Source organism: Daphnia pulicaria, chromosome 1 (genome assembly GCF_021234035.1).
Source record: "Daphnia pulicaria isolate SC F1-1A chromosome 1, SC_F0-13Bv2, whole genome shotgun sequence".
NCBI lineage: Eukaryota > Metazoa > Arthropoda > Branchiopoda > Diplostraca > Daphniidae > Daphnia > Daphnia pulicaria.
Window position 1 is genome coordinate 4,584,043 of NC_060913.1, and position 134,056 is coordinate 4,718,098.

At 42.1% G+C, this 134,056-nt stretch overlaps 18 protein-coding genes, 12 long non-coding RNA genes and 1 pseudogene across 39 annotated transcripts; 5 read left to right on the forward strand and 26 right to left on the reverse strand.

Annotated features, from left to right (window-relative positions):
- Nucleotides 1–2,314: 2,314 nt before the first annotated feature.
- On the reverse strand, nucleotides 2,315–3,462 carry LOC124344003. 3 transcript variants are annotated; one of them, XR_006919500.1, is made up of 4 exons: nucleotides 3,262–3,462; nucleotides 2,989–3,117; nucleotides 2,508–2,702; nucleotides 2,315–2,440 (listed from the first exon to the last, which is right to left on the reverse strand). It is a non-coding gene; the product is annotated as an uncharacterized LOC124344003 (long non-coding RNA). The 3 variants fall into 3 exon arrangements; XR_006919499.1 differs by having other exon boundaries at nucleotides 3,044–3,117; nucleotides 3,262–3,460; XR_006919498.1 differs by lacking the exon at nucleotides 2,989–3,117 and having other exon boundaries at nucleotides 3,262–3,457.
- A 1,062-nt stretch (nucleotides 3,463–4,524) lies between these two features.
- On the reverse strand, nucleotides 4,525–6,222 carry LOC124343640 (cadherin-87A-like). Of its 4 annotated transcripts, none has more exons than XM_046797058.1 (6): nucleotides 6,103–6,222; nucleotides 5,914–6,033; nucleotides 5,702–5,843; nucleotides 5,499–5,632; nucleotides 5,293–5,435; nucleotides 4,526–5,206 (listed from the first exon to the last, which is right to left on the reverse strand). In XM_046797058.1, exons 1-5 carry the CDS (start codon nucleotides 6,220–6,222, stop codon nucleotides 5,298–5,300), a joined length of 654 nt encoding a protein of 217 aa, XP_046653014.1. In that variant the 3' UTR covers nucleotides 4,526–5,206; nucleotides 5,293–5,297. The 4 variants fall into 4 exon arrangements, with proteins under 4 accessions (XP_046653005.1, XP_046653014.1, XP_046653022.1 ...); XM_046797066.1 differs by having other exon boundaries at nucleotides 4,527–5,107; XM_046797073.1 differs by having other exon boundaries at nucleotides 4,533–4,771.
- Nucleotides 6,223–6,253: 31 nt separating this feature from the next.
- On the reverse strand, nucleotides 6,254–10,691 carry LOC124343115 (protocadherin-16-like). Of its 5 annotated transcripts, none has more exons than XM_046796244.1 (12): nucleotides 10,270–10,691; nucleotides 8,925–9,470; nucleotides 8,740–8,865; nucleotides 8,341–8,675; nucleotides 8,046–8,277; nucleotides 7,854–7,987; nucleotides 7,218–7,790; nucleotides 7,065–7,151; nucleotides 6,868–6,992; nucleotides 6,679–6,809; nucleotides 6,435–6,598; nucleotides 6,254–6,375 (listed from the first exon to the last, which is right to left on the reverse strand). In XM_046796244.1, exons 4-11 carry the CDS (start codon nucleotides 8,644–8,646, stop codon nucleotides 6,447–6,449), a joined length of 1,740 nt encoding a protein of 579 aa, XP_046652200.1. In that variant the 5' UTR covers nucleotides 8,647–8,675; nucleotides 8,740–8,865; nucleotides 8,925–9,470; nucleotides 10,270–10,691; the 3' UTR covers nucleotides 6,254–6,375; nucleotides 6,435–6,446. The 5 variants fall into 5 exon arrangements, with proteins under 5 accessions (XP_046652200.1, XP_046652189.1, XP_046652169.1 ...); XM_046796233.1 differs by having other exon boundaries at nucleotides 6,285–6,375; nucleotides 6,460–6,598; nucleotides 6,877–6,992; XM_046796213.1 differs by having other exon boundaries at nucleotides 6,285–6,375; nucleotides 6,460–6,598.
- Nucleotides 10,692–10,713: 22 nt separating this feature from the next.
- LOC124343922 lies at nucleotides 10,714–11,232 on the reverse strand. Its single transcript, XR_006919452.1, has 3 exons — nucleotides 11,056–11,232; nucleotides 10,898–10,995; nucleotides 10,714–10,833 (listed from the first exon to the last, which is right to left on the reverse strand). It is a non-coding gene; the product is annotated as an uncharacterized LOC124343922 (long non-coding RNA).
- A 1-nt stretch (nucleotide 11,233) lies between these two features.
- On the reverse strand, nucleotides 11,234–11,878 carry LOC124326143 (protein GPR107-like). The gene is made up of 3 exons (XM_046784848.1): nucleotides 11,722–11,878; nucleotides 11,376–11,638; nucleotides 11,234–11,306 (listed from the first exon to the last, which is right to left on the reverse strand). Exons 1-3 carry the CDS (start codon nucleotides 11,812–11,814, stop codon nucleotides 11,234–11,236), a joined length of 429 nt encoding a protein of 142 aa, XP_046640804.1. The 5' UTR covers nucleotides 11,815–11,878.
- A 4,561-nt stretch (nucleotides 11,879–16,439) lies between these two features.
- LOC124344032 lies at nucleotides 16,440–16,821 on the reverse strand. The gene is made up of 2 exons (XR_006919512.1): nucleotides 16,633–16,821; nucleotides 16,440–16,565 (listed from the first exon to the last, which is right to left on the reverse strand). It is a non-coding gene; the product is annotated as an uncharacterized LOC124344032 (long non-coding RNA).
- Nucleotides 16,822–19,007: 2,186 nt separating this feature from the next.
- LOC124343683 (cadherin-87A-like) lies at nucleotides 19,008–20,476 on the reverse strand. Its single transcript, XM_046797116.1, has 5 exons — nucleotides 20,213–20,476; nucleotides 20,024–20,143; nucleotides 19,822–19,963; nucleotides 19,619–19,752; nucleotides 19,008–19,554 (listed from the first exon to the last, which is right to left on the reverse strand). Exons 1-5 carry the CDS (start codon nucleotides 20,330–20,332, stop codon nucleotides 19,417–19,419), a joined length of 654 nt encoding a protein of 217 aa, XP_046653072.1. The 5' UTR covers nucleotides 20,333–20,476; the 3' UTR covers nucleotides 19,008–19,416.
- Nucleotides 20,472–20,828, reverse strand: LOC124343996. Its single transcript, XR_006919497.1, has 3 exons — nucleotides 20,789–20,828; nucleotides 20,570–20,708; nucleotides 20,472–20,485 (listed from the first exon to the last, which is right to left on the reverse strand). It is a non-coding gene; the product is annotated as an uncharacterized LOC124343996 (long non-coding RNA).
- A 147-nt stretch (nucleotides 20,829–20,975) lies between these two features.
- Nucleotides 20,976–22,758, reverse strand: LOC124326219 (protocadherin-16-like). Its single transcript, XM_046784972.1, has 6 exons — nucleotides 22,453–22,758; nucleotides 22,158–22,389; nucleotides 21,966–22,099; nucleotides 21,330–21,902; nucleotides 21,177–21,263; nucleotides 20,976–21,104 (listed from the first exon to the last, which is right to left on the reverse strand). Exons 1-6 carry the CDS (start codon nucleotides 22,756–22,758, stop codon nucleotides 20,976–20,978), a joined length of 1,461 nt encoding a protein of 486 aa, XP_046640928.1.
- Nucleotides 22,759–23,042: 284 nt separating this feature from the next.
- LOC124344106 lies at nucleotides 23,043–24,015 on the reverse strand. The gene is made up of 3 exons (XR_006919546.1): nucleotides 23,977–24,015; nucleotides 23,738–23,802; nucleotides 23,043–23,582 (listed from the first exon to the last, which is right to left on the reverse strand). It is a non-coding gene; the product is annotated as an uncharacterized LOC124344106 (long non-coding RNA).
- Nucleotides 24,016–24,588: 573 nt separating this feature from the next.
- LOC124343911 lies at nucleotides 24,589–25,351 on the reverse strand. Its single transcript, XR_006919441.1, has 3 exons — nucleotides 25,168–25,351; nucleotides 25,010–25,107; nucleotides 24,589–24,945 (listed from the first exon to the last, which is right to left on the reverse strand). It is a non-coding gene; the product is annotated as an uncharacterized LOC124343911 (long non-coding RNA).
- Nucleotides 25,352–30,548: 5,197 nt separating this feature from the next.
- On the reverse strand, nucleotides 30,549–30,930 carry LOC124344021. The gene is made up of 2 exons (XR_006919507.1): nucleotides 30,742–30,930; nucleotides 30,549–30,674 (listed from the first exon to the last, which is right to left on the reverse strand). It is a non-coding gene; the product is annotated as an uncharacterized LOC124344021 (long non-coding RNA).
- A 1,043-nt stretch (nucleotides 30,931–31,973) lies between these two features.
- LOC124326303 (cylicin-2-like) lies at nucleotides 31,974–33,900 on the forward strand. The gene is made up of 4 exons (XM_046785088.1): nucleotides 31,974–32,010; nucleotides 32,088–33,202; nucleotides 33,308–33,800; nucleotides 33,866–33,900. Exons 1-4 carry the CDS (start codon nucleotides 31,974–31,976, stop codon nucleotides 33,898–33,900), a joined length of 1,680 nt encoding a protein of 559 aa, XP_046641044.1.
- Nucleotides 33,901–33,960: 60 nt separating this feature from the next.
- On the forward strand, nucleotides 33,961–34,290 carry LOC124343969. Its single transcript, XR_006919479.1, has 2 exons — nucleotides 33,961–34,054; nucleotides 34,129–34,290. It is a non-coding gene; the product is annotated as an uncharacterized LOC124343969 (long non-coding RNA).
- A 4,221-nt stretch (nucleotides 34,291–38,511) lies between these two features.
- Nucleotides 38,512–41,106, forward strand: LOC124343070. Its single transcript, XM_046796195.1, has 5 exons — nucleotides 38,512–38,604; nucleotides 38,752–38,944; nucleotides 39,040–39,316; nucleotides 39,378–40,790; nucleotides 40,854–41,106. Exons 2-5 carry the CDS (start codon nucleotides 38,777–38,779, stop codon nucleotides 41,018–41,020), a joined length of 2,025 nt encoding a protein of 674 aa, XP_046652151.1. The 5' UTR covers nucleotides 38,512–38,604; nucleotides 38,752–38,776; the 3' UTR covers nucleotides 41,021–41,106.
- A 1,541-nt stretch (nucleotides 41,107–42,647) lies between these two features.
- On the forward strand, nucleotides 42,648–50,617 carry LOC124326381 (annotated as a pseudogene).
- Nucleotides 50,618–53,447: 2,830 nt separating this feature from the next.
- On the reverse strand, nucleotides 53,448–90,365 carry LOC124326452. Its single transcript, XM_046785334.1, has 7 exons — nucleotides 90,267–90,365; nucleotides 86,461–86,582; nucleotides 57,137–57,375; nucleotides 56,780–56,990; nucleotides 56,405–56,608; nucleotides 56,154–56,318; nucleotides 53,448–53,857 (listed from the first exon to the last, which is right to left on the reverse strand). The coding sequence occupies exons 2-7, from the start codon at nucleotides 86,516–86,518 to the stop codon at nucleotides 53,448–53,450; spliced, it is 1,287 nt and encodes a 428-aa protein (XP_046641290.1). The 5' UTR covers nucleotides 86,519–86,582; nucleotides 90,267–90,365.
- On the forward strand, nucleotides 61,094–61,843 carry LOC124344132. Its single transcript, XR_006919551.1, has 2 exons — nucleotides 61,094–61,510; nucleotides 61,574–61,843. It is a non-coding gene; the product is annotated as an uncharacterized LOC124344132 (long non-coding RNA).
- Nucleotides 90,366–96,875: 6,510 nt separating the features above from the next.
- Nucleotides 96,876–97,949, reverse strand: LOC124326521 (protein diaphanous homolog 3-like). Its single transcript, XM_046785455.1, has 4 exons — nucleotides 97,910–97,949; nucleotides 97,451–97,645; nucleotides 97,274–97,389; nucleotides 96,876–97,187 (listed from the first exon to the last, which is right to left on the reverse strand). Exons 1-4 carry the CDS (start codon nucleotides 97,947–97,949, stop codon nucleotides 96,891–96,893), a joined length of 648 nt encoding a protein of 215 aa, XP_046641411.1. The 3' UTR covers nucleotides 96,876–96,890.
- Nucleotides 97,950–99,280: 1,331 nt separating this feature from the next.
- LOC124343591 (zinc finger protein 64-like) lies at nucleotides 99,281–101,383 on the reverse strand. The gene is made up of 2 exons (XM_046796974.1): nucleotides 101,000–101,383; nucleotides 99,281–100,936 (listed from the first exon to the last, which is right to left on the reverse strand). The coding sequence occupies exons 1-2, from the start codon at nucleotides 101,033–101,035 to the stop codon at nucleotides 100,220–100,222; spliced, it is 753 nt and encodes a 250-aa protein (XP_046652930.1). The 5' UTR covers nucleotides 101,036–101,383; the 3' UTR covers nucleotides 99,281–100,219.
- An 18-nt stretch (nucleotides 101,384–101,401) lies between these two features.
- LOC124344096 lies at nucleotides 101,402–103,303 on the reverse strand. Its single transcript, XR_006919544.1, has 4 exons — nucleotides 103,023–103,303; nucleotides 102,880–102,959; nucleotides 102,288–102,810; nucleotides 101,402–102,222 (listed from the first exon to the last, which is right to left on the reverse strand). It is a non-coding gene; the product is annotated as an uncharacterized LOC124344096 (long non-coding RNA).
- Nucleotides 103,304–104,786: 1,483 nt separating this feature from the next.
- On the reverse strand, nucleotides 104,787–107,129 carry LOC124343277. Its single transcript, XM_046796552.1, has 4 exons — nucleotides 106,733–107,129; nucleotides 105,807–106,464; nucleotides 105,483–105,743; nucleotides 104,787–105,405 (listed from the first exon to the last, which is right to left on the reverse strand). Exons 1-4 carry the CDS (start codon nucleotides 106,911–106,913, stop codon nucleotides 105,147–105,149), a joined length of 1,359 nt encoding a protein of 452 aa, XP_046652508.1. The 5' UTR covers nucleotides 106,914–107,129; the 3' UTR covers nucleotides 104,787–105,146.
- A 1,033-nt stretch (nucleotides 107,130–108,162) lies between these two features.
- LOC124343760 (adiponectin receptor protein-like) lies at nucleotides 108,163–109,302 on the reverse strand. Its single transcript, XM_046797236.1, has 3 exons — nucleotides 108,947–109,302; nucleotides 108,690–108,877; nucleotides 108,163–108,611 (listed from the first exon to the last, which is right to left on the reverse strand). Exons 1-3 carry the CDS (start codon nucleotides 108,990–108,992, stop codon nucleotides 108,399–108,401), a joined length of 447 nt encoding a protein of 148 aa, XP_046653192.1. The 5' UTR covers nucleotides 108,993–109,302; the 3' UTR covers nucleotides 108,163–108,398.
- A 2,300-nt stretch (nucleotides 109,303–111,602) lies between these two features.
- Nucleotides 111,603–112,676, reverse strand: LOC124326615 (protein diaphanous homolog 3-like). The gene is made up of 4 exons (XM_046785567.1): nucleotides 112,637–112,676; nucleotides 112,178–112,372; nucleotides 112,001–112,116; nucleotides 111,603–111,914 (listed from the first exon to the last, which is right to left on the reverse strand). The coding sequence occupies exons 1-4, from the start codon at nucleotides 112,674–112,676 to the stop codon at nucleotides 111,618–111,620; spliced, it is 648 nt and encodes a 215-aa protein (XP_046641523.1). The 3' UTR covers nucleotides 111,603–111,617.
- A 1,331-nt stretch (nucleotides 112,677–114,007) lies between these two features.
- LOC124343605 (zinc finger protein 64-like) lies at nucleotides 114,008–116,110 on the reverse strand. Its single transcript, XM_046797000.1, has 2 exons — nucleotides 115,727–116,110; nucleotides 114,008–115,663 (listed from the first exon to the last, which is right to left on the reverse strand). Exons 1-2 carry the CDS (start codon nucleotides 115,760–115,762, stop codon nucleotides 114,947–114,949), a joined length of 753 nt encoding a protein of 250 aa, XP_046652956.1. The 5' UTR covers nucleotides 115,763–116,110; the 3' UTR covers nucleotides 114,008–114,946.
- An 18-nt stretch (nucleotides 116,111–116,128) lies between these two features.
- LOC124344088 lies at nucleotides 116,129–118,236 on the reverse strand. The gene is made up of 5 exons (XR_006919542.1): nucleotides 118,163–118,236; nucleotides 117,750–118,105; nucleotides 117,607–117,686; nucleotides 117,015–117,537; nucleotides 116,129–116,949 (listed from the first exon to the last, which is right to left on the reverse strand). It is a non-coding gene; the product is annotated as an uncharacterized LOC124344088 (long non-coding RNA).
- A 1,277-nt stretch (nucleotides 118,237–119,513) lies between these two features.
- On the reverse strand, nucleotides 119,514–121,090 carry LOC124343395. The gene is made up of 3 exons (XM_046796715.1): nucleotides 120,534–121,090; nucleotides 120,210–120,470; nucleotides 119,514–120,132 (listed from the first exon to the last, which is right to left on the reverse strand). The coding sequence occupies exons 1-3, from the start codon at nucleotides 121,076–121,078 to the stop codon at nucleotides 119,874–119,876; spliced, it is 1,065 nt and encodes a 354-aa protein (XP_046652671.1). The 5' UTR covers nucleotides 121,079–121,090; the 3' UTR covers nucleotides 119,514–119,873.
- A 1,806-nt stretch (nucleotides 121,091–122,896) lies between these two features.
- Nucleotides 122,897–124,028, reverse strand: LOC124343769 (adiponectin receptor protein-like). The gene is made up of 3 exons (XM_046797249.1): nucleotides 123,681–124,028; nucleotides 123,424–123,611; nucleotides 122,897–123,345 (listed from the first exon to the last, which is right to left on the reverse strand). Exons 1-3 carry the CDS (start codon nucleotides 123,724–123,726, stop codon nucleotides 123,133–123,135), a joined length of 447 nt encoding a protein of 148 aa, XP_046653205.1. The 5' UTR covers nucleotides 123,727–124,028; the 3' UTR covers nucleotides 122,897–123,132.
- Nucleotides 124,029–126,343: 2,315 nt separating this feature from the next.
- Nucleotides 126,344–127,417, reverse strand: LOC124326690 (protein diaphanous homolog 3-like). The gene is made up of 4 exons (XM_046785595.1): nucleotides 127,378–127,417; nucleotides 126,919–127,113; nucleotides 126,742–126,857; nucleotides 126,344–126,655 (listed from the first exon to the last, which is right to left on the reverse strand). The coding sequence occupies exons 1-4, from the start codon at nucleotides 127,415–127,417 to the stop codon at nucleotides 126,359–126,361; spliced, it is 648 nt and encodes a 215-aa protein (XP_046641551.1). The 3' UTR covers nucleotides 126,344–126,358.
- A 1,331-nt stretch (nucleotides 127,418–128,748) lies between these two features.
- On the reverse strand, nucleotides 128,749–130,851 carry LOC124343599 (zinc finger protein 64-like). Its single transcript, XM_046796988.1, has 2 exons — nucleotides 130,468–130,851; nucleotides 128,749–130,404 (listed from the first exon to the last, which is right to left on the reverse strand). The coding sequence occupies exons 1-2, from the start codon at nucleotides 130,501–130,503 to the stop codon at nucleotides 129,688–129,690; spliced, it is 753 nt and encodes a 250-aa protein (XP_046652944.1). The 5' UTR covers nucleotides 130,504–130,851; the 3' UTR covers nucleotides 128,749–129,687.
- An 18-nt stretch (nucleotides 130,852–130,869) lies between these two features.
- Nucleotides 130,870–132,977, reverse strand: LOC124344091. Its single transcript, XR_006919543.1, has 5 exons — nucleotides 132,904–132,977; nucleotides 132,491–132,846; nucleotides 132,348–132,427; nucleotides 131,756–132,278; nucleotides 130,870–131,690 (listed from the first exon to the last, which is right to left on the reverse strand). It is a non-coding gene; the product is annotated as an uncharacterized LOC124344091 (long non-coding RNA).
- Between the last annotated feature and the right edge of the window lie 1,079 nt (nucleotides 132,978–134,056).

Below are 134,056 nucleotides of genomic sequence, written 5' to 3' on the forward strand. Positions count from 1 at the left end.
TGAAAACGTCCAAATCCAAATCCAAATTGGCTCGTTTTGATCTCAACTTTAATAATTCAACGTACCGATGGATCGCAGCCAATTATTGCCGACGTGTTCCACGTTCCAGTCCGAGACGGGCGGAGTGTGCGATGACGAGTTGGACGAGATCGACATCACGATCAACACGATCGACGACGTCAGCGAGTCGCCCGTCATCCCGCTGGCGCTGTTACTCCGCACCACTCCGCCGTCCGGAGTGACGGCCGCACTGGACGGATTCGAGCGCATGGAGCCCCTCATCTGGGAATCGAGGGCGGCGGGCCGACCGCATAAAAAACGTTGGGCGGTTGATGGGGTGGTGGTCTGCAGCCGGCAGCCTCTGCTGTTCCGGCGGCACCGATCGGCCCATACTGCGGCTAAATAAATGTGCGGATTTCCATTGGTTTTAATTGCAATGCCGGAATAGCGCGTTCGTCCCAAATCTGCTGTCCGTCCTCATTTCTGTTGGAAGTAGACGCAACATTCCAAACCAACCTGTTCAAGTCTTTCTTGAACTGATTACCGCCCAACATAGTTTCCTCCGCCGAAGTAACGGTGAATCCAGGAAATAAACCCTAATAAAATAGAAATTAATTAATTACTTTTAGCTTTGATATCGCACCTAATCAAACTGGCCAATTTACTTCGATCGACACTGTAGCCGGCTGTGATAAAATACTGTCTTCACCGACATCGTATAGATGTGCTCCAACCTCATCCAATATTTCCCTTGATTTAAAGTTTCCAAAGTGAGCAAGTTGACGTTGACTGACAGCGTTCGGCTTAATAAAGGTTGTTGCTCAAAATCGAAACGAAGATTCCACGTAAATTAATGATTTCTTATAAATAAAGGAATTAAAAAATAAATGAAAGGTAATCACACCATCTACCGCGCAACCTGTGCACACGGTCTCTTCTTCTTCTCCTTCTTCGCCCGTTTGGCAATGGCTGTTATGTGTCCTCCACATCCATCTATACACACGCCATTCTTATCCGATACTCGAAAAAAAAATTCAAATTCCGTGCGCTTTTTTTAATCTGCTCACCTGTGCGTCTGGTACCCCGTCAACTCTCTCTGCGCATGCAATTGTTTTTCAGACATCAAAATCATTTTTAATTGGGATCCTAAGCCTCGAAGGGAAAACTGATTCAGCAAATGGACGTTTAAGTTCTATATAATACCCTAGCTTTTCAAAGGGTATGTACATCCCAAGCAGGTGCAGCACCGACGTGTGTATGGAAGTGTGGGTGGAAGGATGGGAGGATAGGTGGATGGAAGTAGTGGTGAGAGGGGGGGAGGGAACCTGTGTTTGTACACACGACTGTGCTGTATTTTCCCGTGTTTACACAGAAATATTAGGGCCAGCAACACAACCAGCACCCTCGACGGGAGGTTGGATAGAAAAGAAGAATAAGAAACTCATTACCAAGTGGCGCGGGATCAAAACCAGTCGCCCCCAACACCGATGAAATTTGTTTGTTTTTTTCTTTGAACAAACAAACGACGTGATTCGAAATCTATAAACGAAGCGAAATTCAATATTCTACATGACTGTGAGCTTCTGGATATACTATATCGACAGGTTGAAATAAAAGAAGAAGAAACTTTTTGATTTTAATTTTTTCGATTTTGGCGCCCTGTTATACCAACAGGTCAAACAGATGTGGCGCGGGCTTGTCAAATGGGACGGGTTTTTTTCGGTGGGGTAACTTCCCGACCGGTGCCTCACTCTCTCTTTTCCCCCCATCTTTTTTATATTTTTTCAGGCAAAATTCACTTCGAGCAAGAGAGCGGTATTCTCTTTGATCTCCCATCACGGCCCTTCCAAACAAGAAGAAGAAAAAGAACTTTTCGAGTTCTTCACCATTTTATGTATGTGTGTACTTTCTGACCCCCATCTAAAAAAAACCCTCTTTTTATTTTACAAAAGGTAAAAAAATCGGCACCTCACCACTTTTCTCTCTGTGTGTGTGTGGATGAATTTGTTTCAGAAGAAAAGAAAATGACAAGCCGCTCTCCTTTTTTTCTTTTCGACCGAGACAATTAACAACTAGTGATGGCCCCCATTTCAATTTCTTATTGATTTTTTTGACAGCGGCGTTTGAAATGCCCGCCAAAGACTCTCTAATTTCAACTAGACCAACAGAGTCCTTTTGCTTTCTGCGAAAAAATAACACACAAAATGTGCAAGACGACGAAACGGACTTGTATAGACGTCGACTAATGAATGTGTAGCAGCCTTACTGTTAAAAGTTTATCAGCTTAATTACTTTAAATTGTTCTGAAGTGTTGCTGCATGTGACGAAAGCTACAACTGGTACAGGTAGCAAGCCTGCAAGAGGAACACCTTTCGCCAGCTGGCTGCAACAAATCCATGTGCACATTGCACTGCAATTAAAAAGTTCAGACTTCACCATGCTGTTAATATTAAAAAATAAAAACCGATAAAAACTCAATTACTGTCAGAAACAAGGTCATCAAATACCTAAATGTGTAATCTTAGGGTTCAAAAGTTGACCAACATAATCACTTTTACTGTTCTGAAGTATATCTGCAGGTGACGAAACGCGTACAGACGGTACGTGCAGCAAGAGACGAAATTTTTGGAAAATGTACAGCAGTTTCAGGCCACATGATCAGATGGAATTTATTGCCACATATAAATTGTAGGCTATGTTATCTGTAAAATTCACCACACAAAAAATTTAAATTTAATAACCCTAAAGAATACAAGCAGAAATTAACATTTTTAAGAAGAATAATGTCGGGAAAAAAGTACCCCATAATTAGGAACGTATACGTACGTTCTCGAACAGACGAACAGTGAAATTATCTTTATAGTATAGATTGAAAACTAGCCAGTTAAAAATAGAATACCGAAACCTTTTCAGGGCCACCATTTACTAAAGAAAAGATTACCAACCAACCATTGTTTTCATTACAATATTCTTGCAAATCTTTCTTACCATCACAGATTGATGTGAATGGCCTGCAATAAAGAATACTCTACTCATCACTAACCGTGGTTTCTTTCTAAATGCCAGAATTTCACAAGCATAACCTTTTCGATGGTTTCAATGTGCAATGGAAAACTGCTAAATTTTTTTGGTAAAAAAGAGCAGATATTAAATCATGCACTATTTTGGAACTTCATACAAATAAATAAAGCCCAAACCATGTAAACAGTAGGCTATAGACTACAAATTAGTATCATGGGAAACTGAAAACTTTGAACCAACCTGGTTTGCAAACAAAATCTGGCAGTCGGTTTATCCTTGCGGTTTTCGCGACTCATTCTTTCAATCCCAACACTTTTATTCAAATTCACAAACACATTTCAAATCCCTAACTATTTGGTTCCATATTCCTAGAAACAGATAAGAATAAAAAAATTTTAAAACAGAAACCATCACAGACGACAGGACCAAGTAAACAAAACCAGCCACCTGGTGGCCAACAATTCAAGCTCATCCAACATTTTTTACGGCGCGACCCTTCAAAAACCTATTTGTAGAAGCAGATTGCTCTCTCCGCTTTTACGAAGGGAAGCAAACGAAAACAAATAGGTGTTAAGAGAGATTTGAAGGATTGAGAGACTTATTCAGTTAATATAGATAGATGATAGATATAGTTGATTACGATTTATCCAAATCAATATCTAACAATAATTCAGTTATCAAGATGTCAAACCAGGAAACTCATTTGCGTTCCATCTGCGTAAATTATTACGCTATTAAAATTTTTAACTGGCATTCAAGCTGGTTGCACAGTTAAAGATAAAATTGTTTTAAACGTTATTCTTATTATTATTCCAAATGAGTGGCATGATGATGTTTAAATTAAATAGCTGAAGACAAGGTTTACTAAAGAAATTCTCAGTAAATTAAGTTTCAGGTAATAATAATGTATTACCACAAAAACTAAAATAATAACACTTACTGTACTAAAACAATAAACAATTAAGTCAAAGGGAAGAAAAAGCTCCGTCGGCTCGTTATTTCGTTAACTGTTTTTTTGTTAATATTTTAGGAGGGAACTTGCTCACCTTGGTGGGTTTTCCCGGATGGCTTAGTCGTAGATTTTCCAAAGAAAAGACACGTTGCTGGTTTGTCTATTAAGTCAAGTCGTCTCATGTAAAAATTAACTGAAATTTTAGAACATGTATCTTTAACTATGCAGAAATTCGTAGGTCCATATTCATACGAATTAATATTTCGGTAAATAGTCTACATCTAAAAGTAGTAAACGTAGAAGACACTCATGGTGTAGTGGTCGGGTGGCATGGTGAGCGCGTCCGGATTGATCACGAACGGAATCATCCCCTCAACGTACCTAAGACAACCTTCCTCACGTGCGTCTCATTTCTTTGTCCTACGGTTTCCTACGACCTTGATATTTCGAGGGGCCCTCTGATTGGTTGTTTCGAACCGGATGTGAAATTTCTTGATTGCCACACCGTCGAGAATATGACATTATAAAAATTACTAAAAAATTTAGATGGGTTATTTCAACACTTTTTATTGCATTTAATTTGTTTACTCTAGTTTTTTTACTTTTACACTTAGCAGTTGTAAATAGGTTGCACATGTCAAGAATTTTCTCCCTGATTTTTCTCTGTTGATGGTTGAAAAAAAGACGTAACCGTATAATACAGCAGGAAAAGTGTAAAACCAAACCAGCCCAGGTCAAACTGTAACTTCGTCTTTGTATCGCTGTAGATAGGCCTATGCTGTTGATCCACTGCAATGGCTACGTGATAAGAATTAAGAAATTAAGACAGCTACAAATAGTTATAAACAACTACCAACAGTTATACAGTAAACAACTACATAATGAAGCACAACATTTTGAGACATATAGATCATTGTTCATCGTACATTATTTCGTCATTTTAATTGTTTTATTTTTAGTGTTTGTTATTTATAGTATTAAGTGTTTCCATTGTAAGAAAAGATAACGAGGTGTACTCGAACGAGTAACAGAATTGAAAAAAGTTCAAATAAGAACCATGGGATGTTATCGTCATCGTTCAGAGTTCCAATCATTGTGTTATTTCTTCTTAGTGACTACGATTATGCAAATATTCTAAAAAAAAGAAAAAAATATGTAGTGAGTTGCCCATTCCGCCCACCAGTCTTCGGATCCAACCCGCTTCCGGGCAAACAGAAATAATAACAGTATGTACTAGAATTTAGAATTCAATTTAAAAACTTATCCGAATGAAAGAATGCATTAAACTGACTAGGAATTTTAATTCAATTTCATTTTACCTCAACTATAAATGATCAGGATCTAGGGCTTCTACTTGGGAGACGCTCCAGTCGAGCGGGGCGTTCTCCGGAACAACGGCAGTATAGGAAGGTTGGGTAAAAGCAGGAGCATTGTCGTTCACATCAATCAGTTCTACCATTACCTGCAATAGGAAAAATAACGTATTAGAGTTTAGAACGAGCCATAGAATAATATGAAAGGTTACCAAAGCAGAGGAGCGCTTTTGCTCTTCACTGCCTTGCGGTTGATCCGCAGCAATGACAGTAAAGGTGTAACTAGGTTGTTTCTCTCGATCAAGCGAAACGTTCGGAGCCACACGGACTATTCCATTAGTTGGATCTGATTATCAAAATGCAAATAAAATTTTACTAAATCTTTCAAAAACATAAAACAGACGATAGATATTACCATCGATGACGAATAGATCAGCTCCATCGCCCGAAACATAATACAAGATCTGTCCGAATTTCCCAGAATCTTTGTCTGTTGCTGACACTGTGACCAAAACATCCGGATGGTGAATGGACTCTGATATTTTTACTTTATACTCCTTTAAAACGATTACAAAGACTTTTAGAATTTTGAAGGCGACATATCACCACCCTGATTATATTTCAAACCTCTTCAATGAACGTTGGACTGTTGTCGTTGGCATCCAATATATCGAGTTTCACTGTCGCTAAACTCATTCGTTTATCCTCCGCTTCCCCAGCGATTGCCTGAACTTGAAACTGCAGAGTCTGTTTGGAAAGAAATTAAAGCATTATTGAATTTCGTGTTAACCTGGGCATTTTGCTATAATCATTTACCTTGTTGGCTAATTCTTCATAATCTATGCGCCTTTTAAAAGTTAGTTCCCCGGTTAATTTGTTGAGCTCGATCAACGACGAAATACCCGGATCCAGCATTGAATTCGTTGTATCATTCATGGATTCAGTTTCGTTGAAGCGAATTTGATCAAATAAAGATTCGAGTGGTGTTCCTGAATCGGGAAGACTCCTCGTTAAGCTTTCGCTGATTTGTTTTGGTTCAGCCACAAGCTCAAAATGAGATATAAGAAGACCAGTGACAGGATCATGTGCCTACAGTTAAAAGTATGTCAAATTACAAATAAAAGTAATGTTAAAAACCAATTATGTACAGCATGCAGTATCTAATAACGGAACTTCTTCTTGAAGAGTGAGAAAGATAATGCCCGGATCTTGTTCTTCAACCACTTCCGCTCTGATAATCGGGTGAGCTGGAGACCACGGCGGTGAGAATATCCGTTATCAGTATGCGCTTGAACATAAATTGCAACCTCAGCTACGGAAAACCAAAAAGATATTTAAGATAGCGTGAGTTATTGGGTCGAGAAAAGTAATTTGTTATTTATAACTACACACCGAAATCCGTTTGATTGGGATATTCTGCATTAGCATTCATGCCTGTAACTTCCGCTCGGAACATAACAACAGCAGCATTCTCGTGGTCGAGCGGCTTCGTAAGGGTTAAGATACCGGTTGATTCGGAAATTCTGCACAAGGAAAATGCTAATGAAATAACGGAATTGGTTTGTAAATAAAGTGACTTACGAGAAGTACTCGCTTTCAACTTCGTCGCGCAAATAGCCTTCTTTATTTCTTATCTGAAATGGCTCAGTTAATCGAAATCTTAATTGTGAGCTAGTGTCGGGATCACTGGCACCTAAAGCCAGAACCTGTCGATTAAGTATTTGAATTATTAAAATCCAACATCACAAATTAATTTCCCGCGAATGGGCATAAATTACCCGAGTTCCAACAGGTGTAACCTCGGCTACGTGATGGATAAAAAGTTGTTTATCAAAATTTGGTGATTTATGGTTGATGTCTTCCACCTACATAAAAATAAATGATTTATTGACTTACATTCTTTTAAATTAAACTACTTAATTAGCGCTTACCTGTATGGTGATTGTTGCGGTAGCTGATTGAGCAAGTGGCTGGCCCTGGTCAACTGCAGCTACTGCCAGAGTAAGAAGAGGAGCTTCTTGATCCCATTGGAGAGCGCCACCTCTTGCAACCCGAACGATTCCTGACACTTCATCAATGGTGAACCAATCGACGGCTGTGCCTCCGACGACGCGATAGCGCAAATTATCTGAAGGTCCATCCGGATCAGTAGCATTTAGCTGAATAACAAATGAATCTGGCGTTGCCCGCTCGACAACGTTGACGTGATACTGGTTCTGTTGGAAAATGGGGGGATCGTTTCCATCGACAGCCCCCACCGTAATTGTCACCACGGTATCAGCATGCTGGGGTGGTGTGCCGGAATCGGTCGCTCGCACTATGAGCACAAATCTAACCTCGCCCAATTCAGTGGCATTGATAGGACGAGTAACATCAAGAATGCCACTGTCGCGCCCAATATTGAATAAGTTGTCTGCAGTGTTGCCTGCCACAATGGAGTAGGAAATCCTGCCATCTTGAATTGGCGGTGAATGACCTTTCCGAATACTATCCTTATCTGTAGCCTATAAAAACAAAAGGTTACCGAAATACTGGAAACATTAAAGAAAACGTAAAATAGCTAGTACCTTAACCACTAATTGTGGATCGAAGTCAAGAGCTCTATTTTGGATGAGTCGCCTGCATTGATTTTGCTCGAAAACGGACGGATTGTCGTTAACGTCATCAATTTTAATGGTAAGCGGCACTGATGTTGCTTTCCCTGTTATAGAAATCATTAGAATACTTGATTTAGTTAGTCAAGAATGACGGAAACTTACCCCCTCCGTCAATGACAGTATAGGTCAAAGTAAAAATGTCCTGATCCTCATAATCTAAACAAGTCGAAAGTCCGCATACTCCAACTTTTAGGTCACCGGTAGACGAGTTAACAGAAAAGCGCTCAGCTCCAAAGCCACGTAACTCGTAGCGTAATTGTCCGAACACACCGCTGTCGGCATCCGTAGCACTCAGCCTTGAAATTAACGAGCCAGGTGCGGAATTCTCAACCACCTGTTAACACGAATGATAGTTAAATACAGTGTAACCGCATTTTTATAGTGAAAATCTTCTCACATTGAAACTATAGGAAGACTCATCGAAGATCGGGATGTTGTCGTTAACATCGACTAACAGGATGGTCAGTGTGGCAGTAGATGAGAGACGTCTGCCTCCACCTCTAGCTATGACTTGTACAACCATTTCCCGCCGGTCAGGGTTCTCATAGTCGAGCTTATCAGCTCCGGTAACTTTGATAAGAACAGGTGTCCGGCCTGTGGCAGACATCGGGTGAACCTCAAAGATATTGTCGGCATTTCGCAATGGGATCAACTCTAACCCAAATTGACTATGTACGCCAGTGTCCGAATCCGAAACGGTCATATCAAGACCAGGCAATGCTTCCCCAATATCTGGAGTAATTAAATTTTAGCATTTTTTAATGATTTCAAATTAAGTGACAGCGGAATGAAATACCGAGATTTTCCGGAATTCCGATTGAATATTGTGCCTGATTAAATACAGGAGGTTGGTCGTTCACATCACGGTGACATTTTCTACGGTAAAATCGCCTATAGGCTTATTGTCAATCAACTCAATTGCCTGTGAAAAGAATACATTAAAAATCTGAATAAATTATTGCGCTATTACAACGTGTTCACCTTCAGCCCAAATGAATAGGTGCCTCCATTCCGCAGTATAACTTGATCCTCGCGATCAATTGGGTTGTCAGATGCCACAATGCTGGCAGTTCCAATGTTGTCATTCATCTTGAATGAACTTACACGAAAATATCCTAGAGGGTCGTCGACGATGTCAAGCTGTAAATCTCGAGGTTGACCAGTGTCTCCGTCTCGCACGAGTACTTTCATTAGTGAATGGCCGGCTGGACTGTTCTCATGAATGACAGGTCGATAGGGTGCGTTTAAAAACACTGGAGGCTGGTCTTGAACATCAAGAACTTCGACCATTACAGTAGCTGTACTGGTTAAGGCAGCTCCAGGCTCTTTTGCAAGATCTTCAGCCTGTAAAACGAGCGTGAAACGGCTGTTTTCTTCGTAGTTCAGGCCACTTCGTGCAGTCAGGATGCCATCATTCGCGTGGTACGTCCTGCGGAAAGTGACACGTCGTTTGGAGATGGGCTGATGGGTAATTTAGTCCGGCTAGATCTTCTTAGAGCTGCTGATGGAGTTCCTTGCAGTTTAATGCTAGATGAAAAATTTACAAAGAGTTTTTAGAAATTTTTGCCATGTGGAACCCTTGAGAAGGATAGAAACAATAATCAGGTTTTTTAGCTCAAAGATTTAAAGGTGCAATTTTTTAAACTTAAATTTAAGCTTACAATATTGAGAACTATACACACTTGCTAGTTTGTCGAAAATTTTACGGAAGTATACCGGAAGTAGCAATAGCTCCTCAACTGTTGACCTGTCGTCAAAATAAACCAGATATTCGTGATCCCCATGAAAATTGGGGTCGATCTGATATGTTTTAAACGAAATCGAGAATTTGGCCAAAATCGAGAATTTTCCTGAACAGTAGGTCAGGGAAATTCTCAAAACCGGAAGTACGAAATCGTACAAAAATTTACATGAAATTTACCACAAATTTTACGAGGATTACGAATATGTGGTTCTTTTGTACGTACAATGAATATTTACTAAACTACTGACTGAAATGAGAAAACCGGAAGTAGGAAAAAAATGCAATTTTCGAAAATCTAACAAGTGAGCTTTGTTAGGGGAATAGTTAACGTCAGTTTTCACTAAAAGATTTCCACACAATAGCTACCGATAACTGTTGAAGAGATTTACAAAGTAACTAAAACTGACTCGTTTTGACAGCTGAAAATATAGAAAAGCCATCTAGCGTTAGAAAAAGAAACTTCAAAGTTGCACTTCGTTTACCAGAAGGTCCTAATTTTTGAACTATTACACAGAAATGGAGTTTAACGCAAATAGATTGCTAGTAGATAATCTAAAAAAAAATAAGTAAACTGTCGGGTACCTGGGCAATGCATAATCCCGTGGTGAATGACTACAGTCACAGCGGACGGAAGCGACTACTGAAGTGATCCAACTCGTCAGTGAAGCAAGAAAAGTAGTGTAGCAGCATAAGAAGAAATGAAGCTAGATGAGTGGACGTCGCGAGGATAAGGATGGAACAGAACGTTGGTGGAAGTCTTCTGTCATGGCCAGCGACCGCGTGATTGATGTCGTAGGCCGTGATGCGGCTGGTCTGGCTGTCAACTTGGGAGCGGCCGGCCGTCTGTTCTTGAATCAGCTGGAAGCGGAAGGTATCCTCCCATTGCACGTTGAAAATGTAGTTGATCATGCCATTGATGAGCGTCGTCTTGCCGGAACCGGTTGCTCCCATCACCAAAATCCGTTCGATGCTGAATCTTTCCTTTCTGCTGGCCGGCTCCACCTTTCCTCCCATTGGTTTTTCCGAAAGCGAAACGATCGGCCGTCGAACGCGATCCAGTTACTTTTGTAAGAGGAACAGCAAAAAGTTCCATGCCGTTTCAGCTGATAGGTAGTTTATATCACCGTTGGTTTCGGTAACCTCAATCTAAACATTAATCAATTAACAATTTAATTTGAAGTCATTATGGTGTTTTAAAAACTTTTCTTACGGTTAGGTTAATGGGAATTATTTCGTCATTGAAACAGCGATGGAAATAAAGGTTAAGTACATGCCTTCTTCTTCTGAATGTCTTATGTTTACTGTGAACTAAAATATGGGAAAGTTTTCATTAAAAAGTATTAAGAAAGATGAACTATTTATCCATACATTTGTTGAAAAGGAATTTCCATCTGAAGAAGAAAGTGGAATTTTCAGTGTGTTGCAAGTAACACTAACATTTGAAGCCTCAGCAACATCTAGAGATTCATTAAGTATGTTTCTTTTGGTTCTAGCATTTCGACTGAACAAACTAGAATCACTAAGTTTCTCAGCCACTGAATTTCTTTCAATTTCTTGGGTCATCCACAGTAATAATGTTGCCAATGAAATTAAACCTGCTGGAGCACCGAACTTTAAATCTGTAATATTTTTTCATACATTTATTTATTGAACCAAGGCACAAACAAAAATGTTAACTTTTTACTTACATTTTGTCTTTGAAATCAAATTCAAATCGAGCAACAGCTGTGTGATCTGGTTCTTCATTTATTTCCAATCTTGAACTACAGATATCCCGTTTGCTATCTAAGTATGGGTTTGCAGCATCACTAAGTGTCCTATCCAAGCTAAACCCCAGTCCTGATGTTTCTTGTGCTTGTTTCGAGATTGCCAAGTTAGATACTGTAACATTCAAGATGCCACCTCGAAGAAATCCGAACATACTAACAGGTATGCTTTTTCGAGTCTCATCCTAGGAAAAGTCAAAAAGGAAAAAAAAACAATTGCATGACAATTGACAAAAACGAATGTTTTCATTTCAATAATTATATTTACCTTTAGATCAAGATGATGTTTTCTACCAACTGAATTATTAATGGAAATTGATATGATGAGCAGAAACAGTAAAAAGTTTTTCCTTAAATACATAATTGGTGTGTTGGTTTTCCCATGGATCCTCTGACGATAGTGACAGGGGGAGGAGCCTAGGCCGCCTTGCGCTCTTTAATCGATATAATTCGCCTGTTAAATCGATTCACATTTCAATCGACACAATTTTGGAGCCAAATTTCAATTTCAAAGGTTAAGATGTGTTCATAGGTTAAGATTGCCTCACCAATTTCGAATAATATCTTTGAAATCTTCAAACAAACAAAATAAAAAACAATTCAAATAATTGTCTGTAATATTTCCTGATTTTGAAAAGTGACAAATTATCAAATTAATTAATTTTTTCCTGCATACGAAAAAAGATCCATGTCGATTCGGCAAAACAAATTCGGCCAAATGGTATTTGTCGATTTGGCAAAAGTTGCCGAACCGACCTGATAATTCGGCAACAGCCGATTCTGATTTGTCTGGTTAGAAGCCTTAAGATAAAAAGTGTATAACAAATAATTCGTAACTTATTGACTTATGGTTTTCAAGAGTGTAATTTTTCAATTCACAAAATAAATAAAATATTTTGTAATTCCTTAAAATATCCAAGCAGTAACAGCCGGTAGAAATAAAATCTTCAAACGGTTAAAACGGATTTAAAAAAACTTTTATGTGCGCTCAGATTTGAACCAATCCTATAGAAGAAATTTTTGTTATTTTTGGCTTAGTAGCCTATTCTCAATCAGTAATCAGTTATAGAAAATCAAATTTTATAATATATTTTCCAATACATTTTACTATCAGATACGCTTAGAGTTACAGAACATTAGTGTATAACAAAAAAAAACAAAAGAAAAACACTTACAAGTTGTAAGTCAGAGGCAAATAATAAGACGGCTATAGAGGCTGTCTCGGCGGTGCTAGTGCAATTCTAATATTCCTTATTATTGCTTATTAGAAACACGGCATACCCATGGATATCATGATTGTGGGCACCCGGACGGAGAACACTAGTATATTATACCTGGTCAAGCGTTACACACAGCGTTTTTAAAACCACCAGCCCAAATTTGATTCTATACACTCAGAAATGGTGCCTTAACCCACTGAGCCACACAGCACCTTATTATATATATGGTAGTGGTACTATTTATATTTGTTGCATATGATGAAAATTGAGTTTTTGTATAAGTAGGAAAAGAGAATAAAGGCAAAAAAGTAGATTTATTTAATTAGTTGTCTATTTATTTGTATCTCCTATTGTTTAATTAAATGGGGGAATCCTTTATCGAGTCAAGCTATCGCATGTGGATGTGGTTCAAATCCTTGCAAATGCATTGGAACTTTTTTCAATACAAATTTGTATTTAAAGGTTACGTTTCATATTTGTGTTGTCTTTCACAATTTGTTTTAATTTCATGGCCTAATTATTCTATTCTTATATTTTTATTTGAACAGGGATCGATTCGGGACGAGTTTTGTAACCGAGAGGACAGGAGCAACAGAAATTCCCGTCGTCTGCAACTATACGCCATCTGTTACCGTTAGCAACAGCCACATCAAAATTATTTAATCGAGTGACATTTGGCTTCGAATGAAAAATTGATGACGGATAAAATATAAAATTTATTATAAATGCCACTGAATGCCAATTGTGCAATTTTTCTTTCATTTCGAGAGTTGAAGGGACAAACAGTTTGGGCTTTGAGGGTGGGATAGAGAGAGCAGGAATTTATATATACATCAACGACAAAATAACAAAAGAGCGCCGGCTACATCGTAAACCAAAACCACACACAAAATAGAGTAGAGAGAGCGAAAATACGAAAAAAAAAAGAAATTAAAAAATTTTGATAAAATTAATAAATTTCAAAGTTGAGTTGAAAACACAATTAATTTATCCGAGTTTTTTATTTTGCGGGAATCATGAACGAGTCGAGTCAAGGATAATTGCAGGAAAGAGAATCTCTTCCGGTTCAATTCCACTATTCCAGTCTGTTACACTAAAACTTGTAAGAGATGAAATATGGAATGAAAACGAAGAAAATAATAGCGAAACAAAGATAAAAAAACAAAATCAATTTTAAATACAGACGAAAGAAAAAAGTTGACATTCAAAGAAAAAAAAATCTTAAAAATAAGAAAATAATGGGGAGACGAATAATTAAAGAAGAAATTACGAAATTTTCAATAAAATAGCGACAGCTGCCACCACATCAAATTTTGTTTAAATGTAATTGAAAAAAAATTGGGTGTTGGGCTGGAATGCAATAATAATATTTCGCTATCTTTCTGTTCTTTTTAATTCACCAGAATTGTCTTCTTTTTTTGATCAGTTGCCGATCAAAGTCAAGAAAAACTTGAAAACGTCCAAATCCAAATCCAAATTGGCTCGTTTTGATCTCAACTTTAATAATTCAACGTACCGATGGATCGCAGCCAATTATTGCCGACGTGTTCCACGTTCCAGTCCGAGACGGGCGGAGTGTGCGATGACGAGTTGGACGAGATCGACATCACGATCAACACGATCGACGACGTCAGCGAGTCGCCCGTCATCCCGCTGGCGCTGTTACTCCGCACCACTCCGCCGTCCGGAGTGACGGCCGCACTGGACGGATTCGAGCGCATGGAGCCCCTCATCTGGGAATCGAGGGCGGCGGGCCGACCGCATAAAAAACGTTGGGCGGTTGATGGGGTGGTGGTCTGCAGCCGGCAGCCTCTGCTGTTCCGGCGGCACCGATCGGCCCATACTGCGGCTAAATAAATGTGCGGATTTCCATTGGTTTTAATTGCACTGCCGGAATAGCGCGTTCGTCCATAATCTGCTGTCCGTCCTCATTTCTGTTGGAAGTAGACGCAACATTCCAAACCAACCTGTTCAAGTCTTTCTTGAACTGATTACCGCCCAACATAGTTTCCTCCGCCGAAGTAACGGTGAATCCAGGAAATAAACCCTAATAAAATAGAAATTAATTAATTACTTTTAGCTTTGATATCGCACCTAATCAAACTGGCCAATTTACTTCGATCGACACTGTAGCCGGCTGTGATAAAATACTGTCTTCACCGACATCGTATAGATGTGCTCCAACCTCATCCAATATTTCCCTTGATTTAAAGTTTCCAAAGTGAGCAAGTTGACGTTGACTGACAGCGTTCGGCTTAATAAAGGTTGTTGCTCAAAATCCAAACGAAGATTCCACGTAAATTAATGATTTCTTATAAATAAAGGAATTAAAAAATAAATGAAAGGTAATCACACCATCTACCGCGCAACCTGTGCACACGGTCTCTTCTTCTTCTCCTTCTTCGCCCGTTTGGCAATGGCTGTTATGTGTCCTCCACATCCATCTATACACACGCCATTCTTATCCGATACTCGAAAAAAAAAATTCAAATTCCGTGCGCTTTTTTTAATCTGCTCACCTGTGCGTCTGGTACCCCGTCAACTCTCTCTGCGCATGCAATTGTTTTTCAGACATCAAAATCATTTTTAATTGGGATCCTAAGCCTCGGAGGGAAAACTGATTCAGCAAATGGACGTTTAAGTTCTATATAATACCCTAGCTTTTCAAAGGGTATGTACATCCCAAGCAGGTGCAGCACCGACGTGTGTATGGAAGTGTGGGTGGAAGGATGGGAGAATAGGTGGATGGAAGTAGTGGTGAGAGGGGGGGAGGGAACCTGTGTTTGTACACACGACTGTGCTGTATTTTCCCGTGTTTACACAGAAATATTAGGGCCAGCAACACAACCAGCACCCTCGACGGGAGGTTGGATATAAAAGAAGAATAAGAAACTCATTACCAAGTGGCGCGGGATCAAAACCAGTCGCCCCCAACACCGATGAAATTTGTTTGTTTTTTTCTTTGAACAAACAAACGACGTGATTCGAAATCTATAAACGAAGCGAAATTCAATATTCTACATGACTGTGAGCTTCTGGATATACTATATCGACAGGTTGAAATAAAAGAAGAAGAAACTTTTTGATTTTAATTTTTTCGATTTTGGCGCCCTGTTATACCAACAGGTCAAACAGATGTGGCGCGGGCTTGTCAAATGGGACGGGTTTTTTTCGGTGGGGTAACTTCCCGACCGGTGCCTCACTCTCTCTTTTCCCCCCATCTTTTTTATATTTTTTCAGGCAAAATTCACTTCGAGCAAGAGAGCGGTATTCTCTTTGATCTCCCATCACGGCCCTTCCAAACAAGAAGAAGAAAAAGAACTTTTCGAGTTCTTCACCATTTTATGTATGTGTGTACTTTCTGACCCCCATCTAAAAAAAACCCTCTTTTTATTTTACAAAAGGTAAAAAAATCGGCACCTCACCACTTTTCTCTGTGTGTGTGTGTGGATGAATTTGTTTCAGAAGAAAAGAAAATGACAAGCCGCTCTCCTTTTTTTCTTTTCGACCGAGACAATTAACAACTAGTGATGGCCCCCATTTCAATTTCTTATTGATTTTTTTGACAGCGGCGTTTGAAATGCCCGCCAAAGACTCTCTAATTTCAACTAGACCAACAGAGTCCTTTTGCTTTCTGCGAAAAAATAACACACAAAATGTGCAAGACGACGAAACGGACTTGTATAGACGTCGACTAATGAATGTGTAGCAGCCTTACTGTTAAAAGTTTATCAGCTTAATTACTTTAAATTGTTCTGAAGTGTTGCTGCATGTGACGAAAGCTACAACTGGTACAGGTAGCAAGCCTGCAAGAGGAACACCTTTCGCCAGCTGGCTGCAACAAATCCATGTGCACATTGCACTGCAATTAAAAAGTTCAGACTTCACCATGCTGTTAATATTAAAAAATAAAAACCGATAAAAACTCAATTACTGTCAAAAACAAGGTCATCAAATACCTAAATGTGTAATCTTAGGGTTCAAAAGTTGACCAACATAATCACTTTTACTGTTCTGAAGTATATCTGCAGGTGACGAAACGCGTACAGACGGTACGTGCAGCAAGAGACGAAATTTTTGGAAAATGTACAGCAGTTTCAGGCCACATGATCAGATGGAATTTATTGCCACACATAAATTGTAGGCTATGTTATCTGTAAAATTCACCACACAAAAAATTTAAATTTAATAACCCTAAAGAATACAAGCAGAAATTAACATTTTTAAGAAGAATAATGTCGGGAAAAAAGTACCCCATAATTAGGAACGTATACGTACGTTCTCGAACAGACGAACAGTGAAATTATCATTATAGTATAGATTGAAAACTAGCCAGTTAAAAATAGAATACCGAAACCTTTTCAGGGCCACCATTTACTAAAGAAAAGATTACCAACCAACCATTGTTTTCATTACAATATTCTTGCAAATCTTTCTTACCATCACAGATTGATGTGAATGGCCTGCAATAAAGAATACTCTACTCATCACTAACCGTGGTTTCTTTCTAAATGCCAGAATTTCACAAGCATAACCTTTTCGATGGTTTCAATGTGCAATGGAAAACTGCTAAATTTTTTTGGTAAAAAAGAGCAGATATTGAATCATGCACTATTTTGAAACTTCATACAAATAAATAAAGCCCAAACCATGTAAACAGTAGGCTATAGACTACAAACTAGTATCATGGGAAACTGAAAACTTTGAACCAACCTGGTTTGCAAACAAAATCTGGCAGTCGGTTTATCCTTGCGGTTTTCGCGACTCATTCTTTCAATCCCAACACTTTTATTCAAATTCACAAACACATTTCAAATCCCTCACTATTTGGTTCCATATTCCTAGAAACAGATAAGAATAAAAAAATTTTAAAACAGAAACCATCACAGACGACAGGACCAAGTAAACAAAACCAGCCACCTGGTGGCCAACAATTCAAGCTCATCCAACATTTTTTACGGCGCGACCCTTCAAAAACCTATTTGTAGAAGCAGATTGCTCTCTCCGCTTTTACGAAGGGAAGCAAACGAAAACAAATAGGTGTTAAGAGAGATTTGAAGGATTGAGAGACTTATTCAGTTAATATAGATAGATGATAGATATAGTTGATTACGATTTATCCAAATCAATATCTAACAATAATTCAGTTATCAAGATGTCAAACCAGGAAACTCATTTGCGTTCCATCTGCGTAAATTATTACGCTATTAAAATTTTTAACTGGCATTCAAGCTGGTTGCACAGTTAAAGATAAAATTGTTTTAAACGTTATTCTTATTATTATTCCAAATGAGTGGCATGATGATGTTTAAATTAAATAGCTGAAGACAAGGTTTACTAAAGAAATTCTCAGTAAATTAAGTTTCAGGTAATAATAATGTATTACCACAAAAACTAAAATAATAACACTTACTGTACTAAAACAATAAACAATTAAGTCAAAGGGAAGAAAAAGCTCCGTCGGCTCGTTATTTCGTTAACTGTTTTTTTGTTAATATTTTAGGAGGGAACTTGCTCACCTTGGTGGGTTTTCCCGGATGGCTTAGTCGTAGATTTTCCAAAGAAAAGACACGTTGCTGGTTTGTCTATTAAGTCAAGTCGTCTCATGTAAAAATTAACTGAAATTTTAGAACATGTATCTTTAACTATGCAGAAATTCGTAGGTCCATATTCATACGAATTAATATTTCGGTAAATAGTCTACATCTAAAAGTAGCAAACGTAGAAGACACTCATGGTGTAGTGGTCGGGTGGCATGGTGAGCGCGTCCGGATTGATCACGAACGGAATCATCCCCTCAACGTACCTAAGACAACCTTCCTCACGTGCGTCTCATTTCTTTGTCCTACGGTTTCCTACGACCTTGATATTTCGAGGGGCCCTCTGATTGGTTGTTTCGAACCGGATGTGAAATTTCTTGATTGCCACACCGTCGAGAATATGACATTATAAAAATTACTAAAAAATTTAGATGGGTTATTTCAACACTTTTTATTGCATTTAATTTGTTTACTCTAGTTTTTTTACTTTTACACTTAGCAGTTGTAAATAGGTTGCACATGTCAAGAATTTTCTCCCTGATTTTTCTCTGTTGATGGTTGAAAAAAAGACGTAACCGTATAATACAGCAGGAAAAGTGTAAAACCAAACCAGCCCAGGTCAAACTGTAACTTCGTCTTTGTATCGCTGTAGATAGGCCTATGCTGTTGATCCACTGCAATGGCTACGTGATAAGAATTAAGAAATTAAGACAGCTACAAATAGTTATAAACAACTACCAACAGTTATACAGTAAACAACTACATAATGAAGCACAACATTTTGAGACATCATTGTTCATCGTACATTATTTCGTCATTTTAATTGTTTTATTTTTAGTGTTTGTTATTTATAGTATTAAGTGTTTCCATTGTAAGAAAAGATAACGAGGTGTACTCGAACGAGTAACAGAATTGAAAAAAGTTCAAATAAGAACCATGGGATGTTATCGTCATCGTTCAGAGTTCCAATCATTGTGTTATTTCTTCTTAGTGACTACGATTATGCAAATATTCTAAAAAAAAGAAAAAAATATGTAGTGAGTTGCCCATTCCGCCCACCAGTCTTCGGATCCAACCCGCTTCCGGGCAAACAGAAATAATAACAGTATGTACTAGAATTTAGAATTCAATTTAAAAACTTATCCGAATGAAAGAATGCATTAAACTGACTAGGAATTTTAATTCAATTTCATTTTACCTCAACTATAAATGATCAGGATCTAGGGCTTCTACTTGGGAGACGCTCCAGTCGAGCGGGGCGTTCTCCGGAACAACGGCAGTATAGGAAGGTTGGGTAAAAGCAGGAGCATTGTCGTTCACATCAATCAGTTCTACCATTACCTGCAATAGGAAAAATAACGTAATTAGAGTTTAGAACGAGCCATAGAATAATATGAAAGGTTACCAAAGCAGAGGAGCGCTTTTGCTCTTCACTGCCTTGCGGTTGATCCGCAGCAATGACAGTAAAGGTGTAACTAGGTTGTTTCTCTCGATCAAGCGAAACGTTCGGAGCCACACGGACTATTCCATTAGTTGGATCTGATTATCAAAATGCAAATAAAATTTTACTAAATCTTTCAAAAACATAAAACAGACGATAGATATTACCATCGATGACGAATAGATCAGCTCCATCGCCCGAAACATAATACAAGATCTGTCCGAATTTCCCAGAATCTTTGTCTGTTGCTGACACTGTGACCAAAACATCCGGATGGTGAATGGACTCTGATATTTTTACTTTATACTCCTTTCAAAGACTTTTAGAATTTTGAAGGCGACATATCACCACCCTGATTATATTTCAAACCTCTTCAATGAACGTTGGACTGTTGTCGTTGGCATCCAATATATCGAGTTTCACTGTCGCTAAACTCATTCGTTTATCCTCCGCTTCCCCAGCGATTGCCTGAACTTGAAACTGCAGAGTCTGTTTGGAAAGAAATTAAAGCATTATTGAATTTCGTGTTAACCTGGGCATTTTGCTATAATCATTTACCTTGTTGGCTAATTCTTCATAATCTATGCGCCTTTTAAAAGTTAGTTCCCCGGTTAATTTGTTGAGCTCGATCAACGACGAAATACCCGGATCCAGCATTGAATTCGTTGTATCATTCATGGATTCAGTTTCGTTGAAGCGAATCTGATCAAATAAAGATTCGAGTGGTGTTCCTGAATCGGGAAGACTCCTCGTTAAGCTTTCGCTGATTTGTTTTGGTTCAGCCACAAGCTCAAAATGAGATATAAGAAGACCAGTAACAGGATCATGTGCCTACAGTTAAAAGTATGTCAAATTACAAATAAAAGTAATGTTAAAAACCAATTATGTACAGCATGCAGTATCTAATTACGGAACTTCTTCTTGAAGAGTGAGAAAGATAATGCCCGGATCTTGTTCTTCAACCACTTCCGCTCTGATAATCGGGTGAGCTGGAGACCACGGCGGTGAGAATATCCGTTATCAGTATGCGCTTGAACATAAATTGCAACCTCAGCTACGGAAAACCAAAAAGATATTTAAGATAGCGTGAGTTATTGGGTCGAGAAAAGTAATTTGTTATTTATAACTACACACCGAAATCCGTTTGATTGGGATATTCTGCATTAGCATTCATCCCTGGGTAACTTCCGCTCGGAACATAACAACAGCAGCATTCTCGTGGTCGAGCGGCTTCGTAAGGGTTAAGATACCGGTTGATTCGGAAATTCTGCACAAGGAAAATGCTAATGAAATAACGGAATTGGTTTGTAAATAAAGTGACTTACGAGAAGTACTCGCTTTCAACTTCGTCGCGCAAATAGCCTTCTTTATTTCTTATCTGAAATGGCTCAGTTAATCGAAATCTTAATTGTGAGCTAGTGTCGGGATCACTGGCACCTAAAGCCAGAACCTGTCGATTAAGTATTTGAATTATTAAAATCCAACATCACAAATTAATTTCCCGCGAATGGGCATAAATTACCCGAGTTCCAACAGGTGTAACCTCGGCTACGTGATGGATAAAAAGTTGTTTATCAAAATTTGGTGATTTATGGTTGATGTCTTCCACCTACATAAAAATAAATGATTTATTGACTTACATTCTTTTAAATTAAACTACTTAATTAGCGCTTACCTGTATGGTGATTGTTGCGGTAGCTGATTGAGCAAGTGGCTGGCCCTGGTCAACTGCAGCTACTGCCAGAGTAAGAAGAGGAGCTTCTTGATCCCATTGGAGAGCGCCACCTCTTGCAACCCGAACGATTCCTGACACTTCATCAATGGTGAACCAATCGACGGCTGTGCCTCCGACGACGCGATAGCGCAAATTATCTGAAGGTCCATCCGGATCAGTAGCATTTAGCTGAATAACAAATGAATCTGGCGTTGCCCGCTCGACAACGTTGACGTGATACTGGTTCTGTTGGAAAATGGGGGGATCGTTTCCATCGACAGCCCCCACCGTAATTGTCACCACGGTATCAGCATGCTGGGGTGGTGTGCCGGAATCGGTCGCTCGCACTATGAGCACAAATCTAACCTCGCCCAATTCAGTGGCATTGATAGGACGAGTAACATCAAGAATGCCACTGTCGCGCCCAATATTGAATAAGTTGTCTGCAGTGTTGCCTGCCACAATGGAGTAGGAAATCCTGCCATCTTGAATTGGCGGTGAATGACCTTTCCGAATACTATCCTTATCTGTAGCCTATAAAAACAAAAGGTTACCGAAATACTGGAAACATTAAAGAAAACGTAAAATAGCTAGTACCTTAACCACTAATTGTGGATCGAAGTCAAGAGCTCTATTTTGGATGAGTCGCCTGCATTGATTTTGCTCGAAAACGGACGGATTGTCGTTAACGTCATCAATTTTAATGGTAAGCGGCACTGATGTTGCTTTCCCTGTTATAGAAATCATTAGAAAACTTGATTTAGTTAGTCAAGAATGACGGAAACTTACCCCCTCCGTCAATGACAGTATAGGTCAAAGTAAAAATGTCCTGATCCTCATAATCTAAACAAGTCGAAAGTCCGCATACTCCAACTTTTAGGTCACCGGTAGACGAGTTAACAGAAAAGCGCTCAGCTCCAAAGCCACGTAACTCGTAGCGTAATTGTCCGAACACACCGCTGTCGGCATCCGTAGCACTCAGCCTTGAAATTAACGAGCCAGGTGCGGAATTCTCAACCACCTGTTAACACGAATGATAGTTAAATACAGTGTAACCGCATTTTTATAGTGAAAATCTTCTCACATTGAAACTATAGGAAGACTCATCGAAGATCGGGATGTTGTCGTTAACATCGACTAACAGGATGGTCAGTGTGGCAGTAGATGAGAGACGTCTGCCTCCACCTCTAGCTATGACTTGTACAACCATTTCCCGCCGGTCAGGGTTCTCATAGTCGAGCTTATCAGCTCCGGTAACTTTGATAAGAACAGGTGTCCGGCCTGTGGCAGACATCGGGTGAACCTCAAAGATATTGTCGGCATTTCGCAATGGGATCAACTCTAACCCAAATTGACTATGTACGCCAGTGTCCGAATCCGAAACGGTCATATCAAGACCAGGCAATGCTTCCCCAATATCTGGAGTAATTAAATTTTAGCATTTTTTAATGATTTCAAATTAAGTGACAGCGGAATGAAATACCGAGATTTTCCGGAATTCCGATTGAATATTGTGCCTGATTAAATACAGGAGGTTGGTCGTTCACATCACGGTGACATTTTCTACGGTAAAATCGCCTATAGGCTTATTGTCAATCAACTCAATTGCCTGTGAAAAGAATACATTAAAAATCTGAATAAATTATTGCGCTATTACAACGTGTTCACCTTCAACCCAAATGAATAGGTGCCTCCATTCCGCAGTATAACTTGATCCTCGCGATCAATTGGGTTGTCAGATGCCACAATGCTGGCAGTTCCAATGTTGTCATTCATCTTGAATGAACTTACACGAAAATATCCTAGAGGGTCGTCGACGATGTCAAGCTGTAAATCTCGAGGTTGACCAGTGTCTCCGTCTCGCACGAGTACTTTCATTAGTGAATGGCCGGCTGGACTGTTCTCATGAATGACAGGTCGATAGGGTGCGTTTAAAAACACTGGAGGCTGGTCTTGAACATCAAGAACTTCGACCATTACAGTAGCTGTACTGGTTAAGGCAGCTCCAGGCTCTTTTGCAAGATCTTCAGCCTGTAAAACGAGCGTGAAACGGCTGTTTTCTTCGTAGTTCAGGCCACTTCGTGCAGTCAGGATGCCATCATTCGCGTGGTACGTCCTGCGGAAAGTGACACGTCGTTTGGAGATGGGCTGATGGGTAATTTAGTCCGGCTAGATCTTCTTAGAGCTGCTGATGGAGTTCCTTGCAGTTTAATGCTAGATGAAAAATTTACAAAGAGTTTTTAGAAATTTTTGCCATGTGGAACCCTTGAGAAGGATAGAAACAATAATCAGGTTTTTTAGCTCAAAGATTTAAAGGTGCAATTTTTTAAACTTAAATTTCAGCTTACAATATTGAGAACTATACACACTTGCTAGTTTGTCGAAAATTTTCCGGAAGTATACCGGAAGTAGCAATAGCTCCTCAACTGTTGACCTGTCGTCAAAATAAACCAGATATTCGTGATCCCCATGAAAATTGGGGTCGATCTGATATGTTTTAAACGAAATCGAGAATTTGGCCAAAATCGAGAATTTTCCTGAACAGTAGGTCAGGGAAATTCTCAAAACCGGAAGTACGAAATCGTACAAAAATTTACATGAAATTTACCACAAATTTTACGAGGATCACGAATATGTGGTTCTTTTGTACGTACAATGAATATTTACTAAACTACTGACTGAAATGAGAAAACCGGAAGTAGAAAAAAAATGCAATTTTCGAAAATCTAACAAGTGAGCTTTGTTAGGGGAATAGTTAACGTCAGTTTTCACTAAAAGATTTCCACACAATAGCTACCGATAACTGTTGAAGAGATTTACAAAGTAACTAAAACTGACTCGTTTTGACAGCTGAAAATATAGAAAAGCCATCTAGCGTTAGAAAAAGAAACTTCAAAGTTGCACTTCGTTTACCAGAAGGTCCTAATTTTTGAACTATTACACAGAAATGGAGTTTAACGCAAATAGATTGCTAGTAGATAATCTAAAAAAAAATAAGTAAACTGTCGGGTACCTGGGCAATGCATAATCCCGTGGTGAATGACTACAGTCACAGCGGACGGAAGCGACTACTGAAGTGATCCAACTCGTCAGTGAAGCAAGAAAAGTAGTGTAGCAGCATAAGAAGAAATGAAGCTAGATAAGTGGACGTCGCGAGGATAAGGATGGAACAGAACGTTGGTGGAAGTCTTCTGTCATGGCCAGCGACCGCGTGATTGATGTCGTAAGCCGTGATGCGGCTGGTCTGGCTGTCAACTTGGGAGCGGCCGGCCGTCTGTTCTTGAATCAGCTGGAAGCGGAAGGTATCCTCCCATTGCACGTTGAAAATGTAGTTGATCATGCCATTGATGAGCGTCGTCTTGCCGGAACCGGTTGCTCCCATCACCAAAATCCGTTCGATGCTGAATCTTTCCTTTCTGCTGGCCGGCTCCACCTTTCCTCCCATCGGTTTTTCCGAAAGCGAAACGATCGGCCGTCGAACGCGATCCAGTTACTTTTGTAAGAGGAACAGCAAAAAGTTCCATGCCGTTTCAGCTGATAGGTAGTTTATATCACCGTTGGTTTCGGTAACCTCAATCTAAACATTAATCAATTAACAATTTAATTTGAAGTCATTATGGTGTTTTAAAAACTTTTCTTACGGTTAGGTTAATGGGAATTATTTCGTCATTGAAACAGCGATGGAAATAAAGGTTAAGTACATGCCTTCTTCTTCTGAATGTCTTATGTTTACTGTGAACTAAAATATGGGAAAGTTTTCATTAAAAAGTATTAAGAAAGATGAACTATTTATCCATACATTTGTTGAAAAGGAATTTCCATCTGAAGAAGAAAGTGGAATTTTCAGTGTGTTGCAAGTAACACTAACATTTGAAGCCTCAGCAACATCTAGAGATTCATTAAGTATGTTTCTTTTGGTTCTAGCATTTCGACTGAACAAACTAGAATCACTAAGTTTCTCAGCCACTGAATTTCTTTTAATTTCTTGGGTCATTCACAGTAATAATGTTGCCAATGAAATTAAACCTGCTGGAGCACCGAACTTTAAATCTGTAATATTTTTTCATACATTTATTTATTGAACCAAGGCACAAACAAAAATGTTAACTTTTTACTTACATTTTGTCTTTGAAATCAAATTCAAATCGAGCAACAGCTGTGTGATCTGGTTCTTCATTTATTTCCAATCTTGAACTACAGATATCCCGTTTGCTATCTAAGTATGGGTTTGCAGCATCACTAAGTGTCCTATCCAAGCTAAACCCCAGTCCTGATGTTTCTTGTGCTTGTTTCGAGATTGCCAAGTTAGATACTGTAACATTCAAGATGCCACCTCGAAGAAATCCGAACATACTAACAGGTATACTTTTTCGAGTCTCATCCTAGGAAAAGTCAAAAAGGAAAAAAAAAAACAATTGCATGACAATTGACAAAAACGAATGTTTTCATTTCAATAATTATATTTACCTTTAGATCAAGATGATGTTTTCTACCAACTGAATTATTAATGGAAATTGATATGATGAGCAGAAACAGTAAAAAGTTTTTCCTTAAATACATAATTGGTGTGTTGGTTTTCCCATGGATCCTCTGACGATAGTGACAGGGGGAGGAGCCTAGGCCGCCTTGCGCTCTTTAATCGATATAATTCGCCTGTTAAATCGATTCACATTTCAATCGACACAATTTTGGAGCCAAATTTCAATTTCAAAGGTTAAGATGTGTTCATAGGTTAAGATTGCCTCACCAATTTCGAATAATATCTTTGAAATCTTCAAACAAACAAAATAAAAAACAATTCAAATAATTGTCTGTAATATTTCCTGATTTTGAAAAGTGACAAATTATCAAATTAATTAATTTTTTCCTGCATACGAAAAAAGATCCATGTCGATTCGGCAAAACAAATTCGGCCAATCGGTATTTGTCGATTCGGCAAAAGTTGCCGAACCGACCTGATAATTCGGCAACAGCCGATTCTGATTTGTCTGGTTAGAAGCCTTAAGATAAAAAGTGTATAACAAATAATTCGTAACTTATTGACTTATGGTTTGAGTGTAATTTTTCAATTCACAAAATAAATAAAATATTTTGTAATTCCTTAAAATATCCAAACAGTAACAGCCGGTAGAAATAAAATCTTCAAACGGTTCAAACGGATTAAAAAAAACTTTTATGTGCGCTCAGATTTGAACCAATCCTATAGAAGAAATTTTTGTTATTTTTGGCTTAGTAGCCTATTCTCAATCAGTAATCAGTTATAGAAAATCAAATTTTATAATATATTTGTCAATACATTTTACTATCAGATACGCTTAGAGTTACAGAACATTAGTGTATAACAAAAAAAAACAAAAGAAAAACACTTACAAGTTGTAAGTCAGAGGCAAATAATAAGACGGCTATAGAGGCTGTCTCGGCGGTGCTAGTGCAATTCTAATATTCCTTATTATTGCTTATTAGAAACACGGCATACCCATGGATATCATGATTGTGGGCACCCGGACGGTGAACACTAGTATATTATACCTGGTCAAGCGTTACACACAGCGTTTTTAAAACCACCAGCCCAAATTTGATTCTATACACTCAGAAATGGTGCCTTAACCCACTGAGCCACACAGCACCTTATTATATATATGGTAGTGGTACTATTTATATTTGTTGCATATGATGAAAATTGAGTTTTTGTATAAGTAGGAAAAGAGAATAAAGGCAAAAAAGTAGATTTATTTAATTAGTTGTCTATTTATTTGTATCTCCTATTGTTTAATTAAATGGGAGAATCCTTTATCGAGTCAAGCTATCGCATGTGGATGTGGTTCAAATCCTTGCAAATGCATTGGAACTTTTTTCAATACAAATTTGTATTTAAAGGTTACGTTTCATATTTGTGTTGTCTTTCACAATTTGTTTTAATTTCATGGCCTAATTATTCTATTCTTATATTTTTATTTGAACAGGGATCGATTCGGGACGAGTTTTGTAACCGAGAGGACAGGAGCAACAGAAATTCCCGTCGTCTGCAACTATACGCCATCTGTTACCGTTAGCAACAGCCACATCAAAATTATTTAATCGAGTGACATTTGGCTTCGAATGAAAAATTGATGACGGATAAAATATAAAATTTATTATAAATGCCACTGAATGCCAATTGTGCAATTTTTCTTTCATTTCGAGAGTTGAAGGGACAAACAGTTTGGGCTTTGAGGGTGGGATAGAGAGAGCAGGAATATATATATACATCAACGACAAAATAACAAAAGAGCGCCGGCTACATCGTAAACCAAAACCACACACAAAATAGAGTAGAGAGAGCGAAAATACGAAAAAAAAAGAAATTAAAAAATTTTGATAAAATTAATAAATTTCAAAGTTGAGTTGAAAACACAATTAATTTATCCGAGTTTTTTATTTTGCGGGAATCATGAACGAGTCGAGTCAAGGATAATTGCAGGAAAGAGAATCTCTTCCGGTTCAATTCCACTATTCCAGTCTGTTACACCAAAACTTGTAAGAGATGAAATATGGAATGAAAACGAAGAAAATAATAGCGAAACAAAGATAAAAAAACAAAATCAATTTTAAATACAGACGAAAGGAAAAAGTTGACATTCAAAGAAAAAAAAATCTTAAAAATAAGAAAATAATGGGGAGACGAATAATTAAAGAAGAAATTACGAAATTTTCAATAAAATAGCGACAGCTGCCACCACATCAAATTTTGTTTAAATGTAATTGAAAAAAAATTGGGTGTTGGGCTGGAATGCAATAATAATATTTCGCTATCTTTCTGTTCTTTTTAATTCACCAGAATTGTCTTCTTTTTTTGATCAGTTGCCGATCAAAGTCAAGAAAAACTTGAAAACGTCCAAATCCAAATCCAAATTGGCTCGTTTTGATCTCAACTTTAATAATTCAACGTACCGATGGATCGCAGCCAATTATTGCCGACGTGTTCCACGTTCCAGTCCGAGACGGGCGGAGTGTGCGATGACGAGTTGGACGAGATCGACATCACGATCAACACGATCGACGACGTCAGCGAGTCGCCCGTCATCCCGCTGGCGCTGTTACTCCGCACCACTCCGCCGTCCGGAGTGACGGCCGCACTGGACGGATTCGAGCGCATGGAGCCCCTCATCTGGGAATCGAGGGCGGCGGGCCGACCGCATAAAAAACGTTGGGCGGTTGATGGGGTGGTGGTCTGCAGCCGGCAGCCTCTGCTGTTCCGGCGGCACCGATCGGCCCATACTGCGGCTAAATAAATGTGCGGATTTCCATTGGTTTTAATTGCACTGCCGGAATAGCGCGTTCGTCCCAAATCTGCTGTCCGTCCTCATTTCTGTTGGAAGTAGACGCAACATTCCAAACCAACCTGTTCAAGTCTTTCTTGAACTGATTACCGCCCAACATAGTTTCCTCCGCCGAAGTAACGGTGAATCCAGGAAATAAACCCTAATAAAATAGAAATTAATTAATTACTTTTAGCTTTGATATCGCACCTAATCAAACTGGCCAATTTACTTCGATCGACACTGTAGCCGGCTGTGATAAAATACTGTCTTCACCGACATCGTATAGATGTGCTCCAACCTCATCCAATATTTCCCTTGATTTAAAGTTTCCAAAGTGAGCAAGTTGACGTTGACTGACAGCGTTCGGCTTAATAAAGGTTGTTGCTCAAAATCCAAACGAAGATTCCACGTAAATTAATGATTTCTTATAAATAAAGGAATTAAAAAATAAATGAAAGGTAATCACACCATCTACCGCGCAACCTGTGCACACGGTCTCTTCTTCTTCTCCTTCTTCGCCCGTTTGGCAATGGCTGTTATGTGTCCTCCACATCCATCTATACACACGCCATTCTTATCCGATACTCGAAAAAAAAAATTCAAATTCCGTGCGCTTTTTTTAATCTGCTCACCTGTGCGTCTGGTACCCCGTCAACTCTCTCTGCGCATGCAATTGTTTTTCAGACATCAAAATCATTTTTAATTGGGATCCTAAGCCTCGAAGGGAAAACTGATTCAGCAAATGGACGTTTAAGTTCTATATAATACCCTAGCTTTTCAAAGGGTATGTACATCCCAAGCAGGTGCAGCACCGACGTGTGTATGGAAGTGTGGGTGGAAGGATGGGAGGATAGGTGGATGGAAGTAATGGTGAGAGGGGGGGAGGGAACCTGTGTTTGTACACACGACTGTGCTGTATTTTCCCGTGTTTACACAGAAATATTAGGGCCAGCAACACAACCAGCACCCTCGACGGGAGGTTGGATAGAAAAGAAGAATAAGAAACTCATTACCAAGTGGCGCGGGATCAAAACCAGTCGCCCCCAACACCGATGAAATTTGTTTGTTTTTTTCTTTGAACAAACAAACGACGTGATTCGAAATCTATAAACGAAGCGAAATTCAATATTCTACATGACTGTGAGCTTCTGGATATACTATATCGACAGGTTGAAATAAAAGAAGAAGAAACTTTTTGATTTTAATTTTTTCGATTTTGGCGCCCTGTTATACCAACAGGTCAAACAGATGTGGCGCGGGCTTGTCAAATGGGACGGGTTTTTTTCGGTGGGGTAACTTCCCGACCGGTGCCTCACTCTCTCTTTTCCCCCCATCTTTTTTATATTTTTTCAGGCAAAATTCACTTCGAGCAAGAGAGCGGTATTCTCTTTGATCTCCCATCACGGCCCTTCCAAACAAGAAGAAGAAAAAGAACTTTTCGAGTTCTTCACCATTTTATGTATGTGTGTACTTTCTGACCCCCATCTAAAAAAAACCCTCTTTTTATTTTACAAAAGGTAAAAAAATCGGCACCTCACCACTTTTCTCTGTGTGTGTGTGTGGATGAATTTGTTTCAGAAGAAAAGAAAATGACAAGCCGCTCTCCTTTTTTTCTTTTCGACCGAGACAATTAACAACTAGTGATGGCCCCCATTTCAATTTCTTATTGATTTTTTTGACAGCGGCGTTTGAAATGCCCGCCAAAGACTCTCTAATTTCAACTAGACCAACAGAGTCCTTTTGCTTTCTGCGAAAAAATAACACACAAAATGTGCAAGACGACGAAACGGACTTGTATAGACGTCGACTAATGAATGTGTAGCAGCCTTACTGTTAAAAGTTTATCAGCTTAATTACTTTAAATTGTTCTGAAGTGTTGCTGCATGTGACGAAAGCTACAACTGGTACAGGTAGCAAGCCTGCAAGAGGAACACCTTTCGCCAGCTGGCTGCAACAAATCCATGTGCACATTGCACTGCAATTAAAAAGTTCAGACTTCACCATGCTGTTAATATTAAAAAATAAAAACCGATAAAAACTCAATTACTGTCAAAAACAAGGTCATCAAATACCTAAATGTGTAATCTTAGGGTTCAAAAGTTGACCAACATAATCACTTTTACTGTTCTGAAGTATATCTGCAGGTGACGAAACGCGTACAGACGGTACGTGCAGCAAGAGACGAAATTTTTGGAAAATGTACAGCAGTTTCAGGCCACATGATCAGATGGAATTTATTGCCACACATAAATTGTAGGCTATGTTATCTGTAAAATTCACCACACAAAAAATTTAAATTTAATAACCCTAAAGAATACAAGCAGAAATTAACATTTTTAAGAAGAATAATGTCGGGAAAAAAGTACCCCATAATTAGGAACGTATACGTACGTTCTCGAACAGACGAACAGTGAAATTATCATTATAGTATAGATTGAAAACTAGCCAGTTAAAAATAGAATACCGAAACCTTTTCAGGGCCACCATTTACTAAAGAAAAGATTACCAACCAACCATTGTTTTCATTACAATATTCTTGCAAATCTTTCTTACCATCACAGATTGATGTGAATGGCCTGCAATAAAGAATACTCTACTCATCACTAACCGTGGTTTCTTTCTAAATGCCAGAATTTCACAAGCATAACCTTTTCGATGGTTTCAATGTGCAATGGAAAACTGCTAAATTTTTTTGGTAAAAAAGAGCAGATATTAAATCATGCACTATTTTGGAACTTCATACAAATAAATAAAGCCCAAACCATGTAAACAGTAGGCTATAGACTACAAATTAGTATCATGGGAAACTGAAAACTTTGATACAGAGCGACCCTAGCGACGTCTAGTAATGACTAATTACGTTTGCTAATCAGGCCAGGAGAAAATTCTTGACATGTGCAACCTATTTACAACTGCTAAGTGTAAAAGTTAAAAAACTAGAATTAAAAAATTAAATTTAATAAAAAAGTCTTGAAATAATCCATCAATGTTTTTATGTAATTTTTATAATGTCCTATTGTCGACGGTTTGGCAATCAAGAAATTTCACATCCGGTTCGAAACAGCCAATCAGAGGGCCCCTCGAAATATCAAGGTCGTAGGAAGGAAACCGTAGGACGAAGAAATTTGATTATTTGAATTTGATTCGGCCTCGAGACGCACGTGAGGAAGGTTGTCTTAGGTCGTCGTTGATAGTTGTATTGTTTTTGTTATCAATTTAACTTGCGGTTTCGGTTTTGACCGTTTATTCTGCTATATCGTTAGCCATTGCTTCTCCTAAACTAGTCCGTACTATTCCACAAGTCATGGATTCTGATTCAGGGCGTAAGGGACGACGTGCTGGTAGATGGAGTGAGGAAGGTTGAAAAAATTTAATTTTATTGATTCTTCACTTCTTCCTAACATATTTTTTTCATTAGAGACATCCCGCTTCTTCCTTGCATTGCGAATGCATGGAACCGTTTTTGATTTCATGGTCCAGCACCTACCTGGCCGTTCGCGTAACGATGTCTACCGCAAATTCAAATTAGAAGAAAAGAAGAATCCGGAATATGTGGACCAAATGTTGAGGGCAAGAATTCCATTTGACCCAACCCTGTTTGAGCCTAATGGTGATGTCATTGACACTGTCGTTGCAAAGGGGAAAAAGGGAAGAGGAAAGAAGCCTGGCAAAAAGGAAGTTGTCGAAGAAAATCATCTGAACAGAGTAGAAGCTGCAGCTCCAGCTCCAGTTGCTGAAACCAAGGAGAAAAGAGGACGTGGAAAGAAAGCTCAACCACGAGTAGCAAAATCTGAAGAAATGAGTTCATCACCCGAAGTTAATCCTGAACCAGTTGAGGAAACTGCACAAGAAAAGGACGTTCAGGTGTGGGTGTTCAAGGTGGTTGCAGAGCCTAAATCAAAGCCTGGACCAAAATCTAAAACAGGGCCTAAATCCAAAATGGAAACTAAACCAACTGAAGCGGAATCTGAAACTACTCAGGTTGTTGAACCAGAAGTTGTGGAGAAGAAAGGGCGAGGGAAAAGGGGTAACCAAGTGCTCGATACAGCGCCTCCAACCGTCACAGAGGTGGTTACTGATCAACCCGAAGTCCAAGCTCCGCCAGTCGTTGCTGCAGCAACTGAAGTTTCTCCAGCTCCTGAAGTCAAGAAAGGACGTGGAAAAGTAAAGGCCACAGTCGAAGAAGTCCCAGAACCAAAGGAATCAGAAAATCTAGTCACAAACGAACCAGACACTAAAGAGAAACGGGGCCGAGGCAGACAAGCTTCATCGAAAGACGGAACCGAAAAAGCTGCCAAGGCCAGTGAGGAGCCGCTACCTAATGACGAGACTGAATCTCCTCTTCCCGCATCTCCTGTAGCTGAAACTAAAGAAAAGCGAGGCAGAGGACCACAGGCCAAGGCGCAAGCTGAAGCTCCTGTCGAAGAAACGACCGAAGCTGTAGAAGTTGTTCCAGCCAAAAGAGGTCGTGGGAAGAAGGCAGCCGCTCCAGCTGCGTCCAAAGCTGACGCCGAGGAGGAAGCAGTTGAAGAGGTAAAGGAGACTAAACCCAAAGGAAAGAAAGGAGCTGCTGCTGCCAAGAAACATGTTGAAGAAGAAGAGAAACCTGCAGTCCCAGAAGAACCAGTTGCGTCCAAGGTTGACGCCGAGGAGGAAGCAGTTGAAGAGGTGAAAGAGGCTAAAGCGAAGGGAAAGAAAGGAGCTGCTGCTGCCAAGAAACATGTTGAAGAAGAAGTAGAGAAACCTGCAGTTCCAGAAGAACCAGCTGCTCCTGTTAAAACTGTGGTGGAATCGCCGGAAACTTCGAAAGCTGTTCCAGCCAAGAGAGGTCGCAGAAAGAAGGCAACCCCACTGGCCAAGGTGGCTGGGGATGAAGAAGCCGAGGCAGTTGCAAAGGTTAAAGAGACTAAAGCCAAAGGAAAGAAAGGACCTGCGGCGAAGAAACAGGCTGAGAAAAAAGTTGCTGAGAAGAAAGGAGTCGTCAAGAAAGATGACAAAGCAACGGAACTTCCTCTGCGAGTCGTCAATGGACTGGAAGAAGATAGTGAAACAAATCCGTCGAAGCGGAGTAAAACTTCCGAGGATGCCGAAGCTGCTGCGGAAGAGCCGGAGAAAAAGGCTGGCCGAGGACGTAAAAAGAAGGAAGAACCGCATCCTGTCGAGACTGAAAACAAGTCCCCAGACGACGGAAAGAAGAAAGGCAAGCGCGGCGGAAAAGAGGAAGTTACTGAGGTTGAAAAGAAGAAACCCGTTGGTCGGAAGAAGGCGGCTGCTGCTGCTGCTGTTGCTGTTGCTGTTGCTGTTGCTGTTGTCCAGGAGGAAGAACCAGAGGCTGTGGCATCACCGGTCCAGACGAAACAACGTGGCAAACGTGGTGCAGCCCAGGTAAACTTGAATTACGATTTTATTTTGTTGTTTTTCATTATGAAGCTAAAGAAATTTTGTTAATGTCGTCACAGGCTGCTGATTTTGTCACCGTAATCTCTGGCCAGAATCCGACGGATCCTTCGCCTAAGGGTTCTCCCGTAGTGAAAGCGAATAATTTGAAATTGGTGGAAGAGAAGCAAGCTCAAGCTGAATCCGACGAAGAAGAAGTTACTGTACCTGTTGCTGCTACCAAGCGCACTTATACCCGCCGCAACAAATGAACAAGTTTTCGAAATATGCTTTAAATTTACGTGTTCAATAACCTAGCTGGGTGATTGATTATCACCTTCTCTCTATTGTCATTCCACTAAACGTTTTTCGCCTTTCCAGTAAATTTTTGTGCTTTTCAGTTGCCTTTCAGTTCGTTGCTCCAGCTGTTCATTACCGTAATAAACATTCGGATCCGTTATGAATCAAATCGGATGTTTATTGATGAATGTGTGAAGAATGGACGGCATCTAAATAAACTAATAGTTTCTAAATATGGCGACCGAGACTGAACAATCAGAGATAGGGAGTACTACGGTCATTAAGATAAATTAATATGTTCATATTTTAATTTAGTTACTTTAGTGGTAATCCTGTGTATTCATTGGATAGATTGGTTTCCCTGATACCGAGTTGACTTGGTATGTTTTACAGCTCTATTCGTACAGTTGAGGAGAGTAAGTAATTTCAAACTAACCAACCTTAATTTTAATTTGATTTTCAACAGATAAGAAACAGTCTAAAAAAGGAATCCATAGTTAATCTAAAATTGTTTCAAGGGTATTGGATCAGACTGTATAGTCGTAGAGCTAGCCATTTGGAACACATTGACGTATTGAAGAACACTTGAGCTTCACTTGACGGTTAACGGTTATTGCTTTCATGTAACATACTGTATGTTACATACAAGACAGCTGATCTTAAAGGGAAAAGGCATTTTTAAATTTTTGAAATCTCGCCAATAGCGGCAACTCGCCGTCACTGAAAAGTGAATCCACTTTTGTTATCCTTACTAGTTGCAATATGGTCAGTTTTGGTCACGTGACGTGACTGTAAGTATAATGACGGAGAAAGACCTATGGTACCACCACAAGGCACAAACTGGCACTCATATCTAACCGAACTTCCGAGAGGCGTTATTCCAGTTTCCATTTTATACCAACTCAAATTTCTTTAAGTGTGTTGAAACGTTAACTAATTTTCCTAGGGTGAAATAGTGACTGAAGGCTACGTGACTATTGTGTAAAAGTGTAAATGGAATGTTGAAACGAGCGTTTGGATACTCTGTTGTTGTGTTTTCCATCAGTGCGTTTACGATCTATTGTGCTTCTTATCTCACAGTATCTCGACAGAGTTTTCATCGAAAGTTTTTGAGCAAAGTAAGAATAACATTTTAATCGAGTTTTAGAAATTTTACATCAATTAAAATCGTCTTTTTATTTTTAGGCCTCTCGACTAGATGATGCCAATCTCCTTGCCATTAATAAAATTAGTGACATCGCACAAATGCAACATGATACTTGTAAAGAGATTCGACCTTTGAGTCACAGACGCAAGACATTACTTTTATGGACGCCCGTCTCCTTCACATGGAGTATCCGGTGGTCTTTGAAAAACTGCCCCGCGGTCAAAGGTTGCCGATTAATTAGCGATCGGCGCCTTTTGAACGAGAGTAACGCAGTCATATTCCACTTCCGAAATGGGTCATTTGATCGCCTGCCGACATGTCGCCGGCCTGATCAACGTTACGTTTATTTGAATTTCGAATTTGCCATTCGTAGTAGAAGTAGTTATCCTTGGAGAAAGTTACCTCGACACATTTTCAATTTGACGGCCACTTATAGACTCGACTCTGATTTTGTTGGATTAGCCTTTGGTGGGTTTCAATTTGAACCCAAGGAAAAATTGACGATCCAAAGAAAGGCCGTCGACTGGAAATTATTATGGGATCAATATAACATCCAAGACGAAAACAGCCGCCTGGTTCGCGAGCAACTGTAAAACGTCAATCAACCGAGAAGGATACGTCCGTGAACTTCAGAAATACATTCCAGTCGATGTCTTTGGCAGATGTTTGAAAAATCCCAAGACCTGTCCCAGAAAAAAGCAAAAAGAGTGTGACGACATGTTGAAACGAGAGTACCTTTTCTACCTGAGCTTTGAAAATTCCTTTTGTCCAGATTACGTCACTGAAAAATTTTACAGGGCCTTTGAAACAGGAACCGTTCCAGTTGTTTTTGGCGGAGCCAACTATTCCTTGTTTGCACCGGCACACTCCTACATCAACGCCAGGGATTTCAAGACACCCAAACTGTTGGCCGAATATTTAATCCAACTCAGTAAGAACTTGGATCTTTATTCCCGCTACTTTGACTGGAAAGGGAAATTCAACTTGCGAAAAAGTTCCGGTTGGGCTTGTAAATTATGCAAAATGCTCCACACAGATCTCAGAGTGACGGCTGCTAAAAGTTACGAGGATATTGGGGAATGGTTTTTCGATAAAAATACCTGTGAAAATTATCAATGGTCAAATGGGAGCAGTTAAATGTTTGAGATCCCTTTTTCTGTGCGTTTCTATTTGCGTTCATGAGAAAAGTTTCGAAAAGAAAATTCCCTTTCGGCATCTGCAGAAATCCCATTAAGAGAAATCCGCTGGTGCCGTGAAATTTATTCCATTTTTGAGATTAAATTCATTTTAAATGGATGTAGTGAAAACAATTAGCCCACTACAAATAAAAAAGATTCCTTTTTGTGTAATCGATGTGTTGTATCAATCTGCTACTACAGAGCAAACCGAAGAAAAGGATTTAAAAACCCATGTCATTTTAAAAATTTTTATTCAAGTCGTAAATGATCAAATTTTTCGGGGTTATCAAGTATTTGATCCCTCACTCGATTGCAATCTTCCCGTGTCGGAAATATCAAGGAGAACCTAAGTGGTTTGCCATGCGGAATCCACTAATTGGTCAGTGAGAAATCAGAAGATTGCACCTTGCTGGTCAGCCTGACACTGTCGTAACCTGGGAGGACTTTCACTTGATTGAGCTCGATTTCTTGACTGAGGTGCTGGCTGAGGTGTTCCAGCACTTTATTTATGACTTCTTGATTCGAAATAAAAAAATTGACGTAGAGATGAGGGACCGTTTTTTTGTGAATAATAGCGACATTCTTGTGCTGTAGGACAGTGATCGGCGAGTAGTAAAAGATTTTCTTTTTGATTTTAGTTATTTGACTGTCGTAAATGTTGATACAGAAGGACTCGTGCTGCACGGAAGAAATTTTAGTCGGCACCGGCTTATCCGTTGAGGCGGTGCGAGTATCAATTGAGGGTGGGACAGTTGCCATGACAACAAAATCCCCATCTGTATTTACCATTTGAAATTTTCCAATTCCAGGATGATTTGTCCAATAATAGTTTTGAATACATTTACAATTATGTGTTTTATACCAACATTTACTTCCTTTGAAATAGAACGCCGATTTTTTACCGGTGCGATTCGGGCATTCGGCGAAGAGCAGCTGAAGATATGACGGTATGGATTCAAGGTGAAATCTGTTGCCATGAAAATTTCGTGATGCGATGGGTGCAACCGCCAGAATTCTTGTATCGTGCAGAATCAATTCACGGTCACTCCCCAGCGCCTGAGGAAATGACATCTCCCCGCATCCCCTAACCGCGCCTACGGCCTACCTACCCACTGATCAATCCACCACGCATCTCCAGAAGATGGCCTGTACCGGAAGATTAACGTACAAGCTGACAAAAAAATTAACCATAAGTCCACAACAAAATTCTCATGGCTTTAAAATATTAGTACGAAACAAATGTTGCCCTTCTTTTTTATTCTACGTTAATATACTGTATTTATTCTTTTATTTTAGTAATTTTTTTTTGTTTTGGATACTCAAGATTTGTCAAAATTCGTTACTAAACGTGGAATCAAGTTTCCCATCTTTGGTGTGTGTAAGAATAAGAACCCGAATTGGACAACGCTCAGGAAAGAATGTTGCAATAGCCGAACCGGGATCTCTTTCTCAGATATCGGCTCAGTTTCACTTCCACAACACTAGTGGCATGATACGAGAATACGAGAACGAAACATGAAAATGAAACGTATACGTCATGTAACGCAACAGATTTTTGATATGAATTGCAAAGAAAGTAAATTAGATTTGTGTTAATTAAACACTTTAAAATGTTATTATTCCCAAGAAAGGGTAATAGATATTGCATATTTGATATTTCTTGAGCATATTTCTTTCTTTTTGGGGGCTGCGGCTTTTTTGAGTTTTTTGTGACTGCCTGAAAGCTGAAGATTTTGAAAATTTGTCACCTGGTGGTTGGTTATGTAGAACCAGTTCGTTCCGCTAGGTGTGCTGTGGTCGATCGATACCGAATTACCGATAGTCCTATCCGAAGCCCGAAGGCCAAAGGTGTTCTTGTTGGGTTTGGAACGGTTTGGAATTGAGAACGAATTTTCGTCGTCGTGGTTCTGTTCCTTATTATTTAATGCTATTGGGTAAATAGATATTTACTATATCAATATTAGCTAATTTTAAATATCTCTGAATGTTTTGCCTCTTTATCTTTTCTTTCATTATAAGTTTGGAATTGTGATTTGATTTGTGTTGCAAATTCAAAAATTTCTTACATTCATTATTTACAGAATTCCATAAAAAAACAGAAGAGTCATGAATTCTTCATTGAAAATCGATAGAAAGTGCATAGCTGAAGCTGTTTTACCATCACAGGAGCCATTATTGGATTTTTCAGCTGGATATGTGTTACCTGATGAAATTTCTCTACCTTCTATTAACCTCGAAGAAATTGGAAATATCGACATAACTTTATCTATTCTGGTATGATCATTTTTAAAATGAGATTTTATGTCCAATATATTGAGTCTTTGGTATTTCTCTTATCTCTCCTTTTTTTTGTTATTTGGATATTTTAGGATGCTGAAAGATTGAATAAGGCTTTTTTAGAAAGACAGCAAGATGCAGGTGCCTCACCAACTCTGTTCCCTTCCTCAGGGAAACACACTTTTGAAAAGTGTTCTGATAAAATGATTTTATCAACACTAGAGAACTTCGACATAAGTTCTCTAGTCATCAAGATGTTAGGATTACCTGTATCTAAATCTATGGATTTTAAAGCAAAGTTTGATAAGCTGATGCTGTTTGAGGTAGATGGGCAGTACACTCATACCTTTGATTCAGGAAAAGAATCTGGTAAGATTGATTTTATTTATTTTGTTTTTGATTGATTATACTCATACGTTTACTATGATAGGAACATTCGGTACGGCGATTCTTCAGTTGCCCGTAAATGGAGGACACGATGGTGGAAATTTTAATTTAGAATATAAAGGAAGGAAAGCCACCTATGAAGATCAGGTTGATAGCCATAAGCTTTCCTCTCTGTCTTCGTTTTACGACAGCTGCCACTATGTAATGAAGCCGATTACGCGAGGCTGGAAGTTGACACTCGTCTTCAACCTGGTGTGGACCAATTCCACAATTGTGATGCCAACCGACTTCTTAGTCTTTCTGAAATCACTGAAGAAATTAGAAGAAGCACTCATTTCTTGGGTTCCCCAGCGAAAAGAAGATGTATTTTCTACCGAAGTTCAACAATTGCTCAAAGAAAACGTCAAAATCCCACTTATTACTTGGATTGACGATAAAATCGTTTCATGCAATGAGAAAGCAGAAGACACGAATATTGAAGATTCTGAAGACTCTGAAAACTCTGAAAATGACGATAATTCTGAAAACGAATCCGATTCCGACCCTTCCGATTTTTGGTATGACGACGAAACAGATTGCCATTGCGATAAAAAAATCTCAACCAGGAAATGTGAAGAAGAAAATGTATTGTTCTTTGTTCTTGGAGAAAAGTATTTTGAGAATAGTCTCATGTTTCATCACCTTCAAGGGAACGACCGAATCTTGGCTGATCTTCTCCGATGCTGCCCTTTTATCGACGTGCACCTAGCGAAAGCTACGTATATCAAACCGATTGCTAGAAAAACAACAGGTGGGATGGCACCAGAAGAAAAAACGAATACAAAAATATCGCGTTGGATGGATTCGAACAGTGCTGTCAAAGATCTGAAAATCGACGAGCTGAACTGGAGCGAGAAATGTGTTGGCCCCATTCGAAACCTGCTGGAACCATGTAGCATTCAACCAGACAAGAAAATCAAATTCAGGAGACTAAATTCAGAAGAATGCAATTGTCAGAATGGATGCCGTTGCAGGGGAAAATCAATTAGAATTCGTCAGAAGATTTACTTCCATACAATACTGGTTATATGGCCTAAACATCTATCCATTAGAATGTACTGTCGTTATGGACTTGCCATGCTGTTGAACGACCTTGAAAGTTCGTTGACTTCCGCGCTTGGATGGCAGACGCTCACTCAACAGCAGCTTGCACAAGATTTAAATAAGACCGTCGAATATTGCTGCACCTATCCCCAAAGAATCTGGACCCAGTCAACTTTCAGAAACGGCGAGTTAACGCTGAGATTACTCCGTCTCTGCATCGCCTTGCGAGCACGTAAAGAAGGTCTCGAGATATTAAAGATTCTTGGGTCCGAATTCGAGATTAAAAAGAAGAAGAAAACATTGAAGACTTTTGAAGGCATCCAGAATGAGCAAGTAGCTCAAGCAGTCGTCGAATTCGTCTGCCAAAGCAATGGTGAGTTTTCTTTGTTTTGTTAAGGTTAATAGTTAGCCCATATAATTTACTTTTTTTCTTTAGGTTGGGGCGATTGCATTGATCTGATCAGAGGACTGATTACTACTCATCGAATTTTCAAACAATTTGTACCGATTACTAAAATGATCCAGTACTTTCTTGACGTCAAATGCGTGAAAGGAGCTATGCTGATTGGAGATTGTTGTAGCGTCGTCGATGACCAACATTGACCAGAAAGGAGCTGCCGTTCTCAAACAGTCAGATGTAGCTTTATACGTGGATGCAATTGTATCTTTGGAGGCGTACCCGGAAGCCTCCAGTCAAGATAGACTAGCATCGTTGGTCTCTGTCTTCTCCAAGCTTTCTTCGACCTTGCAATGCCGTTTGATGGTGGAATTGGATGCCCAGGTCAACTCGCGCTTCATGGATAATGTATCCTGCCAGTTTATTTTCATGGAAATTTGCGAGACTTTTCTTAGTTGCGAATTAAGCGTTCTCCTCGCTCCGGACGCTCTTGGACTGCTGAAATGTTTTATTCTAATTGAAAATCCAAAATGGCTCGAGTCTTTGCTCTCCAAAATTATCAATGTTCCAGATCAAGAAGGAACGATTGGCTTGTTGATGCAATTCCTTTCGGATCAATCTTTATGGAATCTTGCCGAATCATCGGAATCAGGAAAAACGTCACTGATATCCATTTTAAATCGATACTCAACGCTGTTATTCGATAAATTGTCAGCCATTAACGAGATTGTCAAGTCACCTTCAAACTTTCAATGGAATTACGACTGCGATTTGCTACTATCTAGCGTGACTAAGTACATTCAGTTTGTGATGCAAGTGAAACGGAACCCCAAACTAGCAGATCTCCAACCAATACCCTCCATCTCGTTGCTGTTGTCTCAAATGAACTTTGACCAAATTTGGCACATCCTTGAAGGCTTTCACAAATCCAGTAGCGAGCACTGGAAAACCTCTTTCTGCTATTCTGACGTGATGCATGAAATCTGCGCGTTTGTAGTTTCTGCAATGAAGAAATCCGAAGTAACGCAACGAAGAGATGTAGTCTCAAATGTGGTCAGAAGCCTTCTTCATTTTCTCGAAAATTCATTGTTGCAATCGCTGTTCATGGAAGTGTGTGTATTTCAAGCTGCCGGATGCTGGTCCCACGACATCAAATGCGAATTTTTCAGTGATATCATCTCTTCAAATGAAGTTTGGTGTAAACTAGATTCTGATACCAAATTGGATATTCTGAACACGTGTGCTACGCACATCGAGTCATGGATAACTGAAGAATGCAACAAATTGGATGAAAACTCCTGGATTCTGAATACCCAAGAAGAATTGTTCAATTGCATTCACCTTTTCTTCTTGATTGAAGAGCATCGGTTCGATCCCAAACAAAAGAATATTATTCGATCCTTTCAACCGTATTTGAAAAAATTGCCACGCCATCATCTACGGAAGTTTATGCTCGACCTCCACATGTCGATAGTCACGACGAAGCCCTGCATCAAGAAATTCTCAGTTTGCCTCGAATTGTTTACCGCGATGTGCCGAAATTTTTTCAGTCGCCCTTTTTTGTTGGACTACGTTTCAAAAGAAGACGGTGACAAAATTGTGAATTGCTTGTTGTTGATTGATGACGCTCGTTCCTGGGAAAAATTTGCAAACAAGGTTTGTTCCTTGGAAGTTATTACAGACGATAATCAACCCTTTCAGCGGACATTGTTGAATACCAACTTCCAAGAAGCCATCGCGAAGTCGCCTCTTGCCTCTGCTGCTATTATACGCATCGCGGACAATTGGGTATCGAGATGGAAATCTGTGCCGGGACCGTCCTTCACCTGGAGTATGCCGAAAGCTGTAATACCCAATCACTCCGAAGTGGAAAAGTTTCTTCGTTCCTCGGAAACCCATTTCACCTACCCTATATGCATAGATCATTTCCGCGAATTTAAAAAGGATCTTGGCCAAACTGGTCCCTTGATAAAGTTCAGTGTTTCAGTGTCAGATTGGGACCCTCTTTCCAGTAATTGTAAACTTGAAAAAACCATAGAATACCATCAGAGTGTTGCGGAATCGTTTCGAAGATTGACATTGGAAATGGGAGATGTGCAGAAGTTCCGTCAGAGTCTCAGCCAGAACCTTGCGGCACCCAAACCTTCAGGGAAAAGGCATTTGGAATCCGTTTCCTCGTCGACGACGTCGGATGAGGTCTTCATTCTCTCTCCTAAACGCAGTAAGCTCAACATTTCTTCATTAGATCTTACCATTTGATCGGTCTGGTTTGATTTCGTGTTTAGTTTAGTTATTTTTACTTTTATTGTTTTTACAACCGTGAATTTTGATGTGCTATCTCCCAAGTCTTCGTAAGTCTTGATCTGAAAGGCAACGTCAATTGTCAACCAAGTTTCCTGTTTCCGTGTACAACATATTATTTGGATAATATGCTTTATAAACGTAAATTCTTTGTCTTTTGGTTACTATGTTTATGCACTGGAGTATTCGGAATAACTGCGGATGTTGCTGTTTGGTGTGTTATTTTCACGGATTGACACCCGTAGTTTAAGTCAGGCAAGGACTCACTTAATTCCAAATAAGCTAAATGTTTTTTTGTTTTAACACAGTCTGATTTTGAAGAACATGTATATTGTCGTCCAGTTAACTCTTTCAGTACATGCTGTACAGAAGAAATAGGTAATTTTGTTGAAACTCTTGACCGAGCTCTTGACATCTGAAAGGGTCGAACTCTTGACATCTGGTTTATTTGGTTATCGACAATTATTCTTAAGGCGTACTTTAACATGCATCTATAAGGAAGCGATGGTTATCGCGATGAAAAGAATGCAACGTGTCGATCAAGTTTAAGCAACATCTCAAGGACTCGCGAGACATTTTTGTTATTATTTTACTTATTTTTTGGCAAAATATTGATGCTAATAGATCGAAAAAATAAAAATTCCTTGGCATCTTACAGGAAAAGGAGAAAGGTTGTCAGCCAGCTTCTGTTATTCGGATTGCTTCTGGCTCTCCAACTATGGGGAACTGCTGGAGCCCGTCAGCAGCGAATTAAGCGCCAAGGTAATGAAATTTCTTTGAGCTAATTTCTTTTTCTTTTTTTTTTTTTTACTGCTATCAAATTCCAAATCTCTTGACTATCACGGTTCCTTTTGACTACTTTTATCTATCCACATTTCATTTCGTTGCGCTCGGCTTATTGTTGTAAAATGAAAAGAACGGCTCTCTCGTATTACTCCTGTCTAGTTTCCATTAAGAAGTTGAGATACTTTTTTTGGTCCACGATCTTACATCTGCACTTTAGCCAACCGAGCGTATGTTTGCTTGACAATCTCATCGGCTAGAGATTTATGAGCATACACAGCACTTTGACTTGCTGCTGGCGCTACATCCGCGCTGTGTGTGTGTGTGTTTGTGCGCGTGTATTTCTTATTTGGGTTAGGCAGGCAGACCAATCAGTCTTGGCGATCTCATTAATTCAAATATTCAAGAGACGAGAGAGCCATTTTTTTTTAAAGATATTTTTCTTCCACTCGTATTAATTTTTTGTTTTTTGACCTGCGAACTTTGAAAAGGGTGAATGCCGGTCCCATAAACAAAATTAATCCAATTTTCTAGATTTATCCAAAAAAGGAAACGGTGTTATAAAATAAAAATCTAATTTTGCTTATTCCGACTTTTATAACTTATCCTACAACACGAAAAAATGAACTAACAATGGTGCTGGTGGTTCTAATCTAGAGAGTGGTGAAAGTGAATTTGAAGAGGATGAAGACTTGACTGACGTCGATGGACTTGGCAATGCTGAATACGACGAACTCGACTCTGACGGTTTGTTGTTCTTATCATTTCTCTTCTATCTATTTGCTGATTTTCTTTTGGCGATGATGAGTTTTCATCCCGTGGGATAATTTTGTTAAATAATCCCAAATGAAACAACGGAGGAAAAATGACAAAAAATAGAATCTGGATCACTTCTTTCCTTCCGTCGCTGTATGATGGAATGTATACTCGGAGACGGAGGAGGAACATGTGGCTGGCGACCTTTGTTATCTCGGTTTTTCTCCGTATCCCTCTGTCCGGCCAGAGACTGCTCCCATAAAACAAAAACTAAAAAGAATAATAATAATATGGGAGATACAAAAATAAAACAAAACTCAAAATGTATACCCAGATATCGTCTGAATCGAACGGTTGGTGTATGTCCGGGCTCACTCATCGCCATGACCCACTTTGATGATCATAATGTCGTTTTTTTCATCTCTTCGTATAAACATTTGAATGTTTTCTCGCTGTTTTGGTTTTTTCGATGGAAATCGCCCGACTTGTTTTTTTGGTTTTATAACAGTGACCCGTTTTTTCTCGCTATACTTTGACAGACTTATCATCGCCCAATCGAGGTGACGTGGCCGTTTTCACCCGTCCAGGTAGCAGCTGATTTAAATATTTCATTTGATCCGTGTGTGTGTGTGTGTGGACTGTGTCAATAAATGTGTCGACCCTTTTCTAATCTTTATTAGCTCCGGGAGCCGGAGAAGTGGATTTTAACGGACCTTGCTCCGACTACCGACCAGGAGAGGATGATTTACAAGCTTTCGATTTCATCCGTCAGTTCCGGTTAGATGTCCTCGAGACCAAATACCCTGGTGTAACCAAAGTACGCGGTTCCAGCCGCTTGCAAACAGCCTATCGTCTGGAGACGGAAGCCGATTTGGTGGTTCCCACTAGGTCGTATTACAAATGCACTCGCCTTTCATTTTTATTCAACAATAATCAACTTTTTCTATTTGCTGTCATTCCACAGGAACATTTTCCCTCAAGGCCTTCCGCAACAGTTTTCCTTCATTTGCACTTTCCGGACAAGGAAGCCACCCAAGACGGCCTGGAACATAATTCGAATTAGCGATTTGCGGCAACGCCCTCAGTTCCAGGTGACCCTGAACCCGCGCAAGAACACCATCGAGTTCGGCATCAACGATTTCAGTGGAAAGCTGCAGACGCTCGTTTTCCGCAAAGCTCAAGTATCTACAGAATTCTGATCTCTTGGAACTTGTTGGGTGTCATTTAACATTCCGTCGTTGGTGAATCAGGTCTTTGATAAAGAATGGCACAAAGTTCACTTTGGAGTCCATCGCGAACGTGTTGTACTCTATGTCGATTGCGAGTTCAGCGAAGAGTTGCCGCTCGATGTCCGAGGACCGATCGATGTCAACGGCGAGATCGCCATTTCCAAAGTGGCTGGAACTAAGCGCACCGTTCCGGTATCAACTTAACTTGTCAAATTTCAATGGCGGACGACAAAAAAAAAAAGGATTAATTTTATTTTTTTACTGTTCCGTCTTAGATTGAACTTCAATGGATGGTGATGAGTTGCGATCCCGCTCGCCCAGAGCGTGAAACTTGCGAGGAATTGCCGGTAATGAGATTTATGCTGGAATTAATTTGGTGCGTGACGTGTGCAATTAACCACGGTTCAATAATTATGCTTGTTTAATAGCCACCACCTCCACCCAGGGAGCAAGTTCAACCGGTTTGCGAGCAAACCTGTCCACCAGGTGTGCCAGGACGGAATGGAACTGATGTACTTGCAAGTCAATGCATTATACAATCTGTATGGATTTGAATGCCTTTTAACTTGATTTAGGGCCCACCGGGACCACGCGGCTTATCAGGAGAGCGAGGAATACAAGGGCTACCGGGACCCCAGGGTATTCGTGGAGAACCTGGAACCAAAGGAGACATGGTAATAATCCATATTAAGTCAACTACTTCAATCAAAATTAAATCTAATACAGACACTTGTTTTATTGGACATGAAAGGGAATGCGAGGTGTTCCAGGAGAAATCGGAAAGGAAGGTACGCCTGGTAATCCTGGTATCGCTGGACCGAGAGGAGAGTCTGGAATTCCCGGCTCTCGAGGAGACACCGTGAGTTATTCAAATTCTACATTTGATCTCCGTTTTTAAGAATAGCTAAACAACAATGTTACAATAGAGACCGCCCGGTCAAGTTGGACCTAAAGGCGATAGAGGAGATTCAGGTCCGACTGGACAAATGGGATCAACTGGTCCTCGTGGACCTCCCGGGCCTCCTGGAGATATTACTAAAGTAACTGGACCTCAAGGAATGCAAGGAGCGCCGGGAGAAAGAGGTTTTGTTGGACCTCCAGGACCGGAAGGTGCTCAAGGGCAGCGTGGATTCACTGGCGAAATAGGTCCGCCAGGAACAGCAGGCAAGGACGGTACATCGGGTGAACGAGGACCTAAAGGCGATCGTGGTGACAGAGGAACTGCTGGTGTAAGAGGACCTCCAGGAGCTCCTGGTACTCCTGGACCCCCTGGCCCAGCTTCTTCTGGAACGGGTGGACAAACTGTACCCGGGCCCCCGGGACCTGCTGGTAACCCTGGAGAACCTGGTATGCCGGGACCGCCGGGCGAGAGGGGTAATCGAGGTGAACGTGGAGACTTGGGAGAACGCGGAATCGCTGGAGAAAAGGGCGACCGTGGACCGGCAGGATTACCCGGTAATGACGGTACTCGTGGAGAGACTGGACCTGCAGGAAAACCAGGTTTGCCCGGCAGCAAGGGTGATCCAGGTGTGCCTGGTGCTCTCGGATTACAAGGACCTCCAGGTTCAGCAGGAGCTCCGGTAAGTCAAACTTAATCACAATTTTAGTTTGAATAACTCAGTATATTGGGTTACTTTGTTAGTGTCACTGATAATTAACTTGCTATTAATTATGTAAGGGACCTATGGGATTGACTGGACCGACCGGAGAAATCGGCAGACGTGGCGAACCAGGCAATGCTGGTCCTGCTGGACCTGCAGGACCTCCTGGTACTCCGGGTGAAGTTGGACCTCAAGGATTGCCAGGAGGTCCTGGCAGCCGTGGTGAGACTGGCCCGCGAGGAGAAAGAGGCGAAATTGGTCCATCTGGACCGACCGGAAGCCCTGGCTTAACTGGAATGAAGGGTCACGAAGGAAAGCAGGGAACCGACGGAGAGCCAGTTCGTATCCACTCAACATTTTGCTACACTATAACTCGCAAACATCAACACATTTTTGTTTTTTCTTTCTTTTTTTTCCAGGGCCAAAGAGGAGAGAAAGGCGAAAGTGGACCACGAGGACCTGATGGGCCTCGCGTAAGAATAACTTTACTATTTATAGATGATCGTAAAATAATCTTTTGGACGATTGATGGACCAGGGTTTTGATGGCAAACCTGGTGTTCAAGGTTTAATCGGTCGTCCTGGACCTAAAGGAGATCGAGGAGAAAACGGTCTTCCCGGAGTGGAAGGAATTCACGGACCTCCAGGCCCGAACGGAATTCCTGGCCCGATCGGACCTCTGGAGTCGCTGGCTTACCTGGTTTCGTTGGCAAACCTGGCCCACCAGGTTTGTTGTTTCAAATTGATTAAATTAACATTCGTTTCAAATTTAATTTTTAATTTTTAAATGTTAATTTTCTCCCAATCCAGGTCCACCGGGTCCTCTGGTCCCCCTGGTGATGCCGGTGTCATTCCTGCCAATTTGATGAGAAACGACGGTGCTGGTGCTACCGGAGCTACTGGTCAACCTGGTCTTCCAGGAACACCTGGATTGGTAAGATTATGGAAATGTATCAGAATGTAAGGTGAATAATGTGTAACCTTTTGTTCATAATTATCAGCCCGGAGAAAGAGGAGCGGACGGTGATCGTGGACCGGAAGGCGCCACTGGATTGCCCGGAACACCTGGAGCTGAAGGGCCCACTGGCAGACAAGGACCCGTAGGACCACGCGGATTCGCTGGATTGCCTGGTCTCACCGGACCAGCAGTAATTATTTTGCATCAGCGTCAAAACTAATGATTATACCCATTGCGAATTCATTTAATGTTTTTTTTAATATCCGACAGGGAAAAACGTACTCCGAGTCTGATTTGAGAGACATTTGCGCTTCTGTTCTACGTGGTAAGTTTTCTAGTTTTACTCAAATAATTACAGGTTACCTTCACAAAATTCATTTAATGAAAACGGTCGGCGGTATTACTGCTCCAATTCGAGTCGTTCACGATTCAAAGTGGCAAATTAATTTGATTAATTTTGACGACTAAAAAAAAATCTTCTAATGATCGAACGCCTATTCTCAGATCAACTGACTGAGTTGACAGCCAGATTAGTTGGTCCTCCTGGCTTACCCGGTCGCGGCAGACCGGGACGCCCTGGACAACCTGGTTTACAAGGAGCTACAGGTTTGAAGAAGAAATTTCAATCTCCTGCACGCGAATATGCGCTGGTGCAGCATGTTTTGTTTTGATCCCCGTTTTCCACCCTCTTTGAACAGAGCGCTGACCAAACGATATGCCACATGAGAATATTGCTCAACCGAAACGCTGTTTTTGTTGTGTTTATTTGGCTTGTGCATGATATTTTGCATTGTTTTGCTTGTTTGTGCCCGCGATCACAGATCACATGGAAGAATTAGTAAGTGGACTTCAAGGTCCACCCGGTATTCCCGGTCGTGGAAGACCTGGACGGCCTGGCCCGCCTGGAACAATCGGCCATACAGGTACTCGCGTTAGAATTGGCTTATTGGAATGCCTGGCTTGCATGTCGAGTTTGTATTATCCTTTGCTTACCCGCTTTGAAATGTCTGGGCTTCCTTGGAAATTTCAAGTTTTGATGATCAACTTCTTTTAAAATACGAAATGTTTCTGTTACACCAGGCGAGACAGGAAAGGTCGGTCAACCTGGAGATCGTGGCTTGACTGGCTTGCCAGGCATTCCAGGACCACCAGGACCTGAGGGACCTAAGGGAGACGTTGGATCTAAGAGCGAACGTGGACCAGGTGGTATCGGTATGGAAGGACCGATGGGACCAGCTGGTATTCAAGGACCACATGGACCTCCAGGAGTTGGTGTTGCTGGTCGAGCTGGCGAGCGTGGTGACTCTGGAAAACCAGGTAATTTAACTTTAATTTTCTTTGAATCAAATAAGTACATTTAGTAAAAATTTGAATTGAATAGGACCAAGAGGAATGGTTGGTGTTGCTGGTCCACCTGGAGCGTCTGGATTCTGTGCCGGATGTGCTCCTCAACAATACCGACCTGCCGGTAACGACAAGGGTCCCGGGAAATAAGTCGTTGCCTCCCCTAGCCGTTAGGCAATTTCGACGCTAATGGATGCAGACATACATACAGACAAAATAATAATAAAAAAAAAGACATTTCCTCCCCCCCCCCCCTTCCCCTCTCCCCTCTCAAAAAAATAAATAAATTGAAAATCGGGGAATTAATGACACTTTATTCGGTAAAATACAATGTCAAGACAACGACTGTTGGTGGGTATACGAGCAGACATAAAGAAGTCGATGTACCACTGGTAGATTTATTAAGCTCCTTATCACTGCCTGAAATTTTTATTTCCTCTCCTCCTTTTTGACGTGTAGGCCTGGTAGACACTTTGTGTTCTTTTTTTTTTTTTCACAAGAAAAATATAACCAATTTTGCTATAACATTTATAGGCATTTTTTCCTACTGAATAGAGATTTATTTGCTTGTTGGCCATCCTCCATAACTTCCCTAGTTCCCCTTCATCTTCAAATAAAATTGTCCTTCCTTTTTCTAACTACATCTGTGTGAACAATGATTGTTTTGTTTTCATTCATACCACCAAACGCTGCTGGACTGGAAACTTTTTCTATTGGGGTTCAAAAATGGCTGAGCTTTGTATCAACTGTTTCCTTCATTCAACATTTTAAGTGTAAATATCAGTTGAAATGATTTCATTTGGCTGCAATACAACAATTCATGCTGCCGTAAGGCCCCAAGTAGCTTCGAAAAAAAGAATCCCGCATTTCAATACGGGAAGGAAATGAGGTAATTTTTCAAACGGATTTATCTATCCTTGACCATATTTCGTCTTATTTTGATTAAAAAAAATCAATTTTAACTGTATTTTTCGCTTGTTTATTAACCTGTTTCAAACATCATTAAGAGGTGGAGACAGTTGAACTAGGATTTTACAAGACACACATCTGGAAGTTTAAATTAAAAGAATAGCGTGTAAGACTTCAACTCTGTAAGTGTAACCAATTTTAATCGTTGAATTAAAAAAAAAAAACGGGTTTTAACTTCAAGGATGTGTTAATTAAAAAAAAAAAAAGATGCCGCCACCATCTCCGCTAGTCGTTACGCAGAGTTGTAGAATAATATTCTTATTAATTTTATTATTATCCAATCAACTTAATTTCAAATGTGTTAATAACGTTAACGTAGTACCGTATATATTTTTTTGAATTTTGAACATTTAAATTCATCTCTGAAATAGACCGTTAGGTGACGTTCCACGTTTGATTTGATTTGAGACCTTAGGTGTCTCTGGCCATGGCGCGTATGCGCCACTGGTTGCAGATTACGGGATTCCGGAGGAAACCCTTACACACCGTTTTTCTTGTGGTTGTTTGGGGGGCATGAATTTAATTATTTAAAGGAGGAGAGAGGGGGGGATTATTGGTTTACAGTCGATTAATCAGTTTAGTTTTTGTGAGGTATGTGATAAGATATATATGTTTTGAAGATCAGCTCGTAGGATGGTGGTTTCACCATTTTTCACAAGATTGGTTTCAGATAACCTACGATTCTCTTCTTTCAGTTTTTCTAGCTCTGCTGCATCTATTAAGTTGGCTGAGGCTATGCTTTTGTTGATTTGGGGTTCTGTCAAGATCTGCTCATTGATGGTGCAACTTTTTGACTTATTGCCTGTTGAACTTGAGGCTGATGGCTAGTACTAGGTTGTTTGAACTCGAAGGTATACTTGGGTTTACATTCTGTGAAACTAGTTTATGGACACTGTGGCTGGAGTTTTGGGGAGGAACAGAAGCTGGCTTGGGTGGCAAGCAAAACACATTCTTCAACTACATCAGCATCTAGATCGTCATCTCCCCAAAGGTCATCCATGTTTGGATCATGCACAAAACTTCAAAACTTCAAATGAAGAAAAGCAGACGATAAACAGAAAAGAAAATAAACGATGCGCCATCTATATTCGTGAAATATATTCGCCACCTAGCGGTCGAATGGCATCTCACGGTAAAAATTTTCAACTACTGAGCAATCGTTGGCAACGTAGAAGGAAAGGACTATTTTCGATTTTGGTAGTAAAAATATTCAAGCTATTAGTGCTACTTAAACTTTTAATAATAAAAAAATAAAACAAGATAATGTAATCCATCTTTCAAGTCAAAATTCAGTACAAACTTATTGCGAAAAAAATGTCACACATTGCGTTTTTTTCTCATAATTTCCTGCAGCTGAAAAAGAAAATTGGCAAAATTAAACCGCAAGTTAGACATGCTTCAAATCACTTACAAACATTTGTCGAATAATGTGCTATGACCGTATGACGTCAAAACGTATCAAAACGTGCGCACTTGTGGTAAAAGTACGTAACGCAGTCTAGTAACTAAACGCAGTTTAAACTTCACTTTGGTCCAAGTTGCACGACGTTACGCGATGTATAGTAGTCTAGTACTGCAACGCAGTCCCGACATTTAAAAAATATTTAACAAAATGTATTCCCCATCTAGCTTAACCTTTCCTTTAACTGGGCTAGCAATTCAGGAAATGTTTTGCCATCGAATGTAACAAGAAGGAAAAAAAAACATGAACAACTCACCGCGTACTCTCCGCATAAACCCTAAAACCTTTACAGAAGAATCCCTACGGGAACTCGTCAGGGCTGCTTTTCGCTCCCCACAATCTCCAACTAATTAGTTCTCAATTTCTTTTGAAAAAAAAAAACCCTATTAGTTCCCATTTTCCTTAATTAGGAATTTCATGTTCTGCTTTTTTTTTTTGGTTCACTTAATCACGTCACAGTATGTCGTAATCAACGGAAGAAAAAAATGTGGGAGGGGTCGAAATGGTCGATAAATTGTAATGAATGGTTAACGACTCCCCAAACTCGGTAACAATGATTAAATATGTATACTTGTCATCATTCGGAAATCCCGGTCTGGTTAGTACGAACATAATCATATAACAAAACATGACACAAGTTGGTGTATGCAATTGGATGATACACAACAAATAGGAAGTGGGTGACACATAATTTTTTTTTTTTTTTCGAAATAAGGGTGCCGGTGGCGCGTATATATGTGACAATGGCCAAACATTATATTATGTAGGAAATGTACAAACTCATTAGAATAATCACCAGAATGTCTTGTAATAAACCTTTTTTGTGTCATTTTTTTTTTTAATTTTATTTCTTTTTTCTTTCGCCATCATTTTTTTATTATTCTTTTGCCTCCAATGGTATTATGTAATTGAGAACAGGGTGGTGAAATAGAGGGGAGGGGTATTAGCAGAGATGGATGGGATTTTTTTTTCATCGCCATAAAGTTAATTACAATGAAGTTTTAAAAAAAAATTTCAAAAAATGTGTCTAGATTATCTAGATAGCCAATAACGTTCAACGTTGTACCACCAGGTCTCGTTTCACTTCTCTCTTGCGCCTCGCTATCGGTTTTGCCAGCCAACGTTGCTCATATATTTACAGACCCGCACGCGTCCCTTTCGTTTATTCCCACACAGCCGAAAAAGGAAAGAAAAGAAAAGAAAGAAAAAACTCGCAAAAAAATTTCGGCAATCACGAACTGCGTGCCGAGTGGGTCGTCATCATCATCATCATCATCGGACATCGTGACGGCACGTCTTGTCCGGCCGCCGCCGCCGCCGCCGCCGCCGAGAAAGAGTCGAGCGGCTTAGTAGCCTGGCCCGGCTCTCCACCTCTGGAGATTGGTGAAACGGCCCAATCGGTCGAACAGTTTGGTGTCAAATTACCATCGACTGCCAGCGCCGAGCAGGAGGAGGGCGTCCAGGCTTCGTCGTCCAGCGGCAAGCAGTTCTCGCCGGCCATCGCCGAGCAGCCCGACATCCATTTGGTGGCGGCCATCAAGAGCAGAGTCACGAAAGCCGTCGTCCACCAGGTCCAAGCCGATTGGACGACAACGCCCCTGCCGCCGTTTTTCCCGTGTTGCATGGCCGCCGGCTGCTCCCCTGTCAAAGCCAATACGCAATAGTGATTCGGTTATTATCAGATGGGGGGAAAAGGAGGTCCAGGATACGACTGAAATGGCGGGGGGAAAAGGATCGGGCTCTCCCATCCGACTCGGCTGACTCGAATAGCCCAGTCAAACCGGGGGTTGCAATTTAATTGTACAACACGCAAACAAACGGTTCTTTCCGACGGATGGGATGTCCAATGGATTTGTAGTAGTAGTAGTGCATGTGCACAAGTGTCAAGTCACAGTTAGCTCTAACCCCCCTGGCCAGCTACACACGCAACTAGGGATCCGTGATTTGCGGATCAACTTCCAATGTGCACATAGAGAGACCGACCCGACATAGCACTTGACATTTGAGCAACTCCTGCTGCCCACGTCCTTGGAGGAATCGACGGTGCGCCGGCTGGCCCATCTGCTAAGACAGTTGCAAATAGCTCGGGGCACGCGGAGACATTGCTAGTTTTCATCGTTACGTTGACTTTTGACAGAGAAAAAAGAAAGAAAGAAATCTCATTTTATTTATTTCTTTTTCCCCTTAGTTGGATGAAACCTTCGGGGGGCAGTCTTTGATGACCGGAGTGGAACAGTACTCTACTCAGCAGTAGAAGCTCGCTAGAGACCTGGGCAACATAACAAGATCGATTTCGTAAAACAAAAAATAAATAAATAAATAAAGGAAAAAGAAAATTCTTCTTTGGACTCGTCCTGGATTCTCCGTCCAATTTTTTAATGATTTTATTTTGAAGAAGAAAAAAAAAACATAGTGTTATCATCCTGCCCGTGTTATTCCCTCGAATCGAGTTACCCAGGTGGACACACCCACCTTCTCTCGGACCAACTTTTTATATGAAATGAAAAAATAACGACGTAGATTTTCTACAAGATTTATTCGACGTCGCCAAAGAGGTCGCGAGGTGCAATGGCCAAACTTTGTCCGACATTTCGTGCCGGAAATAAAATTTCGCCGACCCTCCCTCCCATATATACGACGGCATTGATTATTTTTAGCCGGCGAGAACGCCAAGAGTCTCACGAACTTGAACCGACCGGAGTGAAATAAACATCAAAATCGCACGGAAATAGAACTATATAGTAATAATACATTAAAGATAGCAGCCGGATCAAAAATACACGAATGCCAAAGGTGGGTGGAGCTTTAGAAAAAGAAAAAAAAAAAAAGATAAGTCCTCCCCTCCCTTTGCCCATCTATCTCCAGGATCGGCGACAGTGAAAGAGCCCCGGCCGGCCCATCAAAGTCTCCCATACATCATCGGGCCGCGGCGGTGACACGCCATCACATTTCAAGCCCTTTATACGTCCCGGTGTTCACGGTCGAAATGGCGCGCGCGTGAACTGTGTTCAAAATGAAAATAAATATTATTTTAAATTATCTTTTTCTTTCTCCTTTTGTTTTTTACGACCGCGACTTGTTTGTTTTGTTTGTTTTTTTTTTAGAGAGAGAGAGACCCTGCCGGTGTTGACGGACGTCCAGCAGGAAAGCTCTCTCACACAGAGGGAGGGAGGGAGGGCAAGTATATGTATAAGGACCCCCATAAAAAGTATTTATTTCTATTTGTAGTTTTTTTTTTGGAAAGTTGTTTAAGTTTCTTTATTCTGTTTGCTTCTGGCTTGTTGTTTATACAACATCTGTACAAGGTCCGTTGTCTAACAAGATTGTGTCCGCTCAGCTGGACTTCACCACCCAACCGACAGCAGAGAGTCAAAGTCGAGTTTCTTTTCCTTTTCTTTGAAAAACAAAAAGAAAAAGAAAAAAAGGTTTTTATGGATTTGCCGATCTATGGAGGTTTGTGTGTGTCGGACGTTTTCCGCCGTTTTGAACCCGCATGTACCGGCCCGTCGGTGCTAAAGTCGAAAAGATTGGCGTCGGGACGTCGGTAGAGAGAAAAGTCAAACGGAACCAACGTGCTCGTGAAATTACGGAATCAGAGTGGGAACGGAACGGCACAGGGACGGATAGGCCAATTAAGCCAATTCAACTCGGGTTTTGAGAGATCGAAACGGACAGAAAAGGAATAAGGAAAAAAAAGCGTTTTATAGAGTCCTGTGTGTTAGGACGGCCTGCCCAGCTTAGCAATTCACCCGGCGATCCGTCAATATCTAAGAGAGAGAGACAGGAGTGTACGGTTCCTCGCTTTTCGTGGAAATGATGGGGCCGGGCGGCAAGAGAAAGAAAAAAGAAATAAAGTGCAAAACCAGCTGGACGGCCGGCTGCTGTGGCCATCCATCCAGCCAACAGCACTTTGTGTGTGTACACGGGCCTACTGTACCATTTAGAACGTGGAGAGTGACGCTGGCCGGTTGGAGGCTAGGTGGTCCACACGAATAGTTGCCGGCAAAGTCGGGCGTGGCCGGCGGAACGTTCAAAACTGCCAGAAGTGAGTCGGGTCCCAGGCGGGTCACGCGGGCGCTCCATCCGTATTTCGTAGCGCCTGCTGGCGATCATATTTATTTGATTTCCATTTTTCTCTATTTTTTAAGTTTCAAAATTTTATTTTAAAGAATGAAAAAAAATACGGACCCGATGAGGCCAGCGCTGCGGCTTCTTTAGATCCTTCGAACATGCGGGACTCTTCGAGAGCCGATCCGGCGATCCGCTCCGTCTTGTGGTACCAGAAAATGTAGGGCGGCGTCTCAATCAGCCCCGAAATGACGCAATGCAGCGCCACACCGCTACCGGCCATGACGTAAATGTCCGGAGCTCCTCTGATTTCCACCTGCGGAACTGGATGATGATACATTTTTAGGATGAAAATTAGTCGAGCTATGATTTTCACTTCTCCACAACCTCCCCCCTCGCCTTGATGATGAACAAGTAATGTAGTAGACGGGCGAGGGGGCGGCAAAGGTAAATACAAAGGTTCATCCAAATGTCATTAATGATGTATTATCTCACCGACAATGTTTAATTGATAGACGAGACTGAGCTTGGGCTCGCTGGAAACTTGGCATTCGTATTTGCCGGCGTCGGAGCCGCGAACGGCCCTCAAGTGCAGCGTCCAAATGTCAGAATTAGCCGGGTGGTGCACTTGGAATCGGCCGTCGCCTATAAACGTGTCCGTATCGACCGTCAGCAAATGGCCGTCTCTCTTGCGAACCGACGAGACCTACAATGTGGACGTGTGAACGAGCAGAGTGAGAGTGAGAGTGAGCCGGCCAATTAATTACCGTCCAACGCGAGTAGATAGTACAGTATAAGGAGGATATACATTATACAATATAGGGGTGGAAAAAGTAGGTGGGCAAAACGAACCGATTTGTTGGCAACATCCTGGACTCGGCAGACAAGATGGGCGTGAGCTCCGTACTGAGTGGTCACGTTGAGTGGCAACGACACGTCGAACGACGGCATGTTGTTGCCGACGCTGGCGCCCAGCGCCTTGCCGTCGTGAGAGAGCGACACCGAGTGCTGATGCTGGCCAGACGAGTCCCCTTTAGGACTCCATAAATCCGAAACGACCGAAGCTCCTGAAACTGACGTTGTTAATTGACCTGGAAAATTTAGAAAAAAGAATCTAATTAAGAAAATTGTTAAAAAATGTCAAATTCATTATTTTTTTCTGAGAAAAAATACTTTTGAGAAAATTCAACGTGTCGTAGAAACGTGAGTTTATTTTTATTTTTCCCCCCCAAAAAATAAAAAATTAAATTCCTTTTTCGTGAAATGCTGCTGTCAAGCAAGGACGTTAGCTTCGCGGGTTCGAGGAGAAAATTCACGTTTCGTTGGCCGCATCATCTCGTTGGCCCCTCTTTTGTCGTAGAAGACTCACGGAGACGTGAAAATCGCCTCCAGCTTTCAATGTCGTCCCCTGGAATATATCTGCACGTTATGAGATCAAGCGGAAAGCCGCTCCGGGATCGAGGAGCGAGGCGGATAGCTAGTCGAGCGGAGTTACACACAAGGACCTTTTCTCTCTCTCTCATTTTCCTCCCATCCGGATCCAACAGTCAAGTCTGGCGGAACAGTAGGAGTAGGTACACACACATACATCACTCGGTATAGACGAGCGTAAATTATTCGTTTTGCCCAGCTCTTCAACAGGAAAAGAAAAAGAAGAAAAAAATGATCCTGATCGACAATATCTACACAAAAAAGGGGGGATGACTGGACAAGGTTTTCCAGCGCATAAAAATTAACGGAATAATGCACACTATACATCTTTTATAACAGAGAGATAAATCAATCAATCTATCTATCCCCCCAGTCGATTGTCCGTGACGGGAGGTCGGAGAGAAAAACACGCTCCAATAGACTAGGTATATCAGAGACCGGCCAACCAAGCGCGGAGAGAGGCCCTCGTCGTCGTTGCGTTGGCCATGTTTTCCCGGCCCACTCTGGTGTGTGTTTGTTTAGTCCTACACATATCCTAAATCATCCGACAATGTTGACGGGCTCCTTGCCGACTCATTTCTCTTCGTCATTGGCCACAAGGAAAGGCAACAACTCTCGTTTTTTTTTCTTTCTTATTCTTTTCCTTTTAGTTTTTTTCTTATTTTTTCTTATTTTCTCCCCTCGTCGTCATTGGACGTGAATTGCAGCCAAAATGGGCCCATTTGTGTACGGGAAAATGGGTGGAGGGGGGAAGCCTATAATATGCACAAAGTGTGTGTACGTAACGGTGCAGAGTGTATTGGCCGATTGCCCGACACCCGTAAATTGGTAGAAGAAGAGCCGACAAATCGGCCCGACTCCAACCCAAAAAATATATAACCAAGGAAAAGCTGAAAAAAGAATAATAAATAAAGGGATGGAGAAGAGAGAGAAGATTGGCATTGGCAGCAGCGATCGATTGAATGTTGAAAGCTTGCCCGAAAGTTGGAATGTGTTTATACATTCGCCGTGTTTACGACTTTTTAGGCTCCTTCTTCTCGGTTCTTTTCAAAAGAAAAGAGCAACGAATTTCACGGTTGGCATCACCCGATATTAACCATCTCCACTTGAAAAAAAAAAAGGAAGAAGATAAAGACAACTAGAACTGGCGTATACGTACTACGGGGCGCCAAAGTACACACATGACCTAATCCTTCTCTCTCTTGCCATGAACGGAAATCGCGCAACGAAATGGGTGAAAACCCTCGGCCCTTTTCTTCTATTTACAACGTCGACCTCCCATTTTTTTTTCTTCTTCCTCCGCGGATCACAAACCACCGGCATCCCTTACCCAATCGACATGCACGGGGCGCATACAACATCTCTCCTCCTCGGTTGTACACGTAGATACACATGTAAAGATAAAAGGCAGATGAAGAAGAAGGAAAGAAAAAGGATAAACTTTTTGCCGGAGCGGATCGATAAGTCAACACACACAGACGCATAGGTCGACCCAGAGAGAGATGGTTGCGGTCGTGTCCGACTGTCCGTCTCTCTTTTCTCTTACTCGCCGGACTTTATTTTTTTTTTGGGTACGACTCTGAAAGATGGAAGGGAGAGCTATAGGAAGGATCGTCTCGTTCATCAGCTTGTTTGTCGATGGCAAATATAAGACAAGCAACACGGGGGAAAAAAGTAAAGCCGTGCCGATGAGTCTGAAAAGCGGCAAAGTGATGCCGCCGCTTTTCCTTCCGGCGGACATTTTCTATTTGATTTGTCCCCCACCCGCCAAATCCTTCATGACGTTTCCGCGTCTTTTCGTATTATTATCCCCCTTCTATCTATCTCCTTTTTTTGAAGTTCCCGCCTTCCCAAGTTCACTTTTCAGGTTGGCGGATCAAAAGCTTCGACTGGGCTGCTGCCCTCTCTCTCTGTGTGTGTGTGTGTCTATCTCTCAATATGTTTAAAGCTAGTGGTAGGTGGCAGCTGTCTGGCCACTTTAGATAAACAGGAGTTGATAGATTGGCACCCAGCAGCAGCAGCAGCAGCAGCAGACCCCTCTCCTTTGCACATTGATGGATGGCCAACTCGCAAAGGGGGGAAAACCCCGGCGAATCTCTCTCTTCCTACTATTCTCTACTATTCATGCAAAATAAACTTGATCAAAAGCAAGTCTGTCAGAATCTGCCAGGAAAAAAAAATATAAAAAATAAACTGCCAATGAGAAAAGAAAAGAGTCTGGCTGACTTGCTATACTCTATATAGGAACCTTGTATGCTAATCCGGGTTGGGGAGGGGGGGCTGGAAATGTCGGTAGATCCACTTGGGTCCCCTAGCTGCTCCATCACTTTTTATTACGCAACCTGCCGACGTCCCTATTTTCTTATATTTTCTTTACCAAAAAATTGCGCACAGCTAAAAGCATTTTGTCTATTTCTTTTTTTTTTTTCTCCTGGCTGCCGTGTGTGTGTACTATTGTACGTAGTATATGCAAACGTCTAGACTTGTTAGTTGAATATGTCGCCTATTTATATTCACAGTTGTCTCGTGTACGGGCGCCGTCAAAAGATGAAGAGACAAAATAAGAAGATATCAAAAGAAGAAGAGACCAACAATAAAAAAATAAATATGCGATCAATTATTCATAGCCGCTGCCGGCTCTCCTTTTTTATTTCTTTTTCCAAAAGACCAGGACAGCAACTTGGCTATTCTCTTGTTTTCTCTCTGATCTATGGGTCATGTTAGGTTGGCATAGATCTCACATTCTACGACTAATAAACCTACCCCCCCATCTCAACTCGCCATGTTATACCTTTGAACCTTCCTGCCGGGCTCAGGGCGACATGTGTATTACATATGCGAAGGAATATCATGTGCATATATGTATGTACACATGTCTACTACACAATTTAATATAGCGTTTCCTCTTTCTCGGCTGCTGCTGCTGCTGCTCCGGCATTCCAGTTTTGATGGTGGGTTAGCTTTGGCTGGTTTATGTATACACGATGGCTACTCCCGATGAGATGGGGTTTACGGTTTCTCGATGCGCTAATTCAGCTCCAGGCTATCCGGAGTATATCTCTCCTTTTCCCCCTCAAGTCAGCTGACTGTGTAATGCAACCGCGCCCCGGTGGAATCTATGGCTTTTAATAAGACACCAATACCTTAACTCTCGACTCGCCCCAAATCCGGAAAAGCCAACCGGGACCGGGGGTTTCGGCTTCTCTGATTATGCAACATTGTGTCATGCCGAGCTGAGCTGAGCTGCCACACATTTGTGTGCGCAGCGTGTGTGTGCGTCACATGGGTTTGAAAATACAAAAAAAAAAAAAAGAGAACAAAATTTCCAGGACATTCGCATTTAGAAATTCCTGGAAAATCTCGAAATCATTTGCCCAGTTTGAATGCAGAAAAAAGGACGTCGCATCGCCCTGAATACATAAATTTTGAAATGGAAATTCACCAGACAAGAGACAAGAAACGAGACCGACTGCTGTTTTTAATCGTTCGCCAGTTCAGTTTCCACATTGATGGCATCGTTTGAATCCCGAAATGTCGACTCGACCCAACTTGTTCCAGCTCCATCCGTTATTTGTATAATACACTGTTGCATTCTCCACTTTTAGACAACTCCTACGCATTTTGGGTTCACGGCATTCCTAACCGATTTCTACCGCCAACCCCCCAGCAGTTGAGAGTTCTTCAGACGGTTTCTTGAGCTTTTCTCGTTCACTCGTTCCGGATGGAAAAACAAAAAGGGAAAACAAGATCTCGGTGGCATGAGGGACGAAACAAACGACGTACGGCACTTGAAAGGTACGTTTCCTCTATCTGTGTATGTGTGGGTTTAGACTGTAACGCATGTAAATTTGTCGCTAGAGCGTGGGCAGAGATACCGAGAAAATCTCCAGAAAGGGCAACTCGAGGGAGACTACTAATCGGACTCGACTGTTGTGCAAACGGCTAAATAATACGACAGCGCTAATGGCGGGAGTTCAAAAAACAAAACATATCGCCCAAACTTTCGATGGCGAGATGGGGGACGAAAAAGATCAAATTATCGAGGTACTTTCTCATCTCTTCGTTACATGTTGCAAACAGGAAACAATCGAACCGGAAGCCGACGTGGCGGACGTGATGGAATATGTATACATAGATATAGGGGCCCCCCAATTAACCCTTGAGCGGCTCTTCTAAATTTGATATTCACAAAATCGCTAGATTCGTTTTTAGTAGAGTTTCCCCCATTTCGCCTACTATAAACACAAGAATTTCTCCACTAAATAAATTTTATGCCGCTCATCCGGGCCGGAATTTGTTTTTTGTTTTCTCCCAAAAAAATTTTTCTTGGGGATATACTATAGGAGACTGGGGTAAGGTGGGTAATAAGAATATCCATTAAAGAAAGGGAGCCAAGGGCATTGTTATACACTGCGGAAGAGCGGAAAAGAGAGCTCCGGTCCTTAATGATCCAACTGGATGGCGAGCGATTTGACACGCCACGTCAACATGCAGCGCAGCGCGCGCTCCCGTTTGAAAAACAACTGAACGACGTGTAATCACCGCGAGATAGTCTAGATAATGAGTCCTTAGAGAGATCCCTCTTTCTTCTTTTTTCCCTACATGTAGAGTAATCATCTCTTGGCTGTGTGGTGGTGCGGTCTGTCTGGGGCGGAAAAGCGACGGATTTCAAAAGCGACCAACTTCCTTTCCCGCTGGATTTTATAGTTGACATGTTCTCCTCCTCTTCTGCGGGTTTGGTGGTTAACTGGAGCGCGTCTAACCGCGGCGGATATTCAAGAGAGAGTGAAAATAAAAAAACATAAAATCATCACAAAATAAAAAAATAAAAATAAAAAGGAGGAGGAAAGACATACTGGCGCACACGCCAAAACTTGAAGTGACATGCGAGCAAGTCCCTTCCCAGGCGGGTTCAAAACAGAAGAGACGACGACGAGAACGAGGACGACGAAGGGGGCGCGGTCGCAGGTCAAGGAACGGAACCGCTCGTTAGCCAAGTGCTGCCCAGCCGAGCGCAAACAAGAGTCTCATAGTCTTTCACTTTTCTATCATCATTATCATCACGGAGGTTGTTCTTTATTTCTCTCTTTCTCTCTTTTTACTGGATATACAACTGATCGTATTTTTATTTGATCTTTTTGTGAACTTTTGTTTTCAAAGGAGGAGGGACCTAGAGGCTCCTCCCTTTGATTCGACCAGAAAATAGAATCAAAAAAAGGAGTTTGAAGCGACTTGGCCCAGTTTCAAAGCCCCTCACTCACTGGTAGTGTGTATATATGCGCCATCGAGAGGAGCCTTTGATGGCGAACAAGGCGATCCAATTCGCATATCAAGAGAATAGCGGAGACCGTCAGAGGCAGCGGCTAGGAGCTGAGGGGAGGAAAAAAGTTGCAGCTGGGCAAAAAGAAGAAGAAGAAGAAGATCTACTGCTGCAATTGGAACTCTCTCTCTCTCTCCTTCCTTCTTCTTCTTCTACTCGTCAAAAATCTCGCAGCCGTCGGAGTAGATTCACGCTAGAGCGGACGGGCAGGCCAAGTTAACTTTTTCTTCCGTCTTTCTCGGCGCTTTTTGCTATTGCATCGAAGCAATTTATGTTTCTCTCAGTTCTATCCGTCTCTCCATCTCTTTATTAGACTAGACTCTCTATGCTTGTGTGTAGTATATATATTCAGGCCGGCGGACATGAACACGGACTATATACCCGGCAGCAGCAGCAGCAGACACATATCCATCTTGATTCCGGCTCTATCCGGCTGCTGCTGCTTCTCTCTAGATCCCCCTCTTTTGTATGTTGCACAACCCGCAGTTTTCTACCCACCGACGCCGATTTCTTCAACTTGGCGCTTTTGACGTCCATCGTCTTGAGCTTCCCGGTCAAATGTGAGCTCCTCCCCTTTTTTCTTCCATGTTCAGCCCCCCAAAACAAGAAAAAACGTGCCACGATTGCAAAACAAAAAAATACATATAAATATCAAACAGTCGAGATTCAAAAAGGAAATCAAAGTTGATGTATCGGAGTTCTCTTTTCAGCATTGCTAATATTCTAATAAAGCCCCCGTCTGAAGATGAAGGAGGAGTTGGTGGGTTGGTTGGTGGGTTGGTTGGTTGGTGGGGGAAATACGTCTGTATAACAAGCCGAGATTTCTGAGAAATACTTTACAACTTGGGGCCGGATCTATTTTGCATGCGCAACTCTAATGACTAGACGACAGCTATTTGCTATAATGCAAGCTATAATGCTACATCCTCTGTCCGAGCATATTGCAATTGGAATTGGATTTTTAGTTTTGTTTCTTGGTTTTTCCCGCCTTTGATTTTTTTCAAAAAGGTGGAAAAAGTCGATTTTAGAGACAAGTTGTTGAACATCAAAACGAAACCGGGTCAAAGAAATGTCGTTCATCAAATGGTTGGTGGTGACTGGTGAGATGAGAGGAGGGTAAAGGCCATTTGACCAGCCACTTCCAAGTCATTTCCTTATACACTACATATCGATTGGCTAATGTATTCCGTAAGGGGAGAAAATAAAAAAAAGATAAAAGGCTTTCGACCGCGCGGTACGGTTCATGTGTGTTTGCGTTATTACGTCTGTCCCTCCTATTTCTTACGAGATAAGAAAAAACAAAACGGAGACGAGCCAAAGAAAATAGCAAAAAAAAACTCACGTCATCCCCCAACAACACAACAACAACAACAACAACAACAACAGCGACCGAAAATGGCGAAAGAGCTTTTGAAGGCGACGCCATTTTCGCTGTCTCTAACAATGCCCCGAAACCGAACGTGAAATCAATTCTTATTTCTTCTTGTTTTCTTCTCTTTCTTTCTCTCTATCCCGTGTGTGTGTGGGTGTGTGTTGTAACACAGAGCAACGACTTACACCAGCACCAGAGACAATGCTTGATGGAGACTCGGTGGTCTCTCAGGCAGTGCCCAAGTTTTTGATACAATAAAAAAACCGAGCCGGAGAATAAATACAGGAAAGAAAAAAGAAACCAGAAATGAAAGAAACTGTTGCGAATAAGGAGAGAAAAAGACTCAAAAAGAAGAAGAAGAAAATAACACATAAATCAATAGAACCCGCCAGTGTATAGATATATATATATAGATATATATATATACTATAAAGCAACAAAAGATTCTAGCTTTACCAGCAGCCTGGCTACTATAGAAATGAAAAACACAAAAGAGAAAGAGAGAGACCATACATCTTGATATATATATATATAACTATACACATAGCGACTGGTTCGTGTTTTATCTCTCTCGTTCTCTTTGTCGTTCAATATATAATATATACATGGAAGGTTACAATCAGAGAGCACAAGTCCATGTTACATTAGGCTAGACTCTCTCTCTCACTATCCCCATGGTTTTCTGTTCATTAACGACGTCGGGGAGAGGTGACAGACGAGCCAACTGATTGGTTACAGTAGAGACTACTACTACACTATTACAGGTCGCTTTGTCTTCTTCTTCTTCTTTTGCTTTTTTTTTTTATTACTTTTCTTTTTTTTCTTCTGCGACTGCCATTATTAGAGAGAAAATGTGTGTGTAGCCCCGTCGGCTGGATTTGTGCGGACTCCAGCCGCATCAGTAGCACCCCCACCCACTCTACAAGAAACCAAAAAGAAAATAAAAAAAATAATATCGTCATCATCATTTGGCAATCAAGGGCCCCAGTATATCAGAGTTACATAGATCATCATCAGAGCTATTTATAGGAGTCATAAAAGACTTTCTCCGCTCTCTTTCTCTTTCCCTCTTGGCTGTGACGACGTTTGATCTACTGCAACTCCTCGGGTCAATGCCTATTGTACGTCGCAGATATAGCCGCTCCTCATTGGTCGTTTGGGGTCTGCCATGGGAAAGGAGAGTAGGAAAAAAAGGCAAAAAAGAAGAGACGAAATCGGATCTAAATCATCAGGAGATAGTTGGGGCGCGAGTCCGGACTGTGCCCTCCCACCACCACCACCACCACCACCCATGGCACCCAACGCAATGGGATTCCCGCATTATGTTGATATCGCGGGCGCGGCTTTCTCCGCCTGTGCCGCACCAATAAAAGAGATTACATCACACACAGCCTCACGTCCTTCGTGCTGTGTGTCTATATCTTTCGGAACAGAAAGAAGAAGAAGAAGAATGGCAGCAGCATTGCGTTTGATGAGCTCAGCACGAATAAATGAAAGGAAAACAAGAATGAAAGAATCGGAGCAGACCAAGACCCTCCACAGATCGCGGCGACCAGATTGAAACAAAGTGCGGACAGAATGCGCCCCGGGAACCCGCCTAGATTCTTAATGGATTCTAGATTACAATTAGATTGGCATATTCAATCAATTATAGATAGATATAAATACAGAGCTCACATTTATTTGATAACTCCTATCGAGAGAGTTTGGATCAAGAATGTCTTCATCCGAGAGACTATGCGATCGAGCCCGAATTAATAATTAATAATAACGCCGTTCAAAACTCGCGGGCGAGACTGAAAATTCAAAAGTGGTCATAGTTCATTCAAAACACGCGCTCTTTTTTTTTCACGAAACTTTGCCAGCCGCATCAAAAACGCACACGGCACCAGGGCCAAATAAAACGGGAAGGGGAGTAGAGAAGAAGAAGAAGAAAGAGGAACGTACTAGTAGTAGTTATATGAGAGTTATAAAAGCAATTGAAGCGGAATCGATCGCAGGGCATTACACACGCTTATATGATACGTCCTCTGCTGTTTCTCCCCTTTTTGTCTTTTGTGAACTTTTCTGCTCGTGTTGAAAAACTTGACTGGCACACACACGCAGAGAGAGAGAGCGGAGGAACAGCAGCAGCAACTGTGGCGAATGCAACACCCACAACATCCAATAAAGAAGTGGAATAACATTCAAAGCCTCTCATTTCATCTCTTCTCTCTCCAACTTGCCTCTTAATATTTACTTTCCCGACCAATGAGATTCTTCTTTTTCAAGCCCTGGAAACTGGAGCAACTCTTACAGACAGATATATATCACGTGTATCGAGATATACTCTTTCTAATCCGAGCCTTCCAGCCAACTATAAATAATATCGAATCGGTTCTTTTTATTATTATTGCTGTTATTATTATTCGATGGCTACAATGTGCCAGATTTGTAATAATAAAGTTCTCCTGATTGAGACTCCCCTGCCACACTTGAATGGAGTTGATTATATTAACCGGTATACGCCCAATCAAATTGGACCTGTTACCAACGACTGCAAAGACTGCTGTGCAACCACTTACTACTATTTCGCCATGGTAGTATATAAAACCTCCTCGTTGCTGCACATATATCCAATTTCAGAATCTATTCATTGACCGCGACCGACGGCCGGATGGTTGCGTACGGCGGTGTTGACAGGTCGTCAAAAGACGTGAAAATTGAAACCCGGCCGGACGTATCCTTTACACAGAAACCTGTCCCACACACAGACACACACCCAAAAAGAAAGGGGGGAAAAACGATCTACTACTACTAAGACGTAGTAGAAGCAACTCGACCAAAATCTATGCGCACAGTCACTGTTATTATTATGACCCCACAGCAGGAAGGAGGCAAATAATAAAGAAGAAAAACATGCGGAGCGTGTCGAAGTGGAAGAGAATCAAACAAAACGGGACACAAAAGGGATCGACCGTCGCTCCTTGTCAAAGTATATAGATCCTTTTCTATAAGGTATATATAATCTAAAAGGTGGGCTGGGCTATACACACATGAGTCGGACGGGAGCGGAAAGAAGAAGAAGAAGAAGAAGAAGAAAAGTGTGTGTGCTGGGCACGTAACTTTGTCGGGAATGGAACGGAAAAAGGGTGGAAGGATGGAGAAAGAAGCTCCAAGAAGAAGAAGAAGAAGGTTCAGCGAATCGGAACTGACACGACAAGTCGACAGCGTTGACGACGTCGACGACGACGATCTCGACACGCCATATAACAAGTTTTTCGTACCTTGCCAGCGAGAGCAACACACACAAGTCGAATTTTCGCTATTTGGCTCTTGCTGCTGCGTTGCCTTTGAACTGTTGTCCTCCGTATTTTCCCCCAAAAAGCAACAAGATTCGTTTCCCTCCTACCCGTCTTGTTATTCATCTTCTTTTATATCAAGTCATTCTATCTATAGCTGAAGCAAGTTTCTATTGAAATTCCATCCGTCCTCGGAGTAGTCACCCTCTCTCTCTCGATTTTCCTTCTTTCTCTTCCGGCACACATCAACAACAAGTCACTCCTGATTGGCTTGATCAACGGTGTACCACCCTCCCTTTATATCCAAGCTCTTTATCTCTCTAGCTGCGTTCCCTGTGAACAAGCCGAAAGTGTGCATGTAACACAACTCTCCTTTTGCCTTGCCAGATTCTCGTTATTCCATTCCAGAGACTTTTCAGATACTCGGCGGATCTCGGGAGAAACTTTGACTTGAGGAGGTGGATGTATGTACACAGCAAGGTTTATCTTCTCTCTTGACGTCTAACGTTGTGTATTCCTTCATCAAAGTTTTCCTTTTTTCCCCCTTTAGTTGTTCCTACCCAGTGATCCTTTGATATTACTCTTAGCTATCTCTGCCTTTAATCTAAATCAAATGTTGTCGCGTAGTAGATACTGTATATATATATTGGCATTCTATTTTTCTGGCCATTTTTTTAATTAAGGGGCGAGTCGTCGCACGGAACGACAAGATGGAAAACATAATAAGAAGAGAAGAAGAAGAAGAAGAGTTATCGGAACGTTCTATTTCCGAGATGACAAGGGAAATGCCCCGCATTCACAAATATAACAAATAGAAGAAGAAGAAGAAAAATAAGAAAGAGTCGTGCCGCCATCCATCAAGCCTCTTTCCGTACCGAGAGGGGCGTGTCTCCCACCCGTCGACTATTTTCTTGTGTGTGTCGACGTATAAGTCGTATATACTCTATATACGTTTACGTTTTTTGGGCCCAGACAAAAAACAAAAAAGGTATACAGGGAAAAAAGCGGAGAGCTCCATCGACCCGGAAAAATAGTCTGAAACAAAAACCGCCGACCGAGGACAGGAAGAAAAAATAAAAAAATAAATAAAAAAAAATTCCAAATAAATCTCAGGGAAAAACTTTTCTCAGTTTTTTTTTTTTTTTTTTCCACGCTGGATAAATCCGAGACATTGAAAGGGGAGGGTGGTGCTGGCCGGGCTATCGTTCTCTCTGACGCAATCTATCTATCATGGGGGGTACAGAAAACGTGCAATAAAATGTCCTCGGCGGACACACACACACACACGTACAGAGAGAGAGCTGGGCGACTCACGCCAGAATAGAAGAAGATTGGAGAGTCGAAGGGCTACAAGTTCCCGATGGAATTAATAGCGACAAGTCCTTCCCGCGCAGCTAGCGCTCGATTTCATATTATACACATCTCTATAAAATATAGCGGTCCTCCCTCCTTACACACTCTGTGTGTGTGTCAGAGCAGAGCAGAGCAGAGCAAAGGAGGAGGACAGACTATTTATATAAATAGTGCGACAGAGCGCACGTAACTCACATCATCTGCGATTGCTGGTCACGAGGAAAAGACGAAAAAAAAATAAAATAAGAAGAAGAAGAAGCTAAAGATGGCAGCTAGCAGCATCCGCAAACCTCTTCCCCCCCCCCTCTCCATCTCTGTCGGATTGGCCGGGACTGGGGCGGAAGATGGCGTGTGTGTGTGAAGGCGGTCGATTCAACTCGACAGCTGGGCTACCTCAATACACACACACACAGACACACACGAGCAGTGATTCTCCATTTTGTGTGTGTGTGTAGAGTGGACGTGTAATAGGAAAGAGACGAAATAAAAAACACGCACCGTACAAAAGAAGATATAGGCGAGGTACACGTACGAGTATACGACTGTTATTATTAGCCCCTCCCCGTCTAAAATACAAAAAAAAAATAAAAACGAAAATTGTACGGAGAAGAGAGTTTTTCCTTGGTGTGTCTTCAGACGACGACTACCAAGTCTGGAACAATTCAATAATAGTGGCACGCCAAAGTCTCCTTGATCTACCCCCGGAGTTATGGCACACACACACACACACACACACAAGACATCAGAGAGAAATTTCTCGACCTGACGACAAGTACCTCACGACAAAGGCGGTCGGTCGGGACCGTATTTTTTTTCTTTTTCCTTTTTTTATTCCTCCATTCCGTCTTCTCCTGATTGGATTGACGGAGAGAAAAAGAGATAGACCGTCAGGTTGCGGAGGATTCAAAGGACTGCAGACATCACAATCTGCTATAAGGAATCCCCCCCTACCAACCAACCAGCCCTCTCCCAAATGACAAGGATAACAACGGACAACAAAGGGATCAAGAGTGGAAGGAGAATGAATACAACAACAAGAGTGTGTGGGAGTTGATGGAGGAATCTGAAGCGAGATATTTAGGGGGGCCCCCGTGTCAAACGAATCAAAAATGAATAGAACGACAGCAGCCCACCACCACCATTCCTTCCTTAGCTTCAACCAACCCCCCCCCCCCCCCTACACACACACACATAGAGAACCTTCTATAACGATTTTCGTTCAAGGCGTCAGACATCAGCCCTGGCACGACCAATATTGATCGATTCACGGGCCCCCCCTTCTCACTCGCTTTATTTTGTTTCCCCCCGTCGTAGTTATACCTTCCGTCGACTTTCCAACTCTCCGATTTTGTTCCAGAAATATTCGTCGTCAACTTGATTTCAATTAGAAACCCCCCAAAATTAAACAAAAAACAAATGGGTTGATAATTGGGATAAAACCCGAGACCCGAACGCCACCTGTGACTAAATGGGAAATGACGAATAGTTGGGGAAAGTTTGGCCGACTTGTCTCGTTTGGCCGGGCGATGTGATTGCCGGTAGAGAAACTTGGTGCAAGTTGGAGTCGAGTGTCGACTACTAGTCTACTACTACCGGTACTACTACGACGACGATTCACTAGCGCGGAGGGGGTGGGCTTGTCTCATTTTGCTACCGCGATTTGATAATAAACGGAGCAGAAGTCGGGTGAGGTTCACGCAGGAGCAGCGCTCAGTCAGACCCCGCAGAATTTACACACACTCGACTACGCGTGTGTCTGTGTCTCCCTCACAAAACTTTCTCTTTTCATTTTCTCTCTCCGACGTTTATATTCAACGGGCGGCACTGTCTGGGGGTAAAAAAAAAAGCAAACAAGTTTGGCGATTGCGGCGGCACAATAAAACGGCAAATACGAGAAACAAAACAAAAAAATTGAAAAAAAGGCGAAAAGGTTCGCCAAATATCAACACGGGAGAGGCAAAGAAATAACAAGGCCCGCCAGGGAAAGTTGGTATACACAACACAGACAATCAAATCCACTTCATATTTTTCTTTCTTTCTTTCTTTCTCTTTTGAGTTTGGTCTCTGGCGAAGAAAGACTGAGAAAAATCAAGCTCTGCTTGTTTGTGTTGCTCTTCCGATTGCTGACCCAATTTTCTCGCTTCTTCGTTCTTCATTTTAGTTTTGGGTGGGGCCTCCGTCATTTCATTTTATTTACACTCCTTTATTCTTTCTCCAGACCCCTCCACCCACCCACGTAGGTCGTGATTCCAATTTTCTCGGCGCCATTTTTCAATTTTTCATTTAAAAAAAAAAGAAAAAGGAGAAAAACGTTCGACGTCGTCCCGTGTCGCAGTGACGATTTCCGAACGAACCTTGTCTCGTCGAAGACAGGGCAAAAGCCGATTAAATTCGCCCAAGTGAAAGTGAAAAGCTTTTCCGTCGTCCTTGCCCGGAAACTTGATCGACCATTGAAATATAGGCTTATGCTTTCGATGGCTATGAAGCGCGACCCGCTTCCTTTTTTTCGATTTTTCATGGTCCTGATTCTTCCTGTCAACGTAATACTACTATATATATCTATAATAACACTATATACGCCATAGTAAAAAGAAAAGTTCACAATTTTAAAAGCGTACACTATCACCTATTGGCCATCGCTCTCCTTCGGCTGGAAGTCTCTGTCTGGCCCGCAGTTTCTCGGAAACGAATAGCGAATTATCCCTGATTATTATTATGCACACTGCTCACTGCTATTTAGTGTCGTCGCCCTGAATCGCCTACATAAAAATCGAGACGCCATTGAGAGGAAAACTAAACTTTTTTTTTTCCATTGGAAAATCTATTTTTTTCGGCGCCATTCAATTTCAGTTCACGTCAGCGAAATCCCCCCATTCTACGTTGTATATTACTGCCAACAGTTGAGACGCTGAAAAATGGAGACAAAAAGAAGAAAAAAAAAGCGGAAAAAAGGAGAAAAGAATGTCAAAAAAATAGTTGGCTGGATTTATATTTATATATATAGGATTGACTATACTATATATATATAAATATAGTATACGTCGATATCAATATCTTTCTTTCCCAGTTGACATAGACAGCCATCAAAAGCCGCTGCTTTTTTCTCAAAATAAAGAAAGACTTTCGGTGGGTTTTGTGTGGATGTAGGGGGGAAAGAAAATATACATATGGTATATATAAGACAAAATCATAACAGGGAGCAGCTATTCAAATGACGGAGACAATGGGGATCGGCAGATGTGTCACAACAGCAAAAGGTATATAACCGGTTTCAGCTGCTGCGATCGTCTTGGAAAAGTTCAAAGCGGGTCACGTCACATCCTCGAGCAAGAAGAAAGTGAGTGATGAAAGAGAAATCGAATGGTTTCCATCAAGAGACTTTTTTGTTTCCTTCGACCACTAATACATTGGTGATTGATAATGATTGTTACTGTAGTTGTTTTTAACATTAAAAGGAACAACTCCATCTATTGGGCAAACTTATTTTTGGGGGGGTTCCTCCTACTACATCTCTTTAGATTTTGGCATTGAAACAATGACATGCGGAAAAAAACATTTCTTTTCGTCTTGTGTTTGTTTGTTTGTTTGTTCTCCGGTGATGCGCAGCACTTAGTTGAGAGACGCTCTTTCGTTCTATACGTGAGCACTAGGCTCTCGCTAATAAAAAGAAAAGACTTTTTCTCTCTTTAGTTCTTTCTCTCTTTGCTCTGCAGGGAATAAACATTTACACGTAGCTCTTGACGCGAGTAATAATGTCAAATGTCTCTCTTCCATCTCGCGTTGCCAGGGAAAGAAAAACCCACCAAAAAAAAGATAAAAAAAAAAGAAGAAGAGAGGAATCTAAACTTCCCATTAGGTGTACGAAGCATCACACTTGCACACATGAGAGAATGAAAAATACATGGGCAAGAACCTTTTGAACTTCAAAATGCGTAGAGTTTCCTTTCTTTTTTTTTGAAAGAAAAAGTTGGATTTCATTTTTTATTTCTTTAAATAAAGAAGTAGGCGCTATACACGCCAGATTGGATTCCCATGTAATATGCACAGCTACTGCTACTGTGCATGTTATATAGATATACGAAACTCTCTCTCGACTTTTCGCTCAATGTAGACTCGGCTCGTTCATACATTCGTAAATGGTGAAAAAAGCGTGATATCTTCAAACAAGAACAAACAATCGGTTGGAAATTTATTTTTTCGCTCGACGAAACAAAACAGTCGAACCCCGAAATAAAATGGAATCGTTTCAAACCGGATAAGGCCATCCGATTACGTATTAAATGACCGGAAAGTGTGTCCTCTCTTATAGGCCTTTATTTGATTCGGACTTGTGTCAAATTCGGTGGGTGATGTCACACCGACACACACTACTAGTCGGCGCTTATTCGAGCAGAAACATGTCGGACCCGCTTGACTGGCCCCCTTAACTGGCCGGCAATGCGATCCGTTCGTTTGTTTTTTCTTTCTCTCTGCCAGCAGATCCGGGGAAAAAGGTTAGGCCGATGTCGAAACTTTGCGTCTTCAACTTGGGTCGTCCTTTTGGCCATCAGCCGTTAGGACCTTGTTAGCCCTACTTAACACCACCAGGCGTCATTGATGACGTGTCGATTGACGTCAATTTAAAAAAGACTCGTGCCGACCATGGCAAATGTTCTGAAAATGATGCGACAGAGAAGAGAAGAAGAAATTCGCGACTTTTCAGCACAAGTTCGTGCTCTCATCCGTCTTTTCTCGCCTCTTCTCCTTTTTTTCACGACGCCAGAGACGCCAGCAGAAAACTCGAGACGGAATTGACTGCATAAAAGCTGTTGAATCACATCCGGAGAATGGGCAAAAGAGACTAGAAGAGGAAGAAGAAGAAGAAGAAGAAGAAGAAGAAGAAGAAGAAGGGAAAAAGAAAATCAAACTAAAATGGAAAAATAAAAGAGAATGCTAAAGGATGTTGACTCGATCGCGTCGAGTATATGAAAGGAGCTGGAATACGTGCCCTCTTGTACCAATTCTCTTTTCCAACTACTCCCCCCCCCCTTTTTGCCTTGTCTTTTTCGCTCGTTTTTCCCCAAACGTCCGGGCACCGGAAGGATGGAAAAGGTTCCGTGTATGTCTGATGTAGCGTATATACTGTATATATATACATTTATTCAACTCTCTTTCCCCCCATGGACGACACGAGTAGGGGCAGGTCCATCACTACTCTCCTCCGTCTTCTTCTTCTTCGTGAAAACTCTTTGGCGAAAAAGAAAAGAAAAACTCAGATATGTCGAGAACTGTGAGCATCGCAGAGGACTCCCATGTATCAACAACAGCCCCCCTTCTCACTCGTCTCTCTAGTCAACAACCCGGCATATATATACATCCGACGAAGAGCTGCAGTAGGATCGATTATATACGACCCATCATCCATATCCTTTTTTTTTTCTCCCCTGAACCCAAGATTTAGTGGACTCCTCCTCCGTGTTTACCGATTCTTTCGCCAACCCCGATGCAGATATTCCGTAATCTTTTCCTCCTTTTTTTAAGAACTCTGCAAAAACCCTGGCGTCCGCAAACATTTTTCGAATATAGTCACGTCAAGATAACCCTGGGATTTTTTTTGTTTTGGTTGGTTCTTGTCCTTTTCGTTTCTATTATCTTGTTTTGACTCTGTCTGGACCGTCTTCATTGTTCGTTTTGACTGGCCAGAGATAAGCAAGGCACGGATCCACGGCCTCTCTCTCTCTCTTGTTCGTGTAAACAGGAACATCAGACAATAGTTGAGGGGGCGGCTAACGAATGAGCATCCCAGTAGGATCTAGAGCGGATCGGGAATCAAAGAAACCCTGTTTTTCGCTGGCTGCTGCTCCTGCTGCTGCTGCAGTTGTTATTGTTGTCCGAAATGCACAAGAAGAGAATGCCGGGAGGAAATGAGAAAAAGGATCGTCAAAAACAAAAACACAAGGACGACAAAATAAAAATTCCCAGCTGTCATCAAACAACTATACACACACACAGGCCTCCTATGGGATCCTATCGCATTTCCGTCTAATCACGATTTCTCCCAAATGAAATTTCCCTCCAATCTTCAAGTCAGAAAAACAACAACAACAAAAAACATGACGAACAAATTAAAAAAACCGGGTCGAATAATTTCAATTTGATTTATTCGCGGGGAATTGAAATTTGAAGCCCGCGGGAGATTTAAAAACAGAAAAATAAAAATTTTCAAAACCATAGAAAAACAAAACGTCAAAAGAGAAAAGAAGCCCTTAAGAGTATAGTAGGATCGTCCTCTCTAGCGGATTGGAATTAAGTCATTGTATACGTGTGTGTGTGCGCTGCACCGCGCCAACTGGAAAACACGTCCGCTAATAAGTTCATTACGGGTTGTTCCTCAAATGAGCTTACGGATCCTCCCACGTTAAACTTTTGCGGCCCAGCCTGGAATGCGGCAACTTCCTTTTCCAGTAAAATTTATTTTGTCCTTTTTGGCTTTTTTCTTTTTTCTTAAAATAAAAAAATTCTCGGGATGATTTAAAGGAACGTGCCGACGTGGTCGGGGGGCTGTCACGGTGTCGTAATAAGTCTGCCCTCCCTGTTAAGCTTCACGGTGGCGGGTAGACTAGCTAGCTAGCTCGTCTGAAGCTCTTTAAATCAATTATCGATCATTGGTATTGATGAGAGCTCCTGTTGTGTGTGTGTGTGTTGTTGCCCGGCGTTCCCCTGCTGCAATAACGCCTCTTCTTCTTTCTTTTTTCACTTCCCCAAAGCTAAAGAGAGACATATGGCAACAGCTAGAGCGGAAAGACCATGGGCCGACGTCAATCTGCATCTCTCCTACCGACGCCTTCGCTTGCCGCCACCGACGCCACCAACCGCCCCGGGGAGACGAAAGTTTAATGAAGATGAGGAATGAAAAGTTATCCCGCTGCCGCCGCTGCTGCTGCTGCTGCTGTGTAATGCAGAGACACGAGGAAAGGACACACACACACACACACACGGTCTGGGTATATATACATCGAATAGAATTTAATTGGGCCTCTACATGAGTCACGGGACCGGAAACACTATCTAGGCTCGTTCAACCTGTCGTTCGCCAACTCTTTTCCCCCTTGTTTTCCAGCTGCTTTGGCTCAGTGTTCGAGTTCCTTTTTTTTCTTCTTCTCTCTACCATTATTCTCGGTCTCTATTTTCATTGGTTTCCTCCCAATTAAGAGGATTCAGGACTTTGAACAAGATTACAAATAGGGGAGAAGAAGAAGAAGAAAGAAAAAAAGAATCTAAATATATATAGACACCCGGTCCTTTTTTCTTAAATTCTCGGCGATATTATACACGGCGGATGGCAATAGGAGAGCTGCGCCCGATAGAACGGGGCAGATGTCACGCATCTCAAATTGGGACGATTTGAATAATCGTCCAGTCGTGAAATCATCGTCTCTTTTTTTCTTTTTCTTTACATTATTATTCCCCTTTTCTTTTCTTTTTTTGGCCCCCCTCTCGTTCTACCGAATCAATACTTTGGATAAAAGATGAGGAGCATTTAATAATGGATTGATATCTCTCGATTTTCTTTGCGCTTCGCCTCTTAACAGTCAATTATAATCTTACGAGAGAAGGCTATCAAGCTTTTTAAATTCTTTAGGGCCAGCTAGCACTTTCGGGATCTTTCCAGAACTTTGAGTTCGGAACGTGTTTCCTTAGATGGAAACAAATTTCACTCAATGGCCGGGAATAAAGAAACAATTGAATTTCCGATAAATGTTTTCTTTTCTTTTTCCTTCAATTTTTCAGTGCACACTCTATGCAAATGTTTTTAATCAGCAATTGATTATTCACCAATCGACAAACTTTTCTTCTTTGTTTAGAAAAGAAAAAAAGGGGAGAGAGGAGGGAGAAAATGAGGGCACAATATTGAATCAACTTTTCATTAGAGAGCAAAGCCGAATGAGACGTTAATGGAATAACGGGGGGGTTCACGGGTCGTCCAGCAGTGTTCATCCGGAGGCGGGATTGAACGCGGGACGAGAGAAACAACAACAATGTAACCCTGATGTTTCCATGGGAAACATAAAGAGAGAGAGAGAGAAGAAGGGTGGAATGAGGATTCATACATCCAAACCCGGTGAAATGTAAAGATCAAAATTGGGAGAACTGACGGTCCCGATGGAACGCACACAGTCAGCGTTGAAAAACGTTTGAAATCCCCGCGCCGAATCAGCGAGCCTACGGCCGATTTTCATAGAGCAATCATCGGCCTTTTATGAGGGGCTTCCAAGTTAGATTACAGACAGTCGGTAAATATATACATGGTCTGCCTGGCCAGAATGAAATTCTCCCCCACCAAAAAACAAGACACACACAAAATGTGGTCAATTGAATTTAGTAACATTAACAATGACAGGACATAAATCGATGACGACGTCGCCTTGAGGGACTTCCCATCAACGTCACGACCGCCAGTTGTAGAGTTGGGGAATTCAATCGCTTAGCGGCTAATTCTTTCCGCTAACATATAAACACGATAAGATCGAGAGGGTCTGTCGGTGGTCCCTAATAGAATATTTTAAATAATAAAAAAAAAAGAAAAAAAGAAAATGGAAATATTTGATAATAAGCGGCTGTTTGTTTTTCCTCCGTTCGATTCGGCACGGCCGTTTTGGGGCTGGGCCGCTGGGCTGTGCTGGGTAAATTTCTTTTGCCTCGTCATATATTCACGGTGCCAGGAGCAGTCAAAGCTGTGCGGTGTGTGGACTATAGCGGTGGCAGCTTTGCTCGGCGTGCCGCAAATATTGACTCGCACTCGTTTATTTATGTGTGTGCATGTGTGGCTGGAAGCGCTGCCACCCCATCGCCCTGTTGTCGCTCGCTTGTCGCAGCAAGGCACGCACCCGACATTCCCGCAAATGAAAAACGGCTGGCTGAAAGGGGAATCATTTAATGTAATAAAAACAAAATCGCCCCCCAACCAGAAAAAGTTTAAGCGTCGCGGCGAAAAAAGTTTCTCCAAGGTAACCGTCACACATCAACCAAACAGCCGGGCGATATTTCAATCATGGCATCAGACCGTCTTTTCAATACCTATTCGGCGGGAAAGGTAGTAGTATATAATACCCCTGGACCGAAAAAGTTTGTTTCCAATTTCATGAAATTCCCGCCGAAAGCTATTACCTATTTGTATGGGGAAGCTATGAGAAAGAGAGAGATTGAATCGAAAAGTATTACTGCGATTTATTCCGTGCCATCAAATGTCTCGTAATGGGATCTAACGGCTATAGCGTTTGTTTGGCAATGAGGACACGTCAAGAACATATCATAAGCCGGGCAGACGTCCATATAAAATAGAATACACGCGTACACATATTTTTTTTTCTGGGTTAAGTACGCAGTTTCTTCTTCAGAAAAGAAGAAAAATTTCTGCAATCAACTGCACAGACCGCTCTCTCTCTAAATGACTGGACAAAAGAGAACAGCAGCAAAAGTTACAAAACACGCAAACGTAATCCAGCCCTGTATTAAAAGCTCCACGTTAATGGGTAATGATGCTTCCGCAAGGCGGACGGGAGGGGGTTGGCTCGTGTCAAAAAATCGCATCACAGAGACTGGCGGCTATTGATTGAACGACTTCCGTCATTTACACGGCACCCTCTTCTTCTTCTATCCGACTGGCGGGCGCATATTGCATAATGATGGAAGGTAAATTAGCAAGGCATGGAACCGGTCAACATAATGAAAAGTAAAGCGAGTAAAAGGGGACTGATGGAAAAGCGTTTCGAACCCAGTTTTCTCTCTCAGAGTTCCGGCACTTTTATCGGAAGGATCTCGTCTGTTGAACTCGGGTAGTATAGTACTTGCTGCCAAGTGCCAACATCCATATCGCTAGGGAACGAGAGCGAGGGAGCTAAAAAATATGAGAATATGTGCATGTTCCCCTACTCTAACGACGTCGTCGCTTGGTAAATGAGTGGCCGAGCTGCTTCTCCTTCTCTCTCTAACGCAGAGAGTTATGGCACGAAAAAAAAATCGTTCGTTTTCTTCTTCTTCCTTCTCTTCTCCTTCTTCCCCTCCATCTCTCTCCCTTTTCCTCTTCTTCACTCGCGCACGCATTCCGTGAGCACCAGCCCAGAAAGGAAAACATGTCATCCATCGTAGCGAACGTCCGTTGTCGTAGAAAGAAGAAAAAACCCTTCGACGCTTCAAAAGTTCCAACTTTGCTCCGTCGAATTCGAGAAATAAATTCTCATAACCCCCCCACCCAAAAAAGCGCAAGTTGCACATTGTTTCTGAACTCAATGCGGTCTCATTATCAAGACGAGCGGGTGTAGGCGAAAAAGAAAAAGTCGATCCGGTAGGAATAATACAGTCGAGGAAATAGTTGAAATTAAAAAGAAAGAAAAGTCTATTGCCAGGCGCTTTTGTCCGTTCGTCGCTTTTCTTCTAATAAATTTGCATGTCGTAGAGTGCTCTGCTGCAGACAGAATTAGCTCCGTCGACACATTCGGGATCCTGTTTCTCAAGTTGGTGGAGCGCACACACTAGATCCCCCTTGTGTGTGTGTGCAGGAAGAGAACGACAACGATTGGAAAAGAAGAATAAACTCGGCGATCGATCGCTAGCGTATATAACCAATGAGACAGGAGCTGGAACGCGATAACATCCACGTATATACTCACGCACACACAATGTCGGCCTATAACGCAGGGAGACCAGAGAGAGAGAGAAAGAGAGAGGGCGATTAGAAGAAGTTAAAACTAAAATAAATAAAAAATAAAAACAGGAGAGCCAACAAAGAGAAATACAATAGAAACCGTGTGTTCTGGTTATCATCATCGGGAGCTCTTGTATCTCTCCAAGACCAAATGTGAATAAGGGTTTCCTCTCTCTTGCTCTCTACATTGGCAACGACGATTTTGTTGTTGCATTAGATTTGGTTGGGTTGAAAGAAAACAGGATTCAGTCATTCATTCAGTTGCGGTTTGTGATGAGATTATTGGTATCTCAGTCGATGTATCAATGTGTTTTCTCGGAAAAGAACCGTGTCCATTAGAATCCAGTCCGTTCCCGTCCCAAGAAGAAAAGACTGGATGACAACAGTGACAAAGAGGAGTATAAACAACAACAACAACAACAACACTGTGGGGGAAAAAAAATGAACAGGGGAAGGTGGGAAGATTCTGTTTCATCCGTTCAACAACAAACGGAATGAAACTCGAAACGTTCGCATGAGCAAAACGGAATTGTTACGTACGTTTATCCAGTTCAAAGTAGCACATGGTTTGACCCATGGCTGACCGCCACCAAAACTCATTCTGCCCACTGGTTAGCTGAGAGAAGCATGGCCGGCGCTTTTTCTTATAATCCATCCACAAAAATGGGTATTAAAAAAAAAAACGGAATACACACCCCCGGTTACAGTTCAGCGATTCCGGAGCACAAGTTTCGTTTATGGTTATCACGATTGCCTCTCTACTTGATCCGGAGAGAGCCTATCGATCGATTGTTTGGCAGTCACGCGACTACACCCAACATTTCCGAAAATATTCGACACCACACCACCACCGCCACCAAAAGTTCAGTGCGCAATATACTCAAGCGGCAAGCGTCCACAATCACTGAGGAAGGGTTTCAAAATTTCGATCTGTCCGTTTCGGGATCCTTTCGTCTGACCACAAATCAGAGAGTCAAAATCTAACCGCCTAGAACAGCTGCGGATATTTATCGTGCTTCACTTCGGCCGTGTTTCCCCCTCCCTTGTAATTTCTATCTTTTTTCTATTACACTTGATTTGATTTGTCGAACTTGTGATTTTGGGGTCGAGCAGAGTGTTCCAGCGCGTGGTGAAACCGTTATTTTTGATTAAAAATTCAAACAAAAATTATTTGTGAAAAAAATTAAAACAAATCAAAATGATTTTTCCTTTTCTTTTCTTTCTCGTTTTTTGAGGATGAGTAGACACGGATCGGATCACATGGTCACGTTGTGGCCGCTGGGGGGGAGGGGGGTCTGGTGTGCTAGTGCCTTAGCTGGTCGTTGGCTGGGCTTGGCGGCTGGACGTCATCCTATCATCTGTCACGATGATGACGTAAACTGGAAATCACACATTCTTGCCACCGACAGCATAACAAGCACGACACTACTTCACCAACACTTGCGGCCATCCCCGTAGGTTTTCGCATCGATTTGTCATTTCTTTTCGGACACAGACGAAATCAAATCCTTCCTCATATCACACACACAAAAAGAAAAACGCAACTCTTTATTTCTTATTTTTTTCTGGTTTTGTTTCAACGTTCCGGGTCTTGTAATTTAGATTCGGTTCCGCCTTGGTGGCTCACATCATTATAGCGTATAAATACATGAAACCCAACCCCGGCGCGTTTCGAAAATTCACGATAGCGGTCGCTGCGGTACCGGTCGTTGGCAGTACAAGGAGCGATCGATCACGCAACCGGCACAATAGTAGTATCACCGAGCCAAGAGGAAACTGCGGCTGCAACTACAGTAACGACGTTGCTGGATGTCGTCTGGTCAAGTAGCCGGTAACAACGAGCGAGAGAGAGAATACGGACGAAGTTGATGACTCAAGAGAGCGTCGCATGTGACGACGACGACAAATGAAAAAAAAATCGCAAACGGAAATTCTCCCAGAGATTGAAAGCTTTCCATCTACTACCAACACTGCTGCTGCTGCTGAGCCTGCCTGCCTGCCTGCCTGCTGACAACGCTGTTTTTATCCATCCATGCACAGCTTCCCGTCCGGCCATCCATCCATCAATTGGTGTGCAGTGGGGGCCACCAGAGTCAGCGAGAGAGACAGAGGAGAGAAATCTTCTTTTTGTGAAAAGGGTTTTTCGTTGGCAAAGGCCGGCAGAAGAAAGGCCATTCACTTCGTCGACAACAACAACTGCACCACACGTGCGCACTTGAACCGAAAACCAACCAAAAGAAACGCACATGTCGGCTGCGTGACAGAGTCTCTACTTCTTCTTTCTGGGACTGCAAAACCAAAAGCCAAAGGGCCTTTTCTTCTTCTTTCATTTTTCTTCTTTTTTTCGCTTTGGCTTTGCCTTTTCGCACTCGGCTCAGTTTACGACGACCGATAGCCTCACTGACGGCCAACGCACGCAACGCACAATCATCCGAGTTGCAGACAAGATAATTGCGCTGATGAGTTCACCGAGATGGGAACGTGCGGAGGTGGACAACCTCGAAACTATATCGCAAATAAAAAAGAACAGGGGGGGAGAAAAAAATTCCCAACAACACACGCACCGTCCGGAGGAAACAAAAAGAAGTTCCGCACGCAGGGCAACAACAACAACTGAAGAGGAAAAAAAAATTGTGGGCGGAATTGATATTGCCGAATTGGAAAAACAACAAAAAATAACAAAATGGTTTTTAGAGATGCGATGCCGTGCGTGTTGACTGCACGGCGGTCGCTTTCTGTCTGACACTCTGACGTGCCGGTCTCCCAATGTGTACGTGTGTGTGTGCTCCTTTTTCCCTTCTCTCTCTCGCCTAACTTTACTCGGTTGATGCTGGTTCATTGGCCGGCCGTCCCGCCGCTCTGTCAGCGCGCACACAGTGAAATAACAAAACAAAAACTGAGACTGAGAACAACCAGCCAACAAAATATCTCCCGAATGAAAGAGGTAGAGAAGAAGAAAAAGAAAATAAGAAAGACGCGATTCTCCTCTTTCCAGACCGGCAGAGAGAGAGAACGGACGGATCGCCCTTGACGGCCAGCTGTTGTTATATGCCTCCTGGCCCTCCTCCCCGTGTGTGTGTCTCTAGAACTCTTTTTCTTTCTCTTTTTCTTTTCATTTCCCACGTCTATTTTAGCGCTCGCACTCTTGCGTGTGTGGTTCAGAAAAGAAACATAAAATTACGTAATGAAATGAAACAGTTATCGATAATGGCCGGCCAGAACACCGTTCCCTTCCCGACGACGTCATGTGGCCTATCTTTTCAAATGTGTTATGTATAGGTAGAGTGGAAATTTCGACAGAGACGAGCAATAAATCATTAGTTTCATCTACAGGAAAACGCATATTTAGCGATGAAGCGATTTTTTAAAATGTTTTTAGAACGAAAACCAATTCCACGACAAATTATTGGACGTCCGTTATAAAATTCAACGATAAAAACAATCAAAGGTTGACCGGTGACATAACCAGGACATGAAGGAATCGGTGTCTCGTCCAGTCCGCACCTTTCCTGTTTTGCTTTTAACCATTTCACCAGTTGCATTTTCTTTTTTGACAAAAAAGGTGCGTTCGAGTACCCTACAACTTTTGGACTTTGTCCTTTACCTACCTCTCTTCAATTCCCAGTGATCATTTTAGCTTTCCAGCTTCCAACCAAACTTGTGCTTTTTAATTACAGACTTTTGATAGCCGCTGCCAACTTGACGCCTAGCAGCCGAGATGACAAGTTGCACACGCTGAATCAATCCAAACTTCCCGACATCCGCAATCCTGCTCTCTAACTTTGTTTTATCATTACGTTTAAAAGGCCCATTCTCGCAGTTGAATGACGTCTCGCTGATATTAAACTTTTGTGCGATTCATTTCGATTGAAAACCGAGGGAAACAAGAGACCCCCCCCCACTCCTTTCATCCTCCTTTCCCGCAAGCAAAATCCCTGTTTGTCTCATGTCCAAACTTTTAGATTCTAGATGATTCAACTTGACTGTGGCACCCAAAAATATCACAACCGCTTCCACGACGATTCACTAACCATCGTCGCACAACATACACAACAATTTCAATGAAAAATATTAATAATTTAATCTAAACAAAACACACAAACTGGTTAGGACTGATTGTTATCACGCTCTTACATCATCTGCCTTGTGTACACAACGAAAAGCGAGTCGCAGCAGTTGGTTCGGACGAGGCCTCGCTCCATTCCGAATCGAAAATTGCCAACTGACGTCGCATCCATGACCAAGTTCGTCACGTTCGCCGGCCCTAATCAAGCCAATTCGTGAGAAATGACATTTCGTGCCGTTTTCTTGCGACCAGCAGACTCTCTTCGCCTAGCCATTCACGATTCTCTTTTTGCTGTTGTTCCATTTTCGCTCCTTTTACAGGCGTATCCGTGATCCACTAGGGGGGCTCGCGCTGTTTTTCGGCTATTTCTCGTGACGCCCTTTATCTTTCTTTTCCCCCAAAAACTCTGGTGGCTACTGTTTTACACTCCCGTTTACTGTGTAAACTTCATTTCATGTTACATGCCTGAGTGTGCTGCTGCTGCTGCTGCCCGCCGACAGGAAAAGGCAGACGGACCAGTCAGCCTGTCTGAATGTCTTGTCTCTTTGTTTCTGCTTTTGGCCGGCCCTCCTCCTCCCTCATCTTTCATTCCCCACCTTGCACTTACAATCTCCTGTTCAATGTCTTCCGTTTTCAAATTCCCCCGGCCAAAGTTAAGCTGCTTCTTCAGGGAGGGAGCACAGTTTTGATCTTTGAGAGCTCTTTTGACCGATTGGGTGGGTAGCAATAAGACAACGCTGCTGTTCTTGTACATAGGAAAAACTTCAATTTCTCAGACAAATACTCTCCGGCTATTCTTTCCATATTTTTCTTCCCCTTTCAGTACACGCCTACACGGTACACGGTTGTAATACCGGCCGGCTTAAAAGAAAGACTAAAAGCTGATTACGTTCGTGAAAAATTGAAAGCCAGTGGGAGGAATACTGACATATCAGCGATTGACAAGTCGTCAAAAAGTATCGCGTCACATAATCCAGCTATACCTTTACTGATGTCGGATATGAGATCAGCGAGGACAGAAACTCAAGTTGGTAAATTTTGAAAAGAAGTGGGTAGACTAGAAATGGGAACAACTCCCGTCTCAGCCTCTCTCCTTCTTTCAAAATAAGCTACAAAAGAGAAATCACTCCAGCGATTGGATAAAAAGTATGCGCAAGACTTTTGGAACAAAAACAGTTGGGGGATACGAAAGAAATAAGTGAATAAGCTTTTGTTTGTTCAACGTGATTAGAATGCGGTTTTGGGGGTCTGCACCAGCTGCTGGTCACGTTCGAAGACGTTGGGGGATCACCATCCGTGAATGCTGAATGGTGTAAATAACCTCTCATCCATGATGGGATGATGTGTCATCACACGCAACCCGCATTATCCGGACTGCTTCCAGACTTGTGGGTTATCGATCACCAACCCGACAAATTTTTTCCACATTTGTACTGCTGATAACGGGAATCAGCGCCAGCAGTGCTGCACTGCATATGCTAAGTTTTTTACTCACGCCCACAACATCACAACTTATTCGCCTCTCTGCGTGAATTGTGTGGGCATCAATATGTTGGACACCTGTTTCACATTATGCATGTTCCCATTCGTCCTTTTCATTTTCCTCGTGATTGTGTTCTCGCATTTTGAGCGGGTCGCAAACGTCGGGTTTTGAAAGCCGCACAAAAATCGAACGAAAAAACCGGCGGCCAACTTCGACAATAACCAAAAAAGATGCCCAACACACTAATGCTGCTGCTGCTGCACTGTGAGTGTTATTGTTGTGTCGGTGGAATGGGTCGCTATAAAACAAAAGCAACCAAAAAACGCACTCAACGTGCGGGAAATCCCGTATAAGAAAGAAAGGCGAAATAAACTTTGAGGAAAATAAAAAAAGAGATTGGCCGACAATAGAGCAGCAGCAGTAAGCCACAACAAAGAGTGAAAATGGTCTTAAAAAGGTTTCTCCAAATTTCGTTTCCTTTTCACTCCTTTTGATAGCTATCGAGAGTATTAAAAAGAAGGATCCTTTCTTCGTGAGACATGCACGAGCACTTTCCCACTTCATAAAAAATAAAATAAAAAAAAAAAACATTTCTCCGAAAATGTTTGCGTGGCGTCTCGGGAGTTTTGACGACGTGGGCGCTAACAAAAAATGACGAGTTGATTTAAAAGACGGAACTCTAATTAAAATTGCATTTCAAGAGAAATCCTGGGCGCCGACCTATTCCGGCAATCCTATTTTGCGTTGAGGTTGTCGTGAATTTGATAACATTTGGGTTTGGGCAGTGACAATTGTCGCCTATTTATCCAGAAACACAAAGTGATTTTGGCTCGCATTTGGGCCTGACGCCGACATCTAGCAACAAGCAAAGGGACAAGACTCATTTTCTCCTTTGGTTGCGTGTTTGTTTGTTTTATTTTTTGGGGGGGTTTGAAGGAGAAAAGTTACGCTGCGGGTTGGTTGAACGGATGCTAGATGACGACTGGCAACGAAACGAAGACCGGGACGTGGCCCACCCTACACGCCCTGCCGACTCCCGATATCGATTGGAACCTCGTATCGAAATTGAACGAACGTGGCACGCATACTCCCCGACAAAGTTTCCACGTCGTCCTTTTTTTTGTTTGTCAACTGTTCGTGCCATTGACAAGGAAAACAAAACAGTTTTGAAAAAGGTATCGCTTACCCATTGGCCTGCGACTGGTGAGCGAGTTCCATGAAACAGGTGGCGGTAGGCTCTCCATGGACGACCTAGAACAAGCAACGCTGTAAGCTGGCAATTTCGGGACTTCCGACACACATCCGCTCCTTGAATAATCAAAAAAAGTTGAAGAAAATTGATTAAAATCACAAATTGAGAAAAATAAGCCAATCAATCAATCAATCAAAATATCTGTAATTTGATCGTCACCATTGGCTAATCATTTGATTGGATTTCACAATCATCGCCCCACGCATGGACAAACCGACACCTAATCCGTAAATGGATTCGTAGGCACAATCCATAAGTCCATCCAAGTAAAAAAGCGAAAAGGATTCGTAAAGAGGAAGTGAATTCTTCTGCTGTCGTCGCACAACTGAGTTCACTTTTTTGGTAAGGAAAAAAACAATCGGCAGGGGAATCGGCAGGAGATGCTCTCGTATCAGAGAGCAAGTTTGGCTGCTGCCTTCACAGTCGACAGACGATTGAGTGACACAAGTTAACGAACCACTTATCCGGTCAGCCTTATCTTAACGACTGTCCAGTCCCGACAGGCACAGCTCACGTCTATAGCCAAAAAAAACCAGAAACGTTTCAGTTACTCGACGTAGCGCAGCGCTGTGCTGTGCAGCTGCGTTCCCAATTTCCAATCCAGTAGACACAACAACAACAAATACAATTGAAAGAGAAAATGATTACGATAATAATGATTATTATTATCATTACAAGTTGGGGTCGAACACGATAGCTCGACGGATATTTTCGCTTAGTCCAGCGTTATTTCCCCGGGTAGGAATTGATCGAAACACGACGGGGAGAAATTAACAAAAAAATGTGTTTGTTGTGATGGGAAATGCACGGGCGAGTTAACTCATTACGGTCACTCACTCACAAGCCTTATTAAAGCCGCGTTATGAATCTCCTTATTTCGTATCTATACAGCACTGCGCGAAGGTGAATTGCGTCACTCTCTCTCGCATCTGCTGGCTCGATTTGTATTGCGTACGTGTAGATTTCTGGCCCATCTTTTCCCTGTGGAAGAGTCGAACTTTTGCGTAATAGGATCGCGAAAGCCAACCATGATGTCCCAAAAATAATCAATCACAAAATGTTTGCATTGCACTCGAGTTCATTTCGTCGCGAGTTGCTGTGACTCGTTGGAAAGCAAACGGGAGTGTTTTTGTCGATAACTTTTTGGCCTTATTATTCGAATAACTCTCGTGCGTCTGCTCCCAGTCGGGAGCAGCCAGTGGAAATGAGGAGACGGAACGGACGAATTTCGGCTGCCATGTCACAGCTGCTCTTTCAAGACAAGCCAAAAAGAGGAGCTAGATAGACGCCAATGATAAGAATATCTGACATCTCGACGAGGAAAACGAATTAAGAATGAAAAAAGGCCGACGTTTACGTGCGAGTCTGGTCCCGGCACAACACGTGAACAGAGCACACACGAACGAAAAAGCGACGGTAGAAGAAAAGCGCTTGGCTTTTTGGGGAAGTGGGTTTCTCATTTATGCACGGGCCGGTGAGCGCCTGGAAAAGGTCGATGTCTCGTCCGTCGTCATGGTGGCTGTTGCGCCAATGTTAACGAGGTGTTTTTCTCTCTTTTTTCTTTCATGTTCTTTGCGCCGACCAAAGAGAGTCCCGACGGGAACGTTGCCAATCAACCCAGCGAACGAGACACACTTGATTGATTGGAAAATAGTTTGACGAAGCCAGTTTGTTACTCGCTCCGTTTCCAACTTTGGCACAGACAGAAACGAACAAGAGAGAGAGAGAGAGAGAGAGATTGGAATTAAATGGTCAGGGTTGCAGAACAAATCGAAATGGGAGTGAAATAGAAATGATTTTCATTTTCCTTGGGTCGAGCAGTCCGAGCTGACAGGCGACAGGGCCAATTCCTTTGACGAATGGCTCAATCTCTCCAGGAAAACCCAAACGTGTCGGGAGCTAGCCATTTTCCTAACCAATCAGAGAATCGTTTTCAAGTAAACGGTCGCCTTTCAACTTGCATCTGATTTTCCACCAAATCAACCGAAACGGAAAAATGCAAGTTGCAATCACCGCCAGCGCCAGATTTGACGCAGCGAATTCTCGGAAGGCGATCGATTCCGCCAAAGTTCACGAATGTATCCGACGTACGGATGCGAAAAAAAAAAAAAAAACAAACAAACAAACAAAAAAAACAGCAATGGGTTTCCTGAACCCAATTCGAAGAAGAGAGAAGAAAAAAAAAACAGCCGAGTGGATTTTAAACTGCGGTTTAAGGTTATTCAAGGATATCGAACGTTGCTCCCCTTTTAGTGAAAGAGAAACAAGAAGAAAAACTCATCATTAAATATGGTTCGGTCAAATGCCCTTGACGATTTCAGCAAAGTGACGTCAGCATAAAAACGTCTGCTGCATCGAGTTTCCTTTTTCTGGCTGCTGGCACGCCTATTTGACGACGGTGGCAATCACGTTGTTTTATTAGGATAATTGATTCAAGATTCACTTTCCGGTCGATATCAAATTACTACCAAGAGTTTCCTCCTTCTGTGTTGGCCCAATCACTAGAGTTTCCGCTTTCCTTTTCTGTTTCTTTCGTTTCGATTCCCGTTTTCTTGTAACTACGTCCATCTAACAAATACTCGCATTCTCTCGCCTTAAACATCGAGAAATACACGTGTGAGCAAGCTGTTTTCTCAAGGCATTCCCTCCTGGCGTTGATCGCATTCCCAGTTGTTTTGGGGTTGTTTGTAAAAAGAAAACAACAAATATTTCGGGTTGTTTGCTCCCGACCCCTATGGCGATCGACCTCCGGCATTGAATCCTCCCTTTCCCTTTTGCTTGTTTTTAAAAGGAATATTTCTCGATCGAATTCGGGGAATGTGAATGGCAGGAATCATTAACCAACGGGGCAATCAACGTACAATGTGATGATGCGCTAACAAAGTCACGTCCTTTCCGATTCAACAGTTAACCAATGACGGTGCTGCTGATCGACACCACCGCAATAACACTAGCCAAGTCAATGAGAACAATCTAACAGTCGGTTCGGGTGGGATAGCGTGAAAAATTTAAAAAAAAAGTGGAAAAAGAAATGGGTGGAATGAATGACAAGCGTTTGGAGACTACATGGGGCTTGGCAAGGCCGCGCGGGAAGTTGTGCTAATCAACTAATCAAGTCAAACGAATCCGAAGGCAACAACAACAACAACTAAAATAGCCGAGCCATAGGCGTGGGCGTCGTACACTTTTTTGATTTGTCCAAACATCGTCACAAGTCGCTCGGGATTTTGCGGAACGTACAACACATCGAAAATAAAAGTAATAAAATCAAATAATGGCCAATTCCCGATAGTGGCAACATGGAGGAAAGAGGACGATCCTAGTGAAAGTAGAAGGGGCAAATGGCCAAAGACACTCAAAACTGATAGGCAAAAGGATCAGGGGAGAAAAATACATTTGCATCGATTTTTGTTTCCAATCCATTCTTCCTGCTTTTACTTTCGTCTCATCTATTGATCTTTTTGTCATTCGTTCACTCACGACTTTTCCTTTTTAGCTCCTTCTGGGCTTCTGGCATTGTCCTACGTTTTCAACACTATCGAACCTATTTACAACTTACTTACTGTATACTTTTAGACGAAAATAAGTACTCTTTGACTACCTCATTTTTTTTTACTGTACTATACTTCACTTCGTTATTTTACTTTACATGAGCTTCAGCAACTTAACCTTTCTCTGATCCTAATCTAATTTCTGCAATACATCCTACAAACAAAATGTGCTAAAAATGGAGAACTTACTGGAAAACTGGCCAAAAATATCCAAACGTCCATTGCCATCTTCGACACGTGAATGAAAAAGAGCGCGAAAATGAACAAATCGCGCGACAACCTTCGCCATCGACGAAAAACTCAACAATGAATGAAACCCTGTCACTCTTGTCAGTTGTCACTGTCACTGGAGCTGTGTTGCAATCCAAACAATAAAATATAATTTTTAGTTTTTCTCGAAGCTAAATACCACAAAATGCTTTAAATAAAAAAAGAAATATTTTTAAAATAAAAATTAACAAATATTTTTGAAATTCATCTCGAAAAGAAAATTATTTCGATTAGTTATAAATAAAATTGCAACACAGCTCAGGTTGGTTCGAATTTCGAATTATTCGTCGATGGAGACACGTCGTTTCCAATAGGAAGAGTTGGAATAAAGTACAGTCAAATAAAAAGTAATGAAGTGAACCTATATAAAATGTATGCTATATCTTCATCGGACTACGATAAATCATTTGAGGATGACGTGCTTCTGATCGATTCAATTTCTCCGTGTCGAAAGCTCGGTGAGCTGCTGTTCTTTATTGTTGTTGAATTACCAATGCCCTATGGTGGTGTTGTTTCCTCTCGTTGATATTCCTAGCCACGGGCAGACGGGAATCAAACGGAAACCCACTTGTTTTTCAAATCCACTCCGTTTCTCCTTTGATCGATGAGGGAAATGTGTTGGGTCGGCTCAGTCAAATTCAAAAAGGAGCTGCTGCTGAGGGGGGAAAATGCTGGTGAACCATCAGCCGGATAAAAATTCGGAATCCACTCAATCCGCCGAGATAAAACTCAAACACATTTGGCTTTTTTTTTGTTTCAAAAGCAAAATGCAAATAAAATGATCCACTCACCGGGCCAACAAACACTAAAACACTTTTTGTTGGATAAATTCCCAGTTGGATCTTTTTGATCAGAATGGCGGCGGCAGATTCGAATGACAATAACAGAAGCAAAGCGGAAATTTTTTCATGGCAAACGTCCCGTATGCTATATAGTCGATGTGAAAGGGGGGATAGAGTTCACTAGCGAGTACAATAGTAACCAAGTCGTGGGCTAACTAGCGCCAGCTATGAAAAACGAACCCAGGCGCGTCATCATTCCCCAGTAGCGACCCACTTTATACAGATCGCTGCAGTCGGTCAATCGCAAGACAAAATTGACGAGAGCGATTTCATCACCGCCACAACTTTCTTATTTTTTCTCTTCTCGGGCCCACCAGTCAAACACACAAACCCGTCCAACTAGGTCGTTGGCTCGAATCCATTTGACAGCCAAACTCTCCGAGGGGCCCTGCTGTTGAACGCGCACTCGGCTGAGTATAAATTCGACGCAGTCGTGACGTGGAGTGCTGGCAACGATGTTTCGCTCAAAGCTTTGGCGAGCTCGTTCGGTTAAGCTCTAATCATCGATCATGACGTCACATGTCCACGGTGTTGAAACAGGTTCTCTCTCTTATCTGCCAATATCCGCCTACCCGAATCTCTAACGTAAATCATTGCGGCATCTCTAATTGGGTGCTAGAAATGGCGTCGTTGAAACACCCGACGAAGAGGCTAAATTCCTAGTTCAACGGAACTCTATGGATGTTATATAGCCGGGAGAGGTGGACAGATAAGAGTTTTCGGCTGGTCGGGTTCACTGGGGCCGTTCACTGGTGGTCCCCTCTATTGGATGCAAACAGAGCAGCAGTATAGAACATATTGATAGGACGCACACTCGTCTTTCCTAAGATCTTATACTGTACATGTACGCAGGGCGGAATCTATATATAAATAGACGTTGGCATACTCCAGTTGACTGTATAGCTAGCCTGCACACACTTTCTTGGCTGGTTGATGTGCGCAAAAGAGCAGAAGATTGGATCGCAATGGATGCGTTCCTTCGAGCTGCCGCTCCAACTGAAACTGAAACTAGCGTAGCGCATCAGATAGGCAAACGCGGGATAAAGCGGGACTGTGAGAGAAATAAAAGGGGGAAGGGAAATAGCTCGTCTCTATTACTTGATGCACGTAGATTCAAAGTAAAGAAGCTCGGCTCTTCTCTCTAGGCTTTCGATCTAGAAATGAGTGCCCTAAGGAAAAAAGGAAGAGTGAAGACGGGCGGCGCTATATATCGGCCACCAGCAAGCGCTGGACTGAATTCATTTGAAGCAGCAACCGGGCAAAAAGGGTAGAAGGTTTTGGGAACGGTCTGACGGCCCAACTAATCTGCTAGCAGCCGTCGGGCCGCCGCCCACATTGAAGAAGCTCACTGGCTGCTGGCTGCTGCTGCTGGTGCGGACTATAGCTTGCAGTTATAGGCCATCTATTACGGGCTCTGTCTTCTGATTTGGGCTCGTCCATCTCGTCCCATCGTTCCCGGCGTTCTCTCTCACACCCAACCGAGTCCGCGACAATAAGCTTGAGGTATGGGGCTGGCTGACGGGTGGTTTGGGGAGGGAGGAAACGGGTGAGAGAGAGAGAGAGATATAAAGCGGAAGCAGCGGCATCATAGCGCACATTGATCTCTCTCAAACTGGGTCTTGTGTTTCTTTAGTCTTTCTCTCTGCCATGTACATCCTATATCGATCGAATTCTACCCCCCTCGTCGCAATAACGACTCGCTAACTTGTTCCGTTCGACCCGCACCCGAATTTTATCATAAGTGTTTGCCTAGCTGCGCTCTGCTGTGTGACTAGACGAGAGACGTATACACAGACGCACATATCCGGCTAATTAAGACTATAACCCGCGAATCTCATCTGGCTGGTCGACTGCCGAGTTTGGACAGTTAGACGATGACATCATCCAGACGAATGGCAGATGTCTGGCATCGCTATGCACATCAGACCCGCAGCATACCATCGAAACTTGGCCGATATTAGCGCGACTAAGATTTTGATCTAATGGCCCTGAAATATATAGATATTATAAACGCACATAAATCCATTGCACAAATGACGTAATACGATAACAAAAACTTTCTGATTATTATAGCATTATAATATCTCTTTGTTTCTTTTGCGTTTTCAATTATTCTGCATCCAGCACCGCTGATGGTTCCACGTTCACATTGCTGTTCAATAAATACAGACACCGGAATTTTTAATAAATGCCAACAATAAAATGACTGTTCTGAAAGAGGCGGAGGATCGATTGACGATTGGCATTTGAATTTCTACACAAAGTTTGAGAGTCTTTTTATAGTTTCAGTTTTGATTGAAACGGAAATCTCATTCATTGCATAGTCGAGCTGCTTTAAGCTTACAGGTCGGGCAGAATAAGCCGCGGACATGAGCTTTGTTTGATTTGGTACACGATCACAATCAAACCTATTGATCCATATTTTTTTTCCTTTTTTAAAAAATAATAATAATAATAAAAAATTGGAACGAGCGTGTCAACATGTAATATAAGTCGTTTTCCGATCGAGCTTTGCATGAGAGCTTAACGATAATCAGACACGATATGCATATACACACACAGACATTAAATTACCACTGCGTACATGAATACACCGGCACTTTTGACAATAAATTCTATTTCGTTTGACTTCCTGAATTATCCGATTTGGATCAACGCGAAAGTTGCAAGTTTTGTTTTTCATAACACCTTTCATTATGTTATGATGATGAATATGAATATAAAAGCCCGTCAGCCGGCGACAATATGAGCCATCACACACAGCATCCAGCAGCAGCTCTCCGTCTTCCTATCATGTTGGCCAAGCAGTTGGTATTCTCCATCACGTCCCTTTCGAAACATGGCCGTTTCGACCGCTTTGTATTCGTCGTCAGTCAAATCAGTTTTAGATTGACTGTCAGGAACACGGGAATCATTCTGGCCTTATTCCTTTTGAACATCTCGCCTCTGGTATTCGGCCGCAATGCCCATACGAATTCTCCTACATGTCTTCTTGGGTTGAATTCTTTTGTGTTTAGCAATAAAACGTGAAATTATTGGCGACTTTTAGGCGAGAAGCGCAACATCCAAGCAACATCGCTAATTAAGATCAAGAAGAAACCAATTGAGAACTTCTCGAGACCTTTTTTAGTGATATGGAAACATGTGTTTTTATCTTATATTTAGCCCGAGACATTCACAATATTTTTTAAAACAGAGTAAAGAGCCTCTTTCTCTCTCATCGTAATAGATACTTATTTTTCCGGTATAAAAGAAAAGTTTAATGTGCGTCTGAGTTTTATTGATGCGATAAACTGACAGCCTGTGATGCAGTCCTATATATATAGTAGCGTCGATCAGCAGCGCCAAAGAGAAAATAAAAAGGGACCCGAAGAATAAAAAGGGCAGCCGCTTCATATTACAAGCCCCAGCAACATATATTATCGTCATCGTCTTCATGGCCATCGAGGGAGAACAGCTTATTGATAATAATAAGAGAAAATACTCATCAGCATGTGCTGCCTCTGTGTTGTGTAGAGACGACGCCTCATTGTTGTTGTTTGGAACCATCAAAGGGAAATCGAGCGTCGGGGCTATAATGGCAGAGAAATGACGTCGCGCTTGGTCAATCAACCGCTCATCTTCTCTCTTCTTTTATAGCACACTATATGTGTGCCACTATTCTCATATCTCTCTCCCAAGTTCCGCTATATTCTTTTCCATCGTCGCTCGTTTTGATCTCATCTCTCCGCCGCTCTTTGATAAAGGATCGACACTATATATTGGCCATATAGTCATATAGTGGAGAACGACAATGGTGAATCAGTAGCTCGTTGACTGGCCAATTTCTTTACGATAAAACGAGCCCATTGAATATCGTGCGGGCGACGTGGCGATGAACAACCCAACGCTTTTTATACATTTCTCATTTCCCGGCCGTGTCATCCCATTTGATTCTTTTTGCTGGCCGTGCTCTCTCAACATCTCAACATCTGCCGTTATTTTTACATGTAAAATTAGATTGCTCTTTTTAATTGACTGTCTGCGAGAGCTGCAGAGAATGCCTCGAGGTAATGGATCGTTGGACTGGATGTGAGATGGATCAATTCATCATTGTTGATACAACAAACGCGGCGCGGTGTCTTATTCATCATTTTAATCGAAACCTGTTAGCCTACTATTATTGCATAGCACAGCATAAACGTCGTTCCCGGGAGACGGACGAGGGAAATCTGACTCGAGCACACACACACACACACACAAATTGAACTGTTTGTATTATGCAGATGAGCAGCAGCAGTCGTCGTCATTGTCTGTCTTTTCGGCAGAGACTAGCGCGCCATATATAGCGCACTGTGTGTTGTAGCTGGAGGGTTCAATTCTCTATATGTTATGTCAGTGATTGAAAATTGGCCTGTTCATTGAAAAGCTGCATGTAATATTCCCGCGTCTAGCCGCTGGGGTAGTATATATCTAGGAAACTATGTGCTCCTGAGAGGACTGTTATACATCTGACGGCTGCACTTTTGATATTAGAGCACTTGTATGCCTTTTCTTGATTCTTTTCTCCGTTGGTCTCTTTTTTTTTCTCCCCCTCAATGGGGACTTCAATTGTCGAGATGGAGAGAAGAAAAGAGATTCGACTCTGAAAGAAAATATAACTCTCTCTCTCTCTCTGTGCGTGGGTGCAGCAGTCGAGAGCCGGGCCAAAAGGGAGAAGAAGAAGAAAAAGATGAGCTAAGAATGTCACAAATAGAATCAAAAACGTGTGTATTCACTCTATATATTCCTCCTCCCATCCATCCAGCACTGTATATAAACACGCTATAGCCTAGTTCAGTCAGAGTCAAAAAAGATATGCGACTCATACAACAACGCGCGGGCAGCAGACAATAAGAGCCAAGGGAGTGGATGTAACGTGTACGCAGCGTCGCAGCAGGAAATAAAATTCCCTCTTCATCATTATTTCCTCCTCGGCTTTGACAATCATTTCCCATTTAAGAGATATGGAAAATCTGTTCAAACCGACAACACTCTAAGTGCATCCCGATTTTTATTTTAAAATTTCCTTGTACAATGTGCATGGGTTTCTCGCATTTCAATAGTGCGCGCACTCGTTGCTCCATATTTATTATTTATGTCCATATTGCGCCATATTGTGGAATGTTGTATAACTGGGCGACACAAGGAGCAGCCAGGAGCGTGTACGCATCATTGGCCACGAATGGAAAACGCCATGGCATTTAATAGACACGTAATGCAGGCAGCGCCCAGCACACTACGTTGATTTGTGTACCAGCATCAGCACGTCGTATATATATTAGATGGCATTAATCTTTTGTTTCCCCATATTATTATACAATCGCCGCTCTCATAAGGCGCACAGCACAGCTCTATTGCAACTTGTAAGGAGGCCTATAAATGTCCTTCTTTTCTCCTATACCCGTTTTCTTATCAAAACGGCGGTTCTTGGCCATTCACTAAGAAAAAAGGTGGCTCCGCTATTTTAAACAGTAACATCATCACCTTTATTTTTTTTCTATTATCTCCAATTCACAATAGACTCTTGCGATTTAATAGATTTAATGTATAAGCAAAAGCCCAGATTTAAAAAAAAATAATAACTGTTAACTATGCATCTGTAGCTATATGGCTGGCGGCTGATTAATATAATTAAATGGTTTGGCGCGCATGCGCTGCCTCGGCAACGGTCGATTGATTCCTAGCCTACAAGGAAAAGCCAAAAATTCGTCTGCGCGTTTGTATTTATTATCGTCTCGTCCATTTGGGGAAATAAAACGATTGGCAATCGTCCAAAAGGGGAAGCCGGAAAGAGAAGGAGGGGGCCGGGTCTTGATGATAGACGCGGTCGTGATATGGGAAAATCGTTGGACCAGATTTGGATGTAACTGCGGACGTTAAATTCGGAACGCGGGATGTAACTGAATGGCGCTCCCCCGCCTGGCAAGTGCTTGCCTCCTCCACCTGCTTTCCCCAACGAATTCGAGCCACCTCCCACCTGTTATTCGATGACATCAAAATTCAAACATTTCTTTTATATCTTTTTTTGGCATTCCCATAGAAAATTCACATTTTTTAAAATACCTCTGAATTGATTTTAATGGCTGGCATTACGTGACTGGGCATAGGCGGCGGAGGAGGAGGAGGTGGCGGTGGTGGAGGTGTTAGACCTGCCGCCATTTGAAGTGAAGCTCCGCCATCTAAAAGTAAACGCCGGAATTGTCTTGGTGTATTATGCAATATGATATTGAAATAAATTACCCTGGGAGCAGGCAGGTGCGTCCATGTTACTGATTTCTAAAGGCTGATTGACTTTAGTTGGTGCTGGAGACGAACGGACACCGCTTTTCTCTCCGGCTTGAAATGGGGCGATTTTTCCACTGCTACTTTTGCGGCCAACGCCGCTCTTGATTTCTTCCGATTGTCTTCTGAAATATGGAATATGAAAAATGTAATCTAAAGGGAACAACAGCGTGCAGCATTAACGAAATAATTTGGAAATAATTACAAAGAAGGAACGAACTTAATGATTGCATATCAAAATAGAAGGGGGATAACAATGAACAGATTGAGAGTCGTGAGGCGTTTTTCTTTCTATTGTCTTTTTGCGGAATAGATCCACAACCAAAAATGGTATAAGTGAGGGGAGTCCATTGTTGCTGTGAAGGCCCGTTGTATACCGTATACAACGTCAAGGGTAATGCCTGGATCGTGACTTGCCTTCCCAATCGAACAATTCAAAAGCCAGCACCAATCGCATGATGTGGTATGTTTGTTATTCTTTGATCACTCGCTCCGAGTTTTTTTTTACTTGGGGTTATTTCTTATTTGTTTCCTAGCTCGGAAATTCGTTGATTTCCTACTCTGTATTATGCATGGGAGTGGCGCTGTTTTCTTGGCTATCGCACCCAGAAAACCTTGCACGAGCCACCCCAAAAAGGACTTTCTAGTCAGCAGCACTCCTTCCTTTACCGTTGAATAGGTACATATCGGATGAAAGAAACAAAAATTGAATCCAAATTCCACTTTCCACTCGATCCAGCTGAAATCTTTTGCAACTCGACTTGTTTTTATAAATTTGAAGGGCAACTTGTGAATATTGTTTCCATCAGGATGCCTTATTGACCTAGAAAATCCCACCCATTTTAGATAACGTAACGGTGGACACACGGTCGTGATGGTGGCACCACCACCACTTCCAACCAATCGAAATTACACCACTTTCCCCGGGTGGCGTGAGAGAGTCACAAATTCTGTTTCTGCTGGTTTTTTAGACTTATTCAATCTTTATATTCGCTTTCCATCTCTCTCTCTCTCTCTTTCGTCTATTACTGTTAATATTATTATCATATTTTTGGCGTCGTTACTTTTTGATTGATCCGGTTTATGGTAGTCATTCACGACGTTTCCTTTTGAATTTTCGTGATAAAACATCCATCCCGACGACGTTGGACGTGTGCTTTCATTATGGAAATCACTCAGCACCGTTGAAGGTGACGTGTGGTAAGATTAGACGGACTAAGATTAGGGGGAATTTCACACACCTGCTGGTTTATTTGATTCGTTTTTTCTCTCTTATTCCTGGCTTTTTCTCGTTTCGTTGGCTTTTTTTTCCTTTTCGTCTTTTTCAGGTCAGGTGCAGTTGGACGTTCCCCTATTTGGTCATTTACAACGCACCCGTGTCAACAGTTGTCTTCGTCATTCACTACGCAAAATACAGCTTTAAAAAAAAAAGACAAAAATGAGAGAGAAAACTCGGCCATAAAAACATCGTGAATGTCTCCTTCCATGTCAAAAAAAAAAAATAAATAAATAAAAGAACTCTCCGACTCTTTTTTGACTTTTCTCTCTTCACCTTTGGCAGTGCGGCTTTTCTTTTATTTTACTTTGAAAATACCAAAAAGATGGGCGTGTTTCTTTGTTTCAAACCTCAAATATTGTCGCAATGGACGAATGAAGAAAAAGAGTTATATGTTAGATGTCTCTACCTGTGTCTACCTGAATTATTATCCTCCCCTCTCTTTTTTTTCTTTCTGGAAAGGTAACGAAAAGGATGAAGAAGAAAACATCATCAACTTGACAACTTTATTTTCAACCAAATGTCCCGTTTCTCTTCTGAACTTTTCATTTAAAAAAAAAACGAGAACAAATGAGAAAAGTTTTGATGACTTCTCGTTTTACGGCCAAAGCAACAACCAAAAAAACAACGTAAATCGAACAAAATTAAAATAGCGAAATGTGATGAACATACAAAGAAACCCGTTTTTCTCCCGAAACATATAATAGTTATAAATGATGATATAAAAACAAGCCCAAAAAAAGAAACAAGGCCGTTTTCTTCTTCTATGGTGTTGAAAATAGGCGAACACAAAGAAGCCATAACAATTTCAAGTCATTGCACTTTCGACATTTGATATTATAAGGAGAGAAACATTAAAAAACAAAGACGCCTAGCATAATAGATACGACGAAGCCACTTAAAAAAAAAAGAAAAACACGCCCAAATCCCGCAGGATAAACAATTACGTTTGGTTTGCACAAGATAAAAATGAAGATACCGAGAATTCTTGTCATGTCCTGCCTACGATTCCGCCTCCTCCAATTTCCAAAGAAAAAGAAAAGTCACGAGAAGAAAAGAAGACGCTATGAAAGAAAATAAATAAATAAGAAAAAACGATAGGTGATCCTTGCGTGTCCGTGAATCGATTTGGCGGATTGATGGGCAAATGGCGTGCGGCTCCCATCATCATCATCCGCAATAGAGGATGCATAAGGAGAGGAAAAAGGGAACCGCCAAACATTGCTGCAATAACTTTCCGGCAACTGGAAGTGCAGCCCAATGTGCTCGGAGAGTTCCTCCAGAATCATCACCGTGAAATCGCAGAAATTGCAGCGGAAAATGTCCGTGGCTTCGTTGGACTCGTGTGATGGCCGATGTGAGCGATCAGATCCTCCTGGCTGCCACACCTGTACGGGCAGTATTGGCAAGAAAACGGCTCCTGGACGCTCTCCTGGACACTTGTCCTGCAGCTAAATGTGTTGGCGGTCGGCCGTCGACAGCGGCTGCTCGGGCAATTGAATCGTCGGGACGGCGGTGGTTGTCGGCGGTGGCTCGTGGGTTTCGACGTCCATGGCTTCGTCGGCCGTCGTATCGGCTCCGTCGACGGCCGTCTCGCTCTCGTCGTGCCTCTTCATGTGCTGCAGGAAATTGGTGTAGTACTTGACGGCGTAGTCGCAACGGTCGCAACGGTCGCAACGGTAGCGCTGCTTGGAGCCGTACAGATTAAAATGGGCTTTGAACTGCCCCTTCATCTCGAAGCTGGACGGGCACTTGGAACACTGGAACCGTTTCAGCGGCTTCGTATTGTTGTCCGTCGTCGTCGTCTCGGCCGTCATCTCGTCCTCGTCTTCCGTCTGGTGCAGGTGCAGCTTCTCATGCTTCGTCAAATTGTCCTGGGCCTTGACGGCGTAGATGCAGAATTGGCAGCGGAACGGGCCGTTGCCACCGTGCAGAGAGATGTGGTACTTCAGCGCTTTGCTGTCCGGATCGAATCGAGCCGGACACAGCGGGCAATTGGCCCAAGTCTTTTCGGCAGTGATGGCAGTTTGACTGGGTTTCACCTCCGATTCCTTCCGGCGGGTCAAATCTATCGCCCCTTCCTCCTCGTCCGCACTGCTGTTGGGTTGGACGGCCAAAATGCGAGGCTGCGGATGCTGTTCAGACGCGCCGTGATGTTCCACCAGCACCTAATCCATCAAATCAGCTGTCAGCTTCAAATTTAAAATGAAAATGAAAAACAAATCAAGTACCTTGGTTCTTTCTTGATATTCGCGACTGTGGACCATCCAATGGGCCAGCAGGTGGTTCTCTTGGCGGGCCGTGTAAGAGCAGACGTCACAGCGGAAGGCCAGTTTGACTCCGTGAAAGCGTTGTGTGTGTGTGAATCAGGAGCTCCGTCTCGACCAGGAAGCCGGCCGGGCAGTGAGCGCAAAAGTGCAACTTTTTTCCCGCCGCCACCTTTGGCGTCTTCGCCGGCCCGACCCAGCAGCAAATCCAATTTCGGTTGAGGGGAGGCACTTCCGGACGACGAAAGCGACGAACAAGATTCTTCCGGCCACTTGGCGCAACTGCTCCTCGTCGGATCTCGAAGGATCGGCCAGGGCGTGGATGATGCCCAGCACGTTCTGGTGGACTTTGACGTGGACCGACAAGACGCCGGCGTTGTTGCACCGGTAATTGCACATGGAGCAGGCGTGCATGTTGTCGCCGGCAGCGCTGCCCAGCTTCGTCTGGTGTCTCTTCTCGTGCTCCTGGATGTTGCTCTAGCGGACGTTGACGTGCGGGCAGTGGCGGCACTTGAACATTTTGTAAAATTTCGTCCACCGCGACACCCACGTCAGCGGAATGTCCAGCAGCGAAACCGTGGCAGAGTCCGGCAGACGGGCGATCGTGTTGGGATCCTGGCCCAGGTGGGTGTAGCCTTCTGCTGCTGGATGCGGCCGCGACGGCCGAGGAAGGCGAACAGCGAACAGGCCGAGATGGGCGTGGGCGAATGATCTCCAGCAGCGGCCACCATCACTTCGTCGTCCGCCATTTTAATGGCCTCGGCGGCTTCGGCTTCGGCTTCGGCTTCCGACCCGATGGCATCCGAATTGGACGCGTAGTTATCACCGTCCAGGAGGCCGACGGGCGGCAGGCCGTGGACGCTGAGGTTTTGATTCAGCAAATGCCTCCGGCTGACGTTGTAGGAGCATTGCAAACACTTGTAAGGTGCATCCCCGCGGCCGATGGAACTGCCGGTGGTAAACGTATTGGCTCTTGTTATAACTGGCCTACGGGCATGAGCTGCAACGGAATCTTCTCCCGGAACTCGACTGTTCCGCGGTGTGGCTCGGCTGTTTTGAATGAGTTAAAACGTTAACTTTCAGTTTCAAATGGATCGCGGTATCATCGCCACGCCAAACATACCGATCCAGATACCAGAGCCGAGGAGACTAAGCACGAACCTATAGCGCAATGAAGACGAGGCAATCTGTAAGAAAATTCAAAATTACATTTTAAAATAATGCCGAATGAAGATGAAAGGATCGTTTTTACCTGGATCAAAAGAGACAGCAATCCAAGCACTAGTAACAAGGTGGAGAAAGTAGAAAGTACCCACAGTTGGAGTTCTGAAGACGAAAACCTGACGATTCTTCTCATACTCTTGAATCCAAATTTGCACACGGGATTGATGTTCAGGAGCCTCAGCATCTTGGAAGGTCGTTAACATGTTGACCTGAAAATTTCAGTCCCGACGCCACGTTCTTTCTCTCCGCAGCCATCTGTGGGTGTTTTCATAGCCAGAGAGATTGATCCTCCTTAAGAGTCGTCGACGTAGACTTTCACCTCCTTCATTCTTCCCTCAATGGCAGTACAGGCGGCACTCGCGGCAGCCAGGACTTCCGGGCCATCTGGCATGTTTGTGAGTAGATTTCGATAGGTTTGTGGAGTAGGCCGATCTAGCGCAACTTGATAACCGGTACTCTGGATACGAGTCAAAGACGTGACAATGGCTTGCCAATCAAACATCAGATCATAGATCTTGGTACGAGCTTCAGGCAGTGGCGGATGCAGATACCTGAAAGAAAAACAAACATTAATCAAGAACGTATAATAAAAGAAAAGCAAATTGATTAAGTCCACTCACATCGTCTGGTTAGTAACGCAAATTTCATGAATAATTGTGCGGATCTGGGGCTGGCCGCCAAGTTCCACTGCATCGGTGTCCTTTTTTTTTCGTAAAATTTCTATTAGTATCAATTTTTTTGTATTTCTAACAATGCAACATACCATGGTGTAGTCGACGTCGACTTCTTTGCGACCCTCAAGAGCAGGGGTCCAGGCCTGAATTCCACCAATTCCACCACCGGAAGCCAAACGCTTTTCTAATTCTTCGTCTAGTTTAGTGACCCATTGTTGCAAATTCGAATACTGACGAAGACTCAGGTCATCTTCTGGATCTTGGACAAGATGTCAGCAAACGTGTTGGCAGAATAAGCGCAAGTCTCCAGCGAGCGAACATCGACATCAATTTGCTCTTCGATAGCCAACAAGTCATCAACTTTCTCATGAAAATGGAAAAGGCATTCCGCGAGACTTTGAACGTATGAGTCCAACTTGTACGATTGCAACACTAAACCGACTCCCTAATCAGAAAAAAAACGTGAATTTTTGAGTAAAAATCGAAGAAAATTTATTATTACCTCAGCAATTAACTGTTGGGCTTCACAATGCATTCCGGCCGCCAAAAGGCTGGCGTTGTATTTTTCTTCCATCTATAAATATTTCGAATTCATATTAGTTAGTAATGGACACAACACAGAAGGGCTCCTATTAGTCTTGTTAAAAAAGCAAAGTAGTTTTCTTTTAATCATTTAAAAAATCGCAATAATGAGATAAGCACAGACATTTGTTTAAGCATGCGCAGTTAGCCCAGCCAGGGACAGTTAACCCGGTTTCTTTTGGTAAAATGTGAAGCGGACGTGCGTGACTCTTATTACTAAAATCAATTATAGCTGTCAGGCTGGTTTTAAAACGGTAAGTAGAGAAAAGCCGTGATACTATAGAAAGAAAAAAAAATAAGGGAAACAACGGCACTAAAGAGTAAAGGCCAACCTTTGAAGGGGCTGAAGCTGTCCAATAGCCAGCTATGCCGTTGACATAGCAACAGCCTAATGATGAGGGAGGAAGAGAAAAGAGATGAAATATTTGAGTGTAAAAAATAGTGGGCTTTCAAACCCCCTAAATAAGACTGTTTTTTTATGTTTTTTTATTGTTTCTCAAATTCATCTCTTGTCAAGTAGATAGAAAATCAAGTCTCAGTATAGAAGGTGGTCATTTTCTCTTTAATTGATGATTAGGTCCCTCAATGGTCAATTTATGGTCTCACATGGTCGTACACGAGGGCATTTAAAGAATAAGGGGGAAAGTTAGAAGTGGCAGATCTTCAACTCACGTAGAAGAAAAGCAAAAATTTGGAGATGAAGTAAACAGTTTGCATCATCACCCCCAGCGAACGTGGTGGAGCATATCCTCTACAGACTACGTCTACGATTATACAAATATTGTAAAAAAAGATCCAACTTGCTTCCTGTCAACTCAGATTACAAGCACTACCAGCAAAGCTGCGTGTCCATAGCATAGCCTGCAGACGACTACTGATCCACCAGTTGTAGACCGCGAGCTCCTCCCACGACCCGAGCAAACCAATAAAAAGAGATTGGACAAAACGAAACTTACATTACGGTAATTTCTCTAAGATTAAGTGCAAGCCTCTAAATTGCTAAGAACGATGGTGTGTTGCGCTGACTTTATTGCTATCGCCACTGGAACTAGTGAGTTAATCAGCAGTTCCACCGCTATTTGGTGGACCATGACGAAAGCATGTGCAAGTGCTTGATTATTGTTAAGCCATTCAGAAAATTTCTGAAAAGATGCCGGGCATTACATTACGAGAAAACAGAAACTGAGGCCTTATTTAAGGAAAGTGATGTAGGTGATGGAGGTGATGGAAGCTATGTGTATAGTAGACAGGCGCGAAGAAAAAGCAATTTATTTTTGAATTGTCGTTTGTATATTGAAAATCGGTAACATGTTATCACAGGGAATTAATTTTGAGCAACGTTGAATACGTGCAAGGTCAAACAGTTTAACCAGAACATCTAACCGAAAATCTTCAATATATCATACTGGGGAATGGGGATTCATAAACTACCTGGCAAAATTGCAGAAAATGCAGCCTCAATGAATAACCAAGAGGAATAGGGAACGCTTAGGTACGACGGGGGAATAAATAGTTGTCGGATTTATACAGTGATGCTTTAGAAAATCAATCCAAAAAAGAGTTTTAACAAGAGAATTTTGCTATCAGTCTACCTCGAGTAATGCAAACGTCAACCCCCTCCTTCCCTCGACTTAATGTTTGCTCAGCGACAATTTCCCATTACTATCTAAACGAGCCGTCTGAGTATGAAACTTCACTTGAAGTGATTTACCGTTGAAATGGACGCTCTGGTTGAATCGATACTGGCAGCTTTTGACGTAGATATGACCATCTTGCTCGCCGACGTGTTTGAGGGTTGAAGTTAGCTGATGTGTTTCCAAATCGAGATTCAGTTTCAGACTCTTTAACTCGCTTGTTGCAGAATAGAATCTCAGGCCGTTTCGCTCGATGCTGCAAAATTATTAGAAAGAGACACGTCATCGATAAAGAGCCATATAACTTATACGATTATGTATTCGAAAATTTACCAGATGTTTTCTTCAGACTTGGAATTCCACAGTTCTTTGGATGGCATGTGATGGAAGAACGACGAAGCACAGCCGCAAGGTCTCTGCATGATTACTTGATGCCGATCAATCTTTTCCCACTTATGATCTCTCTCTGAGATCAGTTCCTCGAATGACTTGAAGGATTCCCAACAAGTACGGACGCCAGCTTCGTCAATCACATATGCGACTCCACGTTGATTGCTCGAGAATTTGATTGAGTAGGGCGTAAATTTTACATAACTTGAAAAGAAAAATGACTTCAAATTATTAAGAAACAGTAAATTATACTTAATACCAATTTACCAAGCCTTTCCAGAGTGAAGAGTGAAACATCCGAACAATCCTCGTTTGTTCTTTAGCACATGTCCCAAAGGATGCGAGAATCCCCAATTCGACAAGTTGTTGTCAGCAAATGCAGAGATTTCCGAAAGCTTATTTTCAATAAAAAATGAGCCGTTTTCTGCGGTGTACATCATGAAATCTTCAGGCATAGAGTCATTTTCGGCATTCAGAGGGAAACCTTGAAAATCATCTTCTTCTTGAATGCCAACTGGAAGAAATGGTGTAACAGGAAAATATGGACGAAGATCATAGCTTTCAGCAGGTTGGTTGAAGGTCAAACTTTCAGGGTAGATTTCATAGCATGTTTCAGGGATTTGTGGTACTGGCCAATGTTGGTGTTCGTAAAGGTGTGTTGTCTGGGGATGAAATGGCAAGCTCTTCATGCAGTAGCTGTTTGACGGTGCCAAGTTTACATGCACACACATTGCAGTATCTTGCTGAAACAAAGCCATGTGAGGAGACTGCATGACATACACGGTATTTGGATTGTAGTTCACAGGGCTCATGGCAAGGGTGTCTTCTTCTAATTCAAATAGGAAATTTTGAAGTGGTTCATGTTGGATACAATCAGGAACACACGGATGTTCAAGGTTTTCCTCATTGGCATCTGGAATATAATCTGCCGTAAAACAAAAGTGAACAGAACATTAGACAGCATGCAGACAAGAAATCACTCAATCTGTATAAACTGACTAATAAATTTAAAGAGCTTTTCAACTTAAAAACTTTCCTTTCTGTTTTCATTAATTGTCACTAATGTGTAATACATGGTAATACACATTAAGCAATGAAGAATAAGGTTAAATCTCAAGATAGAAATTGTGCTTATAAAAACACTGTTTGAACACTTATTAATACAGATTAAAGAAATGAATGTCTGAACAAACCTGAGGAATAATATTCAGAAGGATAAATTTCATTTACTTGCTGGTCACTTTCATTTTGCGCCTCTAGTTCACGCAAATATTTACCCAAACAAAACGAAAATTCATCCACCCAAACATCGATGGGATTAGAGTTGGCATCAAGAATACGGACTAGTCTAGGAGAAGCAATGGCTAACGACATGGTAGAATTAACGACCGAAACCGCAAATTAAATTGATAACAAAAACAATACAATTATCAACGACGACCTAAGACAACCTTCCTCACGTGTGTCTCGAGGCCGAATCAAATTTCTTTGTCCTACGGTTTCCTTCCTACGACCTTGATATTTCGAGGGGCCCTCTGATTGGCTGTTGAACCGGATGTGAAATTTCTTGATTGCCAAACAGTTGAGATTTGATAATCGGGCATTATAAGAATTACCTAAAAATATTGATGGCTTATTTCAACACTTTGTTATTGCATTTAATTTTTTAATTCTAGCTATTTAACTTTTACACTTAGCAGTCTTCTTAGCTTTACTTCCTCTCTAGTCCCTCATTTTGTGGCAATAGAAAACAAAACTTCAAAGAACCGTACCAGTGAGGAAATGGCCGAATCATTGTTGACAAAAATATCAAAACCACCTAATGTTTTAACAGCAGTTTCAACAGCTGTTTGGATCTCGAATTCATCCCTGACATCCACAATGCATGGGAGGCATTTTCCTCCAGCAGCCTCAACTAAAGAAATGTAAATGCATGAAACAGCTATTGATTATCCGATTATGTCATGGAAATGTAATTTACATACGCTCTTTAGCTGCCGTGTAGATGGTGCCTGGCAATTTTGGATGTGGCTCAGCAGTTTTGGCGGCAATCACAACATTACCTCCATCTTTAGCTGCTTTCAATGCAATTGCTTTTCTAATACCCCTGCTGGCTCCAGAAAATGGTGCGGCCGGTGAGTTTCCTTTCAGACGACATCATAAATTAGGTGACTGACAAAAAATGAATTTTAAAAGCGCAATATTCACCCAGTGTTGAGCATTTTGAGTTTCGTATCAGAATTCAGAAGAATGACAAACAGAAACTAAAGGTTCACTGATTACAAGATATCGAAGATTTCCTGTCGAATTTCAATTTCAAAATTGCATTCTAGATTATTTCGTATGAAAATTGAAAAACACAACACACAACGCCATCTATCAGTTCAAAACAAACTACTATTCGTATTCGTAAATAAAATAACCGAAAGACTTCTCCTTCACACAAAAAAAGAATTTCTTATTCTTTTAAAAAAATGTTTGAATAAAAATTTAATTCCACTTAAAATGCTTCTCAAAATACTACCAACTTTCCACATTTAATTTCCCAAGACTTAAAAAAGAATTTTTTTAAGTTTAATGAATAATGATGTTTTTTTAATGTTTAAACTTTAAAGATGCCGTGACTAAAAATAATATTTTTTGTCCACTTCCGCATTGTTTCCGGAAAGAAGAAGATTGGGAATCTATATATAAGTGACGTACTGAAGCTACCGAGATGTATAATTTGAATTTTGAAAGGCACTTCATGGATCGAAGAATAGTTTTTTTTCTCTCTGTGCGAGAACCATTTCCATCGTGCCCATAAATAATTCATAAACTCCCTACCTCACCGTAAAACAGAATTTTCGAGGAAAAATTTTAGTAAACAAAGCAGCAAGGAATAAATGGGTGGAAGAGAAGAGGGATTTTTTTTCTTTCTTTTTTTCTTTTGTTTTCAGCGGACTGTAATTTAACTAATTTTGGTAGCCACTGATTGTTCGTCAGTCTATAAACTGCCATCTCGGAAATGCCTTGGTAGTGTACAAAAGCTGCGGCTATCACCAAAACGTGAAATATTTTATGGCTTTGAAACTGCAATGAAAACCAATTAGAAAGTGGTAGCAAAATGAGGAAATTGGAAGGTGGAAATTTAATAAAAAATGAACGTACCCAGATATCACATTTTCCAGGGAAGTAACATTCTGGTATACAGGACAGGAGGGCTCCCAGAATGTAAGTGCTGCCATTAGAATCAGCCATCCGAGAGAGGCGTAAGAGACGACGTTTACCCAGCCTTCCATAACATGCGTAATGAACGGCCGGAATGGCACCACTCAAGCCAAAAGCGATGAAAATCCCTGTTGCAAAAAAAAAATCATCGTAAAATATCGATCAAACAAATGAAACATGCGAAAAATGGGCAGTACCTGCTCTGAAGGGTCGGTATTTAGGTTCGCCAAATTTATCCACCATGGAAGTTGTAATGGCACCAGCCGAGACCCGAAATATGGTGGCCACAGTTAGGTGACTTTGAGCTGATATTGGCAGTAGGCATCAGGCAGTGGTGTGGTAGAGCTCAGGATGAGGAAAGGTATTCTGACGTAATAATCCAACTTTGAAAAGAGTTTGCCCACACATTCAGAATGGCAATGCAGAGTGTGATAAGTGCAAGACAATCCCAAACACAGGATGGCTCAGGCGAAGAAAGTAGCAAAAACCAATCGTTCTTCCGTTTGCGGCCGTTTGCAGTTCAGACCGGTTCAGACCATATCAGCGTGTAGACAGCGAGACTGACACAAATGCGACAAAGCCAATGAGATGGGTTCAAATTTTGCCAGTTTTGATGATAATTTTGATGTGGCTGTTGCTAACAGTAACAGATGGCGTATAGTTGCAGACGACGGAAATTTCTGTTGCTCCTGTCCTCTAGGAACAAAACTCGTCCCGAATCGATCCCCGTTCAAATAAAAATAAGAATAGAATAATTAGGCCATGAAATAAACACAAATTGTATTTTCATATTGTGAAAGACAATAAAAATATTAAACGTAACCTTTAAATACAAATTTGAATTGAAAAAAGTTTCAATGCTTTTGCAAGGATTTGAACCAAATGCGATAGCTGACTCGATAAAGGACTACCCCGTTAAATTTAACAATAGAATATAAAAATTAAGACAACTTATTAAATAAATCTATTTTTTTTTCCTTTATTCTCTTTTCCTACTTAAACAGAAACTCAATTTTCATCATACGCAACAAATCGCAACAAATATAAATAGTACCATTACCATAACTATAATAAGGTGCTGTGTGGCTCAGTGGGTTAAGGCACCATATATGAAATCTATGTGAGTGGATGTGAGTGGATGTGAGTGGATTAAGCCGTCAATTAAAGTGCTAGCTACGATTAGTGACCCGTTGACTTCTGTTTAACGGTAGCTTCGACGCAATAAGTCTAGGCTTTAATGGAATTCTTTCGACGTTGGTAGGTTCCGAGACGTAATTGCATTACGGCTCATTGCGGCTTAGGAGGAGTTATATAAACACACATTATTAACCCTGTTTATATTTTTGGGAGTGCAATTTCAGATGTGTTGCATGTTGATTCGAGCCCAGTGGTTCCAGTATTCTTCTCAAATTGAACTGTTTGTATTATGCAGATGAGCAGCAGCAGTCGTTGTCATTGTCTGTCTTTTCGGCAGAGACTAGCGCGCCATATATAGCGCACTGTGTGTTGTAGCTGGAGGGTTCAATTCTCTATATGTTATGTCAGTGATTGAAAATTGGCCTGTTCATTGAAAAGCTGCATGTAATATTCCCGCGTCTAGCCGCTGGGGTAGTATATATCTAGGAAACTATGTGCTCCTGAGAGGACTGTTATACATCTGACGGCTGCACTTTTGATATTAGAGCACTTGTATGCCTTTTCTTGATTCTTTTCTCCGTTGGTCTCTTTTTTTTTCTCCCCCTCAATGGGGACTTCAATTGTCGAGATGGAGAGAAGAAAAGAGATTCGACTCTGAAAGAAAATATAACTCTCTCTCTCTCTCTGTGCGTGGGTGCAGCAGTCGAGAGCCGGGCCAAAAGGGAGAAGAAGAAGAAAAAGATGAGCTAAGAATGTCACAAATAGAATCAAAAACGTGTGTATTCACTCTATATATTCCTCCTCCCATCCATCCAGCACTGTATATAAACACGCTATAGCCTAGTTCAGTCAGAGTCAAAAAAGATATGCGACTCATACAACAACGCGCGGGCAGCAGACAATAAGAGCCAAGGGAGTGGATGTAACGTGTACGCAGCGTCGCAGCAGGAAATAAAATTCCCTCTTCATCATTATTTCCTCCTCGGCTTTGACAATCATTTCCCATTTAAGAGATATGGAAAATCTGTTCAAACCGACAACACTCTAAGTGCATCCCGATTTTTATTTTAAAATTTCCTTGTACAATGTGCATGGGTTTCTCGCATTTCAATAGTGCGCGCACTCGTTGCTCCATATTTATTATTTATGTCCATATTGCGCCATATTGTGGAATGTTGTATAACTGGGCGACACAAGGAGCAGCCAGGAGCGTGTACGCATCATTGGCCACGAATGGAAAACGCCATGGCATTTAATAGACACGTAATGCAGGCAGCGCCCAGCACACTACGTTGATTTGTGTACCAGCATCAGCACGTCGTATATATATTAGATGGCATTAATCTTTTGTTTCCCCATATTATTATACAATCGCCGCTCTCATAAGGCGCACAGCACAGCTCTATTGCAACTTGTAAGGAGGCCTATAAATGTCCTTCTTTTCTCCTATACCCGTTTTCTTATCAAAACGGCGGTTCTTGGCCATTCACTAAGAAAAAAGGTGGCTCCGCTATTTTAAACAGTAACATCATCACCTTTATTTTTTTTCTATTATCTCCAATTCACAATAGACTCTTGCGATTTAATAGATTTAATGTATAAGCAAAAGCCCAGATTTAAAAAAAAATAATAACTGTTAACTATGCATCTGTAGCTATATGGCTGGCGGCTGATTAATATAATTAAATGGTTTGGCGCGCATGCGCTGCCTCGGCAACGGTCGATTGATTCCTAGCCTACAAGGAAAAGCCAAAAATTCGTCTGCGCGTTTGTATTTATTATCGTCTCGTCCATTTGGGGAAATAAAACGATTGGCAATCGTCCAAAAGGGGAAGCCGGAAAGAGAAGGAGGGGGCCGGGTCTTGATGATAGACGCGGTCGTGATATGGGAAAATCGTTGGACCAGATTTGGATGTAACTGCGGACGTTAAATTCGGAACGCGGGATGTAACTGAATGGCGCTCCCCCGCCTGGCAAGTGCTTGCCTCCTCCACCTGCTTTCCCCAACGAATTCGAGCCACCTCCCACCTGTTATTCGATGACATCAAAATTCAAACATTTCTTTTATATCTTTTTTTGGCATTCCCATAGAAAATTCACATTTTTTAAAATACCTCTGAATTGATTTTAATGGCTGGCATTACGTGACTGGGCATAGGCGGCGGAGGAGGAGGAGGTGGCGGTGGTGGAGGTGTTAGACCTGCCGCCATTTGAAGTGAAGCTCCGCCATCTAAAAGTAAACGCCGGAATTGTCTTGGTGTATTATGCAATATGATATTGAAATAAATTACCCTGGGAGCAGGCAGGTGCGTCCATGTTACTGATTTCTAAAGGCTGATTGACTTTAGTTGGTGCTGGAGACGAACGGACACCGCTTTTCTCTCCGGCTTGAAATGGGGCGATTTTTCCACTGCTACTTTTGCGGCCAACGCCGCTCTTGATTTCTTCCGATTGTCTTCTGAAATATGGAATATGAAAAATGTAATCTAAAGGGAACAACAGCGTGCAGCATTAACGAAATAATTTGGAAATAATTACAAAGAAGGAACGAACTTAATGATTGCATATCAAAATAGAAGGGGGATAACAATGAACAGATTGAGAGTCGTGAGGCGTTTTTCTTTCTATTGTCTTTTTGCGGAATAGATCCACAACCAAAAATGGTATAAGTGAGGGGAGTCCATTGTTGCTGTGAAGGCCCGTTGTATACCGTATACAACGTCAAGGGTAATGCCTGGATCGTGACTTGCCTTCCCAATCGAACAATTCAAAAGCCAGCACCAATCGCATGATGTGGTATGTTTGTTATTCTTTGATCACTCGCTCCGAGTTTTTTTTTACTTGGGGTTATTTCTTATTTGTTTCCTAGCTCGGAAATTCGTTGATTTCCTACTCTGTATTATGCATGGGAGTGGCGCTGTTTTCTTGGCTATCGCACCCAGAAAACCTTGCACGAGCCACCCCAAAAAGGACTTTCTAGTCAGCAGCACTCCTTCCTTTACCGTTGAATAGGTACATATCGGATGAAAGAAACAAAAATTGAATCCAAATTCCACTTTCCACTCGATCCAGCTGAAATCTTTTGCAACTCGACTTGTTTTTATAAATTTGAAGGGCAACTTGTGAATATTGTTTCCATCAGGATGCCTTATTGACCTAGAAAATCCCACCCATTTTAGATAACGTAACGGTGGACACACGGTCGTGATGGTGGCACCACCACCACTTCCAACCAATCGAAATTACACCACTTTCCCCGGGTGGCGTGAGAGAGTCACAAATTCTGTTTCTGCTGGTTTTTTAGACTTATTCAATCTTTATATTCGCTTTCCATCTCTCTCTCTCTCTCTTTCGTCTATTACTGTTAATATTATTATCATATTTTTGGCGTCGTTACTTTTTGATTGATCCGGTTTATGGTAGTCATTCACGACGTTTCCTTTTGAATTTTCGTGATAAAACATCCATCCCGACGACGTTGGACGTGTGCTTTCATTATGGAAATCACTCAGCACCGTTGAAGGTGACGTGTGGTAAGATTAGACGGACTAAGATTAGGGGGAATTTCACACACCTGCTGGTTTATTTGATTCGTTTTTTCTCTCTTATTCCTGGCTTTTTCTCGTTTCGTTGGCTTTTTTTTCCTTTTCGTCTTTTTCAGGTCAGGTGCAGTTGGACGTTCCCCTATTTGGTCATTTACAACGCACCCGTGTCAACAGTTGTCTTCGTCATTCACTACGCAAAATACAGCTTTAAAAAAAAAAGACAAAAATGAGAGAGAAAACTCGGCCATAAAAACATCGTGAATGTCTCCTTCCATGTCAAAAAAAAAAAAAAAATAAATAAAAGAACTCTCCGACTCTTTTTTGACTTTTCTCTCTTCACCTTTGGCAGTGCGGCTTTTCTTTTATTTTACTTTGAAAATACCAAAAAGATGGGCGTGTTTCTTTGTTTCAAACCTCAAATATTGTCGCAATGGACGAATGAAGAAAAAGAGTTATATGTTAGATGTCTCTACCTGTGTCTACCTGAATTATTATCCTCCCCTCTCTTTTTTTTCTTTCTGGAAAGGTAACGAAAAGGATGAAGAAGAAAACATCATCAACTTGACAACTTTATTTTCAACCAAATGTCCCGTTTCTCTTCTGAACTTTTCATTTAAAAAAAAAACGAGAACAAATGAGAAAAGTTTTGATGACTTCTCGTTTTACGGCCAAAGCAACAACCAAAAAAACAACGTAAATCGAACAAAATTAAAATAGCGAAATGTGATGAACATACAAAGAAACCCGTTTTTCTCCCGAAACATATAATAGTTATAAATGATGATATAAAAACAAGCCCAAAAAAAGAAACAAGGCCGTTTTCTTCTTCTATGGTGTTGAAAATAGGCGAACACAAAGAAGCCATAACAATTTCAAGTCATTGCACTTTCGACATTTGATATTATAAGGAGAGAAACATTAAAAAACAAAGACGCCTAGCATAATAGATACGACGAAGCCACTTAAAAAAAAAAGAAAAACACGCCCAAATCCCGCAGGATAAACAATTACGTTTGGTTTGCACAAGATAAAAATGAAGATACCGAGAATTCTTGTCATGTCCTGCCTACGATTCCGCCTCCTCCAATTTCCAAAGAAAAAGAAAAGTCACGAGAAGAAAAGAAGACGCTATGAAAGAAAATAAATAAATAAGAAAAAACGATAGGTGATCCTTGCGTGTCCGTGAATCGATTTGGCGGATTGATGGGCAAATGGCGTGCGGCTCCCATCATCATCATCCGCAATAGAGGATGCATAAGGAGAGGAAAAAGGGAACCGCCAAACATTGCTGCAATAACTTTCCGGCAACTGGAAGTGCAGCCCAATGTGCTCGGAGAGTTCCTCCAGAATCATCACCGTGAAATCGCAGAAATTGCAGCGGAAAATGTCCGTGGCTTCGTTGGACTCGTGTGATGGCCGATGTGAGCGATCAGATCCTCCTGGCTGCCACACCTGTACGGGCAGTATTGGCAAGAAAACGGCTCCTGGACGCTCTCCTGGACACTTGTCCTGCAGCTAAATGTGTTGGCGGTCGGCCGTCGACAGCGGCTGCTCGGGCAATTGAATCGTCGGGACGGCGGTGGTTGTCGGCGGTGGCTCGTGGGTTTCGACGTCCATGGCTTCGTCGGCCGTCGTATCGGCTCCGTCGACGGCCGTCTCGCTCTCGTCGTGCCTCTTCATGTGCTGCAGGAAATTGGTGTAGTACTTGACGGCGTAGTCGCAACGGTCGCAACGGTCGCAACGGTAGCGCTGCTTGGAGCCGTACAGATTAAAATGGGCTTTGAACTGCCCCTTCATCTCGAAGCTGGACGGGCACTTGGAACACTGGAACCGTTTCAGCGGCTTCGTATTGTTGTCCGTCGTCGTCGTCTCGGCCGTCATCTCGTCCTCGTCTTCCGTCTGGTGCAGGTGCAGCTTCTCATGCTTCGTCAAATTGTCCTGGGCCTTGACGGCGTAGATGCAGAATTGGCAGCGGAACGGGCCGTTGCCACCGTGCAGAGAGATGTGGTACTTCAGCGCTTTGCTGTCCGGATCGAATCGAGCCGGACACAGCGGGCAATTGGCCCAAGTCTTTTCGGCAGTGATGGCAGTTTGACTGGGTTTCACCTCCGATTCCTTCCGGCGGGTCAAATCTATCGCCCCTTCCTCCTCGTCCGCACTGCTGTTGGGTTGGACGGCCAAAATGCGAGGCTGCGGATGCTGTTCAGACGCGCCGTGATGTTCCACCAGCACCTAATCCATCAAATCAGCTGTCAGCTTCAAATTTAAAATGAAAATGAAAAACAAATCAAGTACCTTGGTTCTTTCTTGATATTCGCGACTGTGGACCATCCAATGGGCCAGCAGGTGGTTCTCTTGGCGGGCCGTGTAAGAGCAGACGTCACAGCGGAAGGCCAGTTTGACTCCGTGAAAGCGTTGTGTGTGTGTGAATCAGGAGCTCCGTCTCGACCAGGAAGCCGGCCGGGCAGTGAGCGCAAAAGTGCAACTTTTTTCCCGCCGCCACCTTTGGCGTCTTCGCCGGCCCGACCCAGCAGCAAATCCAATTTCGGTTGAGGGGAGGCACTTCCGGACGACGAAAGCGACGAACAAGATTCTTCCGGCCACTTGGCGCAACTGCTCCTCGTCGGATCTCGAAGGATCGGCCAGGGCGTGGATGATGCCCAGCACGTTCTGGTGGACTTTGACGTGGACCGACAAGACGCCGGCGTTGTTGCACCGGTAATTGCACATGGAGCAGGCGTGCATGTTGTCGCCGGCAGCGCTGCCCAGCTTCGTCTGGTGTCTCTTCTCGTGCTCCTGGATGTTGCTCTAGCGGACGTTGACGTGCGGGCAGTGGCGGCACTTGAACATTTTGTAAAATTTCGTCCACCGCGACACCCACGTCAGCGGAATGTCCAGCAGCGAAACCGTGGCAGAGTCCGGCAGACGGGCGATCGTGTTGGGATCCTGGCCCAGGTGGGTGTAGCCTTCTGCTGCTGGATGCGGCCGCGACGGCCGAGGAAGGCGAACAGCGAACAGGCCGAGATGGGCGTGGGCGAATGATCTCCAGCAGCGGCCACCATCACTTCGTCGTCCGCCATTTTAATGGCCTCGGCGGCTTCGGCTTCGGCTTCGGCTTCCGACCCGATGGCATCCGAATTGGACGCGTAGTTATCACCGTCCAGGAGGCCGACGGGCGGCAGGCCGTGGACGCTGAGGTTTTGATTCAGCAAATGCCTCCGGCTGACGTTGTAGGAGCATTGCAAACACTTGTAAGGTGCATCCCCGCGGCCGATGGAACTGCCGGTGGTAAACGTATTGGCTCTTGTTATAACTGGCCTACGGGCATGAGCTGCAACGGAATCTTCTCCCGGAACTCGACTGTTCCGCGGTGTGGCTCGGCTGTTTTGAATGAGTTAAAACGTTAACTTTCAGTTTCAAATGGATCGCGGTATCATCGCCACGCCAAACATACCGATCCAGATACCAGAGCCGAGGAGACTAAGCACGAACCTATAGCGCAATGAAGACGAGGCAATCTGTAAGAAAATTCAAAATTACATTTTAAAATAATGCCGAATGAAGATGAAAGGATCGTTTTTACCTGGATCAAAAGAGACAGCAATCCAAGCACTAGTAACAAGGTGGAGAAAGTAGAAAGTACCCACAGTTGGAGTTCTGAAGACGAAAACCTGACGATTCTTCTCATACTCTTGAATCCAAATTTGCACACGGGATTGATGTTCAGGAGCCTCAGCATCTTGGAAGGTCGTTAACATGTTGACCTGAAAATTTCAGTCCCGACGCCACGTTCTTTCTCTCCGCAGCCATCTGTGGGTGTTTTCATAGCCAGAGAGATTGATCCTCCTTAAGAGTCGTCGACGTAGACTTTCACCTCCTTCATTCTTCCCTCAATGGCAGTACAGGCGGCACTCGCGGCAGCCAGGACTTCCGGGCCATCTGGCATGTTTGTGAGTAGATTTCGATAGGTTTGTGGAGTAGGCCGATCTAGCGCAACTTGATAACCGGTACTCTGGATACGAGTCAAAGACGTGACAATGGCTTGCCAATCAAACATCAGATCATAGATCTTGGTACGAGCTTCAGGCAGTGGCGGATGCAGATACCTGAAAGAAAAACAAACATTAATCAAGAACGTATAATAAAAGAAAAGCAAATTGATTAAGTCCACTCACATCGTCTGGTTAGTAACGCAAATTTCATGAATAATTGTGCGGATCTGGGGCTGGCCGCCAAGTTCCACTGCATCGGTGTCCTTTTTTTTTCGTAAAATTTCTATTAGTATCAATTTTTTTGTATTTCTAACAATGCAACATACCATGGTGTAGTCGACGTCGACTTCTTTGCGACCCTCAAGAGCAGGGGTCCAGGCCTGAATTCCACCAATTCCACCACCGGAAGCCAAACGCTTTTCTAATTCTTCGTCTAGTTTAGTGACCCATTGTTGCAAATTCGAATACTGACGAAGACTCAGGTCATCTTCTGGATCTTGGACAAGATGTCAGCAAACGTGTTGGCAGAATAAGCGCAAGTCTCCAGCGAGCGAACATCGACATCAATTTGCTCTTCGATAGCCAACAAGTCATCAACTTTCTCATGAAAATGGAAAAGGCATTCCGCGAGACGTTGAACGTATGAGTCCAACTTGTACGATTGCAACACTAAACCGACTCCCTAATCAGGAAAAAAACGTGAATTTTTGAGTAAAAATCGAAGAAAATTTATTATTACCTCAGCAATTAACTGTTGGGCTTCACAATGCATTCCGGCCGCCAAAAGGCTGGCGTTGTATTTTTCTTCCATCTATAAATATTTCGAATTCATATTAGTTAGTAATGGACACAACACAGAAGGGCTCCTATTAGTCTTGTTAAAAAAGCAAAGTAGTTTTCTTTTAATTATTTAAAAAATCGCAATAATGAGATAAGCACAGAAATTTGTTTAAGCATGCGCAGTTAGCCCAGCCAGGGACAGTTAACCCGGTTTCTTTTGGTAAAATGTGAAGCGGACGTGCGTGACTCTTATTACTAAAATCAATTATAGCTGTCAGGCTGGTTTTAAAACGGTAAGTAGAGAAAAGCCGTGATACTATAGAAAGAAAAAAAAATAAGGGAAACAACGGCACTAAAGAGTAAAGGCCAACCTTTGAAGGGGCTGAAGCTGTCCAATAGCCAGCTATGCCGTTGACATAACAACAGCCTAATGATGAGGGAGGAAGAGAAAAGAGATGAAATATTTGAGTGTAAAAAATAGTGGGCTTTCAAACCCCCTAAATAAGACTGTTTTTTTATGTTTTTTTATTGTTTCTCAAATTCATCTCTTGTCAAGTAGATAGAAAATCAAGTCTCAGTATAGAAGGTGGTCATTTTCTCTTTAATTGATGATTAGGTCCCTCAATGGTCAATTTATGGTCTCACATGGTCGTACACGAGGGCATTTAAAGAATAAGGGGGAAAGTTAGAAGTGGCAGATCTTCAACTCACGTAGAAGAAAAGCAAAAATTTGGAGATGAAGTAAACAGTTTGCATCATCACCCCCAGCGAACGTGGTGGAGCATATCCTCTACAGACTACGTCTACGATTATACAAATATTGTAAAAAAAGATCCAACTTGCTTCCTGTCAACTCAGATTACAAGCACTACCAGCAAAGCTGCGTGTCCATAGCATAGCCTGCAGACGACTACTGATCCACCAGTTGTAGACCGCGAGCTCCTCCCACGACCCGAGCAAACCAATAAAAAGAGATTGGACAAAACGAAACTTACATTACGGTAATTTCTCTAAGATTAAGTGCAAGCCTCTAAATTGCTAAGAACGATGGTGTGTTGCGCTGACTTTATTGCTATCGCCACTGGAACTAGTGAGTTAATCAGCAGTTCCACCGCTATTTGGTGGACCATGACGAAAGCATGTGCAAGTGCTTGATTATTGTTAAGCCATTCAGAAAATTTCTGAAAAGATGCCGGGCATTACATTACGAGAAAACAGAAACTGAGGCCTTATTTAAGGAAAGTGATGTAGGTGATGGAGGTGATGGAAGCTATGTGTATAGTAGACAGGCGCGAAGAAAAAGCAATTTATTTTTGAATTGTCGTTTGTATATTGAAAATCGGTAACATGTTATCACAGGGAATTAATTTTGAGCAACGTTGAATACGTGCAAGGTCAAACAGTTTAACCAGAACATCTAACCGAAAATCTTCAATATATCATACTGGGGAATGGGGATTCATAAACTACCTGGCAAAATTGCAGAAAATGCAGCCTCAATGAATAACCAAGAGGAATAGGGAACGCTTAGGTACGACGGGGGAATAAATAGTTGTCGGATTTATACAGTGATGCTTTAGAAAATCAATCCAAAAAAGAGTTTTAACAAGAGAATTTTGCTATCAGTCTACCTCGAGTAATGCAAACGTCAACCCCCTCCTTCCCTCGACTTAATGTTTGCTCAGCGACAATTTCCCATTACTATCTAAACGAGCCGTCTGAGTATGAAACTTCACTTGAAGTGATTTACCGTTGAAATGGACGCTCTGGTTGAATCGATACTGGCAGCTTTTGACGTAGATATGACCATCTTGCTCGCCGACGTGTTTGAGGGTTGAAGTTAGCTGATGTGTTTCCAAATCGAGATTCAGTTTCAGACTCTTTAACTCGCTTGTTGCAGAATAGAATCTCAGGCCGTTTCGCTCGATGCTGCAAAATTATTAGAAAGAGACACGTCATCGATAAAGAGCCATATAACTTATACGATTATGTATTCGAAAATTTACCAGATGTTTTCTTCAGACTTGGAATTCCACAGTTCTTTGGATGGCATGTGATGGAAGAACGACGAAGCACAGCCGCAAGGTCTCTGCATGATTACTTGATGCCGATCAATCTTTTCCCACTTATGATCTCTCTCTGAGATCAGTTCCTCGAATGACTTGAAGGATTCCCAACAAGTACGGACGCCAGCTTCGTCAATCACATATGCGACTCCACGTTGATTGCTCGAGAATTTGATTGAGTAGGGCGTAAATTTTACATAACTTGAAAAGAAAAATGACTTCAAATTATTAAGAAACAGTAAATTATACTTAATACCAATTTACCAAGCCTTTCCAGAGTGAAGAGTGAAACATCCGAACAATCCTCGTTTGTTCTTTAGCACATGTCCCAAAGGATGCGAGAATCCCCAATTCGACAAGTTGTTGTCAGCAAATGCAGAGATTTCCGAAAGCTTATTTTCAATAAAAAATGAGCCGTTTTCTGCGGTGTACATCATGAAATCTTCAGGCATAGAGTCATTTTCGGCATTCAGAGGGAAACCTTGAAAATCATCTTCTTCTTGAATGCCAACTGGAAGAAATGGTGTAACAGGAAAATATGGACGAAGATCATAGCTTTCAGCAGGTTGGTTGAAGGTCAAACTTTCAGGGTAGATTTCATAGCATGTTTCAGGGATTTGTGGTACTGGCCAATGTTGGTGTTCGTAAAGGTGTGTTGTCTGGGGATGAAATGGCAAGCTCTTCATGCAGTAGCTGTTTGACGGTGCCAAGTTTACATGCACACACATTGCAGTATCTTGCTGAAACAAAGCCATGTGAGGAGACTGCATGACATACACGGTATTTGGATTGTAGTTCACAGGGCTCATGGCAAGGGTATCTTCTTCTAATTCAAATAGGAAATTTTGAAGTGGTTCATGTTGGATACAATCAGGAACACACGGATGTTCAAGGTTTTCCTCATTGGCATCTGGAATATAATCTGCCGTAAAACAAAAGTGAACAGAACATTAGACAGCATGCAGACAAGAAATCACTCAATCTGTATAAACTGACTAATAAATTTAAAGAGCTTTTCAACTTAAAAACTTTCCTTTCTGTTTTCATTAATTGTCACTAATGTGTAATACATGGTAATACACATTAAGCAATGAAGAATAAGGTTAAATCTCAAGATAGAAATTGTGCTTATAAAAACACTGTTTGAACACTTATTAATACAGATTAAAGAAATGAATGTCTGAACAAACCTGAGGAATAATATTCAGAAGGATAAATTTCATTTACTTGCTGGTCACTTTCATTTTGCGCCTCTAGTTCACGCAAATATTTACCCAAACAAAACGAAAATTCATCCACCCAAACATCGATGGGATTAGAGTTGGCATCAAGAATACGGACTAGTCTAGGAGAAGCAATGGCTAACGACATGGTAGAATTAACGACCGAAACCGCAAATTAAATTGATAACAAAAACAATACAATTATCAACGACGACCTAAGACAACCTTCCTCACGTGTGTCTCGAGGCCGAATCAAATTTCTTTGTCCTACGGTTTCCTTCCTACGACCTTGATATTTCGAGGGGCCCTCTGATTGGCTGTTGAACCGGATGTGAAATTTCTTGATTGCCAAACAGTTGAGATTTGATAATCGGGCATTATAAGAATTACCTAAAAATATTGATGGCTTATTTCAACACTTTGTTATTGCATTTAATTTTTTAATTCTAGCTATTTAACTTTTACACTTAGCAGTCTTCTTAGCTTTACTTCCTCTCTAGTCCCTCATTTTGTGGCAATAGAAAACAAAACTTCAAAGAACCGTACCAGTGAGGAAATGGCCGAATCATTGTTGACAAAAATATCAAAACCACCTAATGTTTTAACAGCAGTTTCAACAGCTGTTTGGATCTCGAATTCATCCCTGACATCCACAATGCATGGGAGGCATTTTCCTCCAGCAGCCTCAACTAAAGAAATGTAAATGCATGAAACAGCTATTGATTATCCGATTATGTCATGGAAATGTAATTTACATACGCTCTTTAGCTGCCGTGTAGATGGTGCCTGGCAATTTTGGATGTGGCTCAGCAGTTTTGGCGGCAATCACAACATTACCTCCATCTTTAGCTGCTTTCAATGCAATTGCTTTTCTAATACCCCTGCTGGCTCCAGAAAATGGTGCGGCCGGTGAGTTTCCTTTCAGACGACATCATAAATTAGGTGACTGACAAAAAATGAATTTTAAAAGCGCAATATTCACCCAGTGTTGAGCATTTTGAGTTTCGTATCAGAATTCAGAAGAATGACAAACAGAAACTAAAGGTTCACTGATTACAAGATATCGAAGATTTCCTGTCGAATTTCAATTTCAAAATTGCATTCTAGATTATTTCGTATGAAAATTGAAAAACACAACACACAACGCCATCTATCAGTTCAAAACAAACTACTATTCGTATTCGTAAATAAAATAACCGAAAGACTTCTCCTTCACACAAAAAAAGAATTTCTTATTTCTTATTCTTTTAAAAAAATGTTTGAATAAAAATTTAATTCCACTTAAAATGCTTCTCAAAATACTACCAACTTTCCACATTTAATTTCCCAAGACTTAAAAAAGAATTTTTTTAAGTTTAATGAATAATGATGTTTTTTTAATGTTTAAACTTTAAAGATGCCGTGACTAAAAATAATATTTTTTGTCCACTTCCGCATTGTTTCCGGAAAGAAGAAGATTGGGAATCTATATATAAGTGACGTACTGAAGCTACCGAGATGTATAATTTGAATTTTGAAAGGCACTTCATGGATCGAAGAATAGTTTTTTTTCTCTCTGTGCGAGAACCATTTCCATCGTGCCCATAAATAATTCATAAACTCCCTACCTCACCGTAAAACAGAATTTTCGAGGAAAAATTTTAGTAAACAAAGCAGCAAGGAATAAATGGGTGGAAGAGAAGAGGGATTTTTTTTCTTTCTTTTTTTCTTTTGTTTTCAGCGGACTGTAATTTAACTAATTTTGGTAGCCACTGATTGTTCGTCAGTCTATAAACTGCCATCTCGGAAATGCCTTGGTAGTGTACAAAAGCTGCGGCTATCACCAAAACGTGAAATATTTTATGGCTTTGAAACTGCAATGAAAACCAATTAGAAAGTGGTAGCAAAATGAGGAAATTGGAAGGTGGAAATTTAATAAAAAATGAACGTACCCAGATATCACATTTTCCAGGGAAGTAACATTCTGGTATACAGGACAGGAGGGCTCCCAGAATGTAAGTGCTGCCATTAGAATCAGCCATCCGAGAGAGGCGTAAGAGACGACGTTTACCCAGCCTTCCATAACATGCGTAATGAACGGCCGGAATGGCACCACTCAAGCCAAAAGCGATGAAAATCCCTGTTGCAAAAAAAAAATCATCGTAAAATATCGATCAAACAAATGAAACATGCGAAAAATGGGCAGTACCTGCTCTGAAGGGTCGGTATTTAGGTTCGCCAAATTTATCCACCATGGAAGTTGTAATGGCACCAGCCGAGACCCGAAATATGGTGGCCACAGTTAGGTGACTTTGAGCTGATATTGGCAGTAGGCATCAGGCAGTGGTGTGGTAGAGCTCAGGATGAGGAAAGGTATTCTGACGTAATAATCCAACTTTGAAAAGAGTTTGCCCACACATTCAGAATGGCAATGCAGAGTGTGATAAGTGCAAGACAATCCCAAACACAGGATGGCTCAGGCGAAGAAAGTAGCAAAAACCAATCGTTCTTCCGTTTGCGGCCGTTTGCAGTTCAGACCGGTTCAGACCATATCAGCGTGTAGACAGCGAGACTGACACAAATGCGACAAAGCCAATGAGATGGGTTCAAATTTTGCCAGTTTTGATGATAATTTTGATGTGGCTGTTGCTAACAGTAACAGATGGCGTATAGTTGCAGACGACGGAAATTTCTGTTGCTCCTGTCCTCTAGGAACAAAACTCGTCCCGAATCGATCCCCGTTCAAATAAAAATAAGAATAGAATAATTAGGCCATGAAATAAACACAAATTGTATTTTCATATTGTGAAAGACAATAAAAATATTAAACGTAACCTTTAAATACAAATTTGAATTGAAAAAAGTTTCAATGCTTTTGCAAGGATTTGAACCAAATGCGATAGCTGACTCGATAAAGGACTACCCCGTTAAATTTAACAATAGAATATAAAAATTAAGACAACTTATTAAATAAATCTATTTTTTTTTCCTTTATTCTCTTTTCCTACTTAAACAGAAACTCAATTTTCATCATACGCAACAAATCGCAACAAATATAAATAGTACCATTACCATAACTATAATAAGGTGCTGTGTGGCTCAGTGGGTTAAGGCACCATATATGAAATCTATGTGAGTGGATGTGAGTGGATGTGAGTGGATTAAGCCGTCAATTAAAGTGCTAGCTACGATTAGTGACCCGTTGACTTCTGTTTAACGGTAGCTTCGACGCAATAAGTCTAGGCTTTAATGGAATTCTTTCGACGTTGGTAGGTTCCGAGACGTAATTGCATTACGGCTCATTGCGGCTTAGGAGGAGTTATATAAACACACATTATTAACCCTGTTTATATTTTTGGGAGTGCAATTTCAGATGTGTTGCATGTTGATTCGAGCCCAGTGGTTCCAGTATTCTTCTCAAATTGAACTGTTTGTATTATGCAGATGAGCAGCAGCAGTCGTTGTCATTGTCTGTCTTTTCGGCAGAGACTAGCGCGCCATATATAGCGCACTGTGTGTTGTAGCTGGAGGGTTCAATTCTCTATATGTTATGTCAGTGATTGAAAATTGGCCTGTTCATTGAAAAGCTGCATGTAATATTCCCGCGTCTAGCCGCTGGGGTAGTATATATCTAGGAAACTATGTGCTCCTGAGAGGACTGTTATACATCTGACGGCTGCACTTTTGATATTAGAGCACTTGTATGCCTTTTCTTGATTCTTTTCTCCGTTGGTCTCTTTTTTTTTCTCCCCCTCAATGGGGACTTCAATTGTCGAGATGGAGAGAAGAAAAGAGATTCGACTCTGAAAGAAAATATAACTCTCTCTCTCTCTCTGTGCGTGGGTGCAGCAGTCGAGAGCCGGGCCAAAAGGGAGAAGAAGAAGAAAAAGATGAGCTAAGAATGTCACAAATAGAATCAAAAACGTGTGTATTCACTCTATATATTCCTCCTCCCATCCATCCAGCACTGTATATAAACACGCTATAGCCTAGTTCAGTCAGAGTCAAAAAAGATATGCGACTCATACAACAACGCGCGGGCAGCAGACAATAAGAGCCAAGGGAGTGGATGTAACGTGTACGCAGCGTCGCAGCAGGAAATAAAATTCCCTCTTCATCATTATTTCCTCCTCGGCTTTGACAATCATTTCCCATTTAAGAGATATGGAAAATCTGTTCAAACCGACAACACTCTAAGTGCATCCCGATTTTTATTTTAAAATTTCCTTGTACAATGTGCATGGGTTTCTCGCATTTCAATAGTGCGCGCACTCGTTGCTCCATATTTATTATTTATGTCCATATTGCGCCATATTGTGGAATGTTGTATAACTGGGCGACACAAGGAGCAGCCAGGAGCGTGTACGCATCATTGGCCACGAATGGAAAACGCCATGGCATTTAATAGACACGTAATGCAGGCAGCGCCCAGCACACTACGTTGATTTGTGTACCAGCATCAGCACGTCGTATATATATTAGATGGCATTAATCTTTTGTTTCCCCATATTATTATACAATCGCCGCTCTCATAAGGCGCACAGCACAGCTCTATTGCAACTTGTAAGGAGGCCTATAAATGTCCTTCTTTTCTCCTATACCCGTTTTCTTATCAAAACGGCGGTTCTTGGCCAATGGCCATTCACTAACAAAAAAGGTGGCTCCGCTATTTTAAACAGTAACATCATCACCTTTATTTTTTTTCTATTATCTCCAATTCACAATAGACTCTTGCGATTTAATAGATTTAATGTATAAGCAAAAGCCCAGATTTAAAAAAAAATAATAACTGTTAACTATGCATCTGTAGCTATATGGCTGGCGGCTGATTAATATAATTAAATGGTTTGGCGCGCATGCGCTGCCTCGGCAACGGTCGATTGATTCCTAGCCTACAAGGAAAAGCCAAAAATTCGTCTGCGCGTTTGTATTTATTATCGTCTCGTCCATTTGGGGAAATAAAACGATTGGCAATCGTCCAAAAGGGGAAGCCGGAAAGAGAAGGAGGGGGCCGGGTCTTGATGATAGACGCGGTCGTGATATGGGAAAATCGTTGGACCAGATTTGGATGTAACTGCGGACGTTAAATTCGGAACGCGGGATGTAACTGAATGGCGCTCCCCCGCCTGGCAAGTGCTTGCCTCCTCCACCTGCTTTCCCCAACGAATTCGAGCCACCTCCCACCTGTTATTCGATGACATCAAAATTCAAACATTTCTTTTATATCTTTTTTTGGCATTCCCATAGAAAATTCACATTTTTTAAAATACCTCTGAATTGATTTTAATGGCTGGCATTACGTGACTGGGCATAGGCGGCGGAGGAGGAGGAGGTGGCGGTGGTGGAGGTGTTAGACCTGCCGCCATTTGAAGTGAAGCTCCGCCATCTAAAAGTAAACGCCGGAATTGTCTTGGTGTATTATGCAATATGATATTGAAATAAATTACCCTGGGAGCAGGCAGGTGCGTCCATGTTACTGATTTCTAAAGGCTGATTGACTTTAGTTGGTGCTGGAGACGAACGGACACCGCTTTTCTCTCCGGCTTGAAATGGGGCGATTTTTCCACTGCTACTTTTGCGGCCAACGCCGCTCTTGATTTCTTCCGATTGTCTTCTGAAATATGGAATATGAAAAATGTAATCTAAAGGGAACAACAGCGTGCAGCATTAACGAAATAATTTGGAAATAATTACAAAGAAGGAACGAACTTAATGATTGCATATCAAAATAGAAGGGGGATAACAATGAACAGATTGAGAGTCGTGAGGCGTTTTTCTTTCTATTGTCTTTTTGCGGAATAGATCCACAACCAAAAATGGTATAAGTGAGGGGAGTCCATTGTTGCTGTGAAGGCCCGTTGTATACCGTATACAACGTCAAGGGTAATGCCTGGATCGTGACTTGCCTTCCCAATCGAACAATTCAAAAGCCAGCACCAATCGCATGATGTGGTATGTTTGTTATTCTTTGATCACTCGCTCCGAGTTTTTTTTTACTTGGGGTTATTTCTTATTTGTTTCCTAGCTCGGAAATTCGTTGATTTCCTACTCTGTATTATGCATGGGAGTGGCGCTGTTTTCTTGGCTATCGCACCCAGAAAACCTTGCACGAGCCACCCCAAAAAGGACTTTCTAGTCAGCAGCACTCCTTCCTTTACCGTTGAATAGGTACATATCGGATGAAAGAAACAAAAATTGAATCCAAATTCCACTTTCCACTCGATCCAGCTGAAATCTTTTGCAACTCGACTTGTTTTTATAAATTTGAAGGGCAACTTGTGAATATTGTTTCCATCAGGATGCCTTATTGACCTAGAAAATCCCACCCATTTTAGATAACGTAACGGTGGACACACGGTCGTGATGGTGGCACCACCACCACTTCCAACCAATCGAAATTACACCACTTTCCCCGGGTGGCGTGAGAGAGTCACAAATTCTGTTTCTGCTGGTTTTTTAGACTTATTCAATCTTTATATTCGCTTTCCATCTCTCTCTCTCTCTCTTTCGTCTATTACTGTTAATATTATTATCATATTTTTGGCGTCGTTACTTTTTGATTGATCCGGTTTATGGTAGTCATTCACGACGTTTCCTTTTGAATTTTCGTGATAAAACATCCATCCCGACGACGTTGGACGTGTGCTTTCATTATGGAAATCACTCAGCACCGTTGAAGGTGACGTGTGGTAAGATTAGACGGACTAAGATTAGGGGGAATTTCACACACCTGCTGGTTTATTTGATTCGTTTTTTCTCTCTTATTCCTGGCTTTTTCTCGTTTCGTTGGCTTTTTTTTCCTTTTCGTCTTTTTCAGGTCAGGTGCAGTTGGACGTTCCCCTATTTGGTCATTTACAACGCACCCGTGTCAACAGTTGTCTTCGTCATTCACTACGCAAAATACAGCTTTAAAAAAAAAAGACAAAAATGAGAGAGAAAACTCGGCCATAAAAACATCGTGAATGTCTCCTTCCATGTCAAAAAAAAATAATAAATAAATAAAAGAACTCTCCGACTCTTTTTTGACTTTTCTCTCTTCACCTTTGGCAGTGCGGCTTTTCTTTTATTTTACTTTGAAAATACCAAAAAGATGGGCGTGTTTCTTTGTTTCAAACCTCAAATATTGTCGCAATGGACGAATGAAGAAAAAGAGTTATATGTTAGATGTCTCTACCTGTGTCTACCTGAATTATTATCCTCCCCTCTCTTTTTTTTCTTTCTGGAAAGGTAACGAAAAGGATGAAGAAGAAAACATCATCAACTTGACAACTTTATTTTCAACCAAATGTCCCGTTTCTCTTCTGAACTTTTCATTTAAAAAAAAAACGAGAACAAATGAGAAAAGTTTTGATGACTTCTCGTTTTACGGCCAAAGCAACAACCAAAAAAACAACGTAAATCGAACAAAATTAAAATAGCGAAATGTGATGAACATACAAAGAAACCCGTTTTTCTCCCGAAACATATAATAGTTATAAATGATGATATAAAAACAAGCCCAAAAAAAGAAACAAGGCCGTTTTCTTCTTCTATGGTGTTGAAAATAGGCGAACACAAAGAAGCCATAACAATTTCAAGTCATTGCACTTTCGACATTTGATATTATAAGGAGAGAAACATTAAAAAACAAAGACGCCTAGCATAATAGATACGACGAAGCCACTTAAAAAAAAAAGAAAAACACGCCCAAATCCCGCAGGATAAACAATTACGTTTGGTTTGCACAAGATAAAAATGAAGATACCGAGAATTCTTGTCATGTCCTGCCTACGATTCCGCCTCCTCCAATTTCCAAAGAAAAAGAAAAGTCACGAGAAGAAAAGAAGACGCTATGAAAGAAAATAAATAAATAAGAAAAAACGATAGGTGATCCTTGCGTGTCCGTGAATCGATTTGGCGGATTGATGGGCAAATGGCGTGCGGCTCCCATCATCATCATCCGCAATAGAGGATGCATAAGGAGAGGAAAAAGGGAACCGCCAAACATTGCTGCAATAACTTTCCGGCAACTGGAAGTGCAGCCCAATGTGCTCGGAGAGTTCCTCCAGAATCATCACCGTGAAATCGCAGAAATTGCAGCGGAAAATGTCCGTGGCTTCGTTGGACTCGTGTGATGGCCGATGTGAGCGATCAGATCCTCCTGGCTGCCACACCTGTACGGGCAGTATTGGCAAGAAAACGGCTCCTGGACGCTCTCCTGGACACTTGTCCTGCAGCTAAATGTGTTGGCGGTCGGCCGTCGACAGCGGCTGCTCGGGCAATTGAATCGTCGGGACGGCGGTGGTTGTCGGCGGTGGCTCGTGGGTTTCGACGTCCATGGCTTCGTCGGCCGTCGTATCGGCTCCGTCGACGGCCGTCTCGCTCTCGTCGTGCCTCTTCATGTGCTGCAGGAAATTGGTGTAGTACTTGACGGCGTAGTCGCAACGGTCGCAACGGTCGCAACGGTAGCGCTGCTTGGAGCCGTACAGATTAAAATGGGCTTTGAACTGCCCCTTCATCTCGAAGCTGGACGGGCACTTGGAACACTGGAACCGTTTCAGCGGCTTCGTATTGTTGTCCGTCGTCGTCGTCTCGGCCGTCATCTCGTCCTCGTCTTCCGTCTGGTGCAGGTGCAGCTTCTCATGCTTCGTCAAATTGTCCTGGGCCTTGACGGCGTAGATGCAGAATTGGCAGCGGAACGGGCCGTTGCCACCGTGCAGAGAGATGTGGTACTTCAGCGCTTTGCTGTCCGGATCGAATCGAGCCGGACACAGCGGGCAATTGGCCCAAGTCTTTTCGGCAGTGATGGCAGTTTGACTGGGTTTCACCTCCGATTCCTTCCGGCGGGTCAAATCTATCGCCCCTTCCTCCTCGTCCGCACTGCTGTTGGGTTGGACGGCCAAAATGCGAGGCTGCGGATGCTGTTCAGACGCGCCGTGATGTTCCACCAGCACCTAATCCATCAAATCAGCTGTCAGCTTCAAATTTAAAATGAAAATGAAAAACAAATCAAGTACCTTGGTTCTTTCTTGATATTCGCGACTGTGGACCATCCAATGGGCCAGCAGGTGGTTCTCTTGGCGGGCCGTGTAAGAGCAGACGTCACAGCGGAAGGCCAGTTTGACTCCGTGAAAGCGTTGTGTGTGTGTGAATCAGGAGCTCCGTCTCGACCAGGAAGCCGGCCGGGCAGTGAGCGCAAAAGTGCAACTTTTTTCCCGCCGCCACCTTTGGCGTCTTCGCCGGCCCGACCCAGCAGCAAATCCAATTTCGGTTGAGGGGAGGCACTTCCGGACGACGAAAGCGACGAACAAGATTCTTCCGGCCACTTGGCGCAACTGCTCCTCGTCGGATCTCGAAGGATCGGCCAGGGCGTGGATGATGCCCAGCACGTTCTGGTGGACTTTGACGTGGACCGACAAGACGCCGGCGTTGTTGCACCGGTAATTGCACATGGAGCAGGCGTGCATGTTGTCGCCGGCAGCGCTGCCCAGCTTCGTCTGGTGTCTCTTCTCGTGCTCCTGGATGTTGCTCTAGCGGACGTTGACGTGCGGGCAGTGGCGGCACTTGAACATTTTGTAAAATTTCGTCCACCGCGACACCCACGTCAGCGGAATGTCCAGCAGCGAAACCGTGGCAGAGTCCGGCAGACGGGCGATCGTGTTGGGATCCTGGCCCAGGTGGGTGTAGCCTTCTGCTGCTGGATGCGGCCGCGACGGCCGAGGAAGGCGAACAGCGAACAGGCCGAGATGGGCGTGGGCGAATGATCTCCAGCAGCGGCCACCATCACTTCGTCGTCCGCCATTTTAATGGCCTCGGCGGCTTCGGCTTCGGCTTCGGCTTCCGACCCGATGGCATCCGAATTGGACGCGTAGTTATCACCGTCCAGGAGGCCGACGGGCGGCAGGCCGTGGACGCTGAGGTTTTGATTCAGCAAATGCCTCCGGCTGACGTTGTAGGAGCATTGCAAACACTTGTAAGGTGCATCCCCGCGGCCGATGGAACTGCCGGTGGTAAACGTATTGGCTCTTGTTATAACTGGCCTACGGGCATGAGCTGCAACGGAATCTTCTCCCGGAACTCGACTGTTCCGCGGTGTGGCTCGGCTGTTTTGAATGAGTTAAAACGTTAACTTTCAGTTTCAAATGGATCGCGGTATCATCGCCACGCCAAACATACCGATCCAGATACCAGAGCCGAGGAGACTAAGCACGAACCTATAGCGCAATGAAGACGAGGCAATCTGTAAGAAAATTCAAAATTACATTTTAAAATAATGCCGAATGAAGATGAAAGGATCGTTTTTACCTGGATCAAAAGAGACAGCAATCCAAGCACTAGTAACAAGGTGGAGAAAGTAGAAAGTACCCACAGTTGGAGTTCTGAAGACGAAAACCTGACGATTCTTCTCATACTCTTGAATCCAAATTTGCACACGGGATTGATGTTCAGGAGCCTCAGCATCTTGGAAGGTCGTTAACATGTTGACCTGAAAATTTCAGTCCCGACGCCACGTTCTTTCTCTCCGCAGCCATCTGTGGGTGTTTTCATAGCCAGAGAGATTGATCCTCCTTAAGAGTCGTCGACGTAGACTTTCACCTCCTTCATTCTTCCCTCAATGGCAGTACAGGCGGCACTCGCGGCAGCCAGGACTTCCGGGCCATCTGGCATGTTTGTGAGTAGATTTCGATAGGTTTGTGGAGTAGGCCGATCTAGCGCAACTTGATAACCGGTACTCTGGATACGAGTCAAAGACGTGACAATGGCTTGCCAATCAAACATCAGATCATAGATCTTGGTACGAGCTTCAGGCAGTGGCGGATGCAGATACCTGAAAGAAAAACAAACATTAATCAAGAACGTATAATAAAAGAAAAGCAAATTGATTAAGTCCACTCACATCGTCTGGTTAGTAACGCAAATTTCATGAATAATTGTGCGGATCTGGGGCTGGCCGCCAAGTTCCACTGCATCGGTGTCCTTTTTTTTTCGTAAAATTTCTATTAGTATCAATTTTTTTGTATTTCTAACAATGCAACATACCATGGTGTAGTCGACGTCGACTTCTTTGCGACCCTCAAGAGCAGGGGTCCAGGCCTGAATTCCACCAATTCCACCACCGGAAGCCAAACGCTTTTCTAATTCTTCGTCTAGTTTAGTGACCCATTGTTGCAAATTCGAATACTGACGAAGACTCAGGTCATCTTCTGGATCTTGGACAAGATGTCAGCAAACGTGTTGGCAGAATAAGCGCAAGTCTCCAGCGAGCGAACATCGACATCAATTTGCTCTTCGATAGCCAACAAGTCATCAACTTTCTCATGAAAATGGAAAAGGCATTCCGCGAGACGTTGAACGTATGAGTCCAACTTGTACGATTGCAACACTAAACCGACTCCCTAATCAGAAAAAAAACGTGAATTTTTGAGTAAAAATCGAAGAAAATTTATTATTACCTCAGCAATTAACTGTTGGGCTTCACAATGCATTCCGGCCGCCAAAAGGCTGGCGTTGTATTTTTCTTCCATCTATAAATATTTCGAATTCATATTAGTTAGTAATGGACACAACACAGAAGGGCTCCTATTAGTCTTGTTAAAAAAGCAAAGTAGTTTTCTTTTAATTATTTAAAAAATCGCAATAATGAGATAAGCACAGAAATTTGTTTAAGCATGCGCAGTTAGCCCAGCCAGGGACAGTTAACCCGGTTTCTTTTGGTAAAATGTGAAGCGGACGTGCGTGACTCTTATTACTAAAATCAATTATAGCTGTCAGGCTGGTTTTAAAACGGTAAGTAGAGAAAAGCCGTGATACTATAGAAAGAAAAAAAAATAAGGGAAACAACGGCACTAAAGAGTAAAGGCCAACCTTTGAAGGGGCTGAAGCTGTCCAATAGCCAGCTATGCCGTTGACATAACAACAGCCTAATGATGAGGGAGGAAGAGAAAAGAGATGAAATATTTGAGTGTAAAAAATAGTGGGCTTTCAAACCCCCTAAATAAGACTGTTTTTTTATGTTTTTTTATTGTTTCTCAAATTCATCTCTTGTCAAGTAGATAGAAAATCAAGTCTCAGTATAGAAGGTGGTCATTTTCTCTTTAATTGATGATTAGGTCCCTCAATGGTCAATTTATGGTCTCACATGGTCGTACACGAGGGCATTTAAAGAATAAGGGGGAAAGTTAGAAGTGGCAGATCTTCAACTCACGTAGAAGAAAAGCAAAAATTTGGAGATGAAGTAAACAGTTTGCATCATCACCCCCAGCGAACGTGGTGGAGCATATCCTCTACAGACTACGTCTACGATTATACAAATATTGTAAAAAAAGATCCAACTTGCTTCCTGTCAACTCAGATTACAAGCACTACCAGCAAAGCTGCGTGTCCATAGCATAGCCTGCAGACGACTACTGATCCACCAGTTGTAGACCGCGAGCTCCTCCCACGACCCGAGCAAACCAATAAAAAGAGATTGGACAAAACGAAACTTACATTACGGTAATTTCTCTAAGATTAAGTGCAAGCCTCTAAATTGCTAAGAACGATGGTGTGTTGCGCTGACTTTATTGCTATCGCCACTGGAACTAGTGAGTTAATCAGCAGTTCCAC

Coding starts and splice junctions, on each gene's coding strand:
- LOC124343640 (XM_046797049.1), bottom strand. CDS start 6,222: ATGAATGATACAACGAATTCAATGCTGGATCCGGGTATTTCGTCGTTG. Junction 5,844..5,913: donor GTCCAACGTTCATTGAAGAG/GTTTGAAATATA, acceptor ATCGTTTTAAAG/GAGTATAAAGTAAAAATATC. Junction 5,633..5,701: donor TGATCTATTCGTCATCGATG/GTAATATCTATC, acceptor TTTGATAATCAG/ATCCAACTAATGGAATAGTC.
- LOC124343115 (XM_046796213.1), bottom strand. CDS start 8,646: ATGACCGTTTCGGATTCGGACACTGGCGTACATAGTCAATTTGGGTTA. Junction 6,993..7,064: donor TTACACCTGTTGGAACTCGG/GTAATTTATGCC, acceptor CTTAATCGACAG/GTTCTGGCTTTAGGTGCCAG. Junction 6,810..6,867: donor GTTGAAAGCGAGTACTTCTC/GTAAGTCACTTT, acceptor TTCCTTGTGCAG/AATTTCCGAATCAACCGGTA.
- LOC124326143 (XM_046784848.1), bottom strand. CDS start 11,814: ATGTATTTAAGGAAAAACTTTTTACTGTTTCTGCTCATCATATCAATT. Junction 11,639..11,721: donor AACATCATCTTGATCTAAAG/GTAAATATAATT, acceptor GACTTTTCCTAG/GATGAGACTCGAAAAAGCAT. Junction 11,307..11,375: donor TTTGATTTCAAAGACAAAAT/GTAAGTAAAAAG, acceptor AAAATATTACAG/ATTTAAAGTTCGGTGCTCCA.
- LOC124343683 (XM_046797116.1), bottom strand. CDS start 20,332: ATGAATGATACAACGAATTCAATGCTGGATCCGGGTATTTCGTCGTTG. Junction 20,144..20,212: donor ATGAAGAATTAGCCAACAAG/GTAAATGATTAT, acceptor CTTTCCAAACAG/ACTCTGCAGTTTCAAGTTCA. Junction 19,555..19,618: donor AAAAGCGCTCCTCTGCTTTG/GTAACCTTTCAT, acceptor TTCCTATTGCAG/GTAATGGTAGAACTGATTGA.
- LOC124326219 (XM_046784972.1), bottom strand. CDS start 22,758: ATGACCGTTTCGGATTCGGACACTGGCGTACATAGTCAATTTGGGTTA. Junction 22,100..22,157: donor TACTGTCATTGACGGAGGGG/GTAAGTTTCCGT, acceptor TTTCTATAACAG/GGAAAGCAACATCAGTGCCG. Junction 21,264..21,329: donor CCGCAACAATCACCATACAG/GTAAGCGCTAAT, acceptor ATTTTTATGTAG/GTGGAAGACATCAACCATAA.
- LOC124326303 (XM_046785088.1), top strand. CDS start 31,974: ATGGATTCTGATTCAGGGCGTAAGGGACGACGTGCTG. Junction 33,203..33,307: donor AGGAGGAAGCAGTTGAAGAG/GTAAAGGAGACT, acceptor GTTGCGTCCAAG/GTTGACGCCGAGGAGGAAGC. Junction 33,801..33,865: donor GAAAAAGGCTGGCCGAGGAC/GTAAAAAGAAGG, acceptor GACGGAAAGAAG/AAAGGCAAGCGCGGCGGAAA.
- LOC124343070 (XM_046796195.1), top strand. CDS start 38,777: ATGAATTCTTCATTGAAAATCGATAGAAAGTGCATAGCTGAAGCTGTT. Junction 38,945..39,039: donor ACATAACTTTATCTATTCTG/GTATGATCATTT, acceptor TGGATATTTTAG/GATGCTGAAAGATTGAATAA. Junction 40,791..40,853: donor ATTCGTCTGCCAAAGCAATG/GTGAGTTTTCTT, acceptor TTTTTTCTTTAG/GTTGGGGCGATTGCATTGAT.
- LOC124326452 (XM_046785334.1), bottom strand. CDS start 86,518: ATGGAGAGCCTACCGCCACCTGTTTCATGGAACTCGCTCACCAGTCGC. Junction 56,609..56,779: donor CTATCAATTAAACATTGTCG/GTGAGATAATAC, acceptor ATCATCATCCAG/TTCCGCAGGTGGAAATCAGA. Junction 53,858..56,153: donor CACTCTCCACGTTCTAAATG/GTACAGTAGGCC, acceptor TGGCTTTGACAG/GGGAGCAGCCGGCGGCCATG.
- LOC124326521 (XM_046785455.1), bottom strand. CDS start 97,949: ATGCGATTGGTGCTGGCTTTTGAATTGTTCGATTGGGAAG. Junction 97,646..97,909: donor TGAATTGTTCGATTGGGAAG/GCAAGTCACGAT, acceptor TGTTCCCTTTAG/ATTACATTTTTCATATTCCA. Junction 97,390..97,450: donor CGCACCTGCCTGCTCCCAGG/GTAATTTATTTC, acceptor GTTTACTTTTAG/ATGGCGGAGCTTCACTTCAA.
- LOC124343591 (XM_046796974.1), bottom strand. CDS start 101,035: ATGGTCCACAGTCGCGAATATCAAGAAAGAACCAAG. Junction 100,937..100,999: donor AATATCAAGAAAGAACCAAG/GTACTTGATTTG, acceptor TTGATGGATTAG/GTGCTGGTGGAACATCACGG.
- LOC124343277 (XM_046796552.1), bottom strand. CDS start 106,913: ATGTCGTTAGCCATTGCTTCTCCTAGACTAGTCCGTATTCTTGATGCC. Junction 106,465..106,732: donor TTCTGAATATTATTCCTCAG/GTTTGTTCAGAC, acceptor GTTTTACGGCAG/ATTATATTCCAGATGCCAAT. Junction 105,744..105,806: donor CTTCACTCTGGAAAGGCTTG/GTAAATTGGTAT, acceptor TTTCTTTTCAAG/TTATGTAAAATTTACGCCCT.
- LOC124343760 (XM_046797236.1), bottom strand. CDS start 108,992: ATGGTGGATAAATTTGGCGAACCTAAATACCGACCCTTCAGAGCAG. Junction 108,878..108,946: donor ATACCGACCCTTCAGAGCAG/GTACTGCCCATT, acceptor TTTTTGCAACAG/GGATTTTCATCGCTTTTGGC. Junction 108,612..108,689: donor CTGGAAAATGTGATATCTGG/GTACGTTCATTT, acceptor TTTTCATTGCAG/TTTCAAAGCCATAAAATATT.
- LOC124326615 (XM_046785567.1), bottom strand. CDS start 112,676: ATGCGATTGGTGCTGGCTTTTGAATTGTTCGATTGGGAAG. Junction 112,373..112,636: donor TGAATTGTTCGATTGGGAAG/GCAAGTCACGAT, acceptor TGTTCCCTTTAG/ATTACATTTTTCATATTCCA. Junction 111,915..112,000: donor CCATTAAAATCAATTCAGAG/GTATTTTAAAAA, acceptor ATCGAATAACAG/GTGGGAGGTGGCTCGAATTC.
- LOC124343605 (XM_046797000.1), bottom strand. CDS start 115,762: ATGGTCCACAGTCGCGAATATCAAGAAAGAACCAAG. Junction 115,664..115,726: donor AATATCAAGAAAGAACCAAG/GTACTTGATTTG, acceptor TTGATGGATTAG/GTGCTGGTGGAACATCACGG.
- LOC124343395 (XM_046796715.1), bottom strand. CDS start 121,078: ATGAGCCCTGTGAACTACAATCCAAATACCGTGTATGTCATGCAGTCT. Junction 120,471..120,533: donor CTTCACTCTGGAAAGGCTTG/GTAAATTGGTAT, acceptor TTTCTTTTCAAG/TTATGTAAAATTTACGCCCT. Junction 120,133..120,209: donor AAGTCTGAAGAAAACATCTG/GTAAATTTTCGA, acceptor ATAATTTTGCAG/CATCGAGCGAAACGGCCTGA.
- LOC124343769 (XM_046797249.1), bottom strand. CDS start 123,726: ATGGTGGATAAATTTGGCGAACCTAAATACCGACCCTTCAGAGCAG. Junction 123,612..123,680: donor ATACCGACCCTTCAGAGCAG/GTACTGCCCATT, acceptor TTTTTGCAACAG/GGATTTTCATCGCTTTTGGC. Junction 123,346..123,423: donor CTGGAAAATGTGATATCTGG/GTACGTTCATTT, acceptor TTTTCATTGCAG/TTTCAAAGCCATAAAATATT.
- LOC124326690 (XM_046785595.1), bottom strand. CDS start 127,417: ATGCGATTGGTGCTGGCTTTTGAATTGTTCGATTGGGAAG. Junction 127,114..127,377: donor TGAATTGTTCGATTGGGAAG/GCAAGTCACGAT, acceptor TGTTCCCTTTAG/ATTACATTTTTCATATTCCA. Junction 126,858..126,918: donor CGCACCTGCCTGCTCCCAGG/GTAATTTATTTC, acceptor GTTTACTTTTAG/ATGGCGGAGCTTCACTTCAA.
- LOC124343599 (XM_046796988.1), bottom strand. CDS start 130,503: ATGGTCCACAGTCGCGAATATCAAGAAAGAACCAAG. Junction 130,405..130,467: donor AATATCAAGAAAGAACCAAG/GTACTTGATTTG, acceptor TTGATGGATTAG/GTGCTGGTGGAACATCACGG.